This window comes from Pinus tabuliformis, chromosome J (genome assembly GCF_031772625.1).
Source record: "Pinus tabuliformis cultivar Carrire ecotype Pingquan chromosome J, CPIR1, whole genome shotgun sequence".
In the NCBI taxonomy this organism is placed as follows: Eukaryota; Viridiplantae; Streptophyta; class Pinopsida; order Pinales; family Pinaceae; genus Pinus; species Pinus tabuliformis.
In genome coordinates this window covers 1,523,126,950-1,523,271,128 of record NC_142295.1, presented here as the reverse complement: position 1 = coordinate 1,523,271,128, position 144,179 = coordinate 1,523,126,950, and the positions used below count along the sequence as shown (strand labels likewise).

General features: G+C 37.5%; 1 protein-coding gene and 1 pseudogene across 1 annotated transcript; one reads left to right on the top strand and one right to left on the bottom strand.

The window, feature by feature from the left end:
- Positions 1–11,464: 11,464 nt before the first annotated feature.
- LOC149233294 (LEAF RUST 10 DISEASE-RESISTANCE LOCUS RECEPTOR-LIKE PROTEIN KINASE-like 1.2 pseudogene) lies at positions 11,465–12,399 on the top strand (annotated as a pseudogene).
- A 37,650-nt stretch (positions 12,400–50,049) lies between these two features.
- On the bottom strand, positions 50,050–107,128 carry FIE (Transducin/WD40 repeat-like superfamily protein). The gene is made up of 13 exons (XM_089379725.1): positions 106,708–107,128; positions 103,312–103,377; positions 103,046–103,168; positions 102,868–102,948; positions 102,677–102,769; positions 102,453–102,528; positions 81,927–82,006; positions 81,719–81,790; positions 66,468–66,527; positions 51,717–51,813; positions 50,993–51,056; positions 50,779–50,838; positions 50,050–50,584 (listed from the first exon to the last, which is right to left on the bottom strand). Exons 1-13 carry the CDS (start codon positions 106,885–106,887, stop codon positions 50,527–50,529), a joined length of 1,110 nt encoding a protein of 369 aa, XP_089235851.1. The 5' UTR covers positions 106,888–107,128; the 3' UTR covers positions 50,050–50,526.
- Positions 107,129–144,179: the final 37,051 nt, after the last annotated feature.

Below are 144,179 nucleotides of genomic sequence, written 5' to 3'. Positions count from 1 at the left end.
ATTAACACTTGTAGAGGCAAGAAGGAATTGAAACAACAGTAAATAAACTGAAAAGAAAAGAAATGCAAACAAGGAAAGAAGGATAGATAGCAAAAACATGAAAGGTAGCCAATAGAATCGACATGCAAAACTTACTTGGAATGAAGATCGACAATTTCTTCTTGACCCAAATATGTGCGCCTAACCCAGATAATAATGATTATGAGAAAGAATGATTAACTGAGTTGATTTAAAATATATTACATGAAAATACATCTCATCCATGCTTGCCACTTTTCGATGAGTGAATGAGTTATTTATGGGAAGTGAAGTGGGCTCCTATTTTCTAGGAGTATGCCCACATGTAACAAGGAAGCGCATCCATGAGTTCTAAAAGGGTGCATGTCTTCGTGCTGAAGGAATGTGCTCAAGTCGGGCACATTGCCTCAGCATAAAGGAGTGCACTCCAAGGAGGGCACATTTGTTCAGGCCGAAGGCATGCGCTCAACACAAGAGAAACTCTTTATCATCTTGAAGTGTGCTTTGACTTAAAAGTGATTTTTCTTACTTTTGTTTTCTTTTTTGTGCTTTTATGTGGCGAATAAGACTAGTTTCTAAGTCAAGGAAAGTTATGACCTCAACTACCCTTGGACAAGATAACACAAGTACTTCTAACGGTTAGGTGACGACACTTATAAGGAAATATTAACTTAGGAGGATGTGACCTTAGATAAAGCATAAGAATAACAAATCAAACAACATGACGACACTAGGTGGCTTGAAACGATAATTCATGTAGGCTCCAAAATTGAGTTAGGAAAGAAAATGGGAGGGTCTTTATCACAGCAAAAAAAAGGGTTGTTGGGTTGGAGGGTTGTTCTAAAGGAATTAGAACAACATATCCTAGTGTGTTTTTAGGGCATATTAAGGAGAAGTTTAGAGAGTTTTTTGTAGGTGCCTATTGTGCCCTAAGTGTAGAACCTATGAAGGAGAATAAGAGTTGCTAGTGGGAAGAGTTATTGAAGCCTAAGGAGCTGATCCTTGAAGTCAATAAGGGGTAGCCAAGAGGGCTACTAAATCAGCCCTTGTTCACTAATGTATAGAAAGATATACCTTGGAAAGAGGGAAAACTTTGTGCCCTAGATTTGTCATCATTATAGCAACAAAGGAAGGCATAAGTGGGGAGACAAAAGATTTATTCACAAAAGGAGTTGTGAATAATTGATCGAAGTCCTTATGTGTTGCATTCTTGATGGACTAAGGAGAAGATAGAGGGAAGTAATGTTTGGATCCAAGTTCAATGACCTAAATGAGTTGAGTTCAAGTTGATAGAGGCAAATTGAGGAGTTGCAGATTGGGAAGCGAAAGGACCAGTAGTTGTGTTCATGGTACGTAGACTAAAAGGAGTTGTGGAGGACACTACAACAGAAAGTAAGTTAGTTGTATCTTATTCAAGGTAGATTGGTTGCTAAAGGATTAACACCAAGACCTAGTTGTGTTATTTTATCAGTGATTTTATGAGGGTCATGATCCCTAGTATGGGAGCCCTAGATAGTTGTATTAAATATTTATTAATATAACGAAGTTGGGTTAAAAAAGTGAAAATTTGTCTATTGTGCACTAGTTGATTTACTCTTGTGTTTTTTATGTTGTGCAAAGTAGTACTATTGTGGCATTTGAGTGTGTTTGCGTCATATATTCTTAAACCACAAGCAGATTCCTTACTGCCACAGAAATTCAACATGTTATCAGAGCTATTTTTAAGGGCCAATGAATCAAAGGGTGCACAATGAGTACATATCAAGAGGGAGTTGGTTCCTTTGTTGTTGAAGGACTAATAGAAAATGTGAATTTGTTGGTTGTGCCCACGATATGAGGACTGGTTGGAAGGGTTGTCTAACTATAGTCCGTGGAAGAAAAGGATTAAGTTGGTTTTGATGGTGAACAAGATATGGGACTTTGCTGAAAAAGAGATCAAGAAATCAACTAACCCTAATAATTAAGAAGTGTACAAAGAGATGGACACAAAGGCCAAGATAATCATCCTAGATGGTGTCAAGGATTATTTGATACCTCATCTATATAGGAAAAACACTTACCCTGATATGTGGAAATATCTTCCTGGTCTGTTCCAGAATAAGAACGAGAACCATTTGTTGGTATTGAAGGATAAGTTCAAGGCCACCAAGATGATGGATGGTGAAGCAGTGACACCATATCTGACGAGGTTGTCTCAGGTTCGAGATGAGATTGTCTACATTGGTGAGAATGTTACAGATTATGATATGGTGAGGATTACTTTGAAGGGGTTTACCAAGGAACGGAATTTATTCATCAAAGGGACTGTTACTAGAGAGAAACTGCCAGACTGAAACAAGTTGAGGGATGACTTAATTCAGGAGGAACTATGGGACGAGGACCTTCACTAGAAGAAGAAGTCTTGTGATGATGCGTGGATCTTGTAGTGAGGTGTTGACGTCATGATCAATCCTTCTTCTCTGGTTTTAAGTTTCAAAGTCACCTGCTTAGACATGCTCAGTCCTTCTTGAATTTAAAAGCACACCTTTCTTCTGCAAGCTTAGATAAGCCTTGCACAATTCTTGGGAGTAAAGCTTGTGTAGTCTCTAAAAATAGAGCTTGTTCAATGCTTAGTTATAGTGCTTGCGTAGTCACTGTTGATAGTTAATGCAAAGTCCATAAGGACAGTGCATTGTGCATCCTACGTCAACATTCATTGTGCACTCTTCATTGATAATATCTCTCTCAGTCTGGTTGCATTTGTACTTCTATTCCGGTGAGTTTTCCCAACTGTCACTTTTGCTAACCTTTGCTTTCACAAGTGTCACTTTCACTTTCACGGTCATCGCTTTTGCTTGCTTTCAGTTTAACAAGTATCATTTTCATGTTATCTTCTCTTTGGCATGTGTTTCTTTCATTTTTTTAATCTTTTGCAAGTGTCATTTTCACATTTTCTAACTGTCGCAAGTGTCGCTTCAAACCATTTCACTCTTGTATGTGTCGCTTCTTCGCACATCACTAGAGGTAGCTCTAGCACACTCTTATGAATCATATGTTCTTACATATCGTAATAATATGTGCTAAACACATACCTATGGCTTAGCGCGCTTTCTAGTCGCAGTCGAAACTTATGTTGCAACTTATGGTCTTAGTTTTGCAATGTGACGTTTTAACTATCACACTTAGAAATAAGTGTGATTGATGATCATGAGTCTTATGCATTCCCATGGCTTGTATTGATGGCATTCATGTGTGTGATCTGTGTTTTGGACTATTGGTGTGTGTTATATTCTTTCCACAACTAACCTCACGCATTATACGTTACGCCAAACACAGCAAGGGGGGTCACATATCACCCCCCCTGCACGGGGTTCGAGGAAGCGCCCCGGGAATTTATTTTTTTATTCGGACCCAAGGATGGGGGGTGGACCCAAAGATGGCGGGAAGACCTACCCATGGTTTTTTGCATGGGTTTTTCACATGGTTTTGGGCATGATGGTTTTATGCCCGGTATTTTGTAAATCCGGTCAAGGGAACTATGGCTGATAATGTTCTAATCTAGGTTTAATGGATTGGGGTTTATGAATTCTTTGGCATGTATATATATGTATTATAACATTGAAACGAATATAATGAAAAATAAATCTAGTAGTCCCGATTTTTAGATCCAGGGGAAAATCTTTATGTATATTTGTTTTATGTTCTCGTCATTGTATATTTTTTGTTTTAAGAATTCGTTTGCAAGTAATTTTTGTGCAGGGTTAAAATCTACATTTGGTATTAGAGCTAGGATTCGACTTCAAGGGGATGCCTTTGGTTTTTCTCGGGCCTATGGTAGACCATGTTCATTGGGAGATCTGAAGGATCGATTCTTATGGTGAAAGAAGATGGTGAACAATGGAAAGATAGAGATCGATAAATTCAATGCATAAAGTTTTGAGTTGTGGAAGCTCAAGATGGAAGATCTGTTAGTGGATAAAGATCATTGGATCGTGGTAGATCCGGGTACTTCTTAACCAACAACAATGTCAGAAGAAGACTGGGTGAAGTTGGATCGGAAGGCAAAGAGCACAATACGGTTGTGTATCTCAGATTCAGTATTGTTGAATGTATCAGGGGAAGCTATGGGGAAGACTTTGTGGGACAAGTTAGGGAATTTGTACCAATCTAATTCTCTCGTGAACAAATTGTTCCTATGGAAAAAGTTGTATAATATGAGGATGAAGGCTGAAGACTCAATAATAGAGCATCTGAATTCCTTAAATACTATGGTAAGCCAGTTGTTATCTGTTGATATAAAAATTTTAGATGAAGATAAGTGCAGTTTGTTTTGTTCTCTACCACATTCGTGGAATAGTCTGGTTGTTTCTATAGGTAGCAATACAACTACCTTGAAGTTTGATGAAATAGATCATCCTTGTTGTTAAAGGAGATGAGACGGAAAAATATGGAGAGCCGGAATGGAGATGCCTTGTTTGTACAATGATGGTACTAGAACAAAAACAAAAATAAGTCCTCAAGTGGAAGATATTAATCTAGAGGGAGATCTAAATCTCCAGAAAATTTGTAAAGGTGTGTTAGAAATGCGGAGAGGAAGGGCACTCCTGAGAAAGGAAAGGGATATGATGATTCTCCTTTTGCATAGGTGAAACCCACCTCAGATGAAGCATTAGGGGAATTTTTAGGTCTAAAATGGGCCTCCTAAGGAAATTATAAAATAATAGTGGAAGTAATAAAATAAGATTACATTACATCATCAAATTTTAGAGGGAAAAAAAAAAAAAAAAACTATTTTTTTAACTCGTATTTCCAACTTATCTCCAATGGATTTACTCAAATTTCGACCAGCAACACTCGTTGGATGCATAATTTGATTCCTCATCCAAAGAGTACGCATGTTACATAATTTCGATGGACCCTTCTATATGAAAAATGAGAAATACATTAAAAACATTATTCCAATCACGTTTTTTCATATATTTCTAATTTTTCATGTAGTGGGGTCCATCGAAAGTATGCAACATGGGTACTCCTTGGATGAGGAATTAAATTTTGCATCCAATGAGTACTCTCGCTCGAAAATTGAGTAAAACCTTATGGAGATAAGCTGAAAAGGTAGTTTTATTATTTTATTATTTTTTAATATTTTTACATTTTTACTCCAAAAATGGTGAATCATCCCCCATGGTTGACATCATCATCTTGAATCCTATTGGTTCTTATAAAGTTTATTTTGGTTGTACATTTTTCTTAGGAGGCCCATTTTAAACATAAAAATTCCCCTAATGGTGAGGATGCATACTTGGCTTCTTCTTCAAGTACACATGTATATCATGAGGCATGGTTGATTGACTCAGGTGCACCATTTCACTTCACTCTCCATAGGGAGTGATTCTGTGAGTACGAGAAATATGATGGTGGTGATGTCTTCTTAGGGGATGATAGGAAGGCCAGAATCATCGGATGCGGAAAAGTCAAGATGAAGTTACAAGGTGGAAGGATTAGAACACTTCCTAGTGTTCTGCATATTCCTGCATTGGATAGAAATATGATTTTTTTAAGCAAGATGGATGATGCTGGTGTAAAAATAGTGTTCAAGAAAGATACCTGCAAGATGGTTCAGGGAGCACTAATATTGATTTTGGGAGTTCGAATTTGGACTTTGTATAAGCTTCTGGGTAGCATTGTTATTGATGGGTGCAACAACTATGTGGTTCTTGAAAGTGGAGCTGAAAACTTAGTGGTCTCTGGAGAAAAGATCATGTTATGGCATCAAAGGCTTGGACATATTGGAGAGGAGGGCCTTCGAATACTGCATGGAAATGGTATGGTAGAAGGTATGTCAAATTTCTCTCTGGATTTTGATTTCTGTGAACAATGTGTATATGGGAAGTAGAATCGAGTGAGTTTCCCCTCTAGTGCTAAGAGGGCGAAAGGGATATTAGAGCTTGTGCAAAGTGATGTGTTTGGACCTGTGTCGGTTCTATCACTGGGTAAGTATGTGTACTATGTATCATTTATAAATAACTTCTCAAGGAATAAGTGGATATATTTCCTCAAGAATAAATATGAAGTCTATGATAGGTTTAAAGAATTTAAAGCTCTGGTGGAAAATCAAACAGAAAAGAAGATAATGGTGTTGAGGATAGATAATGGTAAAGAGTTCTACAAGAAGGAATTTGAAGAGTTCTATAAGAAGTGTGGTATAGCACGTCAGAAGACTACTTCATACACACCACAACAAAATGGAGTTGCGGAAAGAATGAATAGGATGTTGATGGAAAAGGCAAAACGCACGCTCAATGGTTTCGGGTTAGGACAGGAATTTTGGGTAGAGAAAGTGGATATTGTTTGTTACCTGGTTAATAGGTCACCTTCATCAACATTGGAGGATAAGACTCCACATGAGGTATGGACTAGTAAGAACCCCTCTCTTTCACATATGAGGGTCTTTGGCTGTGATGCATATGTACACATTCCAAAGGAGAAAAGAACCAAGATGGATAGTAAATCAGAAAGGTGCATCTTTATTGGGTATAAGGATGGTTTAAAAGTTATAAGCTTTGGAACCCAGAAACAAGGAAGGTTGTATACAACTGAGATGTGGTGTTTAGAGAGGTGAAAGATGTTATTAAACATGAATTCATGCCAAAGGAACTTGAGAAAATAGAGTTTGAGCTAAAGGAGGAAGAATCAGACTCTACAGAAGAACAAGAATCAGAATAGGAAGAACCACAAACTCCAGTTTTGAGAAGATTAGTTTGAGAAAGAAGGCAACCAGAAAGGTATAGTCCATATGTTTTATGTCCAAATTTTTCTTTATCTATTATTGATGATGATCCCAAAACTGTCAGGGAAGCAGTGGATTCAGATGATGGAAAACTCTAGAAAGAGACCATGGTTAACAATGTAAACTTTGAAACGAGAACTATAAACTCAAAACTTGAACTCTGGGCAAAAAACCCTGTAAAAACATCAAAAACAATGCTAAAAACGAAAACTGTTGATGCTGGAATAACACCTTTTTTTTCTAGCGTAAATTTTCAACATGTTTTAAAAATGGCGGTGAAAACCAATTTTTTGTGCAAAAATTGTCCAAAAAACACCCTCAAAACGAAAAGTGTTAACGCTAGGATAACATTTTTTTTTCAAAGGTAAAATTTCAACATTTCGAAATAATGGCATAAAATATTTTATCATGACCCCGACATTAAAATTTAAAAAAAAATAATGAAAACATAAAATTAAATAAAAAATTAAAACAATGAAAAAACACAAAAAAGGTTAAAAAAAATAACAAAACATAAATTAAAATATATACTAAAAACAAAACATAAAAAATAAATAAATAAAAAATAAAAATAAAAATCAATTATAAAAATGTAAAAAAAAACAAAAACAAAAACAAAATTAACGATAAGAAATAAAAAACTAAAAATAAAAAAAAAAATTATAAACAAATAAATAGTAAAAAAGCATATTTAAAAAATAATGAAAAAATAAATAAATAAAAATAGAAATCAAATCTTGTAAATCAAAAAAAAAAGCCCTATAAAATTAAGTAGGTAAAAATAGAAAAATTTAAAAAACATTAACAAACAAACAAACAAACTAGATTTTGAAAAAAAAAAACAAAACAAAACAAAAAAAAAAAATGAAATGGAAAATTAACAAAAAAATTTAAAAACTAGTAAAATTAAGATTAAAATGTGGATTATTTCACAAATATATATATATGTTTAAAAAAATATTTCATAAACCAAAAAAAAATTATTAAAAAATTATATTTTTTTAACAATTTTTTTATTTATCTAAAAAAAAGAAAAATCATTAAAAATTTTAAATTTTTTGTTTATAAACAAATTTAATGTTTTTATTTAAAATTTAAAACAACCATTAAAAAAAAAAAACAAAACAAAAACAAAAATTAAAAATATTATTAAAAAATTTTGATTTTTTTTTTTTTACAAATAAAAATAAAAACCACGTGGCCCCTCCGCCCGCCCGTGGTGGCACGGCCTTGCAGAGGGTCTGCACGTAGGCCCTCCGCCTAGGGCCGCGCCACCACGAGCGGCAGGCGGGCAGAGGGGCCACGAGGTTTTATTTATTTTTATTTAAAAAAAAAAACAAACAAACAAACAAACAAACAAAAGGCAACCTAAAGGCTTTGCGGTGAAGGGTAAGAAAGAATTGGTACGCAGGTTTAAAAAGTCTTTGTATGGGTTAAAATTGTCACCAAGGATGTGGTATCATAAATTTGATACATAAATATGGGGGTTTGGCTTCACAAGAAGAAAAAGATATCACTATGTGTATGTTAAATTAATTGGTGACCATGTTATTTATTTGGTCTTGTATGTAGATGATATGTTGTTGATTGGAAATAAGAAAGAAATTATCTAGGACTTGAAGACCCAATTTTCCTCCAAATTAGATATGAAAGATCTTGGTGCTGCTGGGCATGGAAATTAAACGAGATCGGGAAAAGAGGAAGCTCTAGTTAAACCAGAGAAAGTATGTTGAGACAATATCGCAGAGGTTTAATATGCAGGATGGTAAACCAGTGAAGGCTCCTATCCTTGTAGGTGTAAAGTTATTTGTTGAACAGTGTCCCAAGACATAAGAAGAGGAAGAGGACATGTCTCGTGTTCCATATGTGAGTGCAGTTGGTAGCCTGATGTATGCAATGGTCTGTACTAGACCAGACATAGCACATGCAGTGGGAGTATTGAGCAGGTTTATGTCAAAACCAGGGAAGGAGCATTGGATAGCAATGAAGCGGGTTTTCAAATATTTGTGTGGCACTAGTGATTATGGTTTGTGCTACCAAGGAAGACCAGGATTGGACAAAGTTTTGGACATTCATGGCTTTGTTGATGCAGAATGGGCTGGAAATCTAGATCAATGAATATCTACAAGTGGGTATGTGTTTAAACTATTTGGAGAAGCAGTCAGTTGGATGAGTAAGAGACAGTCTATAGTGGCACTTTCAACTACAAAGGCAGAATACATGGCAGCCACTCATGCAAGAAAGGAAGCAGTTTGGTTGCAGAGATTGTGTTCAAGTATGGGGTTGGTACAGCGAGCTATAAGGATAGACTATGACAGCTAAAGTGCAATTTTCTTGGCAAATAATCTTCCTTATCATTCAAAGACAGAGCACATTGATGTTCAATATCACTTTCTGAGCGATATGGTTAAGGACAAAAAGGTGTTGTTGGTAAAGGTGGACACTTTGAAGAATGTTGCAGATGCATTGACGAAGTTTGTAAGCATTGAGAAGTTTTCTTAGTATAGAGAAACAATGGGTGTTGCAGGGTTGGACCAATGACTAAGCTCTCATGTGACCCCCTGTGTGGAAATAAAACAACAAGTGGGAGAATGTTGGGTGTGTGTTATATTATTTCCATGGCCATCCCCACACGTAGTACATTGTGTCAAGTGCAGTGGGGGGTCACATAATTCCCCTCTATGTTGCCCCAGGAAAAAAAAAAATATATATATATATATATATATATATGGACCCAAGGATGGCGGGCATACCCAAAGATGGTGGGTGGACCTACCCATGGTTTTGTGCATGGGTTTTGCACATGGTTTTGGGCATGATGGTTTTATGCCCATGGTATTTTATATATCTGGTTAAGGGAACTATGATTATATTCTAATCCAAGGTTAATGGATTGGGGTTTATGAATTATTTAGCATGTATATATATATATATGTGTGTGTGTGGGTGTGTGGGTGTTGTAACATTAAAAGGAATATAATGAAAAATCAATCTGGTAGTCCCAGTTTTGGGATCCAAGGGAAAATCTTTGTGTATATTTGTTTTATGTTCTCGCCATTGTATATTTTCTATTTTAATAATTCATTTGCAAGTAATTTTTGTATAGGGTTAAAACCTACATGGACTTGTTTGGATGTATTTTCCCCTCATACTCCACTGATCCTATTAGACTCCGTCTTGCTAGTCTGTTGTCTTGGAAAAGAGGAGTGCAACAAAATGTGCTTTAGAAGCTGTCTTGAAGATGATACAGAAAAAGACTCTGGTCAGGTAGGGAAGGTTAGAAAATATTTGAATAGTGAATTCAAGTTAAAGAATACTATCACTGCTGCCGTGCATGACCCAACTATACCTCAATGGGTACACATGGTTTGTGGGCTGTGGATGCCTGGAACGAGGTGCTTAAAGGTTAGTACCATGGGTATATTTGATGTTTCTGGAGCTGTTCTTCCAAGAAGGAAACTACTGCAAAAAATCAGCGAACAAAACTCATCCAATTTACCTCCAAGAGAAGATAATTTGAACAATCTACCAATACAGGGGAGTGACAGGAAAATAAGTGGCAATGCCTCCAGTGCAAATTTTTCTCCTAATGATAAAAATACATTATCATGTGATGGGAAAAATTTGGAGGAAGAAGAGCTTACTGTGGATATTTCCACTAGCTATTTAGATCATGTTATGGAATCGGTAACTCAAATGATGAAGTCAGAGATCAAATTTGATGTTTCGAAAGAGGAGCTCTTGCAAACAAGCAAAGGAGTGCTTCCCAAGGTATTAATGGTTGAAGAATCTAAGCATGACATTAAGTTGGGTAATCACGTTCTACAATCAGAAAAGGGTGATAGCAGACAACCAACTTCTGATGTTATGCCTTCAGATGTTTCACATAGTCTTCAACTCGAACATGCTGAAACACATATGGTAATATTTGATGATCATCCCTCTACAAATGCAATTAAGGGAAAAGGTTGTGCAGGTGCCAATATAGAACCAGATCAATTTCAACAGAAGGCAACACAATCTCAATTTCCTTTATTATCTGTGTCTCCGCCATCCAATATTTCAGGAGCAGTTACGTTATTGAGAAAGCGTAAAAGCAAATCTCATTCCACTGCATTTGATAGTTATGATCCATGTAATGCGTCCATTCAACAAGAAGCACCGGAGACTTGCAGCCCTTCAATATCCCTTTCTCAGGAAGCATCTGAGACATCACAAAACTTCAAACAAGCAGAATATGCTGGCCAAATATCATTGAGCATCAGTAGTTCTTCTAAGTCACCTATGCATGAAGAGATAAATGAAAAAGAAGACACCATTAATAGTCCGGAAGTGCATTTCAGCAACTCACTGTCTCATATCAAACAACAGGCTATAGATAATGAGCGCCCCAGATGCAAATGAAACTGAAGGACAACTCTGTTTCCCGGGAACACTAGATCCCTATAAAAATAGTTGTGTGTAACCAGAAGAAATCACTTCGATTATGTTGTTGGCGTTCATTTTTTTTTGGGAGGTCCATAAACATTGGCGCGGTAATTGGTGGTCTCTTTGGAGTGACTCTCGTGGTAGTAGCAGTATTGTCAATATGTATAACTGTGCAAAGGAGAAGGAAACACCGTATGTTTAGCGAGAGTTTTGTGGTTAGAAGGCTTTAAACATGATGCGTGCAAGGATATGGAAGCAGCTATACAAGGCAAGATAGGGACTCTGCCCATTTTCTCCTACGAAGTGCTGAGAAAAGCGACTAATGACTTCGACGAGAGAAATCAATTAGAAGATGGGGGCATGGTTCGGTGTATCTGGGTAAACTCCCCGATGGTCGTGTTGTGGCGGTGAAGAAACTGTATCATGATAATTATAAAAGAGTGGAACAGTTTTATAATGAAGTGCAGATTCTCTCGACCTGCTATCATCCAAATCTGGTTCGGCTTTATGGCTGTAGTTCTCCAAAGGACCGTGACCTGCTTCTTGTTTATGAATATGTTCAAAATGGTACTTTGGCAGACCATCTTCATGGGGACCGGAAGGCCGACAGAGGAGGTCTAAATTGGGATACCCGCCTGAAAATTTGCATAGAAACTGCTCAGGCCCTGGCATTCCTTCACTGCCGTGAACCACCTCTGTTCCACAGAGACGTAAAGTCTGCCAACATTCTATTAGACGAAGACTTACATGTCAAAGTGGGGGATTTTGGGGTTTCAAGATCTATGCCATTAGATGCAACCCATATTTCCACTGCGCCACAGGGCACGCCTGGGTACATTGACCCAGAGTACCACATTTGCTTTCAGCTCTCAGACAGATCTGATGTCTACAGCTTCGGCGTTGTTTTGATGGAAATCATATCGGCCAAGTTAGTTGTGGACATTAGTCGGGAAAAGGGAGAAATCATCCTCGCTAACATGGCTATAGCAAAGATGCAAGCGGAAGCTTTGCATGAGTTTATAGATCCAAATCTGGACTTTGACACAAACTCTGACCAAAAGATTACTGTATTTGCAGTGGCCAAATTGGCTCTCAAATGTCTTGCACCGCCAAAAGAGGGTCGGCCACATATGAAGGAAATTGCGACCGAGCTGGAACAAATCAAACAAAATGCAGACAAATAGGAACAGATCTGCCTATCTTTGTCTTCAGTTAATAATTCAAAGGGATCTGCGCTCCAGTTTGTTAGCCATCAGAGGATTTTAAGGGGAACAATTTTCTGTTTTTAGAATAAAGAGATGATTCTATCTCTATTTATGTAACTTCAGGTGAAACAGCGCCCCTGTTTTTGGGTCGATCTGTTTTCTCCTAGAATAGTTTATTTAATGTATTAAAAAATCATTTGTAAAAGTTAATGGGGGGTAGAGAAAGTGTTGAGCGCTGGTGGAGAAAAACAGAGCTTCTATTGTACAGTTTTGACAGAGATTTTAATAAAAAATGCAGCTCTGACCCCTGAGATTCCTGTGGTATGAAATTTAACATTTGTGTCATCCTTTGTTTCATATGTAGCCTGTTATGTGTTCATTTCATTTCATGATCGTTTCCAATTGAACAAATGAAGTGTTAAGGTAGAATTCATAATTTGTATGCTCTGCCTTTAAGTTTGTTCATATTTAATGTTTTCTTCTGTTTGACAAGGATTCATCTTCTATGCCCTTGTCAACTCCTCAGCAGTCTTGCCGTTCCATTTAATCTCAATTTGATGTTAAAATTTCTTGCCTACCTTGCCTCAGGAGATAATCTGTGTTTTTGATTATATTTCTCTGTTTCAAGCTGTTTTTTGCCCATGCAGCCCAGAAAACCAATCATTTATCAAAAAAAATCCCTTTCTATCAATTTACTAGCCTAAAATCAGCATTCTTTATCGGTCATCTCAGCCCCTTTGAAAACTTGTCTGCCGAGATTGACCCGGAGAGAGCCCTCTCCTGTCCTCGTAGGGCTAGCTACGAGGCTGAGCGTGGTTTGATGTGGCCTCGAGTTTTGCCTTCCTCAGCCTGAGGCAAATTCGAACGCTAACAGATCCCACACTTATCCATTATGGAGCTCCTCTTGGTCCTCCTGCCCAGTGCAAGTTGTGAATGTGTTAGACCACTCCTATCTGATGAGCATTGTCTATCCATGAGCTTCATTGAGGAAATTCATTTCTCCCATACTTTTGCACTGAGTCTTTCTTAAGGTCATCTCCTATGATTGCACATTGAGAACCTTCAAAGCATAGTTACCTAACCCTTGTTACTTGTCTTGACTCACTGCACTAAGATTTGATTAATTCTACCTTTCATAGTGCATGGAGCACTTCTATCTGATAGTAAGGACCTCCTTCACCCCCTTTTCAAAATAAAATTGGTCCATGCAAAGGGTCTCCTCCTTTCACAGCTATTTTTGTCTCGTTAATGCATGGCATAGTTCTAGTGGACATTGTAGCCTCCCCTAGATCACTGTTGAAGAAAATTATGCTCTTCCTTAATCTTGCCCTTCCTTCAAAGTGATTTGCGCAGTTTTAGTCAGCAAGCCATCAACCCTAGTCTACTAGACTTCCTCACTATGCAGTCACTAAGTCTTTCCATGCCTCCCTACTGCATGTCGCAGCTCTAGTGCATAGTGAGTCCTTCCCTCGATCACTATGAAGATCAAATATGCTATCATTGTCTCATTCTCCCTTGAGATCTAAGCACTATACAGTTTTAGTTAACAAAGCTCATCACATTGTCTCTTGCACTTGCCCACTGCGCCGAACCCTAAAGAACCCCTACTCATAACGCATTACATAGTTCTAGTGAGAAGTGGTATATTCCTAGCCACTACTAAGCTCAACTATGTTATCTCAACAAGTCTCTCTCTCTCATATCCTAAACAGACCCATCATAAGCAGCTTCTTCTGTAAGAAAAAGAAAGTATATATGATTTTAAGATTAGTCTTGCCTTGTCATGAGTGGACTTCATTAGCAGGTGTACCACCTCAACATGGCAAGGTGATTCCTAAGCAAAATGTCAAGGAGAAGAACTAAAGAGGCACTTGCAAATAAGAAGCACAAATAAGACCCACCATGGAAACATGAAGATATCCTAGACCATGATAGAATGAAGACATTTCATGATGTCTCAGTAGGTCCTGATATTGATCCAAGAACCTTTGGATGGTGAATATGAAGTACTGATCAAATCTATTATCAAGAAATAAAACATAGCAGCAAGAAGAGTAGCTTGGAATTGTGCATTACCATGAAGTTCCATATCATCATTGCAAATTCATGGCTTGTACAAGTGTCATCACAATGTCATATGTGTCAATATGTCTTGCCACATCATTTGTGGATGTAATGTTGTAATTTTCAAAATGAAAAAATGTAAATGTGTGGAAATGATGGGCCTCCAAGTTATAATTTAAGGCCCATATGACCATCGTTCATCACATTAAACCTCTATTTTTGCAATATATGACATATTTTTATCTTTAATATGTTCATTAAGAAGGTTTAGAGATAATTGCATATTATGTGCCTAATATTATTTATTTTCATAGAAAATATTGTGTGAATATTGGGTAAATTATGAAGATTTTGAGACTGAGATAATTTAGGGACTTGTTCCCTGGTACAGGATGGACCAACATTGGATAATAAATGAACAAGATATGATGAAATTATTGAACAGATTCTAGAGCTCCATTGATTAAGAAAATCTAGGAATGTGCTCCCTGTCATTTAATGAAGATTCTTAGTATTGGGAACTAGATCCGCTTTTTGAGGGATTTTGGAGGGGAAATATACGTCATTTTAAGGATAATGCTTCCCCATAAATTTTAATAAGTACTAATTCGAATTTTCCTCTAGGGTCATGTTTTTCTTAGTCTTCTTGTGGAGAAAATTTGTTATTTAACAGCTCCATTTTCATTTCTAGCAAGGATGTAATTGGATTGATTCAAATAACGAATTTTGGTGCCATTTTTAGATTCTAAAGCTTGGTTTCCTTCATATGACTTTGATTATCCTTAGGCTTGGACATCCCAGGAGCCTCAGAGACCTACTGTACAATTTCGTTATCTTCTTTGAATGTTTTCACTCGCATCTTCTATTCTTATTTTTCCTATTTCTGCATCTAATATTCATGTTTCATTTTTTGTAGGTTATATTGGCTAAATGATTGAAGAGATTTTTATTTCAATTTATTTATGAATTCACAAAAATTATTCATCTTTATAACAACCTTGAAAAGTCATATTCACCATTGAGCTACTTGGATTGGTTTACTAGTTCACAATTTTGGAATTTCTTGGAGTATCTTGTAGCAAAATAGTAGTAATTTTTATCACATGTTAATGAGATTATTTAAAGTTGATTCCACTTGTATTGAAGCTTAAAAACATCAAAATTAATAACAAAATTTACCCTACATAATTTTCACTTGATTATCTTAGGCATTTGGGTACTTAGATAAGCTCACTAGATCATTGCTCTGAAATTTCGAGTTTCTAGTAGTAATTTTATGCTATTTTTTAGCACATGTTATCAAAGCTCTTTTGAGTTAATTCCACTTGTATTGAGTCCTAAAAACATTCTAATTAATAATAAAAAAATTCACAATTCATTTTCACTTGATGAGGTTCAACATTTGATAGGTTAACTAGCTCAATAATTCTTGAATTTTGGGTTTTTAGAGTAGTAATTTTTTGTTGTTTTTTAGCACATGTTAATAGGGGTATTTTTGAGTGATTCCACTTTTATTGGAGTCCTAGGACATCCTAATTAATAATAATAATAAAAATCTCATCCCATTGTCATTGATTTTCTTGGGCATTATTTAAGTTAACTCAATAAATAACAATCTTGTAGAAATTCATTTTCGAGTTTTTCCTTGCATAAATTCACTCCAAATTCATGGTAGAAGCAGATTTATAGCCTATGAATGATTTGAGACCACTTTGGTTGAGTTGAGGCTTGGTTAGGTCACCATTTATGTTGGGTCCCTATAATACTAGTGATTACCCCATTACTATTGTAGTTATACCCCTTATTTATATTGTTGTGCCCCTATTACCCCCATGTTGTTATTTTTGTGCCCCATAGAATCCCTCTATTGTTATTTTTGTGGCTTTATATTATTATTGTTAGGTCGGCTGGATTATATTGTGACTCCTTAGACTCCTATATATAGAAAGGAGGTTTTGTCATTTGTATCATCCAAGAATTGTTCATTTATGTAATGTAAAGGAGGTTGCCCCCTCGAAGAGGCTAAATTCTAAGGCGTTGATCTATCTTTTCTATCTTTTCTTGAGCTGGTTTCATAACATTTGGTATCAGAGCTTTGGATTCTAGGGTTTCGCTGCTCCAAACAGGTCATCGTGGCATTTTCGCTATAACTTTTTTCTGTGACGTTTCAGAAGTCGCAAAAAAAACATATTTGAGAAGAAATCGCGTTGAACCTTGGGTCCGAATTTCAGAGATTTTCGCGCGATATTTGCGGAGATATGATCTGAGGAAGTTGGTATTTTTGCAGACTCCTGAATTACATTCAAAACAGGTGACCTGGGGAAAATCGTCATAACTTTCTCTCTGGGGATCGGATTGAAATTTCGTAAGAAGGTACAGAAAGAGGACGGACTGTAGTTTCTTGTATGCATTTTTCAGATCCATAGGTCGAAACAGTGACTCGTGGCACGTTGTACAAGTTCTCTCTACTGAACTAGTCTATAATCAAGTCACTGTGGGAGATTTCGCATAACTCTTCCTTGGAGAATCCAAATTGGGTCAGACTTGTGGCATTGGAAAGAGGACACAGAAGGCTACTACAGGTCACAATTTCAGAATTGGAGGATCTGGAATTACAGAGATACATCAGATTCAATATCAGGCTTCTACAAAGTGAAAAAAGGTGTGTAGTTTTTTTTTTTAATTTTTGTGTAAGCTGGGTTTGAAGGAATTCAAAGGGCATAGTAAAGAATTATTATCGGTAACTGATGCCCCGAGGAAAGAAAATGCAAACACCTAGTAAGGAACCTGAAAGCTCTAGCATGACTCATGAAGAAGAGGAAGAAATGCTACATGATATATCAAAATTACAAGAACAAGTGCAACAAATGTCACGCTCACAAAAGCTAACAAAAGCTAAGATAAATGGCGTGGAATATAAGATAAATTGCGTGGAATCTAAGATAAAGGGCATGGAAGCTAAGTTGGATGATTCAAAGACAGATTTGAAGACAGACATGGCAGATTTGAAGACAGATTTGACAAATTTTCTACAAGAAATACTTACTAATGGTGAAAAGGTTGTAAAGGAAACTCATGATATGAACAAAAGTAATGTTAATCATGATTCCATAGACTCTAATGTTGGATCGAAGACCCACCATATTCCAAAAATCGATATGAGGAAGTTTGATGGCAAGGATCCCGCCACATGGATATTACAGATGGAGCAGTTCTTCGATCTCAATAATGTGCAAAACACACAAAAGGTACGTATGGCAACTGTATATTTGGAACCAAATCAGTTTGTATGGTATCAATGGCTTTGCTCTCGTAAAAAATTTATCACTTGGGCAATTTTTATGGAAGAATTGATAGCACATTATGAAGATACAAAAAGCAACACTTTTTTTAGCCAATTGATAAGTCTCAAACAAAAGGGTTCAGTAATGGAGCACATTGAGGAGTTCCAAAAATTGAACATAAGGGTAAAAGATATTCCAGAGGAGCATAGGATTGATGTGTTCATAGGGTCTTTAAAGGATAATATCCAACATGATGTTCGCCTTTGGGAACCTGATTCATTAGAGAAGGCATTCAGGTTAGCAAGAAAAATGGAAAGCAAAATTATGGCAACCAGGAAGCATACCACTCACAACTATAAAGATGGAAGTGTTGTTGCCCCTAGTCTTCCACAACCTATAAGGTTGACACCACAACAATTGGAAAAAAAAAGAGCAAAAGGGCTTTGTTACAGTTGTGATAGCAAATACACTAAAGGTCATAAGTGTGCTGAGAAGAAATTATTCTACATAGATTGTGAAGAGGAAGAAGAAAAGGAGCAAGAAAGGTCAAAAGAAGAAGATATACTCCAGGAACAAAGCCTAGATGAAGAACAAATAAATCCGACCATATCTTGTAATGCATTGGCGGGAATTACCACTCCTCAAACCATCAAGATAGAAGGACAAATCAAGAAGAAAAAGGTAATAGTGTTGATTGATTCAGGAAGCACCCACAATTTTATTCATTGTAGGGTAGCAAAAGAATTGAATTGCTTCCTATATCCAGCACCAGAGTGTCAAGTGATGATTGCAAATGGAGGAACAATAAATTGCTCTGGAAGGTGCCATAATATCAAGCTATCCATGGGAGAATATGTATTGACTAGCCCAATGCTTTCCATTCCAATGGGAGGTGCTGATGTTGTACTAGGAGTCCAATGGCTACAATCCTTGGGTACAATAGCTTTTAATTTTCAAGAACTTTTCATCAAATTTTCTACGGAAGGAAAGGAAGTTGAATTAAGGGGTATTGCAGGGAAACCAGGAAAGATAATCAGCTCTCATGGTATGACAAAGCTTCTAAAAAAGGAGCAAAGAGGTGTAATTGCACAATTATCTTGCTAGATGTTTCCACATTGGAATCATCTATTTCTCCAGATCTCCAAAAAGTCCTGGACAATCATTCCAAGGTATTTGAGACTCCCAAGGGTCTCCCACCTATGCGTGATCATGATCATGCTATTCATCTGATTCCAGGAAGTGTTCCTCCAAACATCAGGCCGTACAGATATCCCTATGTCCAAAAAAGTGAAATTGAACGTATGGTTGCAGAAATGCTAGAGGCTGGTATAATTCAACCAAGTCAAAGTTCTTTCTCTGCTCCAGTAGTATTGGTGCACAAGAAGGATGGATCATGGCGCATGTGTCCGGATTATAGGGAGCTCAACAAGCTCACTATTAAAGATAAGTTCCCCATTCCTGTCATTGATGAATTACTGGATGAATTGCATGGATCAATTTACTTCACCAAGTTGGATCTTCGTTCAGGATATCATCAAATCAGAATGAAGATTGAAGACATTCCGAAAACGGCATTTAGAACTCATGAGGGTCATTATGAATTTTTGGTCATGCCTTTTGGCCTTACCAATGCACCTTCAACATTTCAAGGTTTGATGAATTCAATTTTCAAACCATTCCTTAGAAAATTTGTGTTAGTATTTTTTGATGATATACTAATCTACAGCAAGTCTTGGAAGGATCATGTTGAACATGTTGACAAGGTGCTACAACTATTGGAGGAGAAACAATTATATGCAAAAAGATCCAAATGTTTCTTTGGAGTCCAGGAGGTGGAATATTTGGGTCATATTGTATCTCATGAAGGAGTTAAGGTAGACCCTAGCAAAATTAAAGCCATTAAGGAATGGAAAATCCCCACATCCATAAAGCATCTGCGAGGATTTCTTGGGTTGACAGGGTATTATCACAAGTTTGTTAAGAATTATGGGAGAATAGCAGCACCTCTAACAACATTATTGAAGAAAGATGCATTTTCATGGACTCCGGAAGCAACAAAGGCCTTTGAACATCTTAAAGAGGCAATGTGCCAAGCACCGGTCTTAGCTACACCGGACTTCACAAAAACCTTTATTGTGGAATGTGATGCTTCAGGAAATGGAATTGGTGATGTTCTAATGCAAGATGAAAGACCCATTGCTTTTGAAAGTCGTCCAATCAAGGGAAAGTTTTTAAGCAAAGCTATTTATGAGAAGGAAATGTTGGCAATACTCCATGCACTTAAGAAATGGCGACCCTACCTAATGGGAAGACACTTCAAGGTAAAAATGGATCATGATAGCCTTAAATACTTTTTAGAACAAAGATTATCCTCTGAAGAGCAACAAAAGTGGGTCACAAAGATGTTGGGTTATGACTTTGAAATCATCTACAAAAAAGGGAAGCAAAATGTGGTGGCAGATGCACTCTCAAGAAAGGATGAGGATGTGGAAGCATTGTTGTGCGCCATTTCTATTATCCAACCAGATTGGATAAACGAAGCAAGGGAGGAATGGAAGAATGATGAAGAAGTGTGGGCACTTATTCGAAAGCTACAACAAGATTCCAGTACTTCTGATACATTTAGCTGGCAAAATGATTCGTTATGGTACAAAGATCGCTTATACCTCTGTAAGAATTCCCAGCTAAAACAAAAGATTCTTATGGAATTGCACACTTCTCCCTTAGGAGGGCACTCAGGATTTTTAAAAACTTACCATAGGGTTAAGAAGGAATTTTTTTGGGATGGCCTTAAATCAGATATTCAAAAGTTTGTGGCGGAATGTTTGGTTTGCCAACAAAATAAAGTTGAAACAATTAAGACACCGGGTCTATTACAACCTTTATCCATTCCAAGCCAACATTGGGAGGAGGTTTCAATGGATTTTATCACAGGTTTACCCAAGTCTGAGGGAAAGAGTGTCATCATGGTGGTAGTTGACAGACTTACCAAGTATGCACACTTTTGTGCATTATCACATCCATTTAAAGCCAGTACAGTTTCTACTGCATTTATGGAAACAATTCAAAAGCTACATGGAAACCCAAAGATTATTGTAAGTGACAGAGATCCCATTTTCACTGGAAATTTTTGGACAGAATTATTTTCTTGTCTTGGTACTCAGTTAGCTCATAGCTCATCTTATCATCCTCAATCTGATGGGAAAACTGAGATAGTAAACAAATGTTTGGAAGGATATCTTCGTTGCTTTGTATCTGATAAACAGACACAATGGGTCAAATGGTTGCCTCTGGCTGAATGGTGGTATAACACTTCCTTCCATACAGCAACAAAAATGACCCCATTTATGGCACTTTATGGGTATCAACCACCATCCATCACATCATATTTAAGAGAAAATTCTAAGGTTCAGGCAGTGGAACATCACATCGAACATCAACAACAAGTCCTCCAACTCTTAAAGGATAACCTCGTGTTGGCACAAAATAGAATGAAACAACAGGCAGATCAACATCGCAGTGAAAGAAGTTTTGATGTAGGTGATTGGGTATTCCTACGGCTACAACCATATAAGCAAATGTCCCTAAAGCAAGCTAAGAAGGATAATAAATTATCACCAAAGTATTATGGTCCGTACAAGGTGTTGCAAAAGATTGGTACTATGGCATACAAATTGGAGCTTCCTGCAGCTTCTCGATTGCACCCAGTTTTCCATGTTTCATGTTTAAAGAAGGTTATAGGCGACAAGCTCCCAATTCAAACAATATTGCCAGAACTTGACGAGGAAGGAAAAATTATATTGTAACCGGAAGCAGTCACAGAAACAAGAACTCGACAGCTACGAAATCGATCAATTTCAGAGTATCTTATCAAGTGGAAGAACTTATCCGCTGAAGATTCCACATGGGAGGATGAGAATTTTATGCAGAAGTATCCAGAACTACTCAAGCGTTGAGGACAACACTTTTTTGAAGGAGAGGGGCATGTTGGGTCCCTATAATACTAGTGATTACCCCATTACTATTGTAGTTATACCCCTTATTTATATTGTTGTGCCCCTATTACCCCCATGTTGTTATTTCTGTGCCCCATAGAATCCCTCTATTGTTATTTTTGTGGCTTTATATTATTATTGTTAGGTCGGCTGGATTATATTGTGACTCCTTAGACTCCTATATATAGAAAGGAGGTTTTGTCATTTGTATCATCCAAGAATTGTTCATTTATGTAATGTAAAGGAGGTTGCCCCCTCGAAGAGGCTGAATTCTAAGGTGTTGATCTATCTTTTCTTGAGCTGGTTTCATAACAATTTAGCTCTTACATTTTTTGCTTGAATGTTTATTTCTACAATTAGTCTAGATTTCCTTTCCGCAATTTACTTTAAGCAAAGTGTGCTTTCCTTCTTACAAAAGTCATCTCGTACTTTTATTTCTTGCAAAATAGAATAGATTTCCTTAATGCCATTTATTATATAGCAAGATAGATTAGATTTGTTTGGTTTTCATTGTGCTTTACATTTTTTCAAATAGAATAGATTTTGTTTCTGTCATTTACTTTCTAACAAAAGTAGAATAGGTTTGCTTATTGTTATTTACCTTTTTCAACTTAGGATTGGCGTCTTACCTAGATCTTTTCCCATTTGAAGTTGTTTCATTGTCTTCTTTAACTTGCCTCAAAGGGAATAAAACTAGGAATACGAAGGTGTATGTTGCGCATACAGTGTCGGCCCTTTTTAAGTTTGTATGAACCTTGGGTTGATATTTTAAGTTGGCAGCCTTGGGAGTTGCAACATTCTTGTTGCAATACCAAGGCTCATCACTTTTCGGCATCGTTTTCGGGGAGGGTGTCAAAGAAAGCACTTTCTTTTTCTTGGAATGATTCATTCTTTATTTTCTACATTCATATTCTCTACAAAAACAAAAAAATTGCATTATGCATCTTGCATTCCATTAGCATTCTCATTTAAAAAAAATCATAAAAACAAAAAACATATTTCTTCAACAACACAAACCCCCCACTTTATCATGTGCAAGTATAAGAATAACATGTGGCAGAGAAGTTAGAAGGAGGCATGGAGCATCCCTAATTTTTCAACTCATATCAGCAAGATATGAACTACCCCTCTCTTTCAATACAAGCTATAATGCACAATTTCAACCTTGGTATCCACCTAGCACCTCACCTTGGTCTCCATGGTCTTATCCTTCCCAATGGGGTGATCCATATTCATGGTATTATCCTCCTCAATATGTTATTCCTCCTTTTCATCCATATCGACACCAACCTCCTCAGTGGGGTGATCCATATTTCCCTCAACGTCCTCAATATCCTCCATAGCAAATTCAATGATATCCATCCCATCACCTCCCCCGTAACCACATGCTCAACCACAACCATTTCAAAGACCCATTCCCACTCAACTACCTACGCAACCATTCCATGTTGAAGAATCTAAGGCAGATTAGGTTAACAAGATTCTTCTATTCATGATAACTATTTGTGACGTACTTTTAACTTTTTCTTATTAACATAATCGTCTCTTGTTATTATTAGAGTGTGTCTTCTTAGTTCATCAAATAGATACCAAAACAAAAGAGACAAGAACACAAGATGTTGGATTTCTGCCGGGGCCAAAATCTCCCACTCTTTGAGAGGAAAACCCGCACAAATCTTCTTATAGAGATTCCAATTGACAAATACCAAGACCATGGCCCTTGAGCTATTAGGCCACTCCAAGACCAAGACACTTGATTCTCTTCTTTGTCATTGTTGAGATCGTCATCATCACTGCTACTAAACTGAGGTCATTACTATTGCATAATTAAGGTCATTACTGCTTCAAAATTGTTGCACCTTCACCGAGATCATTGTTGCACCTTCATTGAGATCATTGTTGCACTTTCACTGAGATCAATGTTTCTCCTTCACTGAGACCTTCGCCATGACAATGAGATCTCTCAACTGAGATATTTATATATATGTATGAGTGTTGCACCAAGATCTTCATCAAGATCATAAACTTGAAACTACGTCTTCATCAAGATCATGACTGAGATCATGATTACCACTATACCGAGATCATGATTGTGTCCAGAATGCATGCCGAGACAAAGAGTGTCACTTAAATATCCTCCTCTTCATAAGTATGTCAAGATTGTAAGGCTGCTTCAGAGATCACTATATTGGTAGGTTGAGACTGTGATTATCAAGGAGGTCGAGACTGTAATCGTTAGGACTATAAGGAAGCTGAGAAACTTCATCGTGTGATACCCATCCGGAGAATAGATATGCATGATAGAATTCTTTGAGTTTTACGAAGTCTTGAGACTATAATTACTCACTTTAATTACCCATCAAAGTTGCAGAGGCATCCGAGTTTTATATCCTCCTGTAATGCGGATCTCAGAACTGTTACCCATCCGAAAATTGCAGAGAAGCCGAGTTATGTACCTGCACTTTTACATAGAACCTAGCTGGGTATTTAAAGTAGTTGGTCCTCCATAAATTATCTAACATGATCCAACGAAGAGACGTGTCTTTTAACTGTAATTCGACGTGAAGGTATTATATTTACTTGAAGCCGACATGATGATGAGGATTGTACTTGTCATTTGGAGGGATATTTAGACATAGACTCATATTTTTCACATGCTCAAGAAGGGCTTCTTCTTATGACATTGACTCTTTGACTTAATAATAAATCCCAAGGATCTCAATGGGATCCACTAACAAATAAACCTCTTTCTCATGAAACCCATGTAACAAGGCATACAAAAATAATTTTTTTCTCTTTATTACATCATTTACATTAGTCACAATTACATGTCATTATGAAGACCGAACCTAGTTACACTTTCTTCAACACTCCCTCTTAACTAGGGAGGTATTCATAATGGTACTTGGTCTTTCTCAATCTGAAGAATTTCTCATAAGAATAATTGAATTGGTAATCACATCTGTATAGCATCATAGTAACCAACATTGTTTCCACATCAAGGCCTTGACTAATAGCTCTATCTCTCATCATATCATAGCACAATGTTGGTGAGACCAATGACTATAGATACCTTCATCATTGTCTCTCAAGGTACATACCCACCCGGGTGGTCACTGAGAATGTCCTTCTAGGACTATTATTATCTTCGGTTCCCAACCCTCAAAGAATATCATCCCTCTTTCCTACTTTTATCTTGGATGCCCTACACATCCTCAAAGAGCATCGAATGCCAGATGATTACCCACTCCTCCATTATTTATTCCCAAGTGAAGACAAGAATGTTGTGTCTATCTCTCCCTCTTAACTAGGGAATATATGCCCATTCAAGTAAAGGAATGTACCCAAGTTCCCTCTGACTAGGAACTTACCCAAGCTCCCTCTCAATTAGGGACCTCCCAAAGCTCCCTCTTAACTAGGGACTCTTCTTTTCATCAAAAGCTTCGAATTCGTGGGTCCTTCAACTGCTTGATCAATTTATTTCCTTGATGTCATGAAATTCAGTCGAGCTTCTTCCTTGTAGGGCATTAGCCATCCATCGCTTTCTTTCTTGGTTCATCATGTCATTCCTTTCTTCATGGAAAGTGGCCTTATTGATACATATCTAGAACCTTCGTCATATGCCTACTTCTTCCTCATCATGTTTCTTTCAGGAATTTCCATCCACCACATGAATGCTAGTTGTACTTGTACTTATAACTCTTATTCTAGTATCCCTACATGAACTCATCTAGATATTATTCAAGAAATCAAAACATAACATTAAATCAAATCGTACCTTACGAGATGGTTCTTCATAATGACATCTTCCTGTAAGTATCTTCCAAGAAACTTCATCTTGTTATGCTCATATGAAGAACAAAGATGCATGACAGAATTCTCTGAGATTTACGAAGTCTTGAGACTGTAATTACCCATCGAAGTTCCAGAGGCATCTGATTTTTCTATCCTCCTGTAACGCAGATCTCAGAACCTGTACCCATCTAAAAATTGCAGAGAATCCAAGTTATGTACCTGCACTTTTGCGAAGACCCTAGCTGGGTATTTATAGTAGTTGGTCCTCCATAAATTAGACGACATAATCCAGCAAAGAGATGTGTATTTTAACTGTAAGCTGACATGAAGGTCTTATCTTTACTTGAAGCCAACATGACGATGAGTATTGTGCTTGTCATTTGGAGGGATATTTAGACATAGACTCATATTTTTCACATGCTCAAGAAGAGCTTATTCATATGACATTGACTCTTTGACTCAATAATAAATCCTAAGGCTCTCAATGGGAGCCACTAACAAATATATCTCTTTCTCATGAAACCCATGTAGCAAGGCATACAAAATATTTTTGTTCTCTTTATTACATCATTTACATTAGTCATAATTACATGTCATTATGAAGATTGAACCTAGTTACACTTTCTTCAACATTTCCAAACCCAATCAATAAATAAATCAGCCCACTTACAATGTTGAGATACAAAATCTCCAAAAAAATCCTCTTGATCCAAATGGTATTCATCTTGGATCGAAAAGAGTATTGCAAAGAACAAATTTTCTCACTCTTGTTGAAGAACAACATCTAAAAGAAGAAGATCCATAGGAGACTAAAAGATCATGGACCAAATTTGATGGAGAGCGGCCATTGGAGCCTAATATTGAAGAATTTCTACAATGCTTATCATCATATCATTTATGTGTTCAAGGGCCTAATCAAAAAATAGTAGAAGATTTGAATAGCATGGAAAAAGAATACATGAAGAATGATCCATATGAGAAAGTGAACCAAGGGCATCATAGATATATTGAGCTTTGGTTCTTGACAATCACTAAGTAGGGGCACCACCCTCTTCAACAATGTTTGGCATTATCAAAGTCAAAGTAGTTGGTCTTTCATATTTAGGTACGTGACAAAGCATATGTTTCGAGCCTACACGTGATTTTATATGTCATCTTGTTATGCACATGGCTCCATTAGAAATATTTATATACTTGAAAGAGATTTTATTTTTTTCAAGTAGAGTAGTATAGAGGAACAAAAGAAAAATAAAATAAAAAAAGAGGAAAAGAAAAATAAAAAATAAAATCTCAAATGAAAACCTCCTTTGAAGCACCTCAGATTGGCTCATTGATTGAAAACTATAAGATGGCTTATAAATCTTCCTCTCCTTATCAGTCGAGCCCCCTATCGGGTCCTTGCCCTCTATGAGACGGTCATTGGTTTGGAAAAAAGAGGAAAAATTAAAAAGAGAAGAAGATAAAAAAAGGAAAAAGATCCTAGGTGAAAAACTCCTTTAAGGTGCCTAGGCAGACCTACTGGTTGAAAACCTCAATGAGGTAGCTAGTAGGCCTAAAAAAGAAAAAAAAAATGAAAATGCCAAATAATTCTTTGCTTTAGGTATATCTCTCTAATGGACGCGAGTGCTCTCCAACCTCTGCAAGCAACAAGAACGAGTTAGCATCATGTTATGCACCACATAATATCAGTCCTAAGATGTATATCTAATGCAACACTCACTCCCTAGATTAAAATAGTGGGAAAACACCTAATGGAATTTATGATAGAGAATAAAGATCTAATAGTCATGGGACCCATAGCCATAATAAACAAGGAGATTACCCTAGCAAACTAAAGCACATCCTCACGCTAGTTACATTCCCTCTTTCCTTAAGAATGAGCATAATATTTTCAACTTCATTGCTACTCACCCTAACACAACCATATAAATGTCAACCTTCCTACACTTTACCCAATTCAATTGAGTTATTATCCATTAATGGTTATGTATGCCTTGCCACATTATCAACATTAATAATGGTATCATTAATTCTCGCGACAACTATATACCCTCTAATGGAATCAAATATTTGTCATGTTTGCAAATTTATTTGGGTATTGCAAAGTAATGAATTTTTAATAGGTACCTAGATCAAAGTTAGACCAAAGTTGAGTGGTGAAATAGCACTTCATATTATACGATGTCTAAGTAGCATTGAGGAAGTTACAATGATTTACATTGAAATCTCATAAGCCTAGCATAAACACAATATGGGTGTACCCAAGTGGTGAAAGAGCAATTCATATTATACCATGTCTAAGTAGTAATGAGGAAGTTCAATGACTTTACATTGCAACCTCATAAGCCTAGCATAATCACATTTTGGGTGTACCCTAGCCACACAAAAGAGATCCACCAAGTTTAAGATTCTCTAATAAAAGTTTCAAAATCATATCTCTCATGCTTTCAAAGTGGAATATTGCACTTATCGTGGATGTACCAACCTTATCATTGAAGGATATCTAGGGTTACATGACAATTATGTGGAAGAAGCCACTCATGGAAGATTTCTTGAATTTTTTATGGAATATAAAGATCACAAGAAGTGGTTGCTTGAAGTTAAATATTTTCGAAGGCACACCAACATTATTCAAAACTTTGTAGTTTGTACACAACTACTACTAGAAAATCGAATATAAAAACTATATGAAGCATGTGAAACAATCCAAAGGCATATTGAAGAGCAGTAGGTAACTGATATATCTCACTAGTGAGTTATAGAGGAGGCTTGCAAGGAATGGTATATGTAAGTTATCATTTCTAGGAAGAGATCTACTTTTAGCTTCATTGATAGAATTTATGAGCAAGTTATGTATATCAATATTTAATTTGCAACGCTCTCTCCAAATCCACAATAACATTTTGCAACTACATAGATGATATGTTGGCTAAAAATTGTCATGGTATCTTGGCATAAAGATATTGCAATCCACATGACCATGGTGAGCATCCTTAGAGAAACATCCAACCATTAATCAATTTCAAGTATCATTTGTGGAGGCCCACCGTGTGCACTCATACATGGGGCTCAAACTTATATCCTCACTTCTTGGTTAATGAGAAAAATAGTGCCTCAAATCCAAGCTTATGGATTCGATTCCTAGAGGACTTCATTCTCAACATGGAGGGAAGCCCCCGTACATAGGACCCTAACTTATGGAAGGGACCTTTGTGGACATACATCTTTAACTACTTCACTCTCAACATTAAGATAAAAATCTAAACATTGAACCTTAGTTCATGATGTACATCATAGATACAAGCAATGAGAGAAACTTTTCTCAAAGTGGAATGGCATGGTGGGGCCCCCCTACTAATGCAATGGAGACCTGTTGAAGCCCCGAAAATCGGGTCGACAACAAGGGGGATACCCACCCGGTCCGGACCTTGGTTGGCAGCTCCTTATCCGTTTGGTGTAGCGGGTCCGACTGGGGATAATGGAACCAGTTTCCCAATCTAAGGGTGTGTGTGTGTGCAGAGTTGGATATTGTTGATCTAAGGGTTCTAATCTAAGCTACTTTAATCTAATTCTATGCTATTGTAATCTAATGAAAACAGCACATCTAATCTATGCTAACCCGAGATGTATTTCTTCTATTATGCGATCTAAAGAGATTTCAAATAATAACTGGTAATAAAGATCATTCAGCTATCATAAGAATGGAAATCAATTAAGATGAACCACTTTGCATAAAAAGTTAGGCAAAACAGTTGTGAACAGCATATCGCATAATAAGTTATTCATATATCAAACATAAATAAATGACTCCACCGTACAAAAGTGCCAAATGGTAACTCAAACATTCATGCAATAACATATAAACAACTAAAAACTGTATATCACTTTAAGAATATAAGCAGAAATGGTCAAGAGATAAAAGTACCATTTATGACTGGTCCTACTCATAAGCTTCAAGCAACAATGATTTATCTCTACTTGTTCTAATATCTACCAAGAGTACAGAAGTGCAACATCAGTAGTAGATATCAAATGAAAAAATTAATAAACCTTGATCCATTCATTCATCAAAACCTCCTCTGAGGGTGCAAAAGTGCATGTTCTGAGGACAAGTTTTTGACAAATTTCTGGACCCTTCTCTAAATGCCTAAGAAGGGTTTAAATACTGCTAACTAAATAACTTAATTACATAAATTTAGGATACGGTTTAAATGACCACCCTTTATCTAAGCAAACTTATTTCTAAAAATTGAATCTAATTCCTAACTATTTCTGCATTTTCTCCTTAGTGTTGCGAGCATGCAACATTTGCCTGAGAAGAGTCGGCTGGTTGTCTTCTGCTTTTGCTTGAGCTACGAAAATAGAAATGGCAAGCGCTGGCACCACTTTTTAGTAAACTAGAAGATATTTTTGGGAATCATCTTCTGGCTGGGCGAATTTACTACGTATATACTTGGTAACAACCCAAATTCCTCTTAAATTGCCTCTGCTTTTGCTATCTCGGTTTCCGAACTCGTGGATGACTAAGCAAGTTAGGGACTTTGCTTTCTGAACAATTTTCTTAGCGATGCGCGCTAACTGCCTCCGTTCTTTGATCTGGGCCTTTCTGGTGCATTTTCCACCTTTAGCGCTTTTTCCTTTACCGGGCATAAGCTTCAGAATTTTGTAAACATGCTGCTTTTGTGAGATTTTAACCTTGAGTGTCGAATTGCCTATTGATATCAGCATCTGTTCAGTAATACTCTGAAATTTGCGTTTCTGTTGCATGCAGTATCCGTTTATGAGGGCATCTCTTCTCTGTTCTCCGAGCATTGACGCTTTCCCTTTTTCCTTAGATGTTTCCTGCACATTGCTTCATGTTGTTTCCTGTTTTTATTCCTGCAGTTCACGCGAAGGAAAAGAGTAATGATAATAAATTTTGACACGAAAGCTCTAAGCTCTACGAATGTATAAAATCATGACACCTCATAGTGAACTGACTCTTCGAAAAACACAAAACTGACCTTCATGAATACCTTGGCGTACATTCATTAATTTTCTTTAAGGCGCGCGCCCAATTTTTGGTTTAGGTACACCTTTTCTTGAATGTTGAGTCGAGGAAAATTTGCGATGGGTGATTTCTGCGACTCGCATCGCAGCATCGTGTTTATCGCATTATCAAGATGTGTCATCGCAGAGTTTCCTGATCAGTTTAGCGCAGAATCGCTCAAATCGCAGGATCGTAGCATCGCAAGATCACAGATCGCATTTATTGCAGATCGCATTTATCGCAAGATCGCAGATCGCATTTATCGTTGCAATTTGTTAAGTTATTGTGTGTTGTTTATGTGATGTTGCGATATGCGATGTCGCATATCGGCCATCGGAGATTTCTTAAGATTTTCATTTATGGGTGCTTCTTAATGTATGCGATGCGATGAATTTCGCGTCGCTTCTTCGCAGTTTTTTATTGTGCTCATAAAGAAATGTTTCACTCTTCTCCATGCGATGTATTTTTTGAGGAGTATAATACAAAAAAATTTATAAAAAAAAAATTTGAATTTTTTTCTAAGGGTCCCCACTTCTTTAGTGTTATTGCTAATACTAAAGAAGGAGGGGGGTTGTTGGTGGTCACAACAATGGCGATTCACTTGGAAGAACCAGTTATCTCTGCTTTTCTATTGAATTTTTTAAACTTCCAAAACAGAAAAAATTTCATAAATCTAAACTTTGTTATGGACAGATAGAGTACATTATGCCTTATTCTATCAATGATATTTTGTTTCAACCTCTTTCTATTCTAATTGTTTGCTTCCTCAGGCTTGTCCTTGTATTTATATCAGCCATTACTTGGTCTTGTAAAGATAAAATAAAGTCTTCTCTGTGTGCTAGCCTTAAAATATGCTCGTTTGCCGTAGGTAGAGCCTCTGCTGCCAGCAGGCGTCCATAGCCTCGACAGGGTTACCTGTTACCCAGCAATGATCCTTTATCCTGTTTAAGGTTATCTACAACCTTCAAAGAAAAATCCATATTGACACTTTTTCCTTTTTTATTCTTAAAGAACAATGTCTTGGTTTGGTAGCCAAATTATGACACAGTCATTCAATTGATTTACACTTTTGCTGAACAAGCTGGCTCGTGATGAGACCCCTTGTCTTTTGATTTCAACAATCTTGAGTCATTGCCCTGTTTTGTTGGACATTGTTTGGCAAAGTCAGCAAAATTATAATATCTGTGATCACGATAAGCAGGCTCGTGATGAGACCTCTTATTCTTTGAGATATAGTGTTTCTTGGATTGTCCCTCTGAATGCTGCGATTTTCTTTAACAGGGAGGAAATCATTGTTTTCCTTAAGAAAGCTCTGGACGGCAATAATAGAGTTTGAAAACAGCAGTTTTACAGAGAATCTTTATTTTGTTATTGATACCTTCCATTGTGCTGATATTAAACAACTCCTTCGCTAAAGGTTTCTTTCATCAAAAAAAAAATTTGAAGTTGAAACTAGTATCATATCTAGGCTAAAGTTTTTAACTGTATCTGTCAATAATAAAGATCAGATTTTCAAAAAAATTCTATTTATACAAGCGAAAAGCTCAAAATCTGAAAGAGAATCGATGTCTTTTCGCGAATACCGATAGTAACCATTAAAAATTGATTTTATTATGAAAAAGAAAAGAAAAAACAAAACTATTCTACAAAATAGAAGAATAATCTTCTATGGAAAATATATTTTAAGGATTTGACCATTAACACGCAAATAATCCCTTCTACCTGCTAGATCCTGTAAGACAAACGTTGATGGACCTATGACTTCAACAATCTGAAAAGGACCAAGCCACATCTTTTGAAATTTTGTATGTTTGCCCTTTTCTTCATGAGCCTTATCCCATTTTAAAACTAAATCTCCCATCTGAAAATTTTTTCTGGTCATTATGTTTGAATCAAAAGAGGATTTTATTAGTGCTTGATGATGAGCATGGGTTTTCTTAGCTTGTTCTCGTTGCTCTTCTAATTTGATTATTTCCATTTGTCTTAGTTGTATGGAGGAAGTAGGTACTTCATCAATGTATTGTATTAAAGACAAAGAGGGAATGACTAAGTGAGTTGGAAGAACCACTTCTTTCCCATAAACTAAATTAAAGGGGGAAGTGCCGATCGAAGCTTTTTTCGTTATTCTATCTGCCCATAAAACATTCACCAAAGCTTTATGCCAATTCTTTTGGTTCTGGTCAACTGTTCTTTTAATAATCCTGGTTAGGTTTTTATTCGTTGACTCAGCTAACCTATTACATTGCGGATAGTAATTGGCCGAATATTTTAGTTTGAACCCTCTTTTAAGTGCAAACTCAGTCATTGCATTTCCAGAAAAGTATGATGCATTATCAAACATTAAATTCGTTGTCAATCCAAACCTAGTGATTATAAATTGATCTATGAATTCGATAATATTTTCAGAATTAGCCGTCTTGAGAGGAACTGCTTCTACCCATTTAGTAAAATAATCTGTTGCCGTGAGGATGTATCTATGTTCCTTAGAAGAGTGAGGAACGATCTCACCTATTATGTCCAAGCCCCACTGGCTGAATGGTTGCTCGATGTTTACCGGTTGTAGTGGCAGGGACGGCTTCTTTTGTCTTCCAGCAGTAGTTTGGCAGACTTGACATTTCCTCACGTAACTGTGTGAATCTTTGAACAGCGTAGGCCAGTAATATCCTGCACGTAAAATTTTATGTGTAGTAGCATCTCCAGCATAGTGTCCGCCTGCTGGTCCATCATGGAGTTCCTGCAAAACTTTTTCAGCTTCAGTTTTTTCAAGACATCTAAGAAGAACAAAATCATAATTCTTTCTAAAAAGAATATCATTTATGAGCTGATATTGTTTAGTTTTCAATCTCAGAGCTCTTTTCTTAGTGTGATCCAGGTGTGATGGAACATACCCGTTCTTAAGATAATAAATGATATCAGCATACAATGATTCTGCATCGTTTAGGATTACCTCATACATTTGTATCTCTTTGGATGAAATTTCAGAGATTTGCGATGCTCCAGCCAACATTTTGCAGAAGCCTTGACCTCTTACAATGTTTGTTGGTTTAATCTCAAGGTCGTATTCCTGTAAAGCAGTGATCCAATTTGCTCTTTTCTCGCCCATATCCTTCTGTACTAGAAGATTTCTTACCGCTGGAAACAGTACTATGATCTTAGTATGGGTTTTGAGTAAGAAAGGTCTGAAATATTTGACCGCTTTGAAAACAGCATAGGCCTGTTTTTCTACGTCTGAATAATTGAGTTCAGCACCTTGTAAATTTGAGCTAAAAAACGCAATTGGAGCTTCTGTTTTTTCTTGATTTGCTTGAGTTAGAATTGCAGCATATGATTTCTCTGAGGCAAATGTGTATAAAACAAAAGATTCTAAAAAATTCGGGGTTGCTAAAGATGGAGCATTAATAATAGCTTGTTTGATCAGGCTGAATGCTTCATGTTCATCTTGACCCCATTTGAAATTTGAATTCTTTTTAATCATGGTTTGCAAAGGAGACACAATTCGTGAAAAATCTGGGACAAATCTCTTTACAAAATTGATTTGACCAAGGAAAGATTGCATGGATTTTTTATTATGAGGTAGAGATATTTCAGAGATTCTTTGATTCTATCAGGATCAATGTGAATACCGGATTTTGACACTATGAATCCTAAAGGTTTTCCTTCACTTAATGCGAAAAAATATTTCTTTGGGTTAAGTGAAATCCCATACCTTAAACATCGTTGAAAAATTTGTTTTAAATCTTTGAGATGGTCGCTTCGCTTCTTGGAGTACACTGTTATATCATCCAAATAAATCACTACAGATTTATTGACTAAACCCTTAAATGCGATGTCCATGGCTCTTTGAAATGTAGCGCCGACATTAATCAAACCAAATGGCATCTTCCGATATGCATATGTGCCCCATTTAGTTCTGAATGTGGTTTTCAACTGATCATTGGGATGCACCAGCACTTGATTATATCCTGAAAATATGTCCAAGAAAGACATCAGTTCTGAACCTGCTACTGCCTGTAATATCTGTTCCATAGGTGGAAGAGGAAAATTGTCTTTTTGACAGGCTTTGTTAAGATTCCAAAAATCGATACAGATTCTAATATCTCTATTTTTCTTTCTAACGGGTACCATATTGGAGACCCATTTGGAATGTCTGACGGGGAAAATTATTATGGCTTTTAATAACTTATTTAGCTCAGTTTTTATTTGATTTTCTAAATTGGGATGGAACTTTCTCAGTTTCTGTTGGACAGGTTTTTGGTTGTCAATCATAGGAATAGTATGTTGAATGATAGAAGTGTCGTACGTCTTCAGCTCATCGTAATTCCAGGCAAAAACATTTTTATATTGTCTCAAAAGACGAATATATGCTAGTTTTTCTTCAGGGACTAGGTCGATGCCTAGATTAACTTTTTGTGGTTTATCATTGGTTCCTAGGTTTACTAATTCGTAGTTCAGAGTTGGACTGTAGAGCTTTGAATTGGTAGACCTTTTAAACCGGTTTTTCAAATCGTATAAGTCTTCTAACTTAACCATCGATTTAGGTATAGCATTATCAGTGCTATTTTGTTGTATTTGTCGATCGTAATGGTCTTCGTCAATTATCTGATTGGAGTAGGATCCTTCAGAAGTGAGGAAATTTACAATATCAGGATCGTCATTGAATACTCTCTAATTTGTAATGTTGTCAGGGATGGACGGTCTAAAGATTAATTCTATTGAGAATCTATCTGGACTAAAATCTTCGGAGGGAATAAGCCTAGAGGCTATGTTAGCCAAAAGGTCTGCGCTTGCGTTTTGGAGTCTCGGGATTGAAGAAATATTAAATGCTATGAAATGCTCAGTCAGATCTTGTACTAAAGATTGATAGTGTTTTAAATGACTTGATAGGCAATGTATAGTGTTACATACCTGTTTGACGATAATCTCAGAGTCTCCGAAGACTTGAAGATACTTGACGTTTAACCTGATTGCTTTGTATAGGCCTTGCACCAAGGCCTCATATTCTGTTGTGCAATTGAATTCGAGTCTACACGTAAGCATGGTCTTGTTTCCTTCTGGACTAATCAGAACGCATCCTGCTCCTGCTCCTTCATTAGATTTAGAGCCATCGAAATATAATTTCCAAAACAAAGATGTATTTACAGGTTCATCTACAAAATTAACACACTTTGAACTATCAGTTTGGGAAAAAATTTCGACTTGGGACAAAACTGAATTTTCTAAGTAAGGTGATGTGTGAGCATTGAAATTACCGAGAAAAGAATCTACCGAGTAATTGCCTATGATACTGTTGTTATACGATACTGCTTCATTTTCTCCCTCTAATTCCGTTACTATGTACTTTTGGTGTAACTCTCGTTCAACCTTTATTTGATTTGGTTTACCGTTGTAGGGTAACCACATGTGCGACCAGTCGGTTGCAAAGTATCCATGGAGTTTCTCGGACCAATCCCTGCTAAAAATTAAGCCATAGAATTCTGGGATATCAGCGACTAGAATGTCAATAACCTGACATACCTTCGGGTTAGATGACAATCTTATGGTTACTTGAGTAATTTCACCAATCACTTCGACTTGAGATCGATCAAGCTGAACTATGCGCACTGCGGATTTTTGTGGTTGAACATTTAACTTAGCACATATTGATCTGGGTAAAATATTCGATGAAGCACCGGAATCTACCAAACAATTGTGCACATTTTTGTTGAAAATCTCGTAAGTGAGAAGAAACGGGGGAGTGTGAGATCTTGATCTTCCTCCAATCAAGGCGATATCATTTGGATCAATCTTATTGATCGCGTTAGTTGGAGGTCTTCCCATGTTATGGGAAGCTTGAGAGAGTACAGAGGTAGGCAAAGGTACAATAGGCACAGCATGTAATTCTTTCATCATTAACTTCTGTTGATGCTTCAATTTGCTCAATTCATAAAGGGTAATATTAGCCCTAGTCTTTTTCATGTCATCAATAATATTGTACTCCATTTCATCCGACACTATCAGTGTTTTTGATGGAGTTGTTTGATCTGCTCGGACTGGGCTAGATTGAGTCGCTTTAGTAGTTGTTTTCTTTTTTGTGACTTTATCTTTTGTTGTAGGGCTTGCGCTCTTCTGCTTAGGGGTAGTTTGGGGAGGATCAAGCTGATTTTTGCTTCATGTGCTAACCGGAAATACTTCTTGATCTTCTTCTTGTGGGAGGATGAATTCCCACATTCCTTGTAATTCCACAACTTCTTCGTCATCGGTCTGCCCTTCAGTGGCACTTTCTTCTTCTTCCTCTTCCTCAGTTTCAGCATTGGAGATGGAATTAGGTGGTTTTGCATCCGTTGAAGGACCTCTTTTAAAAGCTCTGTAGGGCTTTTTTAAAGAAGTTTCTGCTACTTGTTTTTTTATGTCAACCATCTCATTAGACATGGTCTTTAATACTTTCTGCAATCCTTCCAAATCGAAAGGGTCTTTTGTTTGTTTCTTCTTGGAGTCTTCCTTGAAGGTGACTTTTTTAGACTTGCGTTCCTCTATCGCGGATCTCTTTTCCAGGGCTATTACGCGTTTCTCTACTGCTATCACCTCTGTCATGTTTTCAACTAAGGTTGTTTTATTCGCTCTATCCACGAAGATTGCTATGTTTGATGGTAAAGTAGTAATATACCATTCACATCGTACTTCTTCGCTAGGTTGGGAAGCAGTGGGAATTTTGTTGAGAATTTTATTGAACCGTAAATCGAAATCTTTGATAGGTTCTTTAGCTTGGGCCTTAAGATTGGATAGGTCATTGATTAATGTTGTTGTTGATCTGTCATCACCAAACTTGATAAGGAATTGATTCTGGAAGATATCCCAGCTTGTGATAGACCCTGAGGGTAATGAAAAATACCATGACCCGGCTGTCCCTTGCAGTGTATAGGGAAAAAGTCGAACAACAACATCTTCGTTAGTAACTCCGTTGAGATTGATAGAAAGCATGAAATTGTTTATGTGTTCTTCTGCTAGCATGCCCGCTTCTGGATTGAATTTGGGCAGCCATTTCTCAGGATGGGCCGGTATTTGACTCAAGGGCGCAGGCATTAAAACTGCCCCAGGGTTGTTCCATGGAGACTGGGCCATCGTTGAGCTGCTAGTAGAGAAAAGTGCAGAAGATGATCTCTGTGGCTGGGAAGATGAGGATACTATGATCGTAGATGATTGAAGAGGGGTTGTGGGAGTCCCGGTAGACGGATGGATGATGGTTTGGAATGGAGGTGTGGGTGGTTGACTTCGCGGTGAGGTAGTTGAAATGGGCGATGTAGACGAAAGAGTCTCACTGTCAGACTCTTGTGGTGATTTCCTCGCTCTTTTCCTGGTGGGAAGAGGCAACTCAGTTGGCTGGATGCCAAATTTTTCACTCTTTAACCTGGTTAGGGGATGAGCAGGATTGTACTGCGAAGTCACACTGCTTTGAGATTTATCAGACCTCTGAGGAGAAATGGAAAATCCTTGAAGTTTGTGAATCAGAGATTCAACTCCAGGAGGTTTAATGGTAGATTGGTCTGAAATATCAGGGTGTGTAGCAGCGATTGATACTCGAGCGACTTCTGACTCTGGATTTAAATATACTGGAGAAGTCGGGGGAGATGATGAGGGCGATTTACTCTCAGTTAGATTTTGATTTAAGTGCCATTCATATTTCAGGCCCTCCTTCTAGCGCCCAATATGTTGAAGCCCCGAAAATCGGGTCGACAACAAGGGGGATACCCACCCGGTCCGGACCTTGGTTGGCAGCTCCTTATCCGTTTGGTGTAGTGGGTCCGACTGGGGATAATGGGACCAGTTTCCCAGTCTAAGGGTGTGTGTGTGTGCAGAGTTGGATGATGCTGATCTAAGGGTTCTAATCTAAGCTACTTTAATCTAATTCTATGCTATTGTAATCTAATGAAAACAGCACATATAATCTATGCTAACCCGGGATGTATTTCTTCTATTATGCGATCTAAAGAGATTTCAAATAATAACTGGTAATAAAGATCATTCAGCTATCATAAGAATGGAAATCAATTAAGATGAACCACTTTGCATAAAAAGTTAGGCAAAACAGTTGTGAACAGCATATCGCATAATAAATTATTCATATATCAAACATAAATAAATGACTCCACCGTACAAAAGTGCCAAATGGTAACTCAAACATTCATGCAATAACATATAAACAACTAAAAATTGTATATCACTTTAAGAATATAAGCAGAAATGGTCAAGAGATAAAAGTACCATTTATGATTGGTCCTACTCATAAGCTTCAAGCAACAATGATTTATCTCTACTTGTTCTAATATCTACCAAGAGTACAGAAGTGCAACATCAGTAGCAGATATCAAATGCAAACATTAATAAACCTTGATCCATTCATTCATCAAAACCTCCTCTGAGGGTGCAAAAGTGCATGTTCTGAGGACAAGTTTTTGACAAATTTCTGGACCCTTCTCTAAATGCCTGAGAAGGGTTTAAATACTGCTAACTAAATAACTTAATTACATAAATTTAGGATACGGTTTAAATGACCGCCCTTTATCTAAGCAAACTTATTTCTAAAAATTGAATCTAATTTCTAACTATTTTTGCATTTGCTCCTTAGTGTTGCGAGCATGCAACATTTGCCTGGGAAGAGTCGGCTGGTTGTCTTCTGCTTTTGCTTGAGCTACGAAAATAGAAATGGCAAGCGCTGGCACCACTTTTTAGTAAACTAGAAGATATTTTTGGGAATCATCTTCTGGCTGGGCGAATTTACTGCGTATATACTTGGTAACAACCCAAATTCCTCTTAAATTGCCTCTGCTTTTGCTATCTCGGTTTCCGGACTCGTGGATGACTAAGCAAGTTAGGGACTTTGCTTTCTGAACAATTTTCTTAGCGATGCGCGATTAGCGCCTAGCGCTAATCGCGCATCAAAAACTGCCTCTGTTCTTTGATCTGGGCCTTTCTGGTGCGTTTTCCGCCTTTAGCGCTTTTTCCTTTACTGGGCATAAGCTTCAGAACTTTGTAAACATGCTGCTTTTGTGAGCTTTTAACCTTGAGTGTCGAATCACCTATTGATATCAGCATCTGTTCAGTAATACTCTGAAATCTGCGTTTCTGTTGCATGTGGTATTCGTTTATGAGGGCATCTCTTCTCTGTTCTCCGAGCATTGACGCTTTCCCTTTTTCCTTAGATGTTTCCTGCACATTGCTTCATGTTGTTTCCTGTTTTTTATTCCTGCAGTTCACGCAAAGGAAAAGAGTAATGATAATAAATTTTGACACGAAAGCTCTAAGCTCTACGAATGTATAAAATCATGACACCTCATAGTGAACTGACTCTTCGAAAAACACAAAACTGTCCTTCATGAATACCTTGGCGTACATTCATTAATTTTCTTTAAGGCGCGCGCCCAATTTTTGGTTTAGGGACAGCTTTTCTTGAATGCTGAGTCGAGGAAAATTTGCGATGGGTGATTTTTGCGACTCGCATCGCAGCATCATGTTTATCGCATTATCAAGATGTGTCATCACAGAGTTTCCTGATCAGTTTAGCGCAGAATCGCGCAGATCGCAGGATCGCAGCATCGCAAGATCGCAGATCGCATTTATCGCAGATCGCATTTATCGCAAGATCGCAGATCGCATTTATCGTTGCAATTTGTTAAGTTATTGTGTGTTGTTTATGTGATGTTGCAATATGCGATGTCGCATATCGGCCATCGGAGATTTCTTAAGATTTTCATTTATGGGCGCTTCTTAATGTATGCGATGCAATGAATTTCGCGTCGCTTCTTCACAGTTTTTTATTGTGTTCATAAAGAAATGTTTCACTCTTCTCCGTGCGATGTATTTTTTGAGGAGTATAACACAAAAAATTTTATAAAAAAAATTTGAATTTTTTTCTAAGGGTCCCCACTTCTTTAGTGTTATTGATAATACTAAAGAAGGAGGGGGGTTGTTGGTGGTCACAACAGGACCTAAAAACCAATTAGAGTAAGTATGGTGGTCATTTAATGTAATATGGACAAGGTTCATTATATTGGTTATTATTGAATAAGACAAGCTACATAGTTATCATGCAATAACTGTAATATGGCTCATTTATTAGGGCAATAGTGTTTAAAGTTAATATTTGTTGGTTTGTTATAAATAAGGATTAGGTCCTCCATATAATCTAAATTGTTACTATATTTGAGCATTTCTCATTTAAATGTTGCCCCCCAGAAAAATACAAGTGCACATAAATTTATATTTCCATAAAAGGACTATTGTATGGTTTACCATACCTTAAAAGTTATGATTTAATGAAGTAAGGAAGAATTTTCTTCATTTGTTGGATATGATCTTTATTAATAATTTGTAAATCTATTAAGGATCAGAACACCCATGAGGCTTCAACAACCTCAAGGATCCCAAAACTTGCATGGTCTTCCATAGGAGTCGAATTAACAATACCAAGGTTAACAATAAAAACAATTTCAACCCACCCAAACAATTAGTTTGCCCTTCGATTTTACCAAATTGAGGCTAGAATAAAAATTGTTGGGAAGTAAGTGGATAATAGTATGTATAGTTGCCACACGTATACCAAATCGACTATCAAAACATGATAAAACATCTCCCTTCATCATCTAAACTAGATAGTGTTAATTCTTAGGGGGAAGTTGTCACATGGAAACAATTTGGAAATGATAAAGATATGTGTTGAATTAGTGGAAACACCTTCTTTAGACAATGTAAGTGAAACCATGGGAAACAAATAGAAAGGATGGGGAAGTGTCAAAGTTTCCCAAAACACATCAACAATGCACCTGAGTATTTATCTTCACAAGACTTAGCATGACACTACATTGAGTGGGTTGTAATATAACTCGGGAGGTACACAAGGAGGATAATTAATGTAATGTTGAACATCCAAGCATGATAATTAATGTAATGTGACCATGGTCGTAGAATAAGACCCTCTAAGTAGTTTGTGTAATTCATTAATTAATGTAATGTGAACATATCCATTAAATAAAGTCCACTAAATAGTTGGTAGGTAATAAATGCAATAATAAGGGATAGTTGGTATAGGCCACTATGAATACGCATTTTAGTGTATTGTGCATGCTGGATAATGTGTTGTAACAAGCACAGCATGGAATAATTTTTTTCTATAAGAAGTAATTAACGGCCTTAACTCACCTTAATAGTATATTCTATCCATTGTATTTCATTCAATTATATTTTGAAGTGCATCTCCAATTCTACAAATGACCACTTCCATAAGTAATCTATGATATTACCTTACATTAAAAGTATTCTCTATCTATTGTGTTATTTTGAAATGTGTATCCAATTTTACACAAATCATAACAAGTGGTATTAGAACACTTTTCTATCAAAAGGAAAAGAAATTGTCTTCATTTTTTTTGCAAATTTATAAATAGGTTGTCCCATGTTGTGACATACAAAACACTCCATAGGCCTACTTTTATATAACATCTTCCCACTACTAGTTCAATAGCCTAGCCATGCACTAACATGGAATCATGGAAGCACATTAACAGCATGGAACTAAAGAAGCAACAATAGTCAATATCAATGTGACAAGGAAAAATTTGGACCTTATGCCTAAATATCACTAGAAGAGGTGGATGTGTATGCTTCGTATTAATGAATTGCATCACTTACTAGGTCTTATCATATAGCTTACACTTTGTTTCCAAAATGAAACATGTGCAAGGAGATGGAAAGTGACATATCTAAGGATGATAATTAACGTAATGTGGCCATCGTACATTATTTAATAGATTTTTATTATATGAATAAGACATAAAACATGTGTAAAGAAATGGAATGTAGTGTATCGAGGGAGAATAATTAAGGTAATGTTAGATCCCAAAAGAATAAGCAATTTAATGTGGCCATACTCATGGATAAAGCCCAATAAGTTTAAATTGTAACAAAGATACTAAATTGTAATAGGGATAGTACTAAGTACTAAATTGTAACATGGATAGTACTAAGTACTATTAACAAATAGATCATAGTATTAACAAATATGATCTAGGAAACATATCAGTTAAGTATAAGCAAACTGTGAAAGATTCATTAGGGTGATAATTCTCACTTCCAATGGTTGCTAATTGTTATGTACAAATTAATTTAATTTAATTGCTAAACTAAGGGGCACAATCAAAGATCATGCCCCCTCATGTAATGGCACCTAAGCTATATTTAAGTCAGGGTTTTCTGCCCTTGTAAGGCATCATTCCATTCTTAATAAATAAATATATTTGTATCTATCAATTACAGAGTTAATTATCTTCTCTATCTGGTATTAGAGGGCAGTTACGATCCCCAGTAAAACGTTGCATAATTTGTTAACTATTCATTATGTTTCCCTCAAATTCCATTGTCTGATTCGTTCCTATTGTTGTTCAATGTACGTCCTCCCAACCATCATTGTTCATCATCATCTGATGACTATGTCTCCACCGTATTTCCTTATCCCACCAACTATGCCATCGTTACAAGCCTGGTTTGCAAGCCATTCCCGGCATTGTGTTCAGCCTATCCACCATCGACTATCACGCCTGCGCAATCTTCCGGCGTGGTTGCATAATGCCCTTCAAATATGTTTTGCTACTTCCATGGACCAGTCTGACCATTCTAGCATTCGTCGACATCTTGTCTCCTTGCCGGCCAACCCTTCCAAACTATCACACGTCCTCGCAACATGTACGTTGACCTCATTGTCCCCTCACGATTAATATGATTTGTGGTTAATTAAAGTCACATTTTAATAATTCAAAGTAGTAATACTTATATATGTGAAGTTATTTAATTAATATATAATAATTTAATTATATTTATGATTAGTTATATAGTTAATCAAATCATCATGTCGAAAGGAAAAAAAATAGGTTCAAGTTTATTTAAAAAAACGAGTTAAGTTGGATAAATATGCATTACCAAACACTCAATCAATGTCGTCAATGTCAATGAGCGACTTTAGTAAAAAATTGATAGACCTTGAGAATAAGGCGACCGAACATGTCGAAGAAATTGAGCTTCAAAGCACAACGAGGAGAATAGAGAATCAACTGGAGAAAAATCATAACGAATTTAAAATGGAACATGCAACCCTTTCTAATAAGGTTGATCGAAATCATAATGAAGCAATGGTGGTTCATAATGAAGCAATGGCAACGCTGAACTCTATTTGTGGAAAGTTGAAAAAGACAATTGATCGACTACCCTAGAGTAATGAAGCTACTGAACACCGAGATCCTTCAAACGCATCAAACTAGTAAGAGAATTTTCAAAATATGCAGCACTCGACCCAATACCCAATCGACAAAATAGTAAGAGAATTTTCAAAATATGCAGCACTCGACCCAATATCCCTTCTTCATTCCACCGATTGCTACATATCAACGAAGAGAAAAACTTGAGCTTTCTGAATTTGATGGTAACAAAAAATATAGTGTTGCATGGTTCAATAAAGCAGACGAATATTTCAAAATTTATGATAATGACAATGACAGTGAAAAAATCAAGCATGCATCGATGCAAGTGGAAGGTGAAGCATATAATAGGTATATGTGGTTGGAGAAAACAACACATACTATCAACTGGAAAAAATTTAGAAATTCTTTCTTTAAGAGGTTCCAAGGCATCAAAGAAGAAGAGTTATTCTTGACACTCACCAAGCTACAACAAAAAGGAGATGTGGATGAATATACTAGATAATAGGAAACTCTAGCTACACAAGTACCTGGGTTATCAGAAACATGTCTTATTCAATCATACATCACAAGACTTAAACCACATCTCTAGGATGAGCTTAAACTTCATGGCATCACCTCTATAGAAGAAGCAAAACAAAAAACAAAAGTCACAGAAAAGAAGCTCAAAAGAATACAACTGTTAAAAGTTGAAAAAGTATATTCGAGACGAATATTTCCCCAAACTTATAACATGGAGAATACAAAGTATCTTCCACCACAACTACGTGAACGAGGAAAAACTAATTTGGAAGTGAAAATAATAAAAGAGGGTAAGTGTAAACGTTGTGGCGAAAAATGGGATTCTAAACATAAATGTGTTAAAGGAAAAGAGACCGAGAACTTGTATAGATATGAAGGAACCAATGATTCAGATAGTGAAGAATCGGACATAGAAGAAGTTGAAGATTCTCTGAATTTTCTCTAGAATTAGATAGCAAGAATATTTTGCAAGTGTCATTATCAACGATGACAGGTATATCTCAACCCAGACATTAAAGTTAAAAGGACATATCAAAAAGAGCAACCCTCACAAAACTTAAACCACATCTCTAGGATGATCTTAAACTTCATGGCATCACCTCTATAGAAGAAGCAAAACAAAAAACAAAAGTCATAGAAAAGAAGCTCTGAAAAATACCGCTACCAAGAGTTGAAAGAGTATATTCGAGACAAATATTTCCCCAAACTTCTAACATGGAGAATACAAAGTATCTTCCACCACAACTACGTGAAGGAGGAAAAACTAATTTGGAAGTGAAAATAATAAAAGAGGTCAAGTGCAAACGTTGTGGGAAAAAATGGGATTCTAAACATAAATGCGTTAAAGGAAAACAGACCAAGAACTTGTATAGATATGAAGCAACCAATAATTCGGATAGTGAAAAATCAGACATAGAAGAAGTTGAAGATTCTCCGCAAATTTTCGCCAAAATCAGATAGCAAGAATATTTTGCAACAAGTGTCATTATCAATGATGACAGGGATATCTCAACCCCAGCCATTAAAGTTAAAAGGACATATCAAAAAGAGCAACCAATGGTTATAATAGATATAAGCAGCGCTCACAACCTTTTGGACTTGAATGTTGCAAAAAGGCTCAACATATTCACATATCCAATGCCCATTATGAAAGTGATGGTAGTTGATGGAAAGAAAATCGAAAAAGTAGGAAAATGTCATAAGGTCAAATTGTAGATTCAGGACTACAATCTAGAATCTCCATTCTACACAGTGTCATTGGGAGGAGTGGATGTGGTCCTAGGTATCCAATGGCTACAAAACCTAGGCACTTACTCTGCCAACCATCAAAAGCAATTTATGAAGTTTAGATGGAAGAGGCATAATTACAAGTTGTATGGTTTTCAACCTCCTCAAAATCAAATTGTCTCATCCTACTAGATGATGAATTTGATCTGAAAAGGAGCACCAGCATATGTAGTGCAATGTCATCAAATGAAAATGTCTACTTCAAAATTAGTTAGCAAAGAACTACCTGAAATTCAAGAACTAACACCTAAAGTTCAAGAACTGATTCAAAAACACAAAAACTTGTTCCCAAATCTTCCACTAAAGACACCTCTTAAAAGAGAAATTGAGCACATAATCAAAGTCAAATTAGGGTCAAACCTCAACATCAAGCTGTATAGATATCCACAACATCAAAAAACTGAAATGAAAAACTAGTCCAAGATCTTTCAAAGTGTTGTATCATCACAAAAAGTAAAAGCCCTTACAATGCTCTAGTGGTTCTAGTACGAAAGAAGGATGGATCATTTGGACTATGTGTTGATTCTCGAAAGATGAACAAGATAATGATTAAGAACAAGTTTCTAATTGATTAAAAACAAGTTTCTAATTCCCTTTATAGATGAAATGTTAGATGAGCTTCATGTAGCCCAATATTTTCAAAATTGGACTTGAGATCCAGATACTATCAAATCATAATAGGCTAGATAGCGAACACTGTCTTTCGAACACATGAAGGTCATTATGAATTATAAGTAACGCCCTTCGAATTAACTAATGCTCCAACAACCTTCCAGGTCACAACGAATGAGGTATAACATCCATATCTAAGGACGTTTGTATTAGTGTATTTTTATGATATTTTAATCTATAATAAAACATGGAAGGAGCATCTACAACATCTAGAGCAAGTTCTCACTATATTAGAAGAACATTAGTTTTATGCAAAGATATCTAAGTACACCTTTGAAAAGGAAGACGTAAAGTACCTTGAACACATAATATCCGAAGGAGTAAAAGTAGATCCTAATAAGATCAAAGCTATAAAAGAATGGCTCATACTAGTTAACATCCCCAAATTAAGAGGATTCTTAAGGTTGACTAGATACTATCGAAGTTTTATTCGAAACTACGTTCATGAATCTGCACCCCTAACAAATCTTTTGAAACGAACTATTTTCAGTGGAATGATAACACAAAAAAAGTGTTTTCACGACTTCAAGGAAATTATGTCCAAAGTACATGTATTAGTAACTCCATACTTTTCAAAGACTTTTGTAATTGAATGCGACACTTCAAGTTTTGGCATAGGAGCAATATTAATGCAAGATAGTCATCCAATAGCATTTGAAAGCAAGAAGCTCAACAAATGAGAATATCTCAAGTCTACATATAACAAGGCAATGCTCGCCATTATGCATGCATTAGCCAAGTGGAGGCAATATCTTTTGGTAAATAAATTCTTAATACCAACAAACCATAATAGTCTTCCACACCTCCTCCAACCGAAAACACTCTTTACAGAAAACAAAACTGGATCGAAAAAATTGTCGCCTTCGACATGGATATATTACATAAGAAAGGGAAAGACAACGTAGTAGCAAATGCTTTTTCCAAGAAAGATAAAAAATCGTCATTACTTGCCATTTCAATTGTAGTTCCAAAATGGCTTAACGAAATTTGAAGTGAGTATGCAAAAGATAATCAATAATCCCCCTCCGAATTCAAAATTTGAATAGAAAATTCCAAATTTAAATCCAAAATTCTCAAGGAGTCTCATGATTCACTATCAGCAAGACATGTAGGTTTCTTTAAAACCTACTATAACACAAGTCAATCATTTTACTCGAAATGAATGAATAATGATATTCAAAAATATATAACAAAGTGTGATCAATGCCAGAGAAATAAAAATGAGAACATAATGACCCTCAGACTATTCCATCCCTTAAATATTCCAAACCAAAAGTGGAAAGAAATATCACGGAGTTACCCATTTCAGATGGCAAAGAAAAAATCCTTGTAGTAGTTAACAGACTCGCCAAATATGATCACTTCATAGGAATGAAAAAATCAAACTTGGCAAAACAAATTGTTGAGATATTTTACAAGAATGTCTACAAACTATATGGGTTTCCCAAAGTCATTGTTAGCGATAGAGACACCAAATTCAAATGCAATTTTGGGAAAGAATTTTTCAAACATATAAAAACATACCTCAACATGAGTTCAACATACCATCCCCAAACAAAAGTTGTCAATAAATGTTTAGAAACCTATCTACATTGTTATGCAACAAACAAACAAAATAAGTGGGCTCAATGATTACACCTCGCCGCATGGTGGTACAATTCCACTTACCACACTTCAGCGAAAATGACCCCATTTAAAGATTCGTAAGGTTATGAACTTCCTAAATGGAAGGACCTGGTCATTATTGAGACAAAACTTCCATCAATTAAAAATCAATTAGAAAAAACCCAAAAAATCTTCCAAACACTACAGGAAAATCTAAATATTGCAAAAAATCGTATGAAGTAGCAACTTGATCGAAATAGAACAGAGAGGGAATTTACAATTGGAGAATGGGTATTTGTTAAACTTCAGCCTTGCAAGCAATGGTCTTTAAAACAAAAGGGAAAAAACAAATTGGCACCAAAGTTCTATGGACCATACCAAATTAACAAAAATATCAGCCAAGTAGCATACAACTTAAGCGATCCTGATAAAAGTCATGTTCACAACGTCTTCCATGTATTTTGCCTTAAAAAAGCACTTGGAAAACACCAGGCAGCCCAGACAACACTTCCGACATTAGATGACGAAGGGAAGATCAATTTATAACTAAGAGCAACGTCAGGGAAAAGATGTTGCGATCACAAGTAATCAAAGAATACATGATTAAGTGAAATGACCTACCAGAAAAAGCTTCTTGGGAGACCAAAGCATTTCATCAGCAACATCTTTCATTACCTATGCGGTGAGACAAAGCATTCATTCAAGAAGAAAACAATGTTACGTATAAATCAATTTAATTTAATTTCTAAACTAAAGCGCACGATCAAAGATCATGCCCCCTCATGTAATGGCACTTAGGTTGTATTTAAGCTAGGGCCTTCTGCAGAGTTAATTATTTGCTTCACTAATACACATTTTTGGAAATTTCTGGACTCTACACCGTTGTATGGCTCACAAAATCTGTACAAGAAACTTGCATTAGACCATGATACATCCATATTACATAGTAAATCAGCACTTGTCTTAGAAGTACATATTTCAATCTCTCTGCATATAAAATTTATTATCCATAGATATCTAAAGGCTAAGAAATACCATTTAAAAGAGAAAAGAAGTGCGTTGGTAAAAACATTTATCTTTTATGTCAACCAATTTTAAAACGTCTTTTTATATATATATAATTTAGAATACATCTATGTTTCCTGGTTTTATGAACCTCTGATGTTGTCATTTAAAAAATGCATGACAGTTTTCCTTTTCTTTTTTAAATATATAATTTTAAACTTTGAATACGTCCATGTTTCCGGTTTCCTGATCTTCTGATATTGTTGTCTAAAAATTGCATGCTTATTTAAGAAATTTTTGCCAGACTCAAAGCTTTAACAATACAATACAAACAAAGTAATTTCTCAGCCAGGACCTTCTTACACAAATGTGACTCCCTTGTGATTAGAGTTCTGAAAACTTTAGTGATGCAGATTCCAAAAGAAAATTAATGTTTTTTAAGGACTTTGGGGCACTTGGATTCATGACTCAACTCATTGAATTTAGTGGATTCACCTGGATCCTACTTTTGAAAATAAATTATCAGAAGTCATGAATGTATATACTAGCAAAAATCCAATGCACTCTGCGTCAAATGATACTATATCCAACTAATTTGCCATTTTCTGAAGTGAAGGCATAGAATGACAGAACCTTTCTTTTTGGTGCATCCAGTGGTTATTTCAATTTTATGTCATTAAACAAAATCATCACATACAATTTTATAACTTCGGAAAAACATCCTACAGTAAATAATATATGTAATAAGAATGCTTGGATTGAAGAGTAATGCAAAATAATTGGTAAGTCATGTCAAAGCTCCCTTTAAAGGAAATTTCAATCGTTAGACTCTTGTCCTTGGGGAAAAGGATCAAATAAGATTGTATGCTTCTAGAATCTATATCAAATAGAAAAAAAATCAACATAAAAAAGCCATGAAAACTGTAACAAACAATGTAGAACATTGCAAATAGACATTGCTGGCAATTCTGACATTCTCAAATGGGTGGATTATGTAAATCTTCCTCAACTCTCGGAGTTATGCGCTTTAACAATATCTGAATATGGATACGAAAAAGGATAATCACAAATAAAAAGATCGCCACTAAAATATTTATAGCTGTTTCTGCACATACTGATGAGAAAAGAAGAAAAAAACAAAGAGAGAAAGCTTGCCAGAACAACATCCTAGGTTTTTCAAATTACTGAGAGAGTTATATTTTCCATGTGCTTATCACCACATGATACATATATCGATACCTTTAATTCATATGAAGAAGGTTCTCTCATAAAACAACGACTTGTATAAACAACTCATGTGGCCATCAACTATCTGATGTGAATAGACCATTGCCTCCATTAAAGATGATAATAACAACTGAATCATTGAAGGCATCTTTATGAACACAAGGCCCTGGGGAGCATACTAATTTCAAATGTCCAGCAAAGTGTAGCTTTATAAAAACGGGCATGCTGTATTCTAGCAAACAGAAAACTCTGTTGACTATTCTGGCAAAACAAAAAGTTTGGCTAAAGCCAGGATTTTCCACAACATCAACCAGAAGCTAATAACAATCAAAGCCATTAGTGTGCAGGTGTAAATATCTGAAACATATACGAATGCACATTCAGCCAGGAAATTGCTGATTTTACTGAACCACGTCCCAGCGCCACATACTACCATCGTCACAGCAGCAGAGAATGGTACTGTGCTCCTCAAAGGAGGTAAAACAATAATTAGTAAGCGTGTACATTAGCAAGGCCAATTCTTATTCATGGATATAAAAAAACAATTTAGACACGGTTGTACAAGACAGAAAATCAAAACAATTGCAGCAAGCAATGGGAAGGGGAAGCAACCAAACAAGTCTTCTCCCTATGATATTAGGAAAGCAGCAAACCTTCCGTCATGAGATACAGCTGTCTGTCTAATAGGATGTTTGCAATGTGCATGTGATAACCTGTTTTAAAGCAAACAGGATATCACCACAAATATTCATGAAAAATTCTACCTTAAACAATCTACAAATTTAAAAAAATGATGGATCTTAAATCTTACTAGGAATGTGAATAAGCAGTAGATATAACAAATATTCTGAGATTTAAGAACTCCACCTGGCAATTAAATTAGGAGGGCTTGACTGTAATTCCCAAACATAAACTTTTCCTTCCCTGTTGCCTGACACAAAGAAGCTTGTTACGTAAGCTGATCTAAATCTTTTGTATCACCACTGAAAGTTTCAAACTACTGTATTTAGGCCTGACACAAAGAAGCTTGTTAAGTCAGCTGATCTAAATCTTTTGTATCGCCATTGAAAGTTTGAAACTACTGTATTTAGCACTAGATGGGCTGCACAATCATTCGTCCAAGAATGAAACAAGTGAAAAGTGACAAAAAGTTCAATCAGGAAGCAAAATTGTTTAAAAAGCAAGGAATAAGAGTGGTTCGATGGATGATCATAAATCGCTCACTTTTCAAACCATGAAATCCTAATTTCATTGTCAAATCGCTTCTAATTTTCACTACCATTTTCAGATGCTAAACTCAATCCCAAGCTTCATCAGAAATAGTATCTACTACCCAAGAAAAAATTTATCCAATCATTGAAATCTCTATGACAGACCTAACATATATTGATAGAGAACATACAGTCACACTTTACTCTCAACTTGTTAGTGTGAATTCTGATCAACCAATTTTGATTAGCAAGATAAGGAAGATGATTATTGCTCGTTTTGCAGAGGCAACAGAAAAGAAAAATCAGCAGCAGTAATGAGTAAGAAAGATCTTTAATGTGTGCTTAAATAGTTGAATGTTCCATGGACTGGACTGCCTTACCAACTGCCATAGAATTAAAGTGGAAATCGCATGAAAACTTGATAAACCAAATGTCACATTCTGGCACTGGATACTTCTGCAGGATGTCCACAACTCCCTGCCATCACCATTCAATATTAGTACACCTTGCAGACAGGACAAATCAACCAAACCTTTCAAATTTTAGTAAAATAATTACAATCTAGTTGCAGCAAAAGAAAAAAAATGGATGTCTCAGCTTAGAAATAGCTTCATGTCAAAAAACACAACATTGCGTAAGAGGCACACAAAAAATGGCATTTATTATTTTAATACGATAAAAAGGGAGTGGGAAAACCTGTGTAGGATAATTCCAACAATATAAGTTCGTAATTAATAGATTGAATGTACCTTGTCAGGAATTGATATTCTAATTATAATTCATTTCACAAAACTGCTGCACTCAGATATTATTGCCACTGGCCACAAATTTCAAAACAATTTTCATATAAATACTTGCTTCTGAAATAAAACGAAGATGAAAATTTTGATGCAACTTAGAATGCACTTAGTGTATGTCAAAAGCATCTCCAAGTAACCTGGAAGCATGGAAAAGAAAAACTACTATATGGGACTTGCTAAATCTTGATCTATTTAGCTTTCTGCAACAACTCTCCCATAAATTGAATCACCCAAAATCAGATCATTGCTTGAAACTTTGCACCGACTCCTTCCAACATTTTGGCACCCTACAAAGTGTAGTGGAAAGAATGCATCATGAAAGAAAGTTCCTTTAAAAATTTTGTTATCCTGACAAGCAACATGAAGAGTAGAATTTTCTGGATGCACTGAACAGTGAATGTACATGTACTGAAAGAAAATATTCATTTTGTTAGGTCACATATAAGGATCTTCTATTCTTTTGAATAACACAAGTTTGAGAGCAAGAGTGAAGTCTGAAATCTGATGATATACATAATACATTAGAAGAAACTTAAGAGTAGTATCAACGCACTCTACCTTGAGAGGTGCCTTCAGATGAAAAAAAATATGAAATACTTATCATTTGATCTTGAAGATTGTAGGGAAATTTTTTAGAGAGCTCTGAGTCAAGCTCTGCTATTGTCCCTACTCATATGCTTAACATTCTCGAATCTAAAAGAATAAGAATTTGATATTAGAGGGGAATGCATTCTACAACCCTCTATTCATCAGGGAGCCACTGCTACCACCCAAAATCACTGCTAGTGGGGAGCCCAATACTACTACCCGGGAAACATGAGCGGGGAGCCAATTCGACAACCCACATCAACATTGAAGAGCCTATCTCAATCCAGAATAACATCAGAGAGCACATCTCAACCTAAAACCACGTCGGAGAGCTTAGTCTCAACCCGGAATCTAGGGCATAATTAGGTGATTTCTCTTTGAAGATAATTGCCTGTGAATACTTTTTACTTCTTTAGATTAGGTTCTTCTTCGACTTAGATTATTATAGTGTTCCTCTTCATCAAACAGCTACCAAACCATAAACAATAATGAGACAAGAGACAAAAGAGGTAGGCGATCAACCAAGGCCAAAATCTCTCCAATTTGAAAGGAAAACCCAAACGAATTCTTCTTCTTATAGAAACTTCAAGTGATGAATACCAAGACAAGACCAAAGACCCTCGACTTACCAACCACTCCAAGACCAAGTAACAAGGCTTCTAAGATCAACTTCTTCCTTCTTGACTCAACACTAGTCAAACTGCTTGTTTTCCTTTGAATCTCGACTACCCTTCAGATTTTCGGCCTCTTAAATCAGAGCTGCAACTCTCAGCGTCTTTAGAAGCCCTAGTTGCAGCGCATGTGAGGGATCTCGACCAAATTTTGTACCTTGATTCCCTTTGCTTGGATAGAAAGAGTTCCTTCTACAATTCGGTTTGATGAATACCTTGTCTTCTCCCTTGATTCGGCCTCTAGGATGACTTTGCTAGCCTCGAATTCTTTTGCAGCAAATGGCACCAATTCTCCTCGCACTTGTGAAGTATATTTGCCCAAAACAGATCGGAACTAGCTCGGTTATGATCCTCCTTTCTTCGCTTTGGTGATGAGCTTCTTCTTTGGTGTTTCTCACACTTGCTTCTCTATCTTGGATACTTGATCAAATGGTATTTTAAGTGAGGTCGAGCTCTTTCTATATATAGTGATCTGCTCCTTGAAATAGGTCGACTTGTGTAAGGAAGTAGGTCGAAATCATCTTCTAGAAAGGTCTCTAGCTCCTTTGGAAGGCCAACTTGAACAAATGCTTGTGACAAATTCTCTTTTTACCAATGTTCCATCAAGACTCCGATGCAGGGAGACGCACAAGGGGGACATGTGGGAGTACCCTCAAATTTTCGGGAAATTTCGGGGGTGCGAGGGCACGTCGAGGTACATAATTATATATATATAATTCAAGTTCATGTTGATTGTTTAATAATGAAAGCACAAATATTAAATAGACTAATAGTAATATGGATACCAATACATTGAAAATTGAAATTTGATCCACACAAAATTTAAATTCATAATTGAATTAAATAATGATACATACATCATTCACATGACATACTCATTATTCATCCATACCATGAGATTCAATAATGTAATATTCAAATGCATTGATCCATATGATTCATCACTCATCATTCTACAATCTACATTGATTTAAAAATTAGATTCATCATTTATCATTCTATAATCTAAATTGAAAGCAAAACATACTAGTATATTACTATATAGTAAATACCTAAGTCACAGGACACGTCCCTCAAGGTCTCGTGTCCCATATTTCATGTGTCGGATACAAAAACCGCCCTAAAACATGTCAAAAATGTTTTTCTTCGTGTCCTCCAATTGAGACATGTGTTTTGGATGTGTCGAAAATGTGCCCTAACGTTTTTGCTTCTTAGGACACGTGTCCCATGAAAAGTGACATTTAAAACCTGCAACATGGTTTATTTTTGGGTTTTTTTTGTCATTGTTCGCCACCGAAGTTGAGTTTGCTCGTCGCTAGAATCCAATTTGTTGTGCAGTGTGAGGAATTCCATTAAATTCAAGCACAATGCTCACAACTTCACATCGACATGGACCTGGAGATGTAAGAGACGAGCGTTAGCATGCTTTGCTGAGAGCTTGGAGCACTTAAATTTCTTGTAAGCCGTGTTATAGCCTATGAAACTTAACTTAATTAGACACGAGTGACCACATATAGATCGTGTGTTGAAATAAAAATCCCAGCTCCCCATCATGTGCTCATTGCTCACTACACCTTCGAGATCTAAAGGGAGTAAAAGCTCGATTAATGCTCTGGTCAACAATGAAGTTTGAACACATAAATTTATAGTTCATAACCTACCTTATGTGAAGTTTGAACATGATCAAACTTGTTTGAAGTTAATAACAAAAATTATAACATGAACAATTCACATTGCACTGTGAACCTCGTGTCCCTCGTGTCCTGTTTCCGGGGTCGTTGTGTCCTCGTGTCATGTGACTTAGCTATATACTATATACTAGATACTGAAGCTTTGAGGGGGGACACCCAAACGCACCCCTTTTGGGGAGTCTCGTCACCCACACTAGGGAAACGCACCCGCTTGCATCTCCCCAAGACTCCCCAAAAAGGGTGCGTGCGGAAATGCACCCCCAATAGACTCCTCGTCCCGGGTGCGTGGGGTGCGAAGGGTGTGTGCACCCGACCCCGAGGGACGCGAACACTACTTTTTACAATATGTAACATGCCTTCAATACATGACATTGACTCCCTAGACTTTATGAGTTAATGACCAAACCTAATAGCTCACGATGGAAGCTTTAACTACAAAAATTCCTTGAGCATGAAACCCATGACTCAAGCATTACAAAATAATTTCATTTTTCTTCTTTACATTAATTACATAAAATCATGATTACACATGTCATTATGAAGACCAAACCTAGTTACATATTTCAACACTCCCTCTTAACTAGGGAGGTATTCATAATCCATACATAAAACTTGGACATTCTCAATCTGAAGAATTCTCATAAGAAGAGTCGGATTGGTAACCTATATGTTTAGCATCACATCATCCAGCATTGTCACATAGCAAGGCCTTGACTAACTGCTATATCTCTCCACAAGATTAGAGTTCAATGCTGGCGAGACCAATGATGTATAGACACCCTCATCATTGTCTCTCTCAGAACATACCCTACCCGAATTCTCCCAGAGTATGTTCCACTAGGACTATTCTTATCTTAGATTCCCAATCCTCAAAGAATATTTGTCCTTTGTGACTACTCTTATCTTGGATGCCCTAACACATCCTCAAAGATATATCAGATATCATATGCTTACCCAATCCTCCATTCTATCTTCCTAAGTGAAGACAAGAATGATGTGTCTATCTCTCCCTCTCAACTTAGGGAGGACATACCCATTCCACTGAAGGAATGTACCCATTCCTCTGAAGGAATGTACCCATTCCTCTAAAAAGGAATGTGCCCAAGCTCCCTCTTTAACTAGGAACTTGACCAAGGTCCCTCTTGAATAGGGACTTCCAGTAGCTTGTAGAACTCCTTCCTCTGATGTCATGAATTTCTTCTTTGTCATAGAGTCTACATCTTTGGGACTTCTTTGTAGGGCACAAACCATCCATCACTTTCATCCATGAGTCATGCCATCATTCCTTTTATTGGAAAGTGATCCATTAGTCCATATTTGGCCTTCCTTCATGCCATGTTGACTTCTTCATGTCATGTTTCCTTCAGTGTTTTAAAACCATATCGGTCTGAATCGGACTCGGCTTGGCCGACTGAGCCAGACCCTGCCCGAGCCAACTTGGTACAAAAACTGGTTCGAAGGCCGATTTGGTAATGGACCGGCCGGCTCAACCGAGCCCGTCATAACCAAGGCAAGTCGGTCCACAACGAAAAAGGGCGGCAAAGTCGAACTTGAAAGCTAATTTTTTTTGGTTTAAGGTTTTCCTCAATGCATTTGCCCTCTCCAAAGCCTATAAAAGTTACCAACCCCCTCACATTTCCTCACAATTATCTCATTTCATGTGTGAGCATTTGTGAGGAGTTTGTGAAGAGTTGGAGTTGGTTTTTGGAGCAGTAATGAAGAGCCTCTTGGGCAATCATTGGAGCAACAGTGAGGAGCTTCTTTGGCAATCATTGGAGCAGCATTGAGGAGTTGGCTTTTGGAGGAGCATGGAGGTGACTAAAGGTATTTTTTTTCACTTCTCAAATCTATCCTTGCTTCTTTTTTTCAAATCTCGAAATCAAAAAGAGTATTTTTCTAAAAGAAATGAACATTGGCTTGAGGACCATGTGCACTATCAAATGGTAGAAGGTCCATATTCTTCTTCTTTTTCTGAGGACCAAACTTTCCAAATTTTCTTTTACTTTTTGTCATTGTAGCATATGCTTGATTTTGCTCACTTGATCCTACATCAATTTTTGCCTTCGGCCTGGTTTCTTCAATTTTACACAGTGACCATAGATTTTTGAATGGAGTAGCTTCCTTCTTCCCATAAATGCTTGATGTGAAGTTACCCCATTCCTCTGGTAGTGCCTTTAGTACTACGGTGGTCATCTCTTTGTCAGACATTATTTCTCCCAAATCTTGAAGTTGGTCCCTTGTTTCAGATATCCTCATAAAGTATGAGTCTATTCCTTCTTCGTTTGATATCCTTAGTTTGTAGAGTTATTGCCTTAATGAGATAACTTCTCCTACGGTGTTTACGGAAAACAACTCTACTAGTTTGTCATATATTTCTTTTGAAGCTTTGAGTTTAGATACATATGGAATAAGGGGATCCTTGATGGATTCTCATGGGGTTGAGATTTTGGGGGTTAACCAAAATCCCAATTCCCTTAAAATAGACCTTGAGGCTTGTGGGTTATGGCCCATTAAGCCTTATCGGAAGCGTTTCTTTATTTGCTTTAGGCCTTAGCCTTTAAACCATGGACTTACAACACTATCGGAGCCTTTTACCCACTATCGGGTCTTTCCACCATCAGAGGCATACATATGGGGTTTAGGCCTTAAGCCCTTAAACCATTCAATAGTCGGGCCTTTTCACTATCGGGACCCTCACAACAAATATTACATAATACACGGGAAATCCATAAAACTCCGCTTCAGATCCATAACCGGATATCAAAATATATATAGGCGTGTTTATATAATCAATGGGTCCGCATGGTTATCGCTCTACGGCAATACTCCGATGCTGACATCCTTCTGACGGCCCGATCGCCGACTGCTGCCAACTCCGATCGCCGATATGCCTCATCGGCGATATCGCCATCGGTCGTCGGCGTATACATTGTTCCGATCCCTCTACTCTTCTGATATGCGACCGCCGATCAAATCTAAGCCGTCGATCTGGACTCCAGATCTGACGGTTGTGATTTAATTCGCTTTTCACCATCGCTCTATTACAAAGGCCTTCCGATATAGTTATGATGGGTTCCACCGATGCGATATGGATCAGGACCGTTGATCTTAAGAGATCCAATGGTTCCTGAGTATTCTCACCGCTTCCTCTTTTAACTAGTCTTCCGTCATTTGAAGGGTTTTTGCGTTAAACGCAGGTTTCTGCCAGATCTGTCAAGCATGCATAAAATCCATTGATATTTCTGGATCGCCATCGACCCTACAGTGGTCGATGGTCGATCAACATGCAGTCAAACGACTTTAAATCATTCGACACATAACACGCACCACAACACGAACAAAGGTAACTATACAGACGTGCGGAATTCACAGAACACATCTATTTATTATAAGCATAAGATTACAAAACTAAGGCATCGAAGCCTTAGAACGGGTTCTCCTCTGGCTACATTGTAAACACTCTCAGCTTACACAGTTTCCTATTCTATGCTCTCTATCCCCCTTGAACACATAGGTTCAATCACATATATATAATAGAAGTGTTGGATCAGATCACTATGAAGGATCTGATCAACCCTCTAACAAAAAGCCCTTAAAGCTCTCATTACATGCATGCATACAACACATGGCGGATAACAATAGTAACAAGTCTTCGAGAGACTTATCCAATTCATCCTTTAAATCTATTTTATCTACTTTAAAACAAATTTCTCTCTGTTTTTCTCCCCTGGTCCACATTTGCTTGCTTTGGATTCCTCCCTTTGTCTAGGGGTGTTGGATGCTCTTGCATCAGATTCTATGAGAATCCTTTGATCCCTTACTTCCCCTTTCATAAACCTTGCAAGTGAAGGATCCAATCAACCCTCTAACAAAAAGCCCTTAAAGCTCTCATTACATGCATGCATACAACACATGGCGGATAACAATAGTAACAAGTCTTCGAGAGACTTATCCAATTCATCCTTTAAATCTGTTTTATCTGCTTTAAAACATATTTTTCTCTGTTTTTCTCCCCTGGTCCACGTTTGCTTGCTTTGGATTCCTCCCTTTGTCTAGGGGTGTTGGATGCTCCTGCATCAGATTCTATGAGAATCCTTTGATCCCTTACTTCCCCTTTCATAAACCTTGCAAGTGCTTGAGCATCTTCTTTTGGAGGTTTGGTGATTGAGCCCTTAACATGTTCCATGACCTCATTTTCAATGAGATTCAAATTTGTCCTCTTCTTCCATGCAAGAAAGTTTGAAGCCCCAACCAACTTGTTGCTTTCCTTACAAAAAGACATTTTGATAGATTCAGATGTAGACATAAATATACTTACTTGTGAAGATGCTTCTTCAACTTGCTACCTCCTTGAATTTGATGATGATATAGATAATAGAAAACTTCTCCTTGATGAAGATAGTTTTCTTCAAGAGTGATCCTTGGCTCTAAAGAGAGGGAGATCACCTTAGAACTTTTTGATGATGATGACAACGTCCTTGTTGATGATGATGACAGCATCCTTGATCTTGCTTCTCTTAGATGAGGAGACATCATGTTACTTTGATTTGTGGATCTCTTCAACTTGAGTAGAGATAAGGTCTTTGTGGTCCTTTTTTTATGATGACTGGAGCGAGGATCCCAATACTTCTTTTGTTGTAGACTTCTTTGATCTAGGGTTTTGACACTTCCTTGTAGATTTTGACTTCAAAAAGATTTTTAGGATGAGATGATCTTCTAGATCTGCTTTGATGCCCTTCTAGAGTTTCGGTCCTTAAATGCTTGAGTGTCCCTTGATTAGTTTCCCTTCTAGAGTATCGGTCCTTAAATGCTTGAGTGTCCCTTGATTAGTTTCCCTTCTAGAGTTTCGGTCCTTAAATGCTTGAGTGTCCCTTGATTAGTTGCCCTTCCTAGACTTGTCACCTTAGTTGAGAAATCTAAGGCATAATTAGGTGATTTCTCTTTGAGGATAATTGCTTGTGAATACTTTTTACTTCTTTAGATTAGATTCTTCTTTGACTTAGATTATTCTTCTTCATCAAACAGCTACCAAACCATAACTATAAACAATAGTAAGATAAAAGACGCAAGATGTAGACGATCAGCTAGGGCCAAAATCTCTCCAATTTGAGAGGAAAAACCAAACAAATTTTTCCTACCAAGACCAAGTCACAAGGCTTCTAAGATCAACTTCTTCCTTCTTGAGTCAACACTAGTCAAACTACTTGTTTTCCTTTGAATCTCGACTACCCTTCAGATTTTCGGCCTCTTGAATCAGACCTACAACTCTCAGCTTCTTCAGAAACCCTAGTTGCAACACGTGTGAGGGATCTCGACCAAATTTTGTACCTTGATTCCCTTCACTTGGATAGTAAGACTTCCTTCTGCAATTTGGCTTGATGAATACCTTGTCTTCTTCCTTAATTCGGCCTCTAGGATGACTGTGCTAGCCTCGGCTTCTTCTGCAACAGATGGCACCAATTCTCCTCGCACGTGTGAAGTATATTGGCCCAAAACAAATCAGAACTAACTCGATTATGATCCTCCTTTCTTCGCTTGGTGATGAGCTTATTCTTTGGTGTTTCTCGCACTTCCTTCTCTATCTTGGATGCTTGATCGAATGGTATTTTAAGTAAGGTTAAGCTATTTCTATATATAGTGATATGCTCCTTGAAATAGGTTGACTTGTGTAAGGGTTTAGGCCAACATCCGCTTCTAGAAAGGTCTCTAGCACCTTTGGAAGGTCGACCTGAACAAATGCTTGTGACAAGGTCTCGGAGGGTTAATGACTCATAATTTCTCTTTTTACAATATGTAACATGTCTTCAATACATGACATCGACTCCCTAGACTTTATGACTTAAAGACTAAGTTACCGGATACGGCAGAGGCAAGAGGAATATTGCCGGATCCACGGATCTGAACCGGATCCGGATACGATACACCAAAAATACGGCTAAAATACGTATTTTATAAAATACAGTTTTTGGAATCGGCAAATTTTCCCAGGATACGGATCCCGCTGGTGGCCGCCGGAAATGGTTTCGATTTCGATTGCAGGTTATATATTGTCGGCTGCCGGAAATGGTTTAGGTTTCGATTGTCGGTGTAGGTTATATATTTTTTTTACATGTATATTATAATGTGGTCAAATATATGTTATAATGTGCTCCTCCTGCACGCAGCACCTCTGCTCATGCTGCTGGCCTCCCTGCACGCAGCACAGTGACACTCAGCACTGACACTGTTCACGCCCGCACACAGTCAGGCAGCAGACAGTCACCGGGTTTCATATTTCGTTTGCACCAAACAACTAGAGGTCTCCGGTTCGAATCTGATGTTAGACATGCTGTTTGATATTTTGTTTGCACAAAACAACTAGACGTCCCCTGTTCGAACCTGAGCTCAGCCATGCTGTTTCATATTCTGTTTGTACAATATTAAAGTTTGACTGGCGAACCAAAATTTAATCTGCATTTTTGTTTCTAGGAAATATTAAATCCAATTAGCGCATCAATATTCTAACCCTCTGGTCTCACACGCCGGGCGAGCTCAGACATTCTGTTTCATATTCTCGTATTTGTCGCGGAGAAGGATCCGCTGACAGATCGCAGTGTTTTCTATTACGAATCGCTGAAGAAGGTGGGCAAAGATGCCGATTTGGTTATGACAGAAGACTAAGGCCACGTCTTCCATCTCCACAATCCGAAATCTGAGAAAGCCTTTGCAGAGTTTCAAACGCATTTCAAACTTCATTCATTTTTTGTGATATATCGTAGTGTAGACTGTGTATTTAATTTAATTTTATGCATAGGATAATATATATTATGTACAAATGTTTAATATTCATTTTTTGTGATATATAATATATAATATATATTATGTACAAATATAAATTTAATTACAAATGTCAAATATAAATTATGTAATATATAATATATAATATATATTATGTACAAATGTCAAATATAAATTTAAATCATTATAATTTATAATATTTACAATATTTAGTAATTTATATTAATATTTGACTATTTAAATTTTAATGTATTTAAATTTAATTTTAATGTATTTAAAATTTAATGTATTTAGGGTGCAATGCTATTTAAATTTAAATACATTTACAGATCATCAAATGGATCTAAATAGCATTTATCATTCAATCTTCATATTTATCATTCAATGTTCTAAAAGTGTTTGATGGTTTCATGGAGTATTTGAATTTTTAGCTCTAAGGTGCTTTTAAAAATTATATATATATATATATATATTGTACGTGACGTATCCTTGCCGTATCCGGATCTTAGATTTTCAAAAAACTAGCGGATCCGGATCCGTATCCGTATCCGTATCCGTATCCGTATCTGAATCCTGGTAACTTAGCTTAAAGACCAACCTAATAGCTCACAATGGAAGTTTTAACTATAAAAATTCCTTGAGCATAAAACCCATGACTCAAGCATTACAAAATAATTTTATTTTTCTTCTTTACATTAATTACATAAAATCATGATTACACATGTCATTATGAAGATCGAACCTAGTTACATATTTCAACATCCTCACAACTAGCATTGTTAGCAACATCGTACTCAACCTCGGGCGTGCTTAAAGCAATGAACTTCTCATCCAAAAATATCATGGTTGATATCTTACTAAGGCAGCACCCAGATGTGCTCATCTCATCAATAACGATCCAAACAACATCAGTATATCTATGTAGTCACATATCACAGGAAGAATGTCTCAAACCAAAAATCGATCATCCCATGCAAATATCTCGAAGTGTGCTCGGCGACAACTCAACATGTATGAAGAGGCCCAATCATGAATTCACTCAAGTTGTTCTATATATATATATATATACACAAATGGGTGTTCACACGGAACATCAATGCTTCAATCGATTGCTGGTTGCCAAGGCAAGTTCAACAATATCTCTTCATAACTTCTTGAAATTCAATCAAAGTGTCCAAGGATTTGCATTTCCACTTTCCACAAACTCTTCAATAGCTTCACGACATAGATTTTTCTTTTCCAAACTTTAGAAAGTAATTCATCATGCCATGATTCTTCATTTCAAACTTCAGAGGCCATCTCCCTCTTACTTTGATCATCAGAGGCTCATTACCTATCAAGAATAGACCATCAACATATAAAACCAAAATCAAAGTCATACCTTGGACCACTTTTGAAGTAGAGGTTTGGATCAGCACATCTTCCTAGCTTCACGAGATGGTTGTCAATACAGACATACCAAGCTCAAGAAACATGCTTCATATAATGTTTTTTGCAAACATAACACTTGACCAAACCAATATGCTCAGCCTTACACAAATCAATATTGTGCAATTAAATTAACTAAGTCAACTTATCAAGCCTTAGATTCCAAATCAAAGCTAATATCAAAATCATAAAAGTTTCGGCCAATATCACTATGACAAACTCTTTGGATCAAGTTACAACAACCTTTTATTTACCAAGAACTATACAATCATCCTTTATCAAGCCATCCTTATGAATCATTTATGCCACAAAATATGAATGGATACATTAGGGACAAGTCATATAAGTTTCATTCATATACCAAGAATGAGTCATGCAGATTCTATCCAATCATTGTGAGATTACATCATACTGAATCACATACTTCAACCAATGTGCCAAAAATAATGAGGCCAATACAAAAACATTATTGAATATCAATATTAGTCACTGGAAATTACTATGCTCACATAGCATTGTCATCAAGGAAAATCATCAAATATCAAGGCAAACCATGTTAATGGGATTTCTAGATTGCATATCTCAAGGCATTGCCATAAACTAGGGTTTCTCTCAAACCCTAACCTCAAACCATGTTAATGTTATTTCTAGAATGCATATCTCAAGTCATTGCCATAAACTAGGGTTTCTCTCAAACCCTAACCTCATAATATCTATCAAACACTAATACACAAATTATCTCGGGTTACCTTCAAACCCTAGTATTCTTTTAGGTCTCCACCATCTTCTCTTGCTTCCATCAATGGTATCTTCATAGGGGTGATCTTCAATGACTTTTCTTCAACCAAGCTCTGAAACCATTTTAACTTTTCTTAGGACTATATTGTTCTTTGCTTTGATAATTGCATTTCCTTGTTTCCAAATTAAATTCACCCCATAACATCATAATAGTATTCAGATTTACATCATTATTCAACAACATATGCAACTATGTAGAAAGAACAATATCATCATCAATGTAGCGGAACATAAAGGAACAATAGAAGAAAAGCATTCACAAATAGAGACACCAAGATTGGTCAGAGACCAGGGCAAAACTCACTATGGTGAAAACCCTCTCAAATTCTTCTTCCTATTAGATCGTCATTGAATGATTCAGCACATGAGAGTATAATAATCCATATCTTCAATCATAAACCTATCCAGCAAAAATCAAGTAAACAATATCCATGAAATAAACCCAACAATGCTAATACTCAAAACCCTGATTTAGAGGCCTATAATCAACTGTCACAGTGTACAATCGACTGTCGAATCCTGCGATCAACGAGCAAAATCTATGATCAACTAAAAAGCCAAACCCTGGTTTCCAGTCGCATGGAAGAAGAGTCATGCGTGCGACTGAGAGCTTCTAGTCGCTCCCGTGAGCTTACAAGCCTACGACTACAATTGAAGTTTGTCTTTGACAAACCTACGATTGTGACCCAAAACCCTAGAAACACGCGCAAGCTTCGAACCTATGCCTACCAATCTCCGCGAACTTGCCTCAGACATATGCAAGCCAAAGCAAAGAAAGGAATAGAAGAATGTCTCATGATGATGACCAATTGAGGCTGCGGTCACTTGTATTTATAACCTTCCAAGGGCGTCCAAATTGTTTTAGGGCCGCCTAATCAAATATGCACATGTGGGCTTTTAATTCAAAAATACAATTTCCCTCGTCCAAATTGAGTGCTTTGATAGTCAAAATTGGTCCTCTCGAAAAGAGGAATCTAGTCCCATTGTTGGAATTTGTCACTGAGCTGCCAAATTAACAATATCGACCCCATGACAACAATAGAGTGATAACATTGTTGGAGTGTATGCTCATCATTGTACATACATAGATGAATCCTTAACTGGCGGATCTCCTTTGTTTCAATAGAATTGAAACTTGATTTCTGGTTCTGTTCTTCAATTTTGCAGTGGAAAGATTCTTCTTCGAATCTGCATCTGTTTTTTTCTTTAAATGGCCAAGGACCAGTTCTTTTGGTCAAACACCTAGGGATCAGAGAATTTTTGAAAAAAGGAGGGTGGAGAAAGCCTAATTGTGCATCAAAAAAAATGAAAAAATTTGGATGTGGGACAAAACCCAGATCAGATAACAATGAAATGAACAAAGTTCATTTATTAAGAAATACCCAATATAAGAAAAGCAATAAGTCAAAATTCATAAAGGACAAATAAATATATAAATATTGAATGAATGATATGATGCAATGTCATTTGACAATGTACTTACAGCACTGACTAGTCACAAGGCTTGATAAGTCATGTCCTTTAGTTAGGATGTGTCACTTCATTTTATTGTTATTATTTATTATTATTATCATTATGTATTTGATATATTTTTGCACATTATAGGATCCAACATATTTTTTTGATTAGGACTATTTACGGGACATTTTGTTATTCTTCACATCAACCATTAGGACTGAATTATTATCAATATTCTATAGCAGTCAACTTTAAGTGTCGTAACTCAAGTCCATGAAGCTCTCATGGCAATATTCTTTAACCTTCTTTTATTTAAACATATCTTTCATCAGATTATTACGCACCACATTAGCTTAACAGACCTGTTAGAATTAGGTTGCATCTACATCTACACTATATATGGTAGAACTAACATAGCGAATTTGGATGAGAAATCATTTGTAAAATAACTACTTTTTAATGAAAAACGTTTTTCTTGAAAAACGCTCAAAAGTGTGTTTCATTAACAAGGAAGAACTCAAACTAGGAAACATTACAAGGTTGTTAATATTCATCAAAACTAGTAAAAGTGCCTTGAGTGAAAACGTTTCAAAATAAAATATAACACGCTTACCAAAATGTATGGCCAAACATTAATTCAACCAATATCCACAAAACAACAACTACTATGTCATTAAGTGCTTTTACCACCATATTACCATCTTATTGTAATCAAGACAGAATATCAGTGGCTTCATTGTTTAGGGAATAACCCAATATAACATGAATTAAGAAAATTAAATGCATATTTTGGCCTTTGTAGTTCTAAAAAAACCATTTTCTAATTTTGGCCGTCTACGAAGAAAATTTCAACCAAACCTCTGATGGCTAAACATTCAATGGTACCATTAAATGATAACCAAAGGATAAGATAAACTCACATCACTAGTACTTTGCTCCTTGCTGTAAGGCTCCCACAAAACTACTTCATTGTCCACACTCTGCAAGAGAGAAAAGTCAATTTTAATGATAAATTATGGCATTCAAGTAACATCAAGAAAAATTGGGTTCCTGTTGTTGCTTTACCCTTCTCTATTGGATGATTAACAACAAATATATACTTCAAAACTTACCACAATTTATATGTCATAATGTGAGTACTTATTACTAACAAATGAAAAAAGAATATAGCTTCAATAACTTTGCAGGAGTGCATTAACCCATGAAGTGTAGATCAGTTGGTTTGTGTGGGTCTTAGTCCCTATCAGGTCACTGATTCAAATTTCATGGAAAGAGGTTGAGAGTGGGAGCCACCTGAGGGGGATAAAAACTGTCTCACAGTGCATCCAGGCTTGAGCAAGCCTGGCACAACGGTGACAGAATCCTACAGGTAGGCAGATCGTTCTTCCATTGAGGCTGGCCCCGGCCTAAGATCTCAGTGTAGTTGGGAAAAATATAAATAAAAACTTTGCAGGAATGGAATAGGGGATGCTCAATGAAAAATAAAGGAAATTAATTCAAACCAGCTAGGGTGATCACCAAAGATAGATGACAATGAAATGGAACATTATCCAACCAGGTCAAATTATCTGTTATTTATGCATCTCCTATGGTGTGGATGTCTCAAAAAATTGAACAATGCAAACAGATATTAAGCAGGATTCAAAGAAAATTACAAAATTTGATTCAGCAGGATCAACCTTTTTCAGGTAAAACTTACCAGCCTAGTTAGAAACTTATTAGCTTAGCCATGATTATTAGTCTTGTTGTGCCTTTCCTTCAGTAACATGATACAAAAAGATTGGAATGCCTTTGCTAGGGTTGTAGAAATTTTGACTGTAAATCCCACCCGGTTTCAAATTTCATTTTCACATCAAATTTAATGCCCTTCCCATAATGATTAGAAGCTCATATAAACTTGAATTTAAATCTCAAAATAAAACACGAGATTTACTCTACTTTTCACATTTGCTGAGAAACCACACAAACATTCATGAAATTTCAATGTTCCACCAAGACTCCGGGATGGGGGGACGCAGGTGCGGGGAGACGCACAAGGGGGATGTGTGGGAGTACCCTCAAATTTTAGGGAAATTTAGGGGGTACAGGGAGACGTCAAGGTATACATTCTTTTTTCAATATAGATATATATAATTCAAATTCATATTCAATAATGAAAGCATAAATATATTGATCCATACATAATTGAATTAAATAATGAAATAGATTGATCCATATTCATTGCTCATACTTGTACATACATCATTCTTCCATACACCAAGAGATTCAATAATGGAATACATTGATCCATATTCATCATTCATCATTATAGAATTTACATTGATTTAAAAATTAAATTTATCATTCATTCATCATTCTGGAATCTAATTAGTACTAAGAAAAATAGACTATATAGATACCAATGTATTGGAACCAAACCAATGATCGAACTGGAAAGCCCTCTAAACCGAGAACTGGTGGAACATATGTGTGTGTGTGTGTGCACGCGCATCTATATGAATCCAAACCATTTATACACAAATAAACAAAAGTTCTCATTTATATAGCATGTAAGGGTGCACATAACCAAAATAGCACCGTGTGCAATCCATCTTTGAACTGAAAATACATCAACAAACATGCTCTAGATGGCCTCTAGCATCCAAAAAAATCATGCTACAACAAATACCTACATATCATCAAAATCATTATGTATATTTTGATCTTCATCATCAATGTCACCCTCTAACCATTAAAATAAGATAGAAAAAATGTAGCATGTCAAGTCAAAATTTTGTTTGAGTGATGGGTATATTTTTAGTAGGGTCATGATAGAGGAGTTCAACAACCAATGCCACTAACATCAAGGTACATAGAGGGCTTGGTGCTTTTGATTAAATACTAGTTCCATACCCTTGTACATGACTAAATCCAATGGAAACATTACAATCCCCCTTGATCCTGAAATCCTGAAAAACTGTTAAGTTTGCTGGATTTTGAGTGAGATCTAAAATTCTACTTTCTCAATATGAAATCCAATGAGGTCGGAACCACTCTCGAACATCCCAAGTCATTTCATGGTAATGTTAAAAATTTAAGTAAAAGTGGCATTCTCCTTTATCTTTCATTATGAAAATGAAAAATAAAGGAGAATGCCACTTTTACTTTAAGAATTTAACATTACCATGAATTACATAGCAATAATAGGACCATGGGCTTGAATATTAGGCTTCGCCACAAAAAAGTACTTGAAACTCAAAGGGTGTGCTTCTGGGCATCCCCCTTTTGAGGGGGTGTGCTTCTGGGCATCCCCCTTTTGAGGGGGTGTGCCCAGAAGCACCCTTTTTGGGGAGACGTGTCCCCCACAATGGGGAAATGTTTCCCCATGTGTCTCCCCACGTCTCCCAAAAAGGTGGACGTGGGGAAATGTTTCCCCGACTATCTCCCCATCCTAGGTACGTGGGAAGCATGCAGTATATGCACCCCACCCTGGTGGATGCATCCCCGTGAATGCACTGTGAAATTTGGAAGCAAAAGTTTTGGTCAAGCTGACTCTCAAAAAACCTTGAAGGGAAAACCAGTAACGAAGGGAGATTTTATTTTTCTTAAGAGAATTTTGCTATAGCATTAAATAAAAGTAAACAGTTAACTTATCTCCCTGATCTCTTTTCTCAGATCTCCTTGGGAAATGTGTTGTAGCTGTTCCTCAGCAGCTTCTTGATTTCTGTGCACCAACAGACTACATTTTTCCTCATTTTTCATGCCCAGGATCACTCAGAAATCAATATCTCAGCCCCATTGAACTTCATGCCAGCTGCACAAATTTGTGTGTTAATTTTCTGCCTCAAAATATGTGCAGGGCCCTCAAAAATCGTGTTGGTCTGCAGCTCTGGCAGACTACAATAAATGTGATCTCTTTCCCTCGATTTCTATTCCCAGTTTCCTTGAAAATCGTGCTGCCTCTGACAGCAATAAATGCAGCCTGACATCCCTTGGAACTTGACCTGTCTGCCTCAAAAAACTCGACCTGACCACCTGCAATAAAAGCTGAAAAGCTCCTCATATTTACATGCCTGTTCCTTGCCTAGAAAATTGTGCTTGTAGCTGCTCCTTTGTTGTTCACCTACTATACCTATACTCTCCTACTGGTATTTGGTACTCAGCCTCCTTATCCTTCTCTTCTCCAATCTCACACATGAAGCCCATCTCCCCCTTTTTTTCTCATAATGAAAAGAAATACCCATCCCTAAGATCAAGGGCTGAGATTACATCTTAGCCTCTCTTGATCAAGTCCCACTTTTTATTAATTGACCCCCTAGTCACTTTAATAACATAAAAGTGTACCATGTATTTTATAACACATAAAGTAACTTTTCTCATAAACTCACTTTTATGTTATAAAATACATGTACACTTTGCTTCAAGGGGTTCACTTTACCACTTTTCCTAGGCTAGGCACAAAGCACTAGGAAACACTTCCTTGGTACCATTTCTCAACAAGGGTTACCTCGGGGAAAATGAGGTAGCAAAAAAGCTCTATTGTTATTTGAGTGTGAAACATGTACAGTTCACAAGGACACAGGAGGTTTGGGGTATGACTGATATTTGTTGTCAATCAATGGTCTTGACAACAAAATGGATTGCAAGATACTTATGTTGAGGAATATAGCTCATACAGTAACTTCCGTACATGTTCAGTGTGAAAATGCACAAAGTAGTTCGAGATATTATCTAAAAAGTAATTTTTGAAAAGTAATTTTTATCTCTTACAATAAAAAGGATAAAACTAGGTACTTAATCAGATGATTGGGTTGCACAGCAAAGATGTTTACAACATTACGCTTCACAGAAATTTCTCTCTTGTGGACAAGATGCACAAGAACATTCCATGAGGAACCTAGAAGATTCAATTTAAGAGAACTCCCTTTTTCTTAATGTTGAGTTAACAAATTAGAATGAACGTAGAATTTAAAATTATCAAGAAACGCATAGACTCCAAGGAGCTTGTAGCTAAAGATGGCATCCTGACTTTTATAATATTTGTTGACTAAGGAAAGCATTATCATCTATCCCATAATCCCAAACATAACACCTAAAGCAAGACAGGCATTAATTATCTTTTGTGAAAAAACAGAGACCAACCATTGAAAAAATTGGGTGAACAACTTTGTTGAAGAGTTCTAAAGCTTTAGGATTTTCAATGTCACTAATAACATCAAATTTTCCAACACAAATTTTGGTGTTAAGTTCCACCGTATGTTTGTCAATATTATATGCGGTGAGATCAACATTACAAAGTTCACCATTCAGCATCAACGGTGCATGGGCATTGTATGAGGTGAACTCGACATTAAAGAGTTCAGCATCCAGCGTTAATGGTTCATGGATACCTTTGCCATATATGTACCTTGTTACAGAGCTTTATTTTAGCTTGACATTTGTTAAATGAAGTTAGAGAAGGAAGGGTTCTGCCAGATAGAGCAGGTGCACTAAATTGGCAGAGTGACCCACAAGTGGGACCAAGGAGCAGAAATCATTTTTTCTATTATTCTTGACTTACAAAATTTTGAATTTTCCAATAGTCAAAAATTAGATTGATCTCAGCCACCCAAGGAGATTTAATCTCGGCCATTCATGGCAGTGGTGGGCCCTGATCAACTTCTAAGAAGGAAAAAGGCGCAGAACTTGGTCATTATGCACTAAAGAACTTGGTGGCAAAGAAGCAGCAAGAAGAGAACACTTTAGGCTATGGTTTCAACAAACCAGGGCTTTTGATCAACGCAGATACATCCAATAAGAAAGGTCGTTACATCTTCAAAACTTTTCCAGCCACCGTATACTTCAGCTAGGCCGCATTCAGTGTGCAGAAAAGGCCATGTTCAGGTTGTATGAAGCTGTATGAGTTCACCAGTGCGCAGTATGACTGGGCCGAGAGGCTTCAGGCTGGGGTTTCAGCAAACCTGGGCTTCAGATCAGCATAGATATAGGCAGAAAGAAAGGGTGTTACAGCTTCAGATCTTTTCCAGCCAGCATAAACTTCAACTAGGCCGCGTTCACGGCGCAGAAGAGGCCGCGCTCAGCTTGTACGAAGTCGTACTAGTTTGTACAGTGCGCAGTCTGACAGTGCCGAGAGGCTAAGAGAGGGTGTATCAGGTTATTGAGGAATTTGTAGAAACAAGGGAAGCTTTCCCTTCATTATAAAAATGTTCCGAACAATATTTTTGCTGAAACGGCCTAATAGAAGCCACCAAGTTTGTAAATTTTCCCCAGTTGGGATATCCTGCATAAATTTGTTGTGTATTGTTTTCTGGTATGTTTCTCTTCATTTGTTCCTTATTTTTGCTGCATGATAGTTTGTAAACTTAGCATATTTGTGAATTAAAGTTAAAATTCAGTTTGAAATCTTAGTAAAAATTTACAGATTAGCTCGCTGAGTTTTAAGGAAACTAAACATGGTAGCACCGCCACGTCTCTGAGTGAAGACCAACATCGTGTTTTCGACCTCAGGAATAGCTCAACGCACAGCAGAGCTAAAGGGTTGCATTAGGGCTTCTAGTCCCTAGAGTGCAGTTTTCGCCAGTTAAACCAGTGGGCAAGGGTTTTTGAAGAGCTCGACTAGTAGGATTTCTTACCATTGAGACTAGAGCACAGTTCTGAGGGAGCAATGAATTTCTACCCATGGAAGTAGAGCATTACAGTGGTGCTTGAGAGCAGGTTGTGAAGGAGTTTGTGGAGAACCCACCAACCACACCAACTACCAACAATTGACTCAACACAACAAGAATGATGCCACAGCAAGAAGGATCATTCTTGAGGGAGTTAAAGACCATATTGTGCCACATCTTTTCAGCAAAAAGACTGCCAAAGATATGTGGACAGTTATTTTAAACCTCTACCAAGGCTCTAGTGAAGCCAGAAAACTCGTGCTTAAGGACAAACTAAGAAACATCCGGATGGGCAACTCTGAGCCCATGATTTCTTATCTCACCAGGTTAACCCAAGCAAAGGACGAGTTGGCCGGTGTGGAAGAGATAAAATCTGAAGCAAATTTGGTGAGCCTTGCACTATTAGGGCTTCAGAAATCATGGGACAACTTCCAAGACGTAGTGAGTTGTAGAGAGAAGCTTCCAAACTGGGAACGGTTGTGGGGTGACTGTGTTAAGCATGAGGAAGAGGAGAACTTGCCCTAGCTGGCAAAGGGGGCAAGGCTAAAGGCAAGAAGGGTGCAAGAGTGGTTGAGTCCAGCTCCAAAGACAAGAAGGAGAAGAAGGATCTCAACAAAATAAAATGCTTCCAGTGCCATCAATTTGGAGAAAACGCCACCAAGTGTCCACAGGGGAAGAAAGGTTCCAAAAAGGACCAAGTGATAGCATCAACAAAAGTGGACGATTTCAATTCCAAGTTTGAGGAGTTCTTGCTCATAGCTTGCATGGCAAGCTTAATAGCCAACAACATATGGTACATTGATTGTGGAGCATCCAACCATATGACTGGGAACAAGGAATACTTCAGCCAGTTGATAGAGAAGGGCATGTAGTTCCATATTGAGCTAGGAGATGACGGCAGGTATCTGACCAAGGGTGTGGATATTGTCAAATTTGAGAGGGAGTTTGGTGACCCTCTTCATCTAAAGGATGTCCTCTATGTTCCAGGCCTTGAAAAGAACCTTGTTTCTGTTCAACCCTAGAGGACAAGGGTTATGAGGTCATTTTCAACAGAGGAAAAGCCTTCCTTTGGCCCTTAAATTCTGGATCCATGACGCAGATCGGTGCGAGGGTGAATAACCTTTACACGCTATAGTTTGAGAGAGTCGTGGCTTTGAATAGCAGTAAGGAGGGCCATGAGCAGGGTCGAGACCTTGGGGACCAATGGCATAGGCGCATGGGACATTTGCACCATGGTGCATTGAAAACCCTCTCGGAGATAGCCATAGGGTTGCCACTGTAACGAACAAAGTTCCTATACATAGCAGAAACCTTCAAAATACTTCGAAGACGTAAACATCCATTGTAGGACAAATAACTGTGTATTGAATATTATATAAGAATTGATTTGATATGAGATGATTACAATGAGGGTGAGACCCTACTTATATACCCTAGGAAGGTACCTCTTCACTAATGGTTATGTCCTTAAGGCCATACCTTTTCATTAACTAATTACTAATTAATCATTATATATTATCATTATTGTTTTACATTATTTGTATTATTTTATATATATTTTTTATTCATAACGTTGCCTTCCTCTTCAAAAAGCTTTGTCCTCAAAGCTTACTAAAGAAAAGCCTTGATCTCATTTTCAAGTCGTCACAGAACTATCATCTTCGTTGTTACAAGACGATATGATCCCTGGAGGGATAAATAAAATTATCGAACTAAGAACGGATCTGACCATCCTAGATTAATTTTCTGTGGAATCTTTTGGTCATTGGAATTTTGTAATGAATTGTTGTCATAGGATTGGATTCTGCAAACTTCAGTTTTCTTGGGAACATAAATCTGTTGTTTATGTTCTAAGTTATACAGATTCGTAGATTGATTGAGATATCTATTTCTGTGATTCAGATGTAGATAAGGATATATTCTTGTTGGACTTTCCCTTATCATGTCAGTGGCAATTTCTTGTTTCCTTCAAGTGTTATTGTTATTGAGTTGGCTACTGAATCATCATTTGGAATGTCCATCATTTGAACTGCAATTTTTATTATGTTTTAACTTCTATAGATCTCTCTTCTTCTTGAGTTGTGATGTTGACTGGATCGGTATTTATTCCTTTATCTTCAACTTGGACCGAAATGACTGGAGACTTTAATACTTTTTATCTTCTTAATTAACGTAAGTAGGGCTTGTTTATGATTCCTTAGACGTTAAAGTTTGTCATTTTCTGAATCATCGACTTTGTCCTTAGTATCCTTCTCTTTATTTTTTATTTGTTCTAATAATCTTTGATTCAGAGTTTTTAAATGCAAATTTTCTTCTTCCTTCTTCGATAGATTCTCATCAAGGTTGCACGAAACGAGGAAACGGGTACGAGTTTTCGAAACGGGAAGCGATACAAAACGCGACCTCCCCAAATTTTGGAAACAGGGAAACGCGAATATATATATCTATATATATATATATATACATATATATATATATTAGGAATTTAAGAAATATGTGCAATCATAAAGCATATATGATACATTCTAATTTATTACATTATGATAAAATTGTCAATTGTCAATGCATAGACTATAAGTATCTAAATTTACATCACATTTACTCATGAATAATCACATAATGAAAATAGAAATATCCAAAATCAGCCACGAGAAATTTCTAATTTTTTGTCTCGTGGTTGATTGGGAGTCTCCTCCTACATAGTCGAATGACCTTAGTGCTCTTGATTAAATACAAGTTTCATACCCTAGTACCCTACATTCTCTTGATTATTGGGAGTCTCCCCTGCATAGAGGGCTTTGTTCTCTCGATTAAATACAAGTTCCATACCCTAGTACATGATAAAATCCAATGGAAACATTGAAATCCCCCCAATCCTGAAATCCTGAAAAACAGATAAGTCTGCTGGATTTTGAGTAAGATCTAAAATTCTACTTTCTCCATATGAAATCCAATGACCGCGAAACCACTCTCAAACATCCTGAGTCATTTCATGGTAATGTTAAAAATTTAAGTAAAAGGATGAAAATGAAAAATAAAGGAGAATATCACTTTTACTTTAAGAATTTAACATTACCATGAACTGCATATCAACACTAGGGCAAACAAATGTAAGAGATCTACATTAGAAAAAAAAAATTAAAAAACAAATGTTTTTTTGGGGGAAACGTGGCCCGTACAGCCTGGAAACGCGTTTCCGGTCGTACGGCCACGTTTTCGTTTCGGAAAACGTGGTCGTACGGCCGGAAACGCATTTCCAGGCCGTACGGTACGGGGAAACGCGTTTCGTTTCGTTTCCCCTGGCGAAACGCCCCCTAGGGCCACGTTTCCTGCAACTTAGATTCTCATTGAATTTCTCCTTCGAACTTTCATTCTCTTGCTTTAATATTTGCTTCTTAATCTTGGACTTCTTGATCTATTCAAGTAATTTTTTATTATGGTCTTTTAGGCGCAAAATATCCTCATTACTTTCTATTGATTTGTCATGAAACCGATCTTCGAGATCTTTATATTTCTTCTCTGATGCTCTGTTCTTTTGTTGAATTTTTGTGATTTCTTCCTTTAATCATTTTATTTGCATTTGCTCATTGTCTTGAAGTTCTTCTGTACTAAATAATCTTCCACACCTTGGACATCTTAAATTGCATTTTTTTATATATAAGTATATCCAATTTCGTTAAACAAAATGGACATTTAGTCCAAAATAGTGATTCGAACTCTTTCATCATTTTCAAATTATGCTCCATTTTTCTCGGTAATTTTTTACGTCAAATGATACTGTGACTAAAAAAATTGTATACCTCTTTCTTTCTCTGTCTCTCTCTTTTTCTTTTTCTTTTTTAAATCAATATCAATTCCCTTTTTTTCTTTTTTAATTGGATAATATATATATAATTGAATTAATTATATAATATATATATAGTTATTATATAACTATATATAATAAATTGAAATGGTAACAACAAACAAATGAAATGGGACAAGGGAAAGATCGCGATCAAATAATGTGAAAGCCACAACATTTGACCGAGGCAAGACGGTTGTTCGACGAATGGGCCCGATAGACTACGTGGAAACAGGCGACAACAAGTATGCGGGTTTGAAATATGGAATGACGGCCAGCAAATTGGTATGATGATTATGTTTACAGCGTCTTACGATTTGGATGGAGTGACAACTCTAGGGAACAAGGTGGCAATGGATGGAGCAACTAATAGAAGACTGTAGTGTGCTCCGGGGCGGTTTCAGTTTGGCAGCGTCGTTTAGCACGGGTGTCAGTGACAAACGTATGAATGTTGCGACAGTTGTATGGTTGGGTTCTTGGTGAAGCTGGTCTGTAAAGCCCTAAATTTCAAATAGTTACCTGTATGTAAAGCCTTAAATTTCAGATTTTTACCTAGGTATAACCATTCAAAATATCAAAATTTATCAATTGGATTTTGAGTACCTACCTAAGTTTCTATGGTTGAAGATGCTTTTGATTTGTCGGGCTCTCGCTTGCGGAACCAAACGATCAAACCCTCCCTGCCAAATTGGGTATAGTCTCAATACCTAGCTCCAAATTACTTCAAGTTGAGGTACTCTGGGCCCCGTGCCCAAAATTTCAAGAACAATGAAAGCACAACTCGTTCAATGCTGACTTGTTCATAATTCTTCCTCTCTAAATTCTTCTCCCCCTTGTTATGGCCTCCTCAACCCCTTTATATGCTTCATTCAACCTTCCCCATCTCTCCACTGCACCTATACAATATCTTCTCGACTCTTCCTTACTCCTTGCCACCTGCAATGCCTTAGGATCTCTGTCTCCCTTATGTTTAAAGAGTATTTATAGCTTACGTGACTCATCACCTTTATTATTTCCCTTTTAATTTCATAAGTGCTATTTTATGTTTATTTGGTCTTGTTTAGTTAATATAATGTCCCATGAACGCATTCATTGTTTTATTCGTAGTTTTAATATTTCACTTTATTAAATATTTAAACAATTTCTTTTATTTATTTTATTAAATCAATTAAATTTATATTATATTATATTTTCTTTAATTATGTATATAGATATATACATATATGGGTGGTATGTATCAAAGATTTTACTTGATATATTTATTATATTATGGTAAGTTAGGAATTTACTTCGATAATTTATTTATTAACCTAATTTAAATATTCTCCACTATTAGACGGTATGTATACTAGTGCAGTGTATGCAATGTATGCATATGTAGCTATCATATGCATGACTCGTATACATGCTAATATTCACATTCTACTTGTAATTGTAGGAGGGTCATTACATACATCCCCCCTTAAGAAAACTTCGTCCACGGAGGGTTGCCACCTATCACTTCAAGATGTCCATCTCTCACAATAAACACGGGCTAGGAGGATTGCCCATCTTCTGTTGTAGATGTCCTTCTCCACACAACAAGTCTAGGGATTCTCAAACTGCTCTTGGTTGATCAGACCCTTGAGCTCTTCTCCTACCACTCTAGCAACCACCTAAGTCCATGAAGATGGTGCACACAGAGCTCCAACTTGGGCACTATCACGTTGCCCTCCAACAGACCCTAAATGCCCAATCCATTGTCCACACTTGGGCCACTCTCATGCTGCCCTCCAACAGACCACGAGTGACCATTTATTGTTGTAGCATCTGCTCCTGGTTAGGGCATCCAACACCTATGAAGACCCTTCCTCTTGGCTGCTAACAGACTCCTCACAAACTATCCTCCTCTAGGACACCCATCCACCTACAAATCACATCAGCTCAAGAGGACAATCATACATTTTGTTCTGCAACCTTCTACTGCTCCTCTTAACATGACACATAAGCCACTGTTGATGTAATTGCTCTCTAGGATGTCCACAAATTGTCCATCCCTAGGACCTCTCCATCCACTAGCAATCAATCCATCATCAAGAGACCATCAGCAAATCTCTCGGTTGCTCTCTTACCTATGGTTCTATGCATATTTGTAAGCTCTGGTTAGGGCATCCAACAACACCCCTAAACCCTGCTTCAAGACTGTGGTTCCCTTCTTCAACAAGTCTAGTTCACTCGTTGTCCCTTCCAGCCCTCTTAATGCATTAGTTTAGCCTTGGGTTCCTCCACAAGGCACCTTACTACTTGCGGCTAAGCTACAGCAAGAAATTTGAACCTTATAGCAAGGGTATTCACCCTATATTCCATTCCGCTGCTCATTGAACACCTACAGCATGCCTTAAATAGGCCACATCTAGGGGAGAATGGCTCTAAACTAGGCCTCTCGACCCTCAACAATCCTCCACACAGTGCATTGCTACAGCAAGTGCTTGCAATCCTTGGACAGAGGTACAGCCACACTTAAATAAGCATAGAAATGTACCCAACCTTACCTCTGAACTATGGCCTGATCTAGCAAGGATGATGCCTCAAATTTGCCCTTAAGTCACCTTGTTGGTTGCCTTAGGGCTACGGCCTGTTCCACAAAAGATCCACACCAAAATCGCAGAGAATACCCTCTCCAGACTAGGCTACATTGTCTCCTTTCCCTTGCCTCGGTATCGCACTCTATTTCAGAGCTAATCTTAATCGAAGATGCACTTAGGATGTGTCACAAATGAGGTCTAACTCACCTCTTTTTATACAATACTCTAGGGCAACATCTAGCCCATCTAGGACCTTCCTTAAGCTACGCTGACCCTTCTTCTTGAGCCACCTTTGCCCACACTTAACTTTAAAAATTAGTATCTTCATTTCTACAACTCGAATTTCGACAATTTTTCATGCCTCTGGTTCATCTCGACGTTCTCTATCATCTCCATTCATCACATATAGAAATTTCTCCATGGTTTTGGCCCCAACATCAATCAGTACAAAACCCCAATCTTGGGTTTCAAGCCCACAAAAATTTTGTGTGCCAACTCCTCCACAACCCTGAAACCTAGGTTTTAGAGTACTTCCCAAGCTACAAATCTCAACATGCATGCTATATATGGCAAGGTCCCCCTATCTATTCCAAGCATTTGATACGTTTCCCTATTTTTTAGAGGGATTCCTATTTTTAGCATGTCTATTTTTAGTCATCAATTACATGGCAAAGGATGAGTCGATATGGCAATTGAGCAAATTTATTTCTCTCCTAGTTTTCTTTCTACTTGTGTGTTTTCCTTTCCTAATTTCTCTCCTATTTTCCCTCCATATTCCCTAATTTTTATCCTACTTTCCCCCCGCATCTTTCCTCTAATTCGTCCCCATAAATTGTCTCCCATTTTCTCCCACCTTTTTTCCCTCTTCTTCCTCCTAAATTCCCTCCCTTTTTTCCCTCCACAAAAAAATAAACTAATTTGACCCCAAAAACTTATCCAAAGTCGAGAAGATTATCCCAAGTTGAATTGTTAAAAAGGAGTAAAGAAAAATTAGCCAAGTCGAGTTGGCTAGATTAATCTCAAAGTTATTTGTCTCATGCCAACTGGAAGTTACTTCAATTCAACTCAAGCAAGGGCCACTTAACTCGGTGTCTTCTCTAGAGAGAGCTCAATTGATTCAACCATGCACACAAATAGCCAATAATGGAGAATTTGACCTCTCCTCTTGGCATGAATTGCAAAGGGAAGAAACGATACATATGAGTAGAAGGCCAACCTTCCAACTCATGTTTGTCTTGAGCAAGAGCAAGCACTCGTACTTTCTTTTCTCCATTATTCTTCTCTAGCTCTTATTACTTTTAGTCTGCATATCGTTGTATTCATGTTCTGTGATAGTCATCTTGGTGCAACCAACCTTTTGGCTGTCGCAAGAGGAAAATTCAATTTTGATCCACTCACTCTAGGTTATTTGATTCAATGTTATATTGTGCAAATTAGTAAAAGTTCTCAACTACTTATTTGGGTAATTAATCACTTAGATACCCTTCCTACGATATTCTTCCATAAAAAGCCTTGATTTGCTAAGGACTATTCCACACTTCAAAATCAAGGATTTTTACACACTCGTTTGGCCACTAACTTGCTGGTCAAACAATTTTTATATTGTTGTTTTTTTAGTGTTTACTTTCAAATTTACAAGTTAGAACAACAGGTACAAACACTAAGGACACCCTCCGATGATGGCATGCACCAACCGAAAAGGAGAGGAAGATTTTCCAGTGATACTTGGGGCATATTTTCCTATATGTTTGCATATTTTTACTGCTGATTTCTAAAGTTCATATCAATTCACAGGGGGTAAAAATTATTGCAAACAGTCCCTTACTACGTAGTAGTAATAAAATCTTTGGCTTCCACTCAAATTAGTTGAATGGAGTTAGAATCATACTGATACATGATTGATCCATTCTCTTTGGGCTGTTCAAGCTTGTAAAACCTACAATAATATGTTAATATTCCTCACAACTCTCTAGTGCTCGATACCAGGTTGGCTTTTAAACACAAGCATAGGATTTATTGCGTAAAATCATTGGACTAGCAATTGCATAACAAGAAAGAAGAAAGAAGAAATTGCACTAAAAAACACTAAGCAGCTAAAGAGAGCAATTTGAATTACTCATAAACTAGTGTGTATATTGTTTGACATGAATACACTTAAATAACCCTCCTTTATAGAGAACTTATATTCACTAGTTTGGGATTCCATAGTGCATGCATACTAGAAAATAGAAAAGCATTTCCGTTATTATCTAGTGGCCTGAAATCAAAATAGGAGACCCTAAAAATAGAGTGAGCGTCTAAAATAGGGGTGACTAAATATAAATGGAGTCCAAAAAGTTAAAACTGAAGTAATAACTCCCTCATGCAACTACTAACTCAAAAATAGAAAAAAACCTCCAAAAATAAGACCGAAAGTCAAAGGATAAAATGATAAGGTGAGTGGATAAGGAAGTCTCCCAAAATAAGAGAGGTAGTGCATATTAGTGATTAGGGACCCTATGGCTAAAGTAATGCACAATAGTGGATAGGAAATAGCCATGTCACTACCCAATCACTACCACATGTCATCTAGGTGGCACCCCTTGCTAAAAATAGACTTACTAAAAATGGAAAATGCTAAAAATAGAAGATGATCCCAAATAGTAGGGAATGTTTGGTAGATGACGAAAAGTGGTCATATGTGGACCTAATTGTGCATGGATGAGGCCCGAAGTGTGTATTTACCCCAACACTTGAAAGGGAAAGGAGTATTTTTATCAAAGGAACACACTCCCAAACAACACTCCCTTTGGAAACACGACTCGGGAGTGAGACATTTGGCAGGGGGTGTACTCCCTGCAGTGTACTCCCAAACAATCATCTAGATCAGAAACTTCGGCAAATTCCATTTGGAGGTGCTATCTAGTAGAACTATGGTGCTAGCATTTTTATTTCGACTTTCATTGATTTAGATATGACTAAAGCCAATGTAAATTGTAGTTATCTTAATCTAACCAAACAAGCAATAATAAAGGATGTCAAAAACAAAACACAAAGATGCTAAAGAAAATGTTGAAAAGAAAATACTAAACTATGAATAGTCCAATGAAGCTCAATAAAACACAAACAATTGTGCTTGCCTTGGATAGAATGAAGTTGCCAAGCCATCTAGTGCAATCCACATAGTTTGAATGCACTGCAGCAATAAAAACCTGAAAGTCAACTTGTTAACATGAGAACATAACAGCAACAACAAAAACTAGAAATTCTGAAGTCATCCACCAAAAGAAGCAAAGAGAATATAAATAAAACATAAATAAGTTGTGAAGAGGCCGAAGATGCACTCACAGGAAATTGCACATACTTCGTGGGGAATTTCGATGGCAAATCGGTCCAGGTAAATGACTTCTCAACATAGGTCCAAAACTCTAGACAAATTTGCAAAAAAAATTATCAGTCGATGCTAAGACAAATTGGGCAAGTGTAACATCCATTTGAAAACCAAAGTAACACTCTAAGAAAAAAATTGACAATTTCAAATATCATAATGTGCAATCTTTAAGTTTCATAAATTTTGAATTTAACGTACATATGGGTAAAAGGGTAATGTATGCCCCAAAATTTAATATCAAATTCTGTGTGTATGAAATGTGACTTTTATGTCCGTCGAGGTAGTCTAGTGGTAAGTGGAGTGCTAGAAATGTTACCAAGGTTCAAATTCTATGCTAAACATACCACAAGGAACCTTGTGAACTATCTAACTAGGGATTTAAACTTCAAATATTGTTTTCAACTCATCTCTCTCTAAAAGAATGGGGTAGGACTATTTTTTGGAATTTTCTATAATCAAGTTGTTCTAAAGTAAATAATTTTCTTTTCCAAAATGTTGTTAACAAATTTCCTTAGGCTACACTATGAGAAGGATTCCGATTTACATGTCTTCAAAATTACCTAAAACATGTGTCTACTGCCTAGCTACATATGCACCCACTCTAGGAGTTTTGAACCCAAGTCTTAGGATTAACAAAACAATCCCTGTTTATCATTGAGATTGATAGAATATTTCTAGAAATGTATATTAGAGTACTGAATAATAATTGATTGATATGAGTTGATGATGTTAAAAAAGTGTCATGATGGTATAGTTATATTGATTAACTGGTCATGAGGCCAAGGGTGTGTGACCCTTGACTTTTCATTCACCTTATTATTATTGTTATTATTATTATTATTACAACATAAAGAATGGTTTGTCCTCAAAGCATAATAAATAAGATTCTTTGTGATTGAACATGTTTTCTTGATGCCATTATCTTTATCTAGTTGTAGTGGCTTTGACTTGATTCCCAATTAGACTGCTAGCAAGGTATTGTTATAGGGTGTGCATCATATTCTCGAGTCTTTTGACTTGGTTGTTTAAAATGAAAAATTGGTTCTCCCTAGTAAAAAGCTTTCTTTGCTTTCTTTGTGCGTGAGTGATGCAAGGAAGAATTCTGTAACTTGGACACTCGACTAATATGTAAAGTAAGCATGAAAGCGAAGTATATTTGGTGTAACAAATATGTACGTAAAATCTGGAAGATTAACTTTGTATAAAAAACATTAACCAAATATGTCCCCTCAATGAATCTTATCACATTTAAATTGTATAGAGGCAAGTTAAGAGGATTCACATCAAGGCATAACACTTAACACAAAATACCCGCAAATTATCACTCATGTCAAGTACCAGGCCATTGCATTTCAAAGTTCAAACATAATTGAAATAAGTGCACAAGTGAAAATAAGGCCATATATTCTAATGAATCTGCGCCCAATCAAGTATGGTGTATAACAATTACTTCAAAGGTCATTCAGAATTTGGAACTCTGACCTAAGCATGAATTAGATTTGGTAAAGTCCTGTTAGCACAGAAATTTACCCCTTCAAAAGGTGAAAACTTGGTAGATCTGTAATAGAAAATCTCAGTGCAACATCTCGAAGAATTTGCTCTATTGTGTCACTCACAAACTCTTCTCTCCACTTGACTAGTGAATTCCAACCAAAAGGGGGTGTCCCTAGCCTTACATGCAATTTTTTCCTATAAGTCTACAAAAGAAACACACAAAACAAGCATGCAATAATTTCCTTTGACCAACAACCAAATAGCCAAAGAGGTTGTAAAATAATCTATGGAAAAAGTGGTGGAATTGTCTCCAGCATACCTCATAGACTCCTCCATGCATACATGTGACTCAGTTAACCTCGTAGCCTTGAATAATAATTGAGAATAAGAGTACTGAATAATAATTGATTGATATGAGTTGATGATGTTAAAAAAGTGTCATGATGGTATAGTCATATTGATTAACTGGTCATGAGGCCAAGGGTGTGTGACCCTTGACTTTTCATTCACCTTATTATTATTGTTATTATTATTATTACAACATAAAGAATGGTTTGTCCTCAAAGCATAATAAATAAGATTCTTTGTGATTGAACATGTTTTCTTGATGGCATTATCTTTATCTAGTTGTAGCGGCTTTGACTTGATTCCCAATTAGACTGCTAGCAAGGTATTGTTATAGGGTGTGTGCATCATATTCTCGAGTCTTTTGACTTGGTTGTTTAAATTGAAAAATTGGTTCTCCCTAGTAAAAAGCTTTCTTTGCTTTCTTTGTGCATGAGTGATGCAAGGAAGAATTCTGTAACTTGGACACTCGACTAATATGTAAAGTAAGCATGAAAGAGAAGTGTATTTGGTGTAACAAATATGTACGTAAAATCTGGAAGATTAACTTTGTATAAAAAACATTAACCAAATATGTCCCCTCAATGAATCTTATCACATTTAAATTGTATAGAGGCAAGTTAAGAGGATTCACATCAAGGCATAACACTTAACAGAAAATACCCGCAAATTATCACTCATGTCAAGTACCAGGCCATTGCATTTCAAAGTTCAAACATAATTGAAATAAGTGCACAAGTGAAAATAAGGCCATATATTCTAATGAATCTGTGCCCAATCAAGCATGGTGTATAACAATTACTTCAAAGGTCATTCAGAATTTGGAACTCTGACCTAAGCATGAATTAGATTTGGTAAAGTCCTGTTAGCACAGAAATTTACCCCTTCAAAAGGTGAAAACTTGGTAGATCTGTAATAGAAAATCTCAGTGCAACATTTAGAAGAATTTGCTCTATTGTGTCACTCACAAACTCTTCTCTCCACTTGACTAGTGAATGCCAACCAAAAGGGGGTGTCCCTAGCCTCACATGCAATTTTTTCCTGTAAGTCTACAAAAGAAGCACACAAAACAAGCATGCAATACTTTCCTTTGACCAACAACCAAATAGCCAAAGAGGTTGTAAAATAATCTATGGAAAAAGTGGTGGAATTGTCTCCAGCATTAGTTTCAAATGGAAAAATAAAACATAGAAAGAAAGTGCTTCAAATGGCAGATTTGTTACCAAAAAAGAGGCTTAGAAATTCTAGAGTCTTGCAAAAGAAATAATCAAAATGCCAACAAACACAAAGAGAGATCAAATCAAATCCAAGTTTTATTTTGCAAAAGCTAGAAGGCTGCTTAGGCCAAGAAGACAATTACAAAACCGAGACAGTGATGTTCCTACACAAGAGAATAGAAACTAGAAGAGAGGAGAGAGAAAACTAGAGAAAAGAAAGTAATCTGCTGCTACCGAAGAAGATTCCCCCACTAGCCAATAGCCAAGAACTGTATTTATTGATCCTTGGATCCTATGTGCACTAGGGAGAGAGAGAGGTCAAACTCCTCACGCGAGACTAGTCCATGCACATGGATTAATGAGTTGGCCATCCAATTACAACTTCTTCCAGTCCAAGTGACTATGAATCTTGTAATCCCAGATAAGAGTAAAGGGTCAACTGCTCTGAGTTAAACTAGGGAATGGATGAATCAACACAAGGTGAAATATCCTGAAGCATCAATGTACCCTAGCTCAATAGATAGTCTATCCTATTCAAGTAGCAACGAACTAGAGAAAGCAACCATGCACATAGGTGTAGTGGGGGTATGGTGGAGAGAAGTGAGCAAGGAATGGAGATAAGAGAGCCTGATGTGTATGAGCAAGTAGAGGTGCACATTAGCCTACCAGAGAGATTGGTTAGTGAAGTGGAAACATGCTAGTGGGGTGTGAATCTAGGGGAAAAGTGGGGTAAGATTAGGCCATGTTCATGAGTGAAAGTCAAGTAGACTTAGTCCAACAGAGGTCAAACAAAACAGAGAGAGAGAGAGAGTTAGACTAAAGTAAAGTGGAGAAAAGAGAATGCATGCATTTAGTTAAATTTAGAAAAAACCTCATAGACTCCTCCATGCATACATGTGACTCAGTTAACTCACGCAAGTTCCAAGTCACTCCTAGACCCATGCATGGATTCCAATAGAAAGCAATTAACGCACTCAAGTGACCTAAGGACAAACTCCAACCAGTTCAACTCAGATAACTCATGACTGTTGAAAATAATGGTACCAAGGAGGCGTTTCTTAGTGCATTCATCTTTTTGGCCTAGGAAGGCACATCAATGATTTTTTTGCCATGTGACTTTATGAGTTTTATCAATGTCATCAAGCAAAGTTCTTTTTTATGGGTTATGTACTATGTACCTTAATTTATTAATGTCTGTTATAAAGTGACACTGTGAGAAAAGTACAAAGTACACCTTTTAATATTAAAGTGACTTTTACGTTTTAAAAGTGACTTTATCAAAGAAAAAGTGCACATGGCACAAAACATTAAAAGGTAACTAGAAGACTTATTAATTGAGGGGGACCACATGAGAGAAGGGGTCAAGAAAGGGAAAGATATCCACCCTTGATCTAATGAGCTGAGATTTAATCTCAGCCATTAGATCTCAAGGGTTAGGATTCTCTTCAATTTGAGATGACAAAAAGGAAAAGGAAAGGGATTTCTCTCATAATTCATTCATTATTCTCATAAGCATTTCAGAGAAGGAGAGAGAGCAAAGGAAGAGGCTGCTACAGCAATTGCAGGAGGAGATTTCTACAGCAATCAAGGAGCTCGAATCCCAAGGCAGAGGGAAGTAAATCAGTTATAACGCATTTATAGACAGCTTGATTTTCCAGGCAAGAAACTCAGATTGCTGGCTTGATTGGAGCACATCTGGCCCAAATTTCGAGGGCTTTTGTCTGTTGTCAGAGAACGCGGGAGGGAGGAATTCTGGCACAAATCCCAAGGTTTGTCTCTGCAATAAATTTGTGGACTGGAACCACGAATTTCAAGGCAGTTTCAACATGAATCCTAAGGTTGTTTTGGTCAAAAAAGAGGCTCGAAATTTCTGGGAAGGTTTGGCTATGTTTGACCTGATTTTCTATTCAATTTCAGCTAGAGAATCAGTAACAGAGATTTTCATCTGTGTGGCAGAGTTCTTCATGCAAAAAGGAATGTACTATCTTGTCAGCAAAGGGAGATAAGTTTGTGTTATTTTTGTTGTGTATTAAATTTTCTTAAGAAGCAATATAATCCTCCTTGAAAATTGGTTTTCCCCTTGTGAGCTTTTTTCCAGGGTCATTAGATCAAAATCACTGTGTAAAAATTCTGTGCGCGCTTGTCTTTACCTTCATATCAGCTGGAAAGAAAAGAGTAGAGTGGTCTTATGTTTTAAGTTAAATGCAAATTTAACATTTATATCAGCTATATGTCATGTTGGGTTTGGGCATTAAGCCTTATGCAAAAACTTAAAAATAGGCTGGGGCTACAGCATTCAAAGTTTCTACATGGTATCAGAACTTGAGGAGCTTCAGATCTAAAGTTTTTCCACCAGCTGATAGAAGAGACCAGCAAGCGAATTTCTGCTATATCAATGAACAGCAAGCCTAAAACCTCAGTCAAACCCAAAGAATTATTGGTTGAAAGGGAGGAAGGTTGCCTAGTAACAGATCTGCTTATTTGTGTTGGTTGTGAGGGTCATGGCGACTGGTTTGAGGGTGGAGGCCAGATTGAGTGGGGTTGATAACTTTGGCCCCTGGAAACAGAGAATGATGCCACTGCTTGAAGAAGTTGAAGTGTGGGACATTGTGGAGAGTCCTATGGAACCTCCTACTAATCCAATTCATTAGGTGGAATTCAACAAGAAGAATGTGAAGGCAAGGAGAATCATTATTGTGCCATCAAAGACCACCTATTTCCTCATGTGACAAGAATGAAGTTTGTCTACGAGATGTGGGATTCCTTTGTCACATTACGCTAGAGCTCCAATGAAAACATGAAGATGGTGTTGAGGCGGAAGCTAAGAAACACCAAAGATGACCAAGACTGACAATGTGACCTCGTACCACACCAAGATCATACAAGCGAGAGGTGAGTTGGTTGTTGTGGGAGAGGCTAACCCTGAGGTCCAGTTGGTTAGGATTGCACTAGATGGTTTTGCCAAGCAGTGGGATGGATTCATATATGGCATTGTGGCCAGAGAGCATTTTCCAGACTAGAGGAGGAAGTGGGATGATTTCATCCAGGAGAAGTGCGAAGAGTAGTAATCAGCGTGATGGGGGAGATAAGGAGGAGAATGTTGCCCTTGCAACTAAGGGCAAGCAAAAGGCCAAGAAGGGGTCTTCTAGTGGAGATAAGTAGCAGAAGGAGAAGCAAAAGGCTAAGGAGGAGAACATGAGCAAAGTGAAATGCTTTGGTTGTGGAAAGTTGGGTCACTATGTTGTTCAATGTCCCAACAAGAAGGCCAAGAAGAAGGGAGCTGCAGCTTCGGCAGAGGTGGATAAGCTCGCCTCCAGATTTGACACAAAGTTTTCCTTAGTTGTGAGTCTTGCCACTCATGTCATGTCTACCGGTGTGTGGTTTGTAGACAGTGGAGCACCTTGCCATATGACTGAAGTGAGAGAGCACTTCGCGAGTCTGACAGAGGATGATATTGACTTGGAAGTTATGCTTGGAGATAACTCCAAGGTCAGAGCAACAGGAGTGGGGACAATATCCTTTCAGAGGGAGTCATTACCTCCTCTGAAAGTGACAAATGTTCTTTATGTTCCAGGGTTGAACAAGAACTTGATTTTAGTCTCCAGTATTGAGGACAAAGGGTATGTAGTGTTGTTCTGAGGAGGACAAGTGCTCACATATCCCAAGGGATCTAGTGTCAAGTATGTTAGAGTGATTGCAGTCGGCAGCGGGAGGCTATTCAAGTTTATGTTTCAGCCTATTAGAGCGTTGGTAGCGCAGACCAACAGCACTGAGTTGTGCGAGATATGGCACAGGAGGATGACCCATTTGCACCATGGAGCATTCAGGATGCTAAGGGAGATGGTTACAGGTTTACCTGAGCTTAGCACTGAGCATCATGATGTTTGCAAGGGGTGTGCTTTGGGAAAGTACACCAAGACACCTTTCCCAACCAGTTATAGTCAGGTGGCAAGTATCCTAGACTTGGTACACTTTGATGTTTGTGGTCCTATGTCTCATGTATAATTGAGCATAGGCGACTACTATGTGACGTTCATTGATGACTACTCTAAGAAGACTTGGATTTTCTTTCTGGAGAACCAGACGGGGAAGAAGATCAAGGTGTTGAGATCAGACAATAGGGGTGAGTATACCTCCAAGGAGATGAACGAGTTTTGTAGAGTGGGCATCAAGAGGAAGTACATAGTGCCTTATAACCCGTAGCAAAATGGGGTAGTAGAGAGGAAGAACAAGGCCATAGTGGGTGCAGCTAGAGCTATGTTGCATGATCAAAGATTTCCTTTTTTTTATGGGTTAGGCATGTAACACTACAATGTATCTGCAGAACAGGATCCCACATAGTCTTGGGGAGTACGACTCCCAAGGAGGCTTTTTCTAGGAAGAAGCCTAAGATTGGGCACATCAGGATCCTTGGGTTCCTTACATATTCACACTTCCCTGAGAAGAAGAGGGAAAATTTGGATACCCACTGCAGAGAAGGGTATCTTTGTGGGTTACAGTGAGACCAACAGGGCCTACCGTATATATATGTTCTTGCGCAAAGGAAAGTTGTCCTAAGGTGAGATGTGATATTTGAGGAGAGGGACTTGAGGAGGTCTCAAGTGGTTGATCAGGTAGAGCAGTGAGTTCCTCAGCAAGGGGACACACAACAAGTATCAAGATCTCCAGGTGCTATGTTGCATGATCAAATACTACCTTTCTTTTTATGGGTCGAGACATTTAACACTGCAGTGTATTTGCAGAACAGGAGCCGACATAGAGTCTTGGGGAGTACAACTCCCAAGGAGGCTTTTTCTGGGAAGAACCCTGAGATTGGGCACATCAGAATCTTTGGGTGCCTTACATATTCACACTTCCCTGAGAAGAAGAGGAAAAAGCCGGAACCCACTACAAAGAAGGGTATCTTTGTGGGTTACAGTGAAACCAGCAAAGCCTACCGTGTGAAAATTTCTAAATCGAACACATTAGAAACCCCTACTGCAATATCTGGTTTATTATCTCCTACTTCTTATTTACATTAACAAGTTATTTAATAATATAAACATCGAAATAAACACAATTGCAACCTTCACAAACATACAAATCAACAACTGAAATACACTGAGCAACACAAGCGACACCGTTATTTTCGGACAATCGTTCTCGAAAAAACCCAATGCGGGAAAATCAGTGCAGCAAATAGAGGGTTTTATTATTATGCAGATTTTTGAATACAGCTAGGGTGCCAAAAATGGCTCACCCTTCAGAGATTATCCTTGGCATAAATACCTTTCTCCGGAGACAGATATTCTGGCTAATTAGCAACCAGATGAATGGCCCCACAATAACTTCAATTGTTCCTCAGTTGGACAGTGAAAGCTGCTCCATGATATCTTCTGGAACTACGTCACCCTCCTACGGCTCTGCGCCAGATGATCAGCTCTTAGTCTGGCCCACGAAATCACCTCAACGCAGCCTCTTCAGCCCAGCATCAGCTCTGCAGCCCTCTACGTTGCCTACATCAGCTTCTACATCAACCTCTTGGACCTCTGCGTCCTCTGCGCAAGCCTCCTCAGCCTCTGCGTCAACCTTCCTAGGTTTTGCATTATCTCTCTGGCACTTTCTCTACCTCTCTGATATGTATTCTCGGCCTCCTACCGAACTACCCCTCGCTGTGACAGATCACTAACTCGATTTCTCAACAAACCCTACCCCAGAAAATCAAATTAATTGATCAACTTCGTGTATCTCCAACTGACCCTCAAGCCTCCTCTTATACTTTTCCTGTTGACGATTCAACGGCCGAGATTAAGTCCCTAATCAACAGCTAAGATTAGATCTGACTTGATTCTCATTATTTAGAACTTTCTCACCCATTTTATATTAATACACATTAATATTTTAATTTTCCTAAGTTTATACTTAGGAACCCCATTCAAAATATTAATTATTTTAACATCTCTTCATCAGGTTGGAATTTCCCCAAACGATTTCTGGGTCTTGGAGATCTTCTGTGCCTTAGCCTCTCCACCAACTTTCATGGCTAGAGCACATCCGATGCTACCAAAAATCAACATACCGTATATATATTCTTACACAAAGGAAAGTTGTCCTAAGGTGAGATGTGATATTTGAGGAGAGGGCCTTGAGGAGGTCTCAAGAGGTTGGTCAGGTAGAGCAATAAGCTCCTCAACAAGGGGCCACACCACAGGTATCAAGATGTTCAGGTCGTACACCAGGGTTAGGAGGATCACCTATTTCAAGGGTGACGAGTTCACAAAGTCCAATATCACCAGACACAGGATCTCAAAGTCCAGGTTCACCATAGACCACAAGAGGGCCTTCCTCGTCAAGAGGAGAGGCTCTAGTTGAGGAGCTACTACAAGGAAGAGGACGCTAAGATGGCTTCGTGAGACCCTAAAGGAAGCCCGAGAGGCAGTGGGGAAACCCAAGTGAGCCGTGACAGAGAGTAGACCACTAGAGAGGTTGGGTGGCTATGTGGCGGATGTTGTTTAGACAAAGCCAACTAGTTATGAGGATGTCACAAGTCAACAGATCTGGAGCAATGCCATGGTGGAGTATGCCTCCATCATGAAGAATGATGTGTGGGAGGTAGGGCCGAAACCTGAGGGGAAAGTCGGTGATGACTTCCAGGTGGCTCTACAAGATTAAACATGTTGTGGATGGCAGCATGGAGAATTTTAAAGCTCATTTTATGGCATGGGGGTTCTCACAGGTAGAGGGAGTTGACTATGAGGAGACCTTTGCACCAATTACTCGTTATACCTCCATTAGAGCAATGATATCTATAGCAACTGAGATGGGATGGAGGATTCCCCAAATGGATGTGAAGATTGCCTCTCAATGGGGTTAACGAGGAGGTGTACATTGAGCGGCCACAAGGCTTTGAGGCGCATGGGAGGGAGTCCCATGTCTGTAGGCTTAAAAAAGACTTATATGGACTGAAGCAAGCACCGAGGGCATGGTTCGAGAGGATAGTTGCCTACTTGCAACAGATGGCTTTCTAGAAAGTGATGCAGATCTGAACCTATACTTTATCATGATTGGTGACAATCCACTCATTTTGGTTTTCTATGTGGATGACTTGTTTATTACAGGAGAGGGCAGGCTCATCGAGTGCTGCAAGAGAGACCCTGCTTCAGAGTTTGACATGATTGGTCTAGGAGTGATGCATTATTTTTTGGGGTTGGAGGTGTGGAAGGAGGATGGGCATATCTTCATGGGCCAGGGCAAATATGCAAAGGACATACTGAGGAAATTTCATATGGTGAGTTGCAGGCCTATGCTACTCCTATGATCAAGAACTGGAAGAAGTTACATGCTTCAAAAACCAAGTTGATGAACCCCACCTTGTATTGTCAGTTGGTCAATTCTTTAATGTATCTGGTCAACATTAGGCCAAATATTTGTTTTCTAGTAAACACATTGAGTCAGTTTATGATGGAGGCCAGGAATGTGCACTGGGTGGTTGTGAAACATCTGTTGTGGTACCTACAAGGCACAATGGACTATGGTCTCGACTATGTTAGGGGTGATGGAGTTAGATTGATTGCTTGCACAAACTCGGATTGAGATGGTAGTGCTAGTGACAAGGAGAGTACTTCTAAGTGTTGTTTCTCGTTGGGCTTCCCAGTTATGCATGGTTCAGTAGGAAACAGAGGTCAGTGGCACTGAGCAGCGGAAAGGCAGAGTATATGGCAGAGAGTCAGGCTAGTTGTGAGGCACTTTGGCTTTGCAAGATGCTACATGGGTTATTTGGTCAAAGGTTGAGACCAACTATGATATATTGTGATAATCAAAGTTGTATCAAACTTTCTGAGAATCTAGTATTTCATGATCGGTCAAAGCATATTGAGATCAAGTACCACTTTATCAAAGACTAGGTTCAAAGGAGAGCTATGAAGCTTCAGTATATATCCACTAATCAACAGGTAGCAAATATTCTCACCAAGTCATTGCCAAGGGGCAAGCATATATATTTCAGAGACAAGATGGGAGTGGTGAGAAACACCTTTCTCAATAAGAGGGAGTGTTGAAAATAATTGTACCAAGGACGTGTTTCCTAATGAATTTATCTTTTGGCCTAGGAAGACACATTAATAACTTTTTTGTCAAGTGACATTATGAGTTTTATTAATGTCATGGAGCAAAGTTATTTTTTATGGGTTATGAGTTATAAAGTGACTTTATGAAAAAAAGTACAAAGTACACTTTTTAATATTAAAGTGACTTTTATGTTTTAAAAGTGGACTTTAAGAGAGAAAAAGTGCACATGGTACAAAACATTAAAAGATAACTAGGGGACACATTAATTGAGGGGGGCCACATGGGAGAAGGGGTCAAGAGAGGGAATGATATCCACCCTTCATCTAATGAGCTGAGATTTAATCTCAGCCATTAGATCTCAAGGGTTAGGGTTCTTTTCAATTTGAGAAGATAAAAAAGGAAAAGGAAACGGATTTTCTCTCATTCATTATTCTCATGAGCATTTGAGAGGAGAGAAGGAGCAAAGGAGGAGGCTTCTAAAGCAATTGCAGGAGGAGACTTATACAGCAATCAAGGTGCTCAAATCCCAAGGCAGAGGAAGGGTAAATCAGCTGGCACACATTTCTAGACAGCCCAATTTTCCAGGCAAAAAAATTAGACTGCTAGCTCGACTTTCAAGGCTGCTACAGGAACACATCTGGCCTGAATTTCAAGGGCTTTTGTCAGCTGTCAGACCACGCAGTAGGGAGGAATTCTGACATGAATTCTGAGGTCTGTCTCTGCAATAAATTTGTGGACTGACAGAATCCCAAGGCTGTTTTGGTCAGAACAGAGGCTCAAATTTTCTGGGGAGATTCAGCTGTGTTTGACCCAGTTTTCTAGTCAATTTCTGCCTGAGAATCAAGGAAGAATCAGTGACAGAGATTGTCATCTGTGTGGCAGAGTTCTTCATGCAAAAAGGACTGTACTATCTTGTCAGCAAAGGGAGATAAGTCTGTTATTTTTGCTGTGTATTAAATTTTCTTAAAAAGCAAGACAATCCTATTGAAGACTGGTTTTCCCCTTGTGGGTTTATTCCAAGGTCATTAGATCAAAATCCTCATTGAAGACCGGTGGGTTTTTTCCAAGATCATTAGATCAAAATCCTCATTGAAGACTGGTTTTCCCCTTGTGGGTTCTTTACAGGGTCATTAGACCAAAATCACTATGTTAAAAATTTGTGTCTGTGTGCTTGACTTTACCTTCATATCAGCTGGAAAGAAAAGAGTAGAGTAGTCTTATATTTTAACTTGAATGCAAATTTAACATTTATATCAGCTATATGTCATGTTGGGTTTGGGCATTAAACCTTATGCAAAAACTTTAAACTGGTTTGGGCTACCAAAATTTCTACAACGACCTCACTCTAGGTCATGCATGCATCCCGATCTCGCCACATGTCACAACCAAAGACTGCTACATGTCATTACCGAAGGTTAATATGTGTCACCCATGCATGACCACTACTAAAAATAGAAAATCGTTCACATATCCACAAGAACATACTCATCAAACTCAATTTTCAGTGAGGAGTTTGAATATGTCTGCAGAATCAGCATGCAAAACCTGCCAAAGATAGAAATATCTCATGTGTATATGAAACCACCCTCATTGGACTCTATTTTCAGTGAGAAGCCCGAATATGTGACCAAATTAGACATGCAACCTCTGCTAAAAATAGACCTATCTCACATGCCACCTGAAAGTAGCTCATCGAAATCGTGATCTCACAGGGATCTCAAATATGTCATCCCAACTAACATGTGAATGTTTGAACTGCAGCTACCACAGCATGTTAAAATTGGCAACTAGGGCCAAATTCCACTTTGGACAGCTCATTTGATGGAGATGACGATTGCATTGAATTCCTCTTTCCGAGAGAACCAAAATTGATCTAAAGATCATCTAATTTGGATAAACAGAAGCATGTTTTTGAATTTATGCCCACACACGTGTAAACTATCGAGGTCGGCCACATCATCATGTAGGGTCATAAAACCCAAGAGACATGTCACTTCACCCTCAACGACTTGTATAAATACAAGTGACCTCTCACCTCATTTGGCATCACCATCACTCACACATTCTTCTATCTCCTTGTCTCATTGGTTCATACAACTATTGGGCATTCTCTTTCTCTCACACGTGTCACAAGGAGGACGGATTTCAGACTTTAGTATAGAGCCGAAAATTTCAAGAGATGACTAACGTTTGACCAGCATTGACCAGGAACTATTTGACCAAGTTTGACTATGATTTTGGGGGGATTAACTCTATTTAACCAAGCCGCATTAATTGGCACAAAAAACTAAGATTTTCTGGGTTGTTTGACCTGCGTTGACCAAGTTTGACCATAGATTTTATGACTATTTTGGTTTGACTTTGACCACTACTCGAGACCGAGTTTGACTACCTTTGACCAAACTTCAAAGGGGAAGTTTTGCTGCTGCGTTGACCATCTTTGACTTTCTGGTTATGACTGAATTTGACTATAGTTGACTACAAATTTGACAAGGTTGTTTTGACTTTGATTTGGCAAGTCAACTTTGACTTTTTGTACTCTCTCTGGTTGAACATTTGATATAATAATAAGAATTGATCAATGAGTTTTCCCCACATTAGGGTTTTTCCCTGGCATCCACCAAATTTGGTGTCCTTTTGTCTTGACTTGTCTTCTACCTTTTATTTTATGTTCTATCTATAGTCACTGTCAATGTGACTTATGGTTAATGTGATTTCTATTGGAAATTGTCATTGGACTACTAAAGGAACAATGAAGTAATTGTGCTAAGCATAGAACATAAGATTATTAACATGGCATCAAAGCTCAGGTGAAGACAAAGCCCAAGCAAGAGAGAGAAAAGCAATCACTAAGGGAGATCTGTTAGACAAGATTAATGGACTAGTCTCAATGGCTACTACATCTTACTTCAAATCTGAGGATAAGCTCAAGGATAAATCTAACTATCATGCATGGAAGATGACTTTGGACTTGACTTTGGAAGAGCATGATGCCGACTGTGAAGGGAAGAGTGGTGGAGCCTCCTTCAAATGCATATGTTGCTGCAAAGACAAAATATAAGAAAGGTGAGGTCGGAGCTAAGAATTATCATAGACTCCATTCAAAAGCATTTGGTTGCCTATTTCTGATTTGGGAACATCTAAGGAGATGTATGATAAGCTTGTTGGGATGTTCAAAGTAAACAATGCAAATAAAATCCTCTTTCTCAAAAACAAGTTGAAGGACATCAAGATGGATAAAGGGGAGTGTATCTAATCCTTCTTTATGAGAATAACACAAATCAAAAATAACCTACTATCTATTGGAGAAGTTATTGCTGACAGGGAGCTCACTTTCATTACACTCGGAGGTCTTTCAAGAGCATGGGATGTGTTTAACAATACCATTCTCAACAATGACAAGATTCCTAGTTTCGATGAATTATTTGCTAGATACACTCAAGAGGAGACGGGGATGGTGGAGGGAGACAAGCCTTCAAATGGAATTGAACCTACTGCTTTCTCCGCTCATGCTAAGAGGAAAAATAATGTTGGTCCAAGGAGACAGTGTCAAGGATTCATACAGGATTTCAAAGAGGGAAGAAAAGGAAGGCGCTACAATTGTAATAGGTTTGGCCAACAACAACAATTTCAAAGGCAATGGCAATCAAAGGAACAACAGGTTCAACAACAAAGGAAAGAGGAATGCTCCCGCTGCTCGAGATGGAAATGGTGGACCTCCCAAAAGGACAAGAAATTCCAGGTATGAGGAAAGTAATGTTGTAGGAAAACAAAAAGAATTTTATCTTATTTCCGCTTCATCCACTGCCTCTCCTCCGAATACTTTGGATCATTGGTTGATAAATAGTGGAGCCTCAAGGCACTTCACTGGGTACAAGGAGGCCCTCTCAAATTTGGTTGAAAAGAAAACTAATTTGGAAATAATACTTGGAGATAATGCCACCTATCCCGTGAAAAGAATTGGTATTGTCACTTTTCACTTGAATCAAGGTCAAACCATTCATCTACAAAAATTGTTGTATGTACCCGATTTGAAGAAGAATCTAGTGTCTATTTCTATGATGGAAGATAAGGGTTTCACGGTAGCATTCATTGATGGAAAGGTACATATTTGGCAAAGAAACCCTAAAGATGTTTTTACACTTGGATTTAGGGTTGACGGTCTCTATCAAGTTAGAGGAAGTCCTTTGGGAGCCTTGACTTGTGATACCTCTCTTCAATCTGAATTATGGCACCGAAGAGTTGCTCACCTTCATTACAAAAGCCTTACCGGGGTAAGGAAGATAGTCACAAGTATGTCCGAGTTCAACATGAACCATGAAGGAGTTTGTCAAGGTTGTGCAGCTGGAAACTTACAAGGGCGCCATTCCCTTCAAGTGAAAGTCAGACTTCCGATATTCTTCAATTGGTCCATTCTGACCTATATGGTATGTTGCCCGTAACATCATTGGGAGGATACTTATACTATGCAAATTTTGTGGATGAATTTTCTCGCAAAACATGGATCTATTTCTTGAAGAAGGATAAAGTGTTCAAATGGTTCCGTTCTTTCAAAGCCTTGGTGTAAAATCAAACAAGGAAGAAGATCAAAATACTGAGGACCGACAATGGAACCGAATATGAATCAAACGAGTTCAACGACTTTTGCAGAGACGTTGGTATTAATTAAGAGGGAGACAACCGTTCAATACACTCTACAGCAAAATGGTGTTACTAAAAGGAAGAATCAAACAATCATGGAAGCCACTCGTGCTATGCTCCATGACTAAGGCCTACCGAAGTTCTTATGGGGAGAAGCTACCAACACTGTTGCATATGTTCAAAATAGGAGCCTACATTAAGCACTGGATTTCAAGACACCCGAAGAAGTTTTCACTGGTAAGAAACCTGATGTTTCTCGTTTTAGAATATTTGGTTGCCTGTGTATTTTCATATGCCTAAAGAGAAAAGAAACAAGTTAGAAGCATCTAGGAAGAAAGGTATATTTGTGGGACATAGTGAAAATTCAAAGGCATATAGAATCGTGCCTAGACAAAGAGATGTGGAAATTAGCCATGATGTCACCTTCGATGAAGATACTGCCCTTGGGAAAGCCCGAGATCTCCCCATTCCATCAAAGGATAATAATGATGATGTTGCGGAAAAACAGGATGAGCCTCTAACAGATGAGCCTATGTCTGATGTTGAAGGCCCAATGGATCCCATTGATCCACCTCTTGATGATCCCTCTACCTCAAAGAAAAGACCACTGTAGCTCAAAGATAGTCTCGAAGATCCTGAAAAACATACTGCTCCAAGAGGGACATTTTACAAAAGTAAGAAGCCGAACACGTATCAAGGGTACTTAGTTGCTATGGGTACTATTGTTTAAACTGAGCCATGTACATTCAAAGAAGTTGTAAAGCACCAAGTCTAGAAGGACGCGATGAATGAGGAATATGAATCTATCACGAAGAATGATGTCTAGGAAATGGTGCCTAAACCCAAGGACAAGTCAGTGGTCACCTCAAAATGGATATACAAAATTAAACATGGAGCTGATAAGAGTGTTGAGAAATATAAGGTCAAGTTCATTGCTTGAGGCTTCTCTCAAAAGGAAGGGGTGGACTATGACGACATATTTGCACTGGTTGCCCGATATACCACTATTCGATCTATTATTGCACTCGTTGCCTCTCAAGGATGGAGCCTACATCAAATGGACGTTAAGACTACTTCCTTACATGGGTCGCTTAAGGAGGAAGTCTACTTGGAACAACCTCAGGGGTTCAAAGAACAAGATCGCAGGACACACATATGCAAGTTGAAGAAATCCCTCTATGGGTTGAAGCAAGCCCCTAGGGTTTGGTATGAGATGATTAATAGCTATCTTATGAAGTTGGGATTTACGAGGAGTGATGTTGATCCTAACTTTTACTTCAAGGTTGAAAAGGACATGCCTCTCATTTTGGTCCTTTATGTGGATGATCTCTTTTTGACAGGTGCGGACCCTCTCACTTATCAATGCAAGAGGGAATTGGCTTTCGAGTTCAAGATGAAGGACCTAGGTCTGATGCACTACTTCCTAGGGTTGGAGGTGTGGCAAAAGCCAGGTGAGATTTTCCTTTCTCAAGGAAAATGCATTGTGAAGTTGCTCGAGAGATATGGGATGGTGGGTTGCAAGTCTGTGTCTACTCCGATGGATCTCAACTTCAAGAAGTTATGTGGAAGTGTTGTTGGGCCTGAATTGGCAAACCCTTCCGAATATAGGCAACTTTTGGGGGCCCTAATGTTCTTGGTAAACTCTCGTCCGGACATATGCTTTGTTGTAAATACATTGAGTCAATTTATGGTTGAGACTCATCACATACAATGAATTGTTGCTAAGAATCTCTTGAGATATCTCTGTGGCACGATCAACTATGGACTGAGATACATTGCCGAGAATTTGAGGCTACATGGATGTACTGATGCTGACTTGGCTAGAATTTTGGTGGATCGAAAGAGCACATGTGGATGTTGCTTCTCATTAGGGCCTGCTTCAATTTCTTGGATGAGCAAGAAGCAAAAATCAGTTGCTATAAGCATCGCCGAGGCGGAATACATTGCAACTAATATGGTCAATTGTGAGGTTGTTTGGTTGAGGAATCTCTTTAGTGAGTTATTTGAGCACGTGTTGGATACCACCGTGAACTTTTGCGACAACCAGAGTGGGATTCGCCTTTCAGATAATCCCGTGTTCCACGACCGCTCCAAGCACATTGATATTAGGTACCACTTTATCCAGGATATTACAACAAGGAACAATAAGGCTCCAACATATCAGGACTGATGAGCAAGTCGCAAACATCCTTATTGAAGCCCTTGGGGGAAGGTCAAATTCTTAACCTTCTGAGAGAGACATGGAGTCGTGGAAAGACCCTCCCATGAGAGTCCTGCTTGAGTTGGACATTGAGCTCTAGGAGCTCCTGGGGACTTGGGGTACTTCTTGGAGCTATGAGTGACCATAGGGTGAGTGGTCTACCTTACCCTCTAGGTGTGTTGTGTACAAGGTGAGGGGTTCACTTTCCCCTGTGAAACCCCATGATGGTTGACATGTAGTCCTACCCATGTAGTCCGGGAGTCGTGGGAAGTACCTCTCATCTGGCCAATGAGTTGGGAAAAGTGTTAAGCGACCATAGCACTATTGATGGACGCATCGTGTATTGCCATACTCCCTATGTCTAAGATGCATGGTGTTCAACAACTTGATCTGGGATCAAGTCTGATTGAGGTTCTACCTCTGGACTGAATTTTGTCAGTGGACAGTGGTAAGGTCTTGTGACTCACTCTCGATCGGTTCTTCATTATTCATATCAATGTTCAACAGAAAAAAGATGAGATAATATACAGAGATGGTACATGACGATAGGATGTCATAATGATCAATGATAATTAATGGATTGGCAAGTAGAATTCTCCCTAGTAGAGAGCGAGTGTTAAAAGTGGCAACTAGGTCAAAATTCCACTTTGGACAACTCATTTGATGGAGATGATGATTGCATTGAATTCCTCTTTTCGAGAGGACCAAAATTGATCTAAAGATCATCTAATTTGGATAAGATGAAGTGTTTTTGAAATTATGCCCACACACATGTAAATTGTCAAGATCAGCCACATCATCATGTAAGCTCATGAAGCCCAAGAGACATGTCACTTCACCCTCAACGAGTTGTATAAATACAAGTGACCTCTCACCTCATTCGGCATCATCATCACTCACATTCTTCTCTCTCCTCCTCTCATTGGTTCATATAGCTATGAGGCATTCTCTTTCTTTCACACATGTGGCAAGGAGAACGAATTTCAAACAGAATTACAGGGCTGAAAATTTTAGGAGTTGACTAAAGTTTGACCAACATTGACCAAGGACCATTTGACCAAGCTTGACTGAACTTTTGGAGGGATTGACTCTATTTGACCAAGCCGCATTGATTTGCACAAAAACAGAGAATTTCTGGGTTGTTTGACCTGCATTGGCCTCAGGCCTATTTGACCACCGGGTTGACCAAGTTTGGCTGGTTTGACCAGTTACCAAATTGGACAAGCCGGTTTTTAAAACTATGGCTTTAACTTATAGATGCTCATTGTTACAAGATTCTCTGATATGAAGGCGCAGAAGATAATATGTTTATCTTGAGATCTTTTAGCCTTTCATATTGGAAAGGTGGCATATGTTTAGTAAGAAAAAAAATCCTGTTATAAAGTTTTATGGGATGTCAAAATCACCATGAGATACATCCCCAGCAGCAACAAACAACTTCAAACGAAATTCTTAAAAAAAGCTGCTCAGGAAACCTCCTTCCGTATCCTTGTCTGCTGCTTTTGGAGGCAGGCAAAGTGAACAAACAGAAACTGAAAACATTTTAGGGCTCTCTGTGCAAGTAATGGGCCCAGCCCTAGGGTTTGCACCTGGGGCCCAGTTGTTGATTTAGAAATCGGTGTCTTTTTCATTGTTTTTCTTTTTCTGCCAACAGGCCTGGGGAGATCATCCTGCACCCGGGTGCCCCATTACCATCCCTGGTATGGGAGATGCATCCCCTGGCAATTCAAAATATTTTAGAAGTAATTTTGATTTAACTTCTACATGCTCATCTTGGGAAGTAATAAGAATAGAGAACAATAGCCAAAATCAACAATATAACCATAATCTCTTGTTCATATTTGTTTTATATTCATTTTCTTTGAAGTATATTTAATTAATCAACAAAACATCGTTACATAATCGTCCCATATGAAGAAGGCGCAAAAGATAATAAGTTTATCTTGAGATCTTTTGGCCTTTCATATTGGACGGTCACATATGTTTATTAAGAAAAACAATCCTGTTATAAAGTTTTATGGGATGTCAAAATCACCGTGAGATACACCCCCCAGCAACACAACCTTTTTTAAACTCGATGCCAATTAAATTATGAATGCTCCTCTTGGGAAGTAATTTGAAGACTGTAGAAGACAATAGCTAAATTTCACAAGATATTTTCGTTTTATATTTTACCAGATTTGTTTATTCGCACGCTTTTTGTCCTCTGACATCTAGCAAATTTACTCATAGGGTCATCAAGACAATTATAAAATTCTCATGTCAAAGAAAAGAGGATTATAAAAATCCATCTCATCCTAAACAAAATTCTATAAACCCCCACAAACACGTACTTGATCAAACTCTCATCTTAAGAAAAATAATAAAAATCAGCATGTTGACAAAAACTTAAATTATTCAAAGTTTATAGTGTTTGCATATCTTTAATAGGCAGATTAGGAACAAGGGATTCTTGTTGCATATCCAAATATCATATGAGGCAACCTTGGAGATGAGCAATTAAAAGACTGTGTCGATTGGTTTACTATACAGTATCAAACCTTTCATAGACCAGATCTTGACCGTGTTGTCCATGCCACAGCTTGCAATACGATATACATCTGAAGGATGAAAATCCTATTGCAACAAATGTATATATTTTGTTAGAAAACTCGTCTCCTGATAAATCCCAATGAACATTAAATTTGGATCTAGGACTGGTCCCTTCAAAAAGCAAGATCATGTAACATTGATAATAAAATTCATGCCGGCCAGCCATACTTACTACACTGAGAACTTCATTGCGATGTCCCCCAGCTCCAGCAAATATCAAAATGCATATTCCAGTTTGAACATTCCAGAGTCGTACAGATTCATCCTAGCAAAACATCTATGATATTAGATTTTGCAAACATAACCTATCCTCCAACTATGACCAAAATCTCAGAAAGTCTCCAGAGATGACAAAACACTTACTTTGCTAGCAGATAAAATAAGGGAAGGTTTCAGTGCTTGGGTCCTTATTTCATTCACAGAATCTCCATGGCCAACGAAACTCTGTAAGAACAAATCTCCCACCAAGCCATGACAGTCACTACCAAGGTTTAAATAACATACTGAATGTTTCAACCACAAGCTTGGAACAAGCACCTACCTTATGGACCTTTTCATTTGCAACATCAAGCACTCGAATTATACCATTGTGACCACCAGCAACTAATAATGGTGAACCATTCACATCGCATGCCCAACTTAATGTGTAAAATGATTCATCCTTCTGCTCACATGCAAATAACAGCAAATGAGTAACAGTATAAAAATTAATGCCTAACAATTTGTGATTTCATTGACTTATCAATTCCATTTTTCAAGTAAATCAACACCACAAGAGGAGAATATATGTCAAACAGCTTTGTGTACATCATCGTCAACATATGCCTGCAAAACAGAAATAGCACCTCCTTCCAAGCATTGGTAAATGGTCACCTGAAAAAGAAACCCCATACTTCAGTTATAAACCAGAAAACATTTTCGATAAATACATTTGCCACCAAGGACATATTAAAGCGAAAATGAAAACACATCTGACACGACCATTATTATGCAGCATGGATACTGAGATGAACACAAAAGATTAAAAAGATTCCATAAATCTCTAGAAGAGGACTCCATAAAACATGAGAATAAACCTTTAACCAACATAATCTGGACCTTCGATTGCTATATTCCTCAGTCCCTCCCAATTTCTCCAATAGCATATGCAATTATAAAATTGCTAACCAATCCATGCTCATAGTTTGCTCATAGTAGGCTATAGTCATGTTAAAGGGGTAAAAATCCAATTTTTCCTATGTTGGGGCAACATTGGGCAAAAATTGGGTCAGCTGGGGCTAAATTAGGGGTTGCACACACAACCCCTCATATTTTGGAGCCCATGGAAAATCTATAAATAGAAGAGGGTTGAGATCAAATGAGGCATCATCAAATTGTGGATCAAATCATCTGTTCTCTTGAGCTATAGCTCTGAGGGTGGTGAAAGATTCCACCCTAGTTAGTCCTATTTTCTATTTTTTTTACTTTGTTCTGGCACAAGGAATTCTCTATCTAAGAAGCAGCAAGTCAAGGCAAGTCTCTTGGAAACAAAGTTTCAAACGTTAATACATGATCAGATTTAAGATTATGGGGCAGCGAAGTGGTTTTATATGGTAGTGAAGTCATCTGAGACTGGCTGAGACTTCCTAAGGCAAACTCCTGATCAGACCGAAATTTCTGAGGCCTTTAAACCATGTGAAGTTATCCTGTGGCAGAGGAGAAGCACGTCTGAAGTGGGCCGCAACTCTTCTGGACAGTTCTGAGGCTGGGATAGTGGACGAATCTGTTGATAGCCATTCTGTGAGCCAGCGCAGTTGTATTAGCATGAAGAGAAGAGCTTTCAAGCCAGACCACACCCTCATTGAGGCTGCACCGAGGGCTGGAGTAGGCTGCAGTTCTTAGAGAAGTCCTAGTGACAGATCTTTCAAAGGAGTCTAAGTAAGAGCTCAGCTATCCTTCTAGTTACTTTACTATCCACCTGAAGCAGCTTGCAAACCCTTCCTGAGTTAAAACAATGGTGCGATAACTCTCTGTGGCAGGTTGAGGATTTCATCCTAAAGCTTCCTGGTCAGAATCACACGAACAATAGAGTAATTGGCATTAATCAATAGAATACAGTGGTTAGCTAGTTAGCTCTTTCTAATTCAGAATTAAAATTGTTTATTGTAATGGAATTGGCTAACCAAGATCATTTAATTCAGTCTGCGCTAGCACTATTGGATTATTGAATGAATAAACTTACACTATATGATTTGTTGTAACTTAACTGATTTCTGGAATATTTGTTTTATTTTCTGAGCATGAGAAGAATTTGGGAAAAACCCCTAGTTGATTAGGGGAAAATTAGGGCGTAGATTTCCTTATATTGTTACAGTAATTTATCCTACTCACATCCTTACTTGCAATATAAATCCATAAACATGAATATTTCGAATCTAATATATACATTAACGCACATTAATATAGTTTTTAATTAAATTTTCAACATTGTGTGTATATTTTATTCGACCAAGTCATTTGTCAGGTCGACTCGAAGTCAATTATTGATTTCCAAGTTGACTCCTCATGAATCTTCAAAGCCTCACCAAGTCCAAGTCCAGTAACTTTGCTCTCTGTGAACAAAACTAGTCCTACTCTCTGGATAATATAAAATCTTTTCATTGAATTTTGACCTAACATTTTGTAAGTATTAACGTTGTTCTTAGTCTTATGCTACAATATTACCTTGATTTCAATTATTCATTTTAGGTGTTTTATGGAACATCTTTAAGATAATAATTGTAATCCTCGCCTCTCGACATCTAATCTATTTGGAGACTTGCTCTTTTGAATAATGAAACAGAATTTCCAAACTTGCACAAGCCCAAATTTTGGTCTTACATTGGGTTCATGAAAGACATTAGACTAAGTGAGCTTTTACTAAAGCCCAGATTTTATGTCAAGCAACAAAATGCAGCAAGCATAACTCCTAAAGCTTCAACAATTAACAACACACAATGCATCCTCTTGCACATGATCTATATCGCCAACTATCGCCCATCCCTTGCAATTAATCAATGCAACATGTGTTATTAGCCTCACCTTGCTTTCTTCCACTTCGGAGGTTTTCACTATGCACAACATGTCCTCCCGTCTCGTGGTTGAAAAATGTCTAGAGAAAAAATAAACTAAAAATACCACATATCCATGCTTGTGGTTTCTCAGGTGGTGTACCTGCTGACCTTTTTATGAAGCTGATTCTAAAGTTTATACACCAATAATACCTTCATTACCGCTCTTACTAAAGTGCAAATCAGTCTCATGGAACAAAGACTACTGAATGGCGGGTTAAAGCGCTATTCAGACAAAGCATATCCAACAACAATCCAAATTGTGGGTATGATAAAAGCAGTCTAGGATCGAATAAAAGCGTTATAAGCTAAAAGATGATCAAAATTCATAAGCAGCCAGTGAGGAGTTCCCAAGCCACAGTCTGTCTATTAACTTAGTAAGCATAGAGTTACATTTCATTTGCCAGCTCGAAATCCAAAAAGGAAGAAAAAAGGAGAAAGCATTTATCAATTTGCAAATTTCTTTACAGCTAGTTCATGAATGACGTTGGTAAGCCGCAGTCAGAGCGTGAGTGTCTAATTAGAATAGAATTACATCGGAGCCCTGAGCTTTGCCAACTCAGAATCCCAAAAATAAAGAGGAGCAGTATTTAAAATAGAGCTGCATCCGAGCCCTAAGCTTTGCCCACTCAGAATCCCAAGAAGACGAAGACGAAGTATTTACAAGTCGCAATTGTCTTTACAGATGGTTCATGAACATGATTACATAAGAAAAAAACCAATGCCGTGAATGCAAAATCCCACAAAACTGTAATGAAAAAGACATATTTGGGATGCAGTGGCGACAATTAATAGGTGCTCTGTATAGGGTTTTAGCAGCTCGCGTACCAGTTTTTCAGACATTTGGGACAGTTCTTGACAACTTATGCAAGAAATTGACGAGTGTTAACGGAAAATCCACTGATTATCAAATTTCCTTTTTAAGTTCCGCTGAAATGTGTCTAATTATTTTCTTCATAATATCAAGAACCATGCAATTCATAAAATTATAAAACCTAAAATCAAACACGAAATAATAGAGTTTTAAGAGAGCTCGGAATTTACTACGCGCAGAAAATCAGAAAAAAAACTCTCCGAAACAATAAAGGAAATAAATCAATAATGGCGCACACACCCGGGTTCCTCCTGCTGTTGCGAAAATATTATGATAGCGAGCATCAATGAAATTGAAAGCAATGGCATAAAGAGGCCGCTTGCCCTCTTGAAACCTATTGGTGACTTTATACTCTTTCCTCTTCTTTGTTGACATTAACGAGCCTATTGCCGCATCAGTACCCAAACCCTTCCTTGCCATCTTCAACACCTTTTACTGCAACAGCGTTTAAGCTGAACTTGTTTACAGGGTAGAGAGTCGAAGCCCAAACTCACCTTTCAAAGTGTTCACTACACTGATGCAATACGCACTGCTACAAGCGGCACTATTTATAAGGCGACACCAGCGCCAAACACTTCGTTCAATTAGACGTTAGTTTAGAGCGTCGAGTTGAGTTGGTTCATATTAGAGCAATCTCCTTCGCTCGGACACTGAGATCGTCGTTTCATTTACTATACTATACGTGTTTTACCTTTTGTCGGGAGAGATGAGTAAGCTGGAAAGGTTAGTAATTTATTTTTATTTTTTTTATATTATTGGAAAATTTATCACAATTTAATGGTCAAATCAGCATCGAAGATAATTATATTTCTGCAGGTTGATTAATCATTCTTATCATCCTTATTCAAGGAAAACTACGCCAACTAGAATAATTTGCTGGTGGTCCGTAACGGGCAGGTTTTCACTCTTGCCAAGAAAAATCACGCCACCTACAATAACTCATTGGCTGGTGGTCCGTAAGAGGCAGGTTTTCACTCTTGCCAAGAAAAATCACGCCACCTAGAATAACTCATTGGTGGTCCGTAACGGAGCAGGTTTTCACTCCTATCAAGAAAAACCACGCCACCTAAAATAACCCACTAGTGGTCCGTAGGTGGCAGTAAGGGGCAAATTTTCACTCCTGCCAAGAAAAACCACGCCACCTAGAATAACCCACTAGTGGTCCGTAGGTGGCACTAAGGGGTAAATTTTCACTCTAAAAAACCACGCCACCTAGAATAACCCGCTAGTGGTCAGTGGGTGGCAGTGAGGGGCAAGTTTTCACGCCTACCAAGAAAAACCACGCCACCTAGAATAACCCGCTAGTGGTCAGTGGGTGGCAGTGAGGGGCAAGTTTTCACGCCTACCAAGAAAAACCACGCCACCTAGAATAACTCGGTGGGAGGGTAGACCAGCCGAAACAAACACAGTTTTAGGGCATACTCCTGACCAAGATTGTAAGTTACTTCGCTCTAAACATTTTCAATTTTTCAAATTATATTAAAATTAAATTAAATAAAAAATAAAATTAATAACATGTAAATATTTTCATTTAATAAAAAAATCATTTTTATTTAACCAAAATAAAATAAAAATAATGTTATGCTACTCACTTATAGTATTAACTTATGGTATAAAATTTATGGTTTTCATGTGGAATATATGCTATTTAAAAGGGGAATTAAACCAGCATAACTCTTGATCTATCAACCAAGCTAGGAGAGAGATCAAATCTCTTGCCTCTCGATTTGATCCCCTTGGTAGACCCAGAGTTAAGATGGATGGATCTAAGCTAGTTTGAATGGTTTTTATAAGGGGCATGTTGTCATCAATTTAGCTGTGAAATAATTTTAGTGATTGAATGGTAAGAGGTTATGAGTTCAAATTTTTGGGATGGCTACTTTTGGGAGGGCCTTGTTAGTTTTTAAAAGTGCAAATAGTCCATTTACCCGATACCATCTTTGGTTATGGTTGCTATTTGTGTTTATTAAAGTAATTTCAAGTTTTCTAATATCATGGCATGTCAGCTAATCTAGAACTTACAAGAACATTATTGGCGCATTATCACAAAATCTAGTATTTTAATGCAAAACCTTCAATTAGCACTACCACCTTAGCAACAACTTTCCTAATTTTAATGAAGGATAAATCCAACAATGGGACTTAAGATCACTGTTTTAAAATTTGGCCGAATCGAATCTAAAACGGCCAAGTTGATATTTTATGACCTGACAACAAAACCAGTTCAGGAGGCCGAGTCAGTCAATAACTCGGCCGAGTCAACCCGACCGTTTTTCAGGATTTGAGGATTGGAGGATTGCAATGTTTCCATTGAATTTTGTCATGTATTAGGGTATGGAACTCGTATTTAATCAACAGCACCAATCCCTCTATGTACCTTGATGTTAGTGACATTGGTTGTCGAACTCCTCCGGGATTCACTCCCAAAACGTCGCTCCCGCTCCCGTTTTCCCTCTCGCTCCCCACTTTCACTCCCGCTCCCAACTAAGTTAGTAACACTGAGCCAGATGATGTTGGCAACTCTAACAGTAGCTAGTAGTACTGGTCACAGACTTTTGTTGTAGAGGTCATTTATAGCCTCCTTGGTTATGTGTTTTTGTTTTGATCTCTATATCATCATTGTGTATGTATTGGAAAATGCACTGGGTGCCATTTTGATATAATGGATATATTCGTGAGCCTACTTTGATCATATGTTGTCTTCTATCTATATTCTAATGCTGTGTGTTTGGAAACATGAATGAAAATCTTTAAAATTATGTGTTTTTATAAAAAAAAAAATATTTAATGTATTTTTTACAACGACCGAGTCATTGAAATCGAGTCGTCAGAGTTGACCCTCGGGAGTTGGAGTCGGAGGTTTAAAACATTGCTTAAGATTATTAAGGCGAGACACAATCAAGGTATCGAGGTTTAAAACATTGCTTAAGATTATTAAGGCAAGACACAATCAAGTCTAAAACCCGTTATATATCTATCTAATTCACCACCAAAGAGATGTATCAATCAAGTCAACGATAAAGTGGTTATTGAAAGTAAATTAAAATTTTGGTTTAAAGTGTTTTAAGAGTGATTTAAAAGGTTTACCAATGGTTGTTGTAAAACTTATAAAAAGGTAGAAAAATAAAATAGTAAATAAGTTACAATAGCAGTGCACTTCAACCCCCAAAATGAATTACAAACTTGTAGAAAATAAGGCTAAAATATTAAATAAAACTAGGCTTTGATTAAGGTTTAAAATCCTAATATTACATGGCATGTAAAATCCAAACCAAACAAGAGTTGTAGCCCTAACTATGCAACAATAAAGCATGTTTTATGTAATAAAATAATTTTAGGTTAAACATGCAAGAAAACTCTATGATTTTAGGTCAAGAATATGCAAGAAAAACTGAGAAGTTTAAAATATAGGGTTTGATTAACATTTTGAATCTTAAAATTACAAGGCATATAACATCCTATTGAAATTTGTTTACAAACTAGAATTTTTGATCATGATAATTACCTGTGACCCATATGTATGTTTTCATTTAGCATTTACCTCATTTAGACACTAGAGATTAGGCTAGCTAGGAGGGCAAAACCTACAAGGGAAAACTCCAACAATCATTTCCTTATAGAATCTTAGTCAACCAAAGAAATCCAAGTCATAGATAAAATGAACAGTAGACCAATTACCCAAGTGCCAAGTCAGCCCTTCTCCAAGCAACAATTGCCCACAATATTATTCATGAAATGCTACTTTTCTGTTCTCAAACCAACCTCGATGTCACAAGAAGCTAGCATATCAGAGAGAGAAGTGCCATAGGAAGCTCACATCATTACAAAGAGAAAGAGCCACAAAAAGTTTGCAGGAGTACAGAGAAGGTTCCACAAAAAGCTCGTTTTATTCTAAAAGAATGTGCCTGAATAGATATAAATAGACTCATATGGGATCAATTCAAGACTCCTTGAATAGATATAAATAGACCAAGGGCAATATCTATGTTGCACACTACAAATTCTGTAAAATCTACGTACTGAAACTTTTAAGATTGTTACACATTTCTGGAATAACATTAGATCTGTGTAACAAGACAGATCACACATATTAACAGTGTTATTCCGGAAACCTCTAACTCTCTGATCACTCTACTTTTAAAAACACAGACAGATCACATATATTAACAGAGTTATTCCGGAAACCTCTAACTCTCTGATCACTCTACTTTTAAAAACACAGACAGATCACACATGTTAACAGTGTTATTCCTGAAACCTCTAACTCATATTAACAGTGTTATTCCGGAAACCTCTAACTCTCTGATCACTCTACCTTTAAAATGTTTCATAAGATAAAGAACCATACACATCATAAAATCTAAAATCAAACCCGAAACAACGAGTTTTAAGAGAGCTCAAATCAGCAAAAACTTTTAGAAACAACAAAGGAAATGAATCAACAATGGTGCACCCACCCTGTTTTTTCCTGCTTTTGCGAAAAGGTTATTATAGCGAGCGTCAATGAAATTGAAAGCAATGGCATAATAAGGCCGCCTGCCATTTGGAGACCTTTTGGCACCTTTGTGAAGAGGCTGCTTGTCGTCTTGAAACCTATTGGTGAGCTTGTACTCTTTCATGTTCTTTGAAGACTCTAACGAGCCTATAACCGCGTGAGTACCCAAACCCTTCCTCGACATCTTCAACTCCTTTTACTGAAACAGCGTTTGTCAAACCAGCTGAACTTGTTTACAGTGTAGAGAGTCGAAGCCCAAATTCAGCGTTCGCTACACTCACACAACACACTATTTATAAGGCAACACCAGCGCCAAACGCTTCGTTCAATTAGACGTCAGATTAGAGTGCCGAATTGATCCGGTTCATATAAGAGCGATCTCCTTCAGGTGGACCCGCAAGGGTTATGTGTTTTTAATTTTTATTTTTATTTTTGAAAATAAAAATAAAAATATATTTATGTTAAAATAAAAATTTTAAATTATTATTATTATTCATTTGTGTTGGGTAGTTAAGATTAATTTACTTGGTCAATTTATCAATATTTTGGAGTTAAAAGTTTATGAGAACCCATAGTAAATGAAATGAAATGAAATGATATTTTAAGGTCTAGTAGACTAAAAATAGGTTATGAGAGACCATTAGTTCCTTGTTTTTGGTTTTTTGCAATTCAATCATTTTTTGATTCAAATTGATGATGGGTTGGCCCAACCTTCCAACAATCCTCTGTCTAAAAAGACAATGCCAAGAAACTAATGCTAACATGTTCTAATGATAACATGTTCTTGTAACTTTCTCACGTCTTGAATGCATCACATTCCCAAACTTCTTTACATATGTATTAATGTGGAATACAGGTATGCCGAGAGGCTATACAACTAGTATGGGGGTAGATATCACGTAAAAACGTAAACACTTAGAGCCAATATGGAGGTAGATCTCACACGTAAACATGTGAGGTGCTCTACAGCCAGTATGGGGGTAGATCTCCCGTAAAAACGTAAACACTTAGAGCCAACATGGGGGTAGATCTCCCGTAAAAACGTAAACACTTAGAGCCAGTATGGGGGTAGATCTCACGTAAAAACATAAACATGGGGAAGTGCTCTACAGCCAGTACGGGGGTAGATCTCCGGTAAAAATGTAAACACTTAGAGCCAGTATGGGGGTAGATCTCACGTAAAAACATAAACATGGGGGTAGATCTGGCGTAAAAACGTAAACACTTAGAGCTAGTATGGGAGTAGATCTCACGTAAACATGCGAGGCACTCTACAACCAGTATGGGGTAGATCTCACGTAAACATGTGAGGTGCTCTACAGCCAGTATGGGGGTAGATCTCACGTAAAAACGTAAACAGATGAGGCACTCTACAGCCAGTATCGGGTAGATCTCACGTAAACACATAAACATGTGAGGCGCTCTATAACCAGTATGGGGGTAGATCTCACGTAAAAACCTAAAAAACGTAAACATATGAGGCACTCTACAGCCAGTATCGGGTAGATCTCATAAACATTAGAGCCAGTATGGGGGTAGATCTCACGTAAAAACGTAAACAGATGAGGCACTCTACACCCAGTATCGGGAGATCTCATAAACATTAGAGCCAGTATGGGGGTAGATCTCACGTAAAAACGTAAACAGATGAGGCACTCTACACCCAGTATCGGGTAGATCTCACGTAAACACATAAACATGTGAGGCGCTCTATAACCAGTATGGGGGTAGATCTCACGTAAAAACGTAAACAGATGAGGCACTCTACAGCCAGTATCGGGTAGATCTCACGTAAACACATAAACATGTGAGGCGCTCTATAACCAGTATGGGGGTAGATCTCACGTAAAAACGTAAACATATGAGGCACTCTACAGCCAGTATCGGGTAGATCTCACATAGACACATAAACATGTGAGGCGCTCTATAACCAGTATGGGGTAGATCTCACGATAAAAACATAAACACTTAAACATAAACGTAAATGTAATGTTTAACATTTAACATTTAACATTTTTAATTTAATGTCTGCCCTATTTAAAAATCAATCTAATTATTATTATGTATAAATACAATATAACTTTAAAAGATAAAGAGGTTTACTAACACTTAAAAAAAATATGGTAACTTTTTTTTATATTTAGTCTAGGAATATGGTAAATAAATAAAAATATAAATAAATTAGAAATATGGTAAATAAATAAAACATATTTTTATATTTACAAAAGCTCAAAAAAGAGGTTTTATTTAGATAAAGCTTATGGACCAAATACCATGGGACAAATAATTATTAATACCATGGGACACATAATTATTAATACCATGGGCCAAATACCATGGTGAATAAAAAAGACATGGTAAATAAATAAAAATATGAATAAACCATAAATATGGTAAATAAATAAAAATTATTTTTATATTCACTCCATAACCTCTTTATACTTACTAACACTCAAAAAAGAGGTTTTATTTAGGTGAAGCTTATAGTAAAATACCATGGGCCAAATTAATATTAATACCATGCAAAAAAAAAACATTATTAAACCTAATATTAATATTAAAATATTATTATTATTATTAAATCTAATATTCATATTAATATATTATAATATTAATATTATTAAATTTAATAAATTTAGATTAATACAATATTAGATTTGTTATATTATAATATATATTAATATATCGTGATATATATTAACTCTAAATATATATGGGAGGGAAGAACAAAGACATAGAGTGATAGAGGTGGAGAGATAGGGGGGTCACAAGGGAGAGATGGAGATAAACTGAAAGAGGGGAGAGGAGGAATGGAGAGAGAGGGGGGGAGAGGAGTGAGAGAGGTAGAGAAGGGTAAGAGAGGGAGAGGGAGACACAATGATAGAGGGGGGAGAGAGAGGGAGAGAGGGAGGGAGATAATGAGAGGACTGGAGGTTAGAGAGAGAGAGAGAGAGAGATGGGGAAAGAGAGAGGAAGGTAGGAGAGATAGGGAGAGAGAAGAAGGATGAGAGAGGACTTGCGAGATAAGAGGAGAGATGGACAGATAGAGAGATGGAGTTGGAAGGGGAGAGAGGGAAGGAAGAGCAAAGACATAGAGAGTGATAAGTGGAGAGAGAGAAGGAGTAAAAAGGGAGAGATGAAAGAGAGAGAGTGTATGTTTAGGGGTGAGATAAAGAGACAAAGAAGGAGAGATAGAGAGAAGAGGGGAGAGAAGGAGAGAGGGAGGGATATAATAGCATAGTTGGAGAGAGAGAGAGAGAGAGAGCATTGGAGGGAAAGAGAGAGAGAGAGAGGATTGGATGGCAAAGAGAAAGAGAAATAGAGAGAGTGGCGGGGAAGAGAGAGGGAGGTAGGAGAGGAAGGGAGAGAGAGGAAGAACGAGAGGCAGGAATTGAGAGATGGGAGGAGAGCGATGGGGGAAGAGAGAGGATTGGAGGGAAAAGAGAGAGAGAGTTATCGGGGAAGAGAGAGGGAGGTAGGAGAGGAAGTACGAGAGAGCAGTCTTGAGAGAGAGGAGGAGAGAGGGAGGGATATGGAGATGGAGTTGGAGGGGGAGAGAGGGAGGGAAGAAGAAATACATAGAGAGTGAGAAGTGGAGAGAGAGAGGGAGTGGCAAGGGAGAGATGGATAGAGAGTGTGTATGCTTGGCGGTGAGATAAAGAGACAAAGGAGAGAAGGAGATATGGAGAGAATGGGGGAGAGAAGGAGAGAGGAGAGAATGGGGGAGAGAAGGAGAGAGGAGAGAATGGGGGAGAGAAGGAGAGAGGAGAGAGGGATGGATATAGTAAAAGAGCTGGATGGAGAAGAGAGAGAGAGGTTGTGAGAGAGTGGAGAGAGGGAAGGAAAGAGAGATGGAGTTGGAGAGGGAAAGGGAGGGAGGGAGCGATAGAGATATTGATGTATATGGAGTGAGAGAGCGAGTGTGTTTGGGGGGTTGATATAAAGAGGCAAAGAAGGAGAGATGGAGGGAGGAGAGAGGGAAGAATATTTCTTGCACTAGATCCATTAATTTCAGTGTAGATGGTGATTTCTAATCCTATATGATTTCTTGCACTAGATGCATTATTTTTAGTGTAAATGTTGATTTCTAATGATATTTGATTGCTTGCACTAGATGCATTGATTTATATGTAGATTATTTCTAATCACATTTGATTTCTTACATTAAATGCATTGATTTCAGTGTAGATGGTTATTTCTAATCCTCTTTGATTGCTTGCACTAGATGAATTGATTTCAATGTAGATGTTGATTTCTAATAACATAGTTGGAGAGAGAGAGAGGGTGGGAGGATTGGAGGGCAAAGAGAGAGAGAGAGAGAGATGGGGGAAGAGAGAGGGAGGTAGGAGAGAAAGGGAAAGAGGAAGAACGAGAGACATGATTCGAGAGAGAGGAGGAGAGTGATGGGGAAAGAGAGAGGATCATAGGGAAAAGACACAGAGAGAGTGAGGGGGGAAGAGAGAGGTAGGTAGGAGAGGAAGTAGGACAGAGCAAACTTGAGAGGGAGGAGGAGAGAGGGAGGGATAGGGAGATGGAGTTGGAGGGGGAGTGGTCTAAATGGTGGGAAAACTTGTTAATGCTATGCAAGCTCCCTCGTCAGTATTAAAAATGTGTTTAGGATCGTCTCAAATTAACCAAAATGTGAGGAGTTATGTGTTAAATATTGAGTGTCTTTTATGAGCAATTTATGAGGTTAATTAGTTGTTTGAAAACACATATATAGCAAGTAAATTGCATAGAAATAAAACACAGCAAACTCATAACACAAAGCTGATAAAGGAGTTCACCCCTCTTGGGCTACATCTCCTTGGACCTGCTTCAATGGCTAGGCCCTCTTTGGATTAATGGCAAATTCTCTTATTACATGCACCTGTAGTGCTCCAATGGCTTTGCAACCTGCTCCATTGGATTCAGAAAACCTAAAAACCCCATAAATGTCTCTCCAAACTCTGCAATTGGACTTCAGTTGATCTAGGCTTGACCTCCTCTCCTGGTGGCCCTAGGCTTCCTTAAACTTAAATGTAGTAAAATCACATACATAAGTGCCTTTCTGCCCCTGCAACCTATTCCATTGTGTTCAGAGCATCCAAATCATCTAGGAATGACTCTTTCTGGGCCAAAATTGGTCGAAAACTACCAAAGTTATGGCTTCTTCAGTTTCTCCTGGGAAATCTCCACTAAATCTGGAGAAACTCGAGTTAACTCCACTAAAAATGGAGGAATTCAGGATTTAGTGGACCCGCCAAATCTTCCGCCAACCTAATTCGAAATTAATTAACGGTTAAACAAGTGTTAATTAGCGCTAATCCCGCTTAGCGCATTAATCTGGAGATTAGCATAAATTGCTAGCGGTTAAGGTTTATAGTGCTAACATGTGGAGGTTACCTGGCGGTCACGTAACTGCTAGCGGTTAACATAAAATGTTGGCTGCCAGTTTACAAACGTGGTCACATGCGGAGGTTACCTCTAGTGGTTACCTCCCCTAAACTTCAACGTTATTACATTTAAATGTAAAATGCACTCCCCATATGTGAAGTAACACATGTGTGGTATGGTGGTAGAACACTCGGCTTGTTTAGGTGAGGTCATGGGTTTGAATCCATGAATTTCCCATAAAAAAATTACTCGACCTTTGAGAGGGCACGTGGCGGCCTTCGGGCTTACCACGTGTCACCCTCTCATTGGTCCACCCAATGTTGTTGACCAATAACGTACAGACACGTGTCACAACTTGATTGAGCCATATGTCGGAATATTCTCTTTTTGTTGACTGGGTTGTACGGATGCCTAGTCAGCATCCCAGTCAGCCTGTACCAAAATTCCTCTGTTTGACCAAACGATCAGAACGCGATATCTTTCTCATACGAACTCCGTTTTGAGTGAAACGAGTTGTGTTGGAATCGTATCGCCAAGATGTACACGGTTGTTCAGGTTTTGAGTGATTTTGAGCACTTTTATTTTTGAGCAAATTTTTACCCCTAATCCAGATTCTGATCACTCCTTCCCACTGACAGGATTTTGGACCCACAAAAGCTGGTTATCTGATGAGATATGAATACTCTTCTCCTTCCCAAGTTCTATCAATTGATTTTACTCAGAAAAATCTCCATGACAACCACTTGGGTTCACTAACATGCCTTGCCTTGCAAATGGCTTGGCACTTCAACCAATGTTCTCATTTTGTTGCTGACCCAATCCAACACTTGTTGGCTGCTTACTGATTAAACACCCTGTTGTACCAAAGCGATCCCTCAGTGCTTGGAAAGCTAATTGATGGCCTTCCCACTGAGAATCATGTTCCTCCTTTGCAACACATGCATTCGATGCAAGCTTCTCCTTGGAAACCACTTTTCCAAGTTAAGCCCATCTGAGTGAACTACAACAATGAATTCCAATATCAGTAATAACAAGAAAAGAAATGACCATTCTTTTACCTCCACGGTTCGAAATTCTACATCTAGAAGAATGCATTCGCCATCTCTTTCGCTTCTTGGCATCAGCGCATGAAATCACATTATAGACCATTTGATATTTTACAAGGGTTGCAATTTTTTTTGGCATTTTTTTCCACTTTCTCTTCTTGATTCCATTATCCTCCAGTATTAACATGTTGCTTATGTCATGATTTAAGAATTAAGGCTAATCATGAGCCTCTTGCTCAAGAGTGGACCTTCCAAAATCTTGCGACATCTTGTCACAAGAAACATCATTAACCTTGAAAAACACTCATGCAAGAATATAACTTGACAACCTCTTCCTTTTGCTTCTTCAAAGCAACAAATGTCACATCATGTGAAATCACCATGTACTCTTACATCTTGGTGTTTAGTTGTTGGTTTACTAAACACAAGTCGACAAAACATGCTTTTTCAAAGCAACTGACTTTCAAATTAAGCAAAAGCACGTACAACAACCTGACGATTTACAACAAGAATTCCACATTCTCATGAAACAAATCGTCATGTCTCCCTTTCATCTTTGGATACAAAATCAACTCTTCCAAGTTGACATAACATACATGTAACAATCAATCAACCACACAAGTCAATCACTCATGCATGTTCAAGCACAATGAAACTATTAAAAATTCCACTGTTCACACACACAAACTCTCATGCATGTACAACAATTCTCAACTCTCTCACAAGTACGATCAAAAGTACAAGAATCCCATTGGTATGTACGAGTACTTAAAGAGCTGAAATGAGAGATGGATTTTGGGCATGTGGTATTGATGATCATGGCATTGGACCATGGTATGCTATGGTTAATAATATGCATGGTAAAGTGGGGTGAGTATCCATGGTTAAAAGTCTTGTTAATTGTAAGTATTATTTTGATTATGAAAAGAGGGATGGTTTTTGGACATGTGGTATTGATGAACCATCGTATTGGCCCATGGTATAGTATGGTTAAAAATATCCATGGTTAAAAATCTTGTTATATTGTAAGTATTGAGTTTTTTTTGTGTGTTTATTGCGTGGAGAGTAGATGTGTAGGTGTTATAATTAATGAGTGCAAACATATAAATGTTGGCTCAACTAATAATTAAAAGTTAAAGTAATAAAAATAGTAAAATTCAACTTGTTATATTTCGATTTTGTTATTAACTTGTGAATAGGTTTTGTTACAATACCATGAGCCAATACCATGGTTTATCAATACTGCAAGCCCAAAAACCATACCTTATTTCACAACTAAAATATTGTATAACAATATGACAAGATTCTTAACCATGGATATTCACGCCCCATTTTAGAGTCGATGATGGGGACGAGTGCAATCATATAAATGTTGGCTCAACTAATAATAAAAAGTTAAAGTAATAAAAATAGTAAAATTCAATTTGTTATATTTTAATTTTGTTATGAACTTGTGAATAGGTTTTGTTACAATACCATGAGCCAATACCATGGCTTATAGTGCAATCATATAAATGTTGGCTCAACTAATAATAAAAAGTTAAAGTAATAAAAATAGTAAAATTCAATTTGTTATATTTTAATTTTGTTATGAACTTGTGAATAGGTTTTGTTACAATACCATGAGCCAATACCATGGCTTATCAATACTGCAAGCCCAAAAACCATACCTTATTTCACAACTAAAATACTTTATAACAATATGGCAAGATTCTTAACCATGGATATTCACCCTCCACTTTATAGTGGATGATGGGGGATGAGTGCAAACATATAAATGTTGACTCAATTAATAATAAAAAGTTAAAGTAATAAAAATAGTAAAATTCGATTTGTTATATTTTGATTTTGTTATTAACTTGTGAATAGGTCTTGTTACAATACCATAAGCCAATACCATGGCTTATCAATACTGCAAACCCAAAAACCATACCTTATTTCACTACTAAAATATTTTATAACAATATGACAAGATTCTTAACCATGAATATTCACCCCCCACTTTACAGTTGATAGGTTTCGTTACAATACCATGAGGCAATACCATGGCTTATACTGCAAGCCCAAAAACCATAACTTATTTCACAACCAAAATATTTTATAACAATATGACAAGATTCTTAACCATGGATATTCAACCTCCACTTTACAGTCGATATTATTAACTTGTTAAAATTTGGCTTTCTTACATTACCATGGGTCAATACCATGGCTTATCATGTCCAAAAAACATGATTTATTACACATTAAAAATATTTTATAACAATATGAAAATATTCTTAACTATAGATATTCATCCCCACTTTACCATCGATATTATTAACTTTTAAATAGGTCTTGTTTCAATACCATGGGCCAATACTATGACTTATCAATGCAACATGTCCAAAAAACATAACTTATTTCAAAATGGAAAATATTCTTAACTATGGATATTCATCCCCACTTTACCATGGATATTATTAACTCCTAAATAGGTTCAATACCATTACTTATCAATACTACATGCCCAAAAAACATAACTTATTTCAAAATCAAAATATTTTATAACAATATGACAAGATTCTTAATCACGGATATTCACCCTCACTTTTTCATTGATATTATAAACTTGTGAATAGACTATGTTACAATAGCATGGGCTAATACCATGGTTTATCAATACCACATGCCAAAAAATCATAACCTATTTCACAATAAAAATATTTTATAACAATATGACAAGATTCTTAACCATCCATATTCACTCCCACTTTACCATGGATATTATTAACTTGTAAATAAACTTTGTTACAATACCATGGCTTATCAATACCACATGCCCAAAAACCATAATTTATTTCACAATAAAATATTTTATTTTAAATTAATTTCACAACATTTTTTTAATTGAAACTAATAGGAAAAGGGTTATAATTAGTTTTGAGATATATCTAAACCCTCTGTCCTCACAACTACTAAAAATATTCCCATAGAAATTAAATTAAGGTTTTAATAAAATTAAAAATGAGAATACTTTTATATTTAAAGATGTGAAATTTATATAATACAAATAGTATTAGTAAGAACCAACATAGATCCATCTTAATTAAGGATCCAAGCAATGACAAAAAGCAAAGTGAAGGGAAGAGAGGAAGAGGGGGGAAGATGGAGGGAGATGTGACAAAGCTAGAGGGTGGGGAGAGAGAGAGAGAGTGAGTGACGGGGGGAGATGGAGAGAGGGAGGCGGGAGAGAGGAAGGAAGAGAGAGAGAGGAGGGGAGAAAGAGAAGAAGATAGTGGGGGAGGAGGGATAGAGTTGCAAGGGGGAGAGGGAGGAAAGAACAAAGACATAGGGAGATAAAGGTCGAGAGAGAGAGGGAGTGAAAAGGGAGAGATGGAGAGAGAGGGGGGAGAGAGGAGATGAGGGAAGAGAGAGAATAGGTGGGGAGAGATAGGGAGAGAAGGGAAAGAGAGAGAGAGATAGGGAGAGAAGGGAGAGAGAGAGAGAGAGAGAGAGAGAGAGAGAGTCATAGGTGGGGACAAAGGGAGGTGGGAGAGAAAGGAAGAGAGAGGACTCAAGAGATAGAAGGAGAGAGATATGGAGTTGGAGGGGGAGAGAGCGGGAAGGAAGAAGAAAGACATAGAGGGAGAAAGGTAGAGAGAGGGAGTGACGAGGAGAGCGAAAGGGAAGAGAGAGAGGTAGAGCGGAAGAGGGAGGGAGAAAGAGAGATAGATATGGAGAGAGAGTGTGTATGTTTGGGGTGAGATAGAGAGAGGGAATAAGAAAGAGACACACATAAAAATATAGATATTATATAGTATTATATAACCAGCCCAGATCCATCTTAACCCGATCTATCAAGCTCGGGGAGGGATCAAATATCTTGAGGTGCAAACCTTTCCTCAAGTTTTGCACTAAAAAAAGAGGTTTGGACCTCGAGAGATTGGATCTGCGTAATATGTTGAATTTATATTAATATGTCAAATTTATAATACGTAAATGGATAAACATCAAGGGATATGTTGTAGTGTCCGTAAAAGTTAAAAGTAATAAAAATAATAATATTCAAATTTGTTACATTGTAATTTTGCTTTTATTAATAAAATTACGAATATATGTTAAAAAAAAAACAAAAAAAAACATGATATACATATTACATTAAAATATATAAGTAGCAACAATAAGTTAAGATCCATTTTACCTTATAAAATATAATAATGATTATGTAACATACTTAGATTTAATTAATAAGCACGTAAGCTCAAAATATAATAATATGTTTAACCATGGATATTCACGTCCACTTTGCCATAGATATTATTAACTTGTAAATAGAATTTGTTACAATACCATGGCTTATCAATACAACATGCCCTAAAACCATCTCTCGTTTCACACTCAAAATATTTTATAAACATTTTATTCGAATTTAATTTAATAATTTTTTTTATTAAATTTAAAAGAAAAACTATTATAATTATTTTTGAGATACATCTACACCTCTATCACATCAAAACATATAAGATATAATTAGTAGTAATAAATTAAGATCCATTTCACCATACAAATTAAAAAATTAGAGACTTTTAACCATGGATATTCACCCCACTTTACCTTGGATATTATTAATCTTACCATACTATTGGCCAATACCATGGTTCATCAATACCACATGTTCAAAATTCATCTCTCATTTCACAATCAAAATATGTTATAATTTTATTTATTTATTTATTTTAATTTTCATCTTAGTATGAAAGAGTTGTTGTAATGTCCAATTATATTATGTTAGCTAAACATTTTGACCCAGCCAAATTATATAAAAGTAAAAAATAAATTAATAATTAAAACATCTTGACTCAGTGAAATTAAACTAAAAAAATAAAATTAGTAATTAGTCCATTGGGTCTTAGATAAAGAGTCATTAGGGGCTCTCTTAAGAAACTCTTTGATGTGAAGTCACTGGTTCAATTCATGGGGGGATATATTGGACATGATGAAGATGTAGTCTCACCAAGATTACAAACAAAAACAAAAAAACTAGCCTAGATCCATCTTAACTCGGGATCTATCAAGCTCCGAGAGGGATCAAATTTCTCGAGGTGCAAACCTTTCTTCAAGTTTTGCACTCAAAAAAGAGGTTTGCACCTTGAGTGATTTGATCCCTCTCATCATGAGTTAAGATGGATCTAGGGTGGTCATACTTCACTCAATGTCCTTGTTAATTATTTAAAGTGCAAGTAGTCCATTTACCCCGATATCATCTCTGAAATGAAGAAAAGTGCTCTAAAAAATTCCCAAATATATATATAGTTTTGTTAATATAATATTAATGTTAATATTGTTATTAGTTTAGATATTATATTTTGTGTTTTCTATGTAGGACATGGTTTGTTATTTGTGTTGATCACAATAAGTTATAATATCATGGTATGTCCTAAGTTAATTTAGAACCAATACAAATATTGTTGGAGGCATTACCACAAAATCTAGTATCTTAATGCAAAGCCTTCACAAGGTGTCAAAACTCAGTGGAACCATTGTCACCATTGTCACCTTGGAAACAACTTCCCTAATTTTAATGAAGCATAAATCCAACAATAGGACTTAAGACTCTTAAGGCAAGACACAATCAAGTCTACAACCTACTATGTATTACCTAATTCACCACCAAAGAGATGTATCAATCAAATCAAAGATAAAGTGGTTATTGAAAGTAAATTCCAAATTTGGTTTAAAGTGTTCTGAGAGTGATTTAAAAGGTTTACTTGATTCGAACTTAAACACGAACGCAACAAAATACATATATAACCATAAATACAGAATTGTAGCAAAAATAACACTTCATTTCATTAATATCAAAGAACTAAAATATGCTTACATACAGAATGGAAATAAACTAGCTCAGGAGATGGTAGCTTATCTCTAAGAAAATATGTGGCGGCTACATGCCTTTAAATGTGCTACAATGAGGCTCGAAGGCCTATTTATTATTGAGAAACAATGGAAAACCCTAAACATCCAAAAACCTAACCCTATGAGATGAAGCAACAAAATTGTGGGCTCCATTGGGGTAAATTGGTACATCAACTTCCTGGGGTCGTAACTTTGGCATAGGATCTCTGTTTGACGAGCACGATACCTTGTTAGAAATATTTATCTGAGAAATACAACTTTTGACTGCAAATGTTAGTTAAAGACTCACATTTTCCTGTTTTCCAAAAAAACGTCATTTAGGGCCTCAAAACAACTCAGGAATTTAGGACCCAAAAAATTGCCAAAAATAGTAAATTGTGCTACAATTAAGGAAACTAAAACACTGAAAGAAACAATGGTGGGGGTCCAAGTGAAATAGGAAAGTGGCCACCAATATCCACCTGGATCATTACCAATAGTTGTTGTAAAACTTGCATAAAAGGTAGGAAAATAAAATAGTAAACAAGCTACAATAGGGGTATAATTCAACCATCAAAATGAATTAAAAATTTGTAGAAAATGGGTTGAGATGATGAATAAATCTACGGTTTGATTAACATATAAAATCTTAAGATTACATGGCATGTAAAATCCAACCAAAACAAGACATCTAGCCTTAATTATGCAGTAATATAAATGAGCAACACAGGTTTTATATAATAAAATGATTTTAGATTAAACATGCAAGAAAACTCTATGATTTTAGGTAATATGCAAGAAAAAAAATGAATTTATAAATATAGGGTTTGAATAACGTTTTGAATCTTAAAATTACAAGGTATATAACATCCAACCAAAACAAGGTGTCTAGCCCTAATTATGCAATGATATAAATTAGCAAGGCATATTTTATGTAATAAAATGATTTTATGTTAAACATGCAAGAAAACTGATTTTATGTCAAGAATATGCAAGAAAACCTTAGAATTTTAGATAAAAAATATGCATGAAAACTTTAAATTTCTAGATTTTATATGGATGAAAATTAAATGTAAGTCTTAAAAAACCCAAAATTTACCCTAAAACATAAAATAAATTTGATTTTATAAAATATGATTAATTGAAGAGAGAAGATTGGTGCCTATTATATTTTTTGGGCCATATTGGGTCAATTAAGGACTCCCTTGAAGAGATATAAGAAGTCGAAGGGTAATTTTTGGGTTTCCCACCTACTAAAGCCTTTAAGATGTTTCAAGGAAAGGTACTCCACTAGTAACCTTCCAAATGTTTTGAAAAGAAGGGTTTGTTCAAGAAGAAAACAAGAGAATGTACCACTATGGCTAGAGAAGTACAATTACACTTATATCCATCCATAAACAAAACTATGAGATAAAGTGAGACAACTTATTGAACACAATTGTCAACCTTCAAAACCTTGCAATGAGCATCCATGAACAAGTAAAGCTAGGAACAAAACAATATTCTCAATAAGTCGCTTTGATTAGTCACCTATAGCCATTTTTTAAAAGAAAGTAAGAGTAGCAGAGAGGAACTGATGTTTCTCCACAAGTATCAATGGTTTACACAAGGGAAGTGCTTCTCTGATTTATATGAGAGATCTAGCACCCTTCTATTCACAATAATAATCTTTTCCTAGCTTTTATCCTAAGAAAATATAAAAATACCTTTATCTCTTTAGAGAGCTCGGTGATAAGGTAAAAATACATAAACTATGAGGTGGTAATGGCACCTATACAATTATATCAATGATGCATGAATGAATGAGTTAGAAGATCGTAAAGATTCTCCCCAAGTTAATTAAACGCTCCTCAAGTACCAATTCATCCTCTTTAACATGTGGAAAGACCTCCTCCAAAAAGTATCACCTAAGTGATAAACATTTAGTGATAATATTCTCGCAACATATTTTAAAAGCACCATGATTGTGTCAATTTTTACCCAAATTTCTATTATAACCACATTTCAAAAATCACGTGGTTATTTTGCGTCTAATGGCATTTATCTAACACATTTTTGGGTGCCTTGTCAAAAGATAATTGCTCCTTGAGTTAACCACTCTCAAAAAAATCATTTGAAGGGATATGAAATGGTCTCAAAATTAAATTATTCCCTCCAAAAGGCGTAATGCCCCCTCCAACAAAGTGTCACATCCTCTCTCAAGGTGTTGGGTCATATTTGAGTATGACATCCTTAAGGAAAATACCACCATCCTCCATAAAGTGTGGAATAATGTAGTGTAATTCACATAAAATATAGTGCAAAACCTGGAAATGCAAGAGATAAACACTAGGAAATATATATTTCAAAATAAAACTAAAAATAGAGATCTATGTTCACTTGCTTCTTCAAAGGGGAAACCTCCAAGAGACTTGCTCTAAATACAATGATAATTCTTCACAAAACATTACATAACCCTCTACACTATCCATAAAATTTTAATTACTTATGGGTTTCATATAATGAGGGTCGACAAACTAATTTGTTCCTTATCAATAAAAAACCCTTTTTACAATGAATGACAATTAACTAACTTTTAATGGGCCTTATTCAAGGAATGTGGCCTTACACATTAATAAAGTATCTAAGAGGGATATATGACAAGACCTTAATAAATGATCTAAATTAAGTGTGGAAAGACTCATCAACGTCCTCAAAAGGGCCCAAGGTTCACGTCCTCATCATGTTTATGCAATATATATCATCCAAGGAGGGGCTCCAAGTGTCCAAGTATGACCATCCAAATCAAGTAGGCAAGTCAATGCAACATAGAAGATGAGTCATGTCCAATTTAAAATCCATTGAGTAGATCACATTAGTTGTCATCTTCAAACTTCACACTGGCTCATGAATTTATGGAATTTTCCAAGATTATGTATGGGAGGATCATCGTTAACCCGTATTAGGTGTGCTAGTATCCAAGAAGAGGAGTATTACTCGAGAAAACCATTAAGGAGTAAGTGTAATTACATATGATATGATTCATCGTTTACTTCATAGGTGGTGTTATTAACATGCAAAGTTAAATTAGATATTGATCCATGTGAGTGCCCTTTTAGAGGAAACACTTATGCATTAAGTTGTTCTTTCCTAAACATTATGTCTAACTACCCCTTTCCTATATATGCATTTCATTGCATAGGGATTTGGGATAATTTGACTTAGTACTTTTTAGTTATGTGTTTCATTACATGGGACTTGGAGCAATGACCTCATAACACAGGGGTAGAGGTCAAGCTTTACATTGGATTTTGACTTATCATTGATATTTTTTCATTTTCTTATTGCATTTTGAAATTTATACCTTGCATATTTTTTTTGTTTTATAAAGTTGCATCAATGTCAAGCACCTAAGACTTTTCTTCTCCTTGGACTACGGAACATGAACCTTTTTTAGGGACATGTAACAACCAACCCCAAAGAAAGGACAATGGAGAAAGGATAGATGGAGCATATTATGTATAGTAAGGGACATGGGCATATTGCCCCTATGAAAGTCCCCTAATAGTACACCTTCTACGCAGGAGTGGCAACATGACTAAGAGATTGATGAGGACTACCAAGGTGAAAAAAGACAAAAATCATAACTTCTAAACATCGTGATTTATTATCTAATCCAACCCATGATCACTATTGTCATGTCAAATAAATTTAAGTGTTAATACTTAATATGAAGCAATAGACAAATGTACTTGATTTGTGTTGCATATCAAATGTGAGAGCCAAGTATGATATGAGAGGGGTCTATGGGTAGTTGGTTGTGGAGAATATTGAATGTCATCATAAGGAGCACTAGTTGTAATGTGGATCATTGAAGAAAATATATACTTTAGTTACCCTCAGATGTGAGGGGGATAATAGTAGGTTTTGATGTCATGTCTTGTGAGCTCTCTTTGGTATATGTTTATTATATATGTGATGCCTAACTTGAAAATTGGCTTTAGGGACAAGTTCTCAGGATTGTGTAATAACATCCTCCCTATGAACACCCAAATTTCCCATACATGGGACGAACTATGTTAACTTCAAAATGCATGATCAATTGTTTATTATCAAATTGCACTAATAATGGAAACATTAAAATATACTTTGATAAATTGCAAAATTCCATGGCTAAGATGACATACTTGGTTTTTCAATTGAAAATCACACAGATACACTAAAATAACCAAAACTTCTACAACTCTAATAAAATTAATTTTAATCATAAGGAGCATGTCATCTTTGATACAATCAACTTTTATTAAATGTGGCATGCCAAAATTGTTGATATTTAGACTTTCTTTAGAAGATGGACCTATTCTTCACCTAGAAACACTAAAATGAACCGATTAATCTACAAAATGGAATTTTGTAGACATTGTTGAGAATATTTGGATATATTATAATGATATGATGTTGAGTTTCTTATTTTCATCCTAGACTTCATCTTTCACTCATTGTCTATGTTGTCCATTATATATGTGAATATTGGGGAGAAACTTCTTTTTTAGACTTTTGAAAGAACATTGCATTCTGTTAGCATCAAAATGCATTATCATTAGTCTACTTAGGCAATGGAAGTGTTGAAATGTACCTTGAGACTTTGATAAAATACAAATTTCCTTGATTAAGATGATACACATGGTTTTTCCTTTAAAGGTCACACTAATGTGCCAAAACAATTAAAACTTGTGTAACTCTATTAAATTCAATTTTGATCACAAGGAGCATGTCATCTTTGATGGAGTCAAGTTTTGATCAAATGGGGCATGCCTAGAGCATGAATATTTTGGGTTTTCCTTATGAGATGGACTTGTTATTCTACTTAAACGCTAGAAGGAGCCCATTAATCTACGAAAGGGCATCTTTTACATATTGTTAAATATATTTAAATAGAATGTAATGATATGATGTTGGGTTTATCTTCTCATCTTAGACCTTGTTTTGCACTTATATTCTATGTTTCCCCTTATTTATGAGAATATTGGGGGAGAGATTTCTAGAAGACTATAAATAGCATTGAACCAAGTGGACCTCTGAGGAAAGAACCTTATTTGAAGAGGTTTGGAGCCACTTTTTGCCCATGTGAGGTAACCCATCACAATTTTTTCTTCTTACTAATGAGAATCACATTTCCCCCATCTAATTGGGATGACTTATGTTTGTTTACTGATATTTGTTTCCATTGAACCTTAAGTAAATTATTGTATATCCATGTTGAATGAGGTATATCTATACCATTTGTAATATAGAGTAGGGTTTCCTTGGTTGTTTATGCATGGTCTTATGTGGAGTTCAAGATCCTCCTCCCATAGTCCTCCTACTTTCCTTCGAGATTGAAGACTCTTCAAAGAGTGACTCATTGAAAAATATCTTCCTCATCTTATTAAACCTTATTTATCTCATTAGCTACTTGGTTGTGTGATAGAGTAAAAAGAAACCCTTAAATTATGTCTACCTTAGTGTTCCAATTCACTATTGTGAGAGAACTGTGTACCCCGGTTACACACAATTCTTGCATAAATGCTCCCTCATTGTGGTACTAACATCACAAATTGTTTTGTTGTCATGCATTATGGGTCATCTCTAGCTTCTGGTTATTAGCTACTCTACTACTACATGAGGTTACAATGTCATTGATTTGCATCACTTTAGCCTTAAAACTTTTGGCAAGTTGTTACTGTTGTTTTGTGTGTGTGTAGGTGTGCATCAAGTTTTTTCATCATTATGTGCTGTTAGGGTCCAACCCTAACCCCTTTATTTGTGTAATAGGGTTAAGTCATAGTTATAGTTAGTTAAAGAATCAATAAAGCCCGTATTAATAATTGTAAGTGGTTGACCCGCATTTAAGAAATGGACCACAGTTAGTTGCAAATAGACCATGGTATTAGATAGATGGTATTGAGAGAACCATGGTAATGACCCATGGTATTGTATGTATGAATCCTATATAAAGGATAGAGACTCCCCATTGAGAAATATCGAGTCTTATTTTGTAATCGAGCTCTGCTCTGCTGGAGGTTGCCCCCTTGAAGAGGCAAGTGAACATTGCTTTCATCTCTGAATAATAAAATACTTGCTATTTTTCTCATTTTGTTTTGTGTTCTGGGTTGTATTTCTTCGCATATTTGGTATTCTGGAATTTCTCGTAGGTCAAGAGCATAACAAGTGGTATCAGAATACTTTCTAGGGCCGGTGGTACCTCCATTTTTGGCAGATATTTTTTTAGGCTAGAGACGTGTTCCAACGTCTTTAAACCATGGGATCTATTGTTGAGCGTATAAACCTGCAGATTTGGGGAGGCATGCACGCAGGAAATACAAGAGGTGGTCACATTTGTTGGACTCCCTTGTAACCCCTGTGGGTACCCCTTCGAGTAGTAGTGCATTAGACATAACCGCGCACGAACTGCTTTCCACGTACCCTCTGGGTATATCAGAAGCCCCTTAGGCTCACCTGAAACCTCGCCTTAAATAAACTGTCGGCCGTCTTGCTGCTACAGTACACTGAGAACAACACTCGGGGAGATTATTCACGTGTACGATAGGCTAGTCGGGTAGTACGGATAAGGTACGGTTGATCCTCCTTAGTTAGTGCCCTGCAAGATTGTGCCAAGTACTATTGTTGGACCCTTATGTATATTACAACCCATAGAACCTGACACTCCTTTAAGACCATAGTTCCCTCGACTCTCTGAAGATCACCCATTATCTTATTTGCCAGATCAGATCTAGCAGTTGGGGTTCTGTCGCCGCCACAATAATCAGATCCACCAGTTGAGGTTCTACCGCCACAGTACCATTCAGATCTAGCAGTTGGGGTTCTGTTACCGACGCAGTCCAACTCACATTCAGCAGTTGGGGTTTTGTAGGCAAATCTAACCATTTGCGCAGTGAGGCTTGTGGCTCCTATAGTTTGGGCCTGATTTTTGCAGGACATTGGGCAGGATCAAGTTTTTTGGAATTTTGCCACTGCAGTATTGATCGCAATGGTACCATTCACTTGTCAGCTTCAATTTTTGGGCGGTCCCAAATTTTTTCAAAGTGACGACAAGTGACCAAGATTTGTGTATGGTAGCAACCAGAGCTCAAGTCATGGCCAACGAGAAGATCAAGCACCTTGAAAAAAAGTTGGATTCTTTCCAGAGCCTAGCGGAACAAATGCAACAATTCATGGCACAATTCAAAATGAGCACGTCGGGGTTGCATTAGGAGGCACATGGTATTAATGAAGACCTTGAAGGAGAATCCAACCATCATATTCACTTCCATGGATATCATCAAAATTCCCACCCTCGCCCACCCAAGCTGGACATGTATAAATTTGATGGCTCTAATCCGACAATATGGGTAGCACAAATGGAACAATATTTCATTCTGAATGATATCCGAGATGATCAAACTAAACTACGTGTGGGATCCCTTTACTTGGACCAAGAGAGATGGCAATGGTGGCAGTGGCATCAGAAATGCTATCCCGGGAACATAACTTGGCAGGTGTTCTCAAAATCTCTTTGTGACCGCTTTGACAGAGAATCTAATTTTTTGGGTCGTCTTACTAAGCTCTGACAAACAGGCACAGTAAAAGACTACATTGCAGCCTTTGAGACATTGGCCATCCGCACAGAAGGTCTAGGAGATGAATTCTACTTGGAATGTTTTATAAGTGGTCTCAAAGAATACATCCAAGCCCATATTTGGATGCACCACCCACCTACATTGATCTAAATTGGATCCTAGAACACACTCTAAGTTTTCATGAACTATTAAAATTATGCCAAATTTTCAAAGTCTTATAAAGGTCAAGCTTATCAGAGATATCCTCGTAACAATTGCAATTTGTGATCAGCGCAGAGCAACGAGGACCCTCGGTCAAGTGCGTAGACCGTCGGCCCATGGTAACGCGCGTTGTCGCGAATTAGCAAAACGGGAGGTCATTTCAAGAAACGGGTTGGTTTCTGATAATCGCATATCACCGGGCAAACCCCTCAAAGAAGGAAAAACCTCGAGTGCTCAGACCCCAAAAGTTATACAATGCAACAGATATCGCGCTGATTCTGTCAGAGGCGGCGTCCCACAAAAACCGACAGAATATCAAAATGGTTTCGAGCAGTAAGCAGTTTCAACTAAGTCCTACCCGATGCCACACAAGGGGTGCCACACGTCCGGCGGAAGAGAGAGAAAACCGCTCACATCGGACAAGTAAACGCCATGTTACTTATCCACCCGATATGAACGATGACCGTTGGATCTGGAGGCCCCAGATCAACGATGAAGACGCGTTCCGATGGATGACCAGATTTGACGGGGTCAACAGGTAGAATTGTAAAGGATTTGAAGTCCGATATGGACGATGCGTTGGTGGAGATTCATATTTCGCGGGCATTCTTGGAGTTAACAGACAAAACGGTCATTCAAACATTTCCAGTGAACTTGACACACTCATCCGTTACAGAATAGGTGGCCACCTCCCTGTTAGGTGTTATACAGTAATGATTACGCCAAACAGAGGGATTCAACGGACAGAGGCAGGGAAACCGAAAAGCGGGAAGCGGAAACGAATAGTTAGAAAGCAGATTGGCTTTAAAGCCACGAACCAACAAAGAAAGAGGCAGAGTTAGTTAGACGTAGAAAGCTAAGAGCAGAAAGAAGGAGCAGAGCTGACCTGCAGAAGCAAAGGCAACATCGAGCTAGACAGAGCTAGAGAGAGTCAGAGAGTCTGTGTACTCCAGAGAAGGCTTGAGAGGCTCAAGTGAACTCCTCTGTATATGCCTGTCATGTATGAGTCTCAGATTGGGCTCATACCACTGTGACCAATAGAGGTCGTGTTTCAGTAGGGAGAGTCTATGTACTCCAAAGACTTGGGGGATCCAAGTACAGTTCTACTGATTTGTATCTGCTGTGTGAGACTCAATTTGAGCTCACTGTTGTAAAAACTCTGCTTTTGAAAACATAATAGAGAGGCCACCACTAAAGGCTGGATCGGGAGACATAGCCCAAGAGTATTGGGTGAACTCCTTATTAAACTTGTTGTGTTTACATGTTTTCCTGTTATGTTTTCTCTAACTGCTTCAGCGTCTATGTATTTCACAATCTAATCGATCCATTGCATAAAATAACATAGGCACATCCATGCACATGAGTCTGTAATACCTTAATTCTTTGTCTTAGATCAATTACAGATCAAGTGCTATCAGAGCTCTAGGTTACTAAGGTTAGACAATCTTGTGGTGGATTTTGTTGTTGAATGCTAACTATGACAAAGCTAAAATTAGGAGAAGGAGAATTGGTTGAAGCTAACCTAGAAATTGGAAGAGTCTATCCTAAGAGGAAAATGGCAGAAGAAAGTCCCTTGGAATCAGACTCCCAATTCATGGATAGTTTCATGGTAGAGGAAATGTATAGAGAATTTAATAAAGGTAGAGATGAAGATTCATCAAACTCCAAACAAGATAAAGGAGCAGAAGAATCTCTCCTCAATGACCATTCTAACAACAAAGGGAAAGAAGAAAAGCTTCCCACACCTCCTAATAGCCCTGAAAATAAAAAGAAGACATCTTTGATTAAATTAGATGTTAAATTTGATTTGCTAATATATGATGAAGAGTTGAATGCAGAGAAGCTGGATAATTGGAGTAGACATATTGATGTGTATTTCAGGGTGTAGAGCATTGATTCAGACAGTAGTAAGATTCAGCTGGCCAGCCTACGCCTTGGAGGCACTGCCTTGGTATGGTGGGAAGGCAGGACACAAGTTGACTTGAAGAAGCATGGTAAAATCCTTTCTGTTTGGATTGAATTTATTTCTGCAATTAAAAAACAATTCTATCCACTAGCTTATCTGCAGCAAGCCATGATGAGTTGGCAAACTCTTCGACAATTGAAAGGGAAAAGTGTACAAAGTTACACCCAAGAATTTAGGAAAAGAGCTTTGATTCTAGGAATTTCTTTAGACTCACCTAAAACTTTGCTGAAGTATATAGGTGATCTTCACAGTTATTTAAAGCATACCATTCTCATGTTTAATCCTACTAGCATAGCTGAGGTATCTGTTTAAGCTACACATCTAGAGGCTAGAGGCAAGAATGTGAACCCAGAAGTTGGGGGATCATCAAAACCCACTGCAAGCAAGAATATGGAAAAGAGAAATCAGAAATGGAAAGAGAGGAAGGCAAATGTTGTACAAAGGACCAAACCTCCGTGCACTCACTACAAGAAGGGTGGGCATGATGATGAACACTGTTGGATTTTGCATCCAGAGCTGAAACCCAAGAAGTACGATGGCAAAAAGAAGAAGACTGCTGCAGCTATTCAAAAAGATTTGGGGTCAGACTCAGGGGATGAAACAAGAATCACAGCCACATGTATAAAAGGTAAAAATTCTGAAGCATCTACTAGTAATTCTGCACAATCTATTGATAATGAAGAAAATGAGAGGAAAAGACATGAGCTTTTTCATATTAGAGTTATTTCCAAGCATTAAAAGATTGATACTTTGTTTGATAGTGGCTCACAAGTAAATTTAATTTCTAAAGTAATTGTAAACAAGTTGGGATTACTAACCACACCTCACAAGAAACCATATCCATTAGGTTGGTTATGTGATAAAGCAAAGCTACAAGTGACTAGACAATGAAAACTTAGGTTTTCTTTTGGGTCAACATTTGTAGATGAGGTTGAGTTAGATATTGTTCCCTTGGATATATGTGGAATTGTTTTAGGAAGTACTTACTTGTATGATAGAAAAGCTATTTTCTATAGGGCAGAAAACAAGTATTAGCTCGTTAAAGATGGAATTGAATATATTGTAAGAGCTCATAAACTCAAGGATAATTATACTCTCATAAACTCAGGGCAGATGAAAAGAATTGTAAATTCATGCAAACAATTTTTATTGATGGTTGTAAAGGAAAAGAAACCTGATAAAACCAATGTATTTGAGGGCTGTAATGCTAAACAACAAGTTGATTTAGAAAAAGTTGTTTCAGAATATGATATACTATTTCAAGAACCTAAAGGTCTGCCACCCAAAAAGGAAATAGTACATGATATTAATTTGCAGCAAGATGCTCCATTGCCTAACATCGGAATGTACAGGTTGTTCGCTTTAGAGAATGTAGAAATCAAGAAGCAGGTACAAGAGCTGCTCGAGAAATGGTTCATAAGACCTAGCACGTCACCATGTGGATCTCCAATTGTCTTGGTGAAAAAGAAAGATGGCTCATGGAGAATGTGCATTGATTACCGAGCACTGAATAAGATAACGATCAAAAACCATTATCCCCTTCCTCGCATAGATGATCTATTAGATCAGTGGAAAGAAGCTCTTTACTTTTCCAAGTTGGACTTGCATAGTGGCTACCATCAGGTCAGAGTTGCAGAGCAAGATGCAAGGAAGACTGCTTTCAAGACAAAGCAGGGATTGTATGAGTGGTTAGTTATGCCTTTTGGCTTAACTAATGCTCCCGCTACTTTCATGAGAGTAATGAATGATGTACTTAGACCTTTTATTGATGATTTTTTCATTGTATATTTAGATGACATTCTTATATTTAGTAAAACATGGGAAGAACACTTGAAGCATGTAAAGCAGACTCTAGATGTTTTGAAAAGAGAAAATCTTTATGTTAAGCTCTCAAAATGTGAATTTGGCAAAACATCTTTGAATTATCTTGGTCATATTGTAGGGGGTGGTGAATTGAAGATAGATCCCTCTAAGGTTGCAGTCATTGTAAACTAGCCTAAACCCAAATCTGCTACTGAATTTAGAAGCTTCCTAGGAGCAACACAGTATTGGAGAAAGTTTATCTCTAACTTTTCCTTGATTGCAGCTCCCTTACATGCTTTAATAGGATTGAACAAGGTGTTTCAGTGGGGAGGCAAACAACAGAAAGCCTTCGACACCTTAAAAGAAAAGATTAGTACAACACCAGTACTAGCATTGCCTGATCTTCAAAGACCATTCGAGATTGAAACCGATGCCAATGACTATGCCATGGGAGCAGTGTTGATGCAGCATGGTATACCCCTACGTTGTCATTCTGAGACATTTAATTATGCAATAGTTAATTATCCCACATATGATAAGGAATTATATGCATTAGTACAGAGTGTGAAAAAATGGAAATATTATGTAATGGGAAAAGAGACAGTTATACATATTGATCATCAACCACTTCAATATTTACACTCACAAACTAAATTGCAGCAATTGAGACACTATAGGTGGATGGGTTTTCTACAATAGTTTCATCTTATCATCAGATATAAAAAGGGCATACACAATAAAGTTGCAAATATGTTGTCCAGACCAATCATAAATGCATCCAATATACTTAAGCATAATTCAGTATTGCATGAAAGCTACATTGAACAAAATGCTCAAGATATAGATTTTAAAGATGTATATGCAACTTTAAGTCATGGCAAACAAGTAGAAGAATTGGATTATCATGTTAAGGACCAACTCTTGTATCATTTTGGAAACTTATGCATTTCTCAAACCGAAAGAGTAAAGATAATTCGAGAAGCACACACTTCTCTAATATCAGGTCACTTTGGTGTAAGTAAAACAGTTGCACAGCTGCAAAGATTTTTTTATTGGCCAAAAATGCATGAAACAGTTTCTAGATATGTAAGAGGGTGTACCATGTGTGCTAAAAGCAAGCCCATCAATAGAAAACTAGGCTTGTACACTCCACTACCAGTTCCTTCTCATCCTTGGGAAAGTGTTTCCATGGACTTTGTTGGGGGAGTGCCTAAATCTAGAAAAGGTCATGACTATTTATATGTTATTGTGGACAGGTTCAGCAAAATGTGTATTTTAATACCTTGTAACAAACAGATTACAGCTGAATAAACAACAAAGTTGTTCTTTCAGCATGTATGGGTTCATTTTGGATTACCCACTTCCATTGTATCTGATCGAGATTCCCGATTTGTTGGGAAATTTTGGTCAAGTCTGTGCGAATTGATGGAAACTAGACTAAATAAGAGCACAACCTTTCATCCACAAACAGATGGCCAAACAAAAGTGGTCAACAAGACAGTGATCCGGTTGCTCAAAGGCTATTGCAGCAAGCATCCCAAGGTTTGGAATGAGCACCTATGCTATGTGCAACATGCTTACAACCAAGCTAAACATTCTTCTACACATAGATCTCCTTTTGAGACCTGTTTTGGTTTCACACCAAGGTCTCCCTTGGATTTTGTCTTTGGTAAAGACATAGCGGTTGATGGACATAGTGATGTCGACAAGGCAACCAAGTTCATTGAACAAATCCAAGAGATTCACTAGGCAGTACAGGAACAACTGGAAAAGATCCAGGCCAAGTACAAGGCAAGGCATGATAAGCATCAGATTGAGCATAGTTTTCAAGTTGGTGATCAAGTCTGGCTGTATATCAGTAAAGATAGAATGCAAGGTGAAGGTAAGAAGTTGAAGCCAATAAGGTATGGACCTTTCAGGATACTTGAGAAAATTGGTGAAAATGCTTTTCGCCTTGATTTGCTAGCTTACATGCACATCTATTTCGTAGTTAATGCAGAAGGCTTGAGACTGTTTGAACCTTCATTGATTGAAGATCCCGAAAAGCATAGTCAATTGCCTTCTATTGATGATCTATTGCCTGAATATCTCAATGAATTACATGAAGATACAGTTCTGGACAGGAAGGTAAGGACAACGCGCAGAGGGGATGTTGAGTACCTCAGGATTGGGCTCAAAGGTTCAAAACGAAGCAGTGCAAGATTGATAGAAATTGGGCAAGTGAGGAATTTATACTCTCACTTGATTGATGCTTAAAAACCAACTTTTGGTGGTCCAAAAGCTTTTTCAGTGGGAAGGCTGTGATCTGAATTGGATCCTAGAACACACTCTAAGTTTTCATTAACTCTTAAAATTATGCCAAAGTTTCAAAGTCTTATAAAGGTCAAGCTTATCAGAGATATCCTCATAACAGTTGCAATTTGTGATTAGCGCGGAGTAATGAGGACCCTCGGTCAAGTGCGCAGACCGTTGGCCCATGGTAACGTGTGCTATCGTGAATTGGCAAAACGGGAGGTCTTTTCGAGAAACTGGGGTGGTTTCTGATATGCCGGGAAAACCCCTCAAAGAAGGAAAATCCCTGAGCGCCCAGACCCGAAAAGTTATAAAATGCAATGGATATCGCGCAGATTCCGTCAGAGGCAAGGTCCCACAAAAACTCGCAGAATATCGAAAGGGCTTCAAGCGGTAAGTAGTTTCAACCGAGTCTCGCTCGATGCCACACAAGGGGTGCCACACGTTCGGCGGAAGAGAGAGAAAACCGCTTACATCGGACGGGTAAATGTCATGTTACTTATCTGCCCGATATGAACGATGACCGTTGGATCTGGAGGCCCCAGATCAACGGCGGAGACACGTTCCAATGGATGACTGGATTTGACAGGGTCAATAGGCAGAATTGTAAAGGATTTGAAGTCCGATATGGACGATGTGTTGGTGGAGATTCGTATTTCGCGGGCATTCTTGGAGTTAATGGACAAAACAATCGTTCAAACATTTCCAGTGAACCTGACACACTCATCCGTTACAGAATAGGTGGACACCTCCTTGTAAGGTGTAATACAATGATGATTATGCCGAACAGAGGGATTCAGATGGACAGAGGCAGGGAAACCGGAAAGCTGAGAAGTGGAAATGAACAGTCAGAAAGCGGATTGGCTTTAAAGCCATGAATTGACAGAGAAAGAGGCAGAGTTAGTTAGACGCAGAAAACTAAGAGAAGAAAGAAGGAGCCGAGCTGACCTGTAGAATCAAAGGCAACATCGAGCCAGAGAGAGTCAGAGAATCTGTGTACTCCAGAGAAGGCTTGAGAGGTTCAAGCGAACTCCTCTATATATGCCTGTCATGTTTGAGTCTCAGATTGGGTTCATACCACTGTGACCAATAGAGGTCGTGTTTCAGTAGGGAGAGTTTGTGTACTCCAAAGACTTGGGGGATCCAAGTACAGTTCTACTGATTTGTATCTGTTGTGTGAGACTCAAATTGAGCTCACTGTTGTAAAAACTCTGCTTTTGAAAACATAATAGAGAGGCCACCACTGAAGGCTGGACCGAGAGACGTAGCCTAGGAGTATTGGGTGAACTCCTTATTAAACTTGTTGTGTTTACATGTTTGCCTGTTATGTTTTCTCTAATTGCTTCAGTGTCTGTGTATTTCGCAATCTTATCGATCCATTGCATAAAATAACATAGGTACATCCATGCACATGAGTCTGTAATACCTTAATTCTTTGTCTTAGATCAATTACAGATCATAGATGGATGGACACTTTCACAAAGGCTATCGAAGCGGAACATGCTTTAGCTGCCCAGTCACCTCGTCCAAATTTCATAGCCAAGGGAAACCCCACACAGGCTCAAGGCCCTACCCAAACACTTAAGATTCAAAAGGTGTCTCCAGCAGAAATGGCTGAAAGAAGAAAACAAGGATTGTGCTACTATTGTGATGACAAATGCTCCCCTAGGCATAAATGCAAGGAACTCAAATTCTTTCAAATTGATGTTACTGATCACAGCTCATCTAAGGAAGCCCCACCCCTTGAGGGACCAAAGGATGAAGTTGAGGAAACCCAGCAGGACAATGAACTCCCAGTGACGCCAGAGGAACTAGTTATCTTGCTACATACTTTGGCGGGCATTTTTGCGCCCCAAACTCTCAAAATCAGAGGCTTTATTAAACATCACCCTGTAGTAGTATTAATTGATAGTGGCAGCACTCATAACTTTATCCATCAGCGAGTCGTCGAATCTGTTCATTGTTTTGTCAGGGCAGTCTCTAATTTCCAGGTCTAGATTGTTGATGGGGGGACAATGAAATGTGAAGGCCGCTGCAAAAATATCAAACTTCAGATGGGAGACTACCACCTAAAGACCCACATGTTTGCGATTAACATGGGTGGTTGTGACATTGTCTTGGGTGTTGAATGGCTTTGCACACTAGGCCCAATCACCATGGATTTCCGAAAGTTATATATGAGCTTTAAGTAGAATGACCACATGCATACCCTTTGTGGACCCCAGGCAGGTGCTCCTTCTATCATTAGCTCGCATCGCATGGAAAAGTTGTTGAGAAAGGGCCATCATGGAGTTATCGCCCAATTTAATGCCATCCAGGCCATAGAGCCCACTACTCTTCATATTCATCCTGAGATGCAACAAACCTTAAATCGCCACCCGCAGGTATTTGACAAACCTAAAGAGCTTCCACCCTCCAGAGGGGAACATGATCATAGCATCACTTTGGTCCCAAGGGCACAACCGCCGAATGTGTGCCCATATCGATATCCTTTCACCCAAAAGAATGAAATTGAAAAAACCATCGAGGAACTCTTAGAAGCTGGTGTTATTCGTCCTAGCATCAGTCCTTATTCATCACCAATGGTCATGGTGCTCAAGAAAGATGGGGAATGGCGCATGTGTCCAGACTTTGGGGCCCTTAACAAGCTCAATGTCAAAGACAAATTCCCTATCCCGGTCGTTGATGATCTAGTTGATGAACTACATGGTGCTCAATTCTTTACTAAGCTAGATCTTCGCTCTGACTATCACCAAATACGCATGCAAGAAGTAGACATTCCCAATACTACTTTCCGAACTCATGAAGGCCATTATGAATTCTTGGTCATGCCATTTTGTCTTTGTAATTCCCCATCGACTTTGCAAAGCCTCGTGAATCATCTGCTGAAACCATATTGCCGAAAATTTGTCCTCGTTTTCTTTGATGACATTCTCATCTACAACCTAACCTGGGAAAAACATCTTCAGCATGTAGACCTGCTCTTGCAACTGCTTCAGAATCACAAATTATTTGTCAAATTGTCCAAGTGATCTTTTGGCATGGAAGAAGTTGAATATTTGGGCCACATTGTGGGTAGTGAAGGTGTTCAAGTGGATCCCAAAAAGATACAGGCAATGCAAGATTGGCCCCAACCAAAAACCTTGAAGAGTTTGAGGAGCTTCTTAGGTCTCATCGGCTACTATCGCAAATTTTTCCATAATCATGGTCGCATTGCTAGACCCCTCACTAACCTTCTCAAGAAAAATTCATTCCTCTGGACTAATGCAGCACAACATGCTTTTATGGCTCTCACACAGGTCATGTGTTCCACTCCCATATTGGCACTACCTGACTTCACCAAATCTTTTGTGATTGAATGTGATGCTTCAGGTACTGGTATTAGTGTTGTCTTAATGCAGGAAGGTCAACCCTTGGCTTTCACCAGCCAACAACTGAGTGGGAAACATTTGGGACAATCTACCTATGAGAAGGAGATGATGGCCATCTTACATGCAATAGATACCTAGCGACCATACTTATTGGGGCAGCGATTCCAAATCCGTACAGACCATCAAAGCCTCAAATATTTTTTGGAGCAACGTCTATCCTCGCCCCAGCAAAATAAATGGCTAGCCAAAATGTTGGGATTATGAGATAATCTACAAGAAAGGGCGTGACAATGTAGTAGGATGAAAGCACCCTGCTATCAATCTCTCTTCCCATACCCGATTGGATTGAAGAAGCCTGCAAGGAAAGGTTTTCACACCCCTCTCTCTCTCAACTCATTAATAATTTGAGTGCAGATCGTAATTCCTCAATTGGATACTCTTAGAAGGATGAGACTCTTCGCTACAAGGATAGAGTAGTTATATCGTCGACATCCATTGTCAAAACACGCATTTTGGCAGAGATGCACTCATCTCCCACTGTAGGCCATGCAGGCTTTCAGAAGACTTATGCTCGCACTCGTCGTTCTTTCTTTTGGACAGGCATGAAAACTGACATTCTTACTTTTGTAGTTGAATGTGAGGTGTGTCAATGCCACAAAGGAGAAACAGTCAAGTTACCAGGCACCTTACAACCATTGCCAATCCCTGCCTCTGTCTGGACAGATGTTTCTATGGATTTCATTACTGGTCTCCCGAAGTCAGGCAACAAATCTGTCATTATGGTGGTTGTGGACAAACTTTCTAAATATGCTCATTTTTACGCTCTACCCCACCCATTTACCCCCACTTTGGTGGCTCAAGCTTTCATGGACCAGATATTCAAATTGCATGGCATGCCCACTTCCATTGTGTCTGATCGTGATTCGACTTTCACCAGTAACTTTTGGCAAGAACTTTTCAAGCTACAAGGCACCCAACTCCAACTAAATACTTCCTATCATCCCCAAATTGATGGTCAAACTGAAGCAGTCAACAAATGTTTGGAGACATACCTAAGGTGCTTCACTTCAGAAAAGCAACATCAATGGGTATAGTGGCTACCTTTAGCTGAATGGTGGTATAATACTAACTATCATGCAACCACCAATATGACTCCATATGAAGCAATGTATGGCCAACTCCCACCTTCACCTATTTCTTATATCCCTGGATGCTCTAAGGTGCAAGCAGTGGATCAACTCCTCCAGAACTGTGCAACCATGATAGCCCGTCTCAAAGATAATCTCCATCAATCTCAGAATCAAATGAAGCAACACGCAGACCAACATCTTTCAGAGCGCACATTTCAAGAAGGGGACCAGGTATTCTTGCGGATGCAACCATATAAGAAAACATCGCTCAAAGAAAAGGGTTGCCAAAAATTAGCTCCAAAATTCTACGGACCTTATCAAATACTTCAACGCATGGGAACAGTAGCCTACAAGCTGGCCTTGCCACCAACTTCAAAAATCCATCTAGTCTTCCATGTATCATGCCTCAAGAAAGTGGTGGGGAACAATTGCAGAATTCAAACTAGTCTACCTGAATTGGATGAAGAAGGTTCACTATGGCTCCAACCTGAACAAGTCCTTGATACGCGAGAACAACATCTGCACAACTGCACGATCAAGGAAGTCCTTGTCAAGTGGAAAGACACCTCTCCAGAAGATGCGACCTGGGAACCAACCACTATTCTTCAGCAGTTTCTGCAGCTTCAGCCTTGAGGACAAGGCTGCTTTTGATGGGGGAGGGCATGTTAGGGTCCAACCCTAACCCCTTTATTTATGTAATAGGGTCGAGTCATAGTTATAGTTAGTTAAAGAGTCAATAAAGCCCGTATTAATAATTGTAAGTGGTTGACCCACATTTAAGAAAGGGACCACAATTAGTTGCAAACGGGCCATGGTATTAGATAGATGGTATTGAGAGAACCATGGTAATGACCCATGGTATTGTATGTGTGAATCCTATATAAAGGATATAGACTCCCCATTGAGAAATATCGAGTCTTATTTGTAATCGAACTCTGCTTTGCTGGAGGTTGCCCCCTTGAAGAGGCAAGTGAACATTGCTTTCATCTCTGAATAATAAATTACTTGTTGTTTTTCTCATTTTGTTCTGTGTTCTGGGTTGTATTTCTTCGCATATTTGGTATTCTGGAATTTCTCGCAGGTCAAGAGCATAATAAGTGCTAAAGTAGCATCATATTTATGACGCTCATAATGCAAGAAATATTTTGTTTTTTTTTGCATCATGTTTGTGTTACCATATCTGCATCATATATGCATCGTGTATACCATATCTATGGCTCTGGTGTCATCTACACATCATGTTGCATCAATTTATATTTGCTTCATAAATGTATATCATCATAGTAGCTTTCTAATGAATTTTTGATACCAAACAAAAATTATGTTCTATGAAATTGCTATTGTACTTGAACATAATTATGACATCATTCTTTTAGGGAGTTCCAACTAATCATTGACAAGAGTGTGCTCTACATAACCTAATATGAAGAATCATGAGGTAACTACGAAGGGAACAATAAAACTTAATGTGAAGAATCACATGATATATGTGAAGGGAAAGCTATAGAACAAGAAGTTCCAAACTTATCTTCATTTGTTTGCAACATAGTTTTGACTATCCAATCTAACTAAATGGAATGGATCTCTCACTTGCATTCCACAAGTTATTGAAGATCACACAAACTCCTCTTACATTTAGCACACTCTAGGTCTTACTCTAAGGTTTTGTCCCATAAACCCTAAGACTTTCTTATTCAAGAATTCAATATAAATTGTAACCTCCAAACTTTCTTTGACATTTACAACCCTAAATTTTCCAACTCTTATACCAGGTTGTCCTTTGCCTGCAATGCTCACACAGAGATCAACTTTTCCATCTTTGTCAATCTAGCTGCTCACTAGGCTTTTCCTTCAGTCGCGTATACTATATCAGTCACCTTGCTGTTAGGGCATAATGTTAGAACTCCTGCTATATATATATATATATATGATATGGTTGCAGAGACCATATTTTATAACTCATCGGTTTGTGTGAACTGCGTCTAACAATGTCCCGAGTAGTATAAATTTTAGAGGCATCCAACCACAGAACCTATAACTATCAAAGCTGGATATGGAAAACCTGCAATAACGACCATGGCAATAAAAGCTGGATATGGAAAACCTGCAATAACGACCATGGCAATAATAAAGATTACAGTAAAGAATGTATCATCAATTTTATCAAATCTCAAGCTGTATCAGTTCAACACTTCATGCGAATGGGTGAAAGATTGAGCAGGTCGAAAATGAGAGTTTAGAGATAAAATGGGGTTACAATGGCCTTCTGACAAAACCAAGTCATCCTCCCAGTAAGGATATTGCCTGGGCGCACTTGCATGAAAAATGAAGGACCCCATTCCTTCTTAAGGCTGAACATTGATCTGAAAATTTTCCCTATTGTTTCTGTCATATTGACATGCAACTCGGCAAGTGGAGATCTTTTAAGTCGCTCTGCAGTCGTAATTCTCCAAACATTCTCCTTCTTCGACTCTTTTTGCCATCGTCATGACTTCGCTTCAAATTGTTGCTTGAATTGTTATATCTCAAAATTCAACTCTGAACCGGTGTCAACTGC

Excerpts from the sequence above, each read along its gene's own strand:
- FIE (XM_089379725.1), bottom strand. The coding sequence starts at position 106,887 with ATGGCAAGGAAGGGTTTGGGTACTGATGCGGCAATAGGCTCGTTAATG. Across the intron at positions 102,529-102,676 it reads GCAATGAAGTTCTCAGTGTA|GATTTTCATCCTTCAGATGT; the intron begins GTAAGTATGGCT and ends TTGTTGCAATAG. Across the intron at positions 51,057-51,716 it reads CTTTAATTCTATGGCAGTTG|GCAACAGGGAAGGAAAAGTT; the intron begins GTAAGGCAGTCC and ends TCTTTGTGTCAG.